Source organism: Mustela putorius, unplaced genomic scaffold (genome assembly GCF_011764305.1).
Source record: "Mustela putorius furo isolate JIRA1106 unplaced genomic scaffold, ASM1176430v1.1 tig00003846_pilon_pilon_pilon, whole genome shotgun sequence".
In the NCBI taxonomy this organism is placed as follows: Eukaryota; Metazoa; Chordata; class Mammalia; order Carnivora; family Mustelidae; genus Mustela; species Mustela putorius.
Window position 1 is genome coordinate 7282776 of NW_025421999.1, and position 144179 is coordinate 7426954.

A 144179-nucleotide genomic window follows, 5' to 3' on the forward strand; every position below is an offset into this window, starting at 1 on the left:
GAGAATAAATTTGGATTTACTCTATAAAAAATCTGAAAGCTCTCCATTAATAGCAAAATTTTCCCAATTGAAAATTTAATCACAGACTGTGAACTGAATTTTGTAAACATGACTCACTTATCTATAAAATAAGCATCATTACAGTGAAGAAAAAGCAAAACTCCAAACCTTAGGAGTTGTGAGGATGAAAGAGAATACATAAAGTATATACTGTTATCAGTAAGTATTTTTAAATGCAGTTATCTGAATGTATTCTTCTTAGTTGAGATTTGGGAGAGAAAATTTGGAATTAAGGAGATGCCACTTTTTCAGTTGTACATTTTTGCTTCTATGTTATTTGAGGGTTTTTTTAATAAAACTTCATGTGGTATTTACCATACAACTTATTTTGGATTGTGTGTACCTGGGCATTACTGTACCTTAAGTTTAATAGTAAGAAGAAATAGAATGAGTGGTAGATAACTTTGCCAAGGGCCATGAACTTTTAAAGAATGCCTTGTTCTGACCCACTGCACTGCCCTGGGAATAGTCAACTGTCTTATCCTTTGAGGAGTAAACAAGTCAGTAAAAAAGAGCCTCCTTAATGTAGAAGGCTTCTCTGATATGGTCTGGGCTTTTTCCTTGAGACCATTTATCTTAAGTTTGACTTTTAAGTTCAAAAGATTAAGAATAAACTGGGAGTATTTACATGACAACCTTTGTTCTCTCATCTACATATTTAAATGTAGATGATTTTTGACTTCTGCAATATCATCCACCAGGGTTCAACAAATACTCAAAGTCCTTACTAGTCTTACTCAGAGGGCTTAAGATAGGAACCACAGCTGAACCAGCAAGTCAATGTCAGGACTCCTTAACATTTTAGAAGATGAGCTTATAGCAGCAGTCTGTGTAACAGAGCATTCACACAGCTCCAAGAACAGGTCACAGCTCAGGGACCTCAGAAGGACATGCAGTTATTTCCTCTGGCAAATCCAAAGGTATGGTTTATTATCAAGTAGATTTCCCAGTCCAGATGAACATCAGTCAGGGTCATTTTTAATAGAACTAGTACTGCCTAGTAGTATTTTGACACATAACCATGCCATCTAGTTTTAAAAAAATAGGAGGCAGGTGATTAACTGAAGGCTGTGAGGTTAAAAGGTTTATTAACTCTTTGAGCTTTAACTGCCACTTAGAGCTCCTTTCCTAGGAAGACAGACAACTAATCTGATTGATGGAATCAGAAATTATGTTGTGCCTCTTACCCATTCACTGGGCTCAGTTTGGTGGTGGTGGTGCTGAGTGTCCCTGAAAGAAATAACAATATGAATCTGTCTCTGAGCCTCATTCTTTGCCTGTTTCTTCATTTCAGGCATAGTGAGCCTATCTAGCCCAGCACAGGACAAGGATGGGAAAAGAGGAGAGAAGGTGAGAGGCAACCCACATGCTTGGTTTTCTCTCACCGCCCCTTGAGTGTATGAATTAAGATATAATAAAATCCTGCCAGTACGCTTGCTTTTCTATGGAGTTTGAAAGGTGGAATGCTCTGAATTCTCCAAAAGAGCCTTCTTCAGAAAGCTGGTTTGGTCTCTGGGAGTTTGGTGTAGCCTCAACTGGTACACAGTAATTTCTTACCTGAAGTGAGGGCATGGGGGGGACCAGCACCCTGAAAACCTCCTGTCTTCAATTAAATCTGGTAAATGGTATTCTCACATTCTCACCTCCACTGAATGATGTTCATCAATAACTTCTGTCATATCATGCAAGATTCATTGAGCAGTTGTGCTTTCTATGGTAAAATTTAAGTAGCCGCTTTGAAGACTGGTCATCCTCTATCACATAATGTCATATACATTAGTATTTGTTTTTAATGCTTTATGCTTCAAGGTAGCCCAGTGTCAGATGAGGATTTGGGAAAGGAGTCTATTCAACATAGTGGATCACTGCCTTTATTTCGTCTTTACTATGAACTTTGAATAGAAGTGCAGAACACAATCTAGTATGTAGAAAAATAAAATTTTGGCAAAACAAAAACTGTTTAGGGAAATTAAATTGTATACTAGTATTTTCCATATGTACGTAGCAGTTAAATATGTTACAGATAACATTTGTAAGATGTCAGTTTGTGGTTATAAAAAAATTTTTAACTTCCTGAAATTTACACTGCATATTGAAATGATACAAATGGAAATTGCAATTTTTGTTAATAAGGAAGCCCAGTTTGCTAAAATAGCATTAATATCATTCGCATCAGATTTTAATTTGTTATACATCTTTGTAGTTCAGCAAATGCCCTTGATAATGAAAAATTAAAAAGTTATTAGGACAAAAATAATGATCTATGTAAAAAGGGGGGTGGGGACCAAAAGAGTCTTTAATATGCCTATATAATTCAGATCATAAAATTTTCATGAATTTAAGAGGAATGAGGATATATGAACACTAATAGAAAATAGTTTTCATTTGCGTGTTCAAATGCTTATACAACTCTTCAGTCCATCTGGTTTTATAAAACCAAAACTCTGAACACAAAAGCAAAAATGTTCACATTACCTTATTATATGTTCCTAAGTATCAAACTGCATCAATTTATTATGAGTTAAATTTAAAGAACATCACAGATTTAAAAACGAAAGTACTTAAGTACCTGATTCTTTTTAACTCCACAAATACCTAGCATCCCAAAGTTACATGTAAACAAACCTCTTTGCTGCTTAATGAATTCTTTCCAATTTCTAGAATAAACTAAATGGCATCAGATATAGTGTATGACTTACATGTACATTATGGTTTCATTCATTACTTTGACTGTATTAGTGATGTAGCAAAGAGGGAAAATTTTCAACTATTGTATTTATTTAAAATGAGCTGACAGGTTCAAATGCCTGTCCTTCAGAAAAGCCAGCAGCATTTTTTAACATACTCAAAGTAAGATTTGGCCTAAGCCCTTAATACCTTCCTGAACAGCCATGCAACTAAACACCCTCAAAAGGTGTTATATAAGGGAGAAGATCATGAAGCAATTTGTACTTTTTCTTCTGGATACTAGAAACAAGGTAAAGCAAATCCAGATTATTTTTTGAATGAACGGCTGTCATGTTTAATATACTTGGAGCTCTATAAAACTAGAGCCACTATCTTAAATGCTTATATAGATATATACTTATTTTTAATAAAGTCTCTTGCTTGCTTCAAAATTTAAGGATGATCTTTTTCCTGGTCAGTCACTTCAAGGGAACAATAAATAAAGTAGAAAAGGATGAACTGTTTTGCATATTTCTGTGGAAGAACGAAAAACATTTATACTTTGAGAGGTTCAGAAAATTCACTGTACAGAATGAACAGCTTATATATACACTATCTGTGCAATTTTTCTTGGCTGGGGTATTTAAATGCAAGAGCTCCTCCAAGACAAGAAGCCACATTCATTCTTGTCCAAATCCCTCTGTCTCTTCTATTGCAAAAAGAAGTTTTTCCTTTAGTTGTTCATAACTCTTATATGGTGGTAGATCCAAGCGATTAAAACTGAACAAAAACAAAAACAGATGTGTTTTCAATAAAACAAACTCGAGAAGGATTTCTAATACAATATTTCTTAAAGCACATTTAAAAAACTAAATGGATAGAGGAAGATACAAAAATTTTGCTGGAAGTATTCTAAAAATATACTACTATATTATTTAATATTAACATATACAGATTTCTTATGGCAAGCTACTAAAATGAAGACGCACTCAAAAATATTTTAACAATTCCCAGAGAACACTGGAATTACAAATTCACAAGTCCCCCTAACTTCTCTTGGGTTTTTAAGAGAGTCCATTTCTTTCATTCACTTACCAGTTATTAAGAATCTATTAGTTATTTTTCTGGGAGCTAGTGTAGTAATAGAGTACCAATAAATACCAACTTTGGTCTTTTCAGTCCTGCTAGACTCAAAGAATTCCCTGTGCTGAGCTCAACTGGATTTGGGTTGACAGGGTAGGGGTAGGGGGTCCAATTCCCACTCTTAAGTGTCTAGTGAAATAGCTCTAGTGTAGTTACAATCTTTCTCTATTTTCATTTTCTCATATAGAAAGTTTTAGGTTATCCAGGTTTCCTCCTACCACCCCATCAGCCCCAACTCCTCTGTAAGAGTCAGAACACCTGATGAGAGCCTTTTGAAACAAGGCAGCCAAATAAAATGGTGTTCTTCTCAGACTACTTTATTCTCTTTGTATGAGAAAATTAAATGGTAGCAATTAAGCAGACCATGTACTTTCTCCCCTCCCCCGCTTCATGCTTCCAGGTACAATGATGGCAGAGGTCAACAAAATATCTTTCAGTAGAGAGTCCTAGACTAAGAATCTGTCACTTTCTAGTTCTTAAATCTTTCACATAAAGCCTTGTCAAATTCTGTCATTCTTTCAATCACATAAAGCCTGGTCAAACTCATTCTTTCTACTGAATCTCTAGCCTTCTACCATGGCCAGAAATACTTTCTTCAAAAGACATGGCAGTTTAAAAAAACCTTTGCTGTGCTCTCTTTGGCAGCACATACACTTTTAAAACACCAGGTTAGCATGGTTCCTGCACCAGAATGACACACAAGTTCGTGCAGTGAACTTGTGTTTAAAAAAACAAACAAACAAACAAAAAAAACTTTGCTGCTTCTAATTCCTATGGATTGAAGGTATGGAGGAAGGAAGCCTGCCATGCTGTTTGGTACAGTCCCCTACCACTTATTTAATGTTCTCCAAGCATAACACATACTTCTTATGTGTTATGACTGTCTTATGACATGTTCTACAGCTCTTTCATAATGTGGATACCTTTTCTCACTAAGAATCAGTCCAAATGTTACAACTTCCTTCCAAGAATTATCCTTTCCATAAATTCTTTTTATTTCTATTTTGGCACTTACTTTACTCTGTATGATGACTGACTGGTTTCTTACAGTAGGTTCTAAAACCCGTTGAGGGGCCATCTTCCCTACTCTCCCAACATTGATCCATTTAGTAAATGTTGAACTGAACTACATAAGAAAGTAGATTACTTGAAAACATCCAAAACAGGGTTCTGTTTTAAGACATCAGCGACAGGATGGAGACAGACTAAAATCTATTCATCTTTTATTGAGTACTTACTATGAGGCTATCAGAATACTGTTTTAAGTTTCAGTTTAGCTTTTCGTTCCAGCTTTGAGTCAAATTTGCTATTTTTACTTTGTCTATAAAAAGGGAAGCCACTAATACCTTTCCAGTGGATTAATGGATTAAGGAAACAGTACCCTGTTGGTTTGCTGTATCACTATATAGTCTAATGGAACCACTACTCTGCAAGTCAACCACCTCAATAAGCAGCAAAGCATTGGAGGTGACAGCAGAACTCCATCTGAGAATTATCAAGACTACTTTTCACCATAGACTGTAGCACTGCTTACCTTAGTCACTACTAAAAACTCGAGTATCTCTGGATCATCAACAGCATTCCACCCATCTGAATGAAATTCCCACCTCTTCCCTGTCCTCCACTCAGATATTCCATCCTTCTAAACTTCTGCTTTATGATTTGCAGTTTTCTACAGTCTGAGTAACTCCTCTCTTGCCTTAACTAAAAATCCAGCTAGTCTGAAACATAACATTTCTGCAGCCACTCAACAAAACTTTTCTCCTCTGAGGCACACACAATCTAGCTATGCAACCTTCTTTCTGAACCTTTTGCTACCCTGTTAATTTCTTGGTCATATTCCTTTCATTCACTGAAAGCTTTGGCACATGGTTCATGTCTCCTTTCATTCTCTTGGATGGTATGCAATAGCCACGCATGGCCTTCCAGTTCTCATCTTCAGTGACCTGTTCCTCTATTTGTTACTAACTTCAAGATAACACCCTGAACCTTGTAAAGGAAATTTCTAATTAAAGGAAATGTCTAATTAAAAACTCTGTTCTGTCTTTACAGCTTCCTTCATTTAAAATGGCAACCTACTTGCCCGTTACTTTCTCACTGTCCTAGCCTGTCTTCAGACTCTTCTATCCTTACTTCCTACTTAATCCACAGGCCCGCCTTATAACCAGTACCTTGCAAATACTTTTAAATCTGTCTGTCCCTCTTTTGAACTTACTAATCAAAACTCCCAAAACCATATGAATTCAGCCTTCTAGTTTTTCATTCCTGGGACCTTAACAGCTGAAAGTTACTGGAGGGGAGAATCCTACAACTAGACAGATGGTGCCACTTTATAAAGTTCCAAGTAGGCAGTCCAATGTTGTGCAGCATTTTTAGTTGTATTTTGCTAATAAATCTGACAGCTCTCTCTTTCTCTTCAAAAGTTTTTCTTTCTTCATTCTTAGCCAGTGACCTCATCTTACACTTTGAGAAAAAAGAAACCAACAGTGGTATCAAACTTTTCTTCCTCTCCTATTACAACAACGTAAGTGTTCCTGTTTGATATTTATCAAAGTCCAATTCCTTAGCTTATACTAAGCATCCCAATTCTTTTCATCTTTCTTGAACAACTATCTCCTTTGGTTAAGGACCTCACCCCTGCCTCAACAGTTTCTCTTATTGGATTTACCAGTTTAATCTAGGCTGTTCTCAATTTTTCGTTGTTGTTGTCATGATCCCTTTTCACACTTTATGTGTGCATTTATTTTGTTGCATTGTATATGAAATTTTGTCCCACATAGATATGCAGTTAGAAAATAAAGATGTACTCCAGTAATTTTTTTCAGGTAATTGTGGCTATTATTCTTAGACACTGTATTAATTTGACAAGGTAACACATAATAGAGTTCTGAAATCCTATCAAAGAACTTTTTCTACCTACTTCCATAAAACCCAATGGTTATCTTATACTCTGAATACATCTTTTACCCATGCGTGATTTTTTAAATTCATGCACCAGTCATTTGGAAAGAAGAGTTCACCAAGTTATAAAGTATTTCCAAATGTTGACACAGTTAATTATGTAATTAAAAAAAAAAAAACATTGGTTAAATACCACCAATCTCATCAGAAAAGTTTTGAGAAGCTTTCAAGCTCATGGTGGTTGATATCTTTAAGTTTTCCCCCAATTTTTTTTTAAAAGATTTTATTTATTTTACAGACAGAGATCACAGGTAGGCAGAGAGGCAGGCAGAGAGAGAGGAGGAAGCAGGCTCCCCGCTGAGCAGAGAGCCCGATGTGGGACTCGATCCCAGGACCCTGAGATCATGACCTGAGCAGAAGGCAGAGGCTTTAACCCACTGAGCCACCCAGGCGCCCCTCCCCAAATTTTTTTTTAAAGATTTTATTTATTTATTTGATAGACAGAGATCACAAGCAGGCAGAGAGGCGGGCAGAGAGAGAGAGAGGAGGAAGCAGGCTCCCCGCTGAGCAGAGAGCCCGATGTGGGGCTCGATCCCAGGACTCTGGGATCACGACCTGAGCTGAAGGCAGAGGCTTTAACCCGCTGAGCCACCCAGGTGCCCCAAGTTTTCCCAAATTTTAATTTTTTACCCAAAACTTCAGCTTTCATTATTGCCAACAAATGCTGTCTTGTTTTCTTTAAAGTGATAAGCTTATTACTTCATTATTTTTCAAGAAAATGTCTGCCAAGTAAACAGTTTTGGCAAAAACAGCATTCCATTAAAAAAGCAAGCTGGGGGCACCTGGGTGGCTCAGTTGGTTAAGAACCTGCCTTCGGCTCAGGTCATGATACCAAGGCCCTGTGATCAAGACCCAAGTAGGGCTCCCTGTTCAGCGGAGCGCCTACTTCTCCCTCCCCCTGCTGCTCTGCCTACTTGTGCTATCTCTGTCACATAAATAAATAAAATCTTTAAAAACCACCAAAACAGCAAGCTGGTTCAGCTTTCAACTCAGCTGCTACGATCTTTCCCCTCCAGACAACCACAATTCTCAGGTGTAGAAGTGCTTTATGCAGGCTTCCCATTCTGTCTTACGTCTTACAGTATATTAAAAAGATACATACTCAAGCATCAAGATTTAATTTTTTTTTTTTTTACTGCTTCAGAAGAACAATCATGAAAGTACCTGGCTCCCCCTAACCCCTTGCTTTAAATCGCAGTTTGTGTGCAGTGTGTGCAATGTGCAGTGTTCAAGAACAGAGACAGCATTTTGGTGCCACTGTCTTGATTTTTGCGGAGGCACCAGCATTTTTACCCACTGTTGCTTTTGTACCTGTTAAGTTCAAGTGTTAAACAATAAAAAGGCAAGTAACTGCTTAGTATGAAAATAGTTCTGACCTCCTGAAAGAACCATGTATCTCCTAAAGCTATCATCATCTTTTGCCTGGATGATTCTAACCGTTCTGTCAACCTATCTCCCTGACTTCAGTCTTGAATCTAATTCCTCCCTCCTCTGTTGCCAGAGTGATTTTTCCTTAATCTCATTAGTTGCTATTTAAGCCTCTTCAAAGGCTTCTAATTGCCCCTGGAGTGAAATCTAAGTTCCTTATAATAGCCTATAAAGCTCTACATAATTTAACCGCTGCCTACGCTTCTGAATTTTTATCCCTACCTCCCCTCACTGACTGCCATTCACACCAGTCATCTTTCATTTCCTTGAAAAATGATTTCTTACTCCAAGGTCTTTGGAATGCACTTTTCCTGTTTATTCCTGCGGCAAGTTATTTATCAGACTCAAGCATTATCCTTTCTGAGAACTCTCCCTGACCACCCAATCTAGGAGGTTCCCTCTAGTTCTTTTTATTTCCTTTGAAGGACCTTCTTAGTATTCAAATAGCTGACTTGTCATCTGTGTTCCCTTCCCCCAGTGGAGTACAGACTTCATAAAAGGCACTTTATTCAGTCTTATTTTATACATAGTAGTTATTCTGAGTACTTGTTTCATCAATGGATACTTATCTTACTATAGTAACCAAGTAGAAATCATTCCGAAGTTAAAGAATCCCATATTAGTCTATTCTAAAAACTGAAATTCTAGCTACTTTAATGAGTAGTAACTTAAACAGGGTCTTACATATTTAAAAAAAAAAAAAAGTTTCTGTGGCCTTTGCCTTCCTATTTAGGATTCATGAACTTACCATGTGTGGCTTCTTGGTAACCAGGTGTCTTTGCCAACTTTTTCAATGCAAAATTTTTGAGGCCCATTACTTCCTAAACCAGGAAAATAAGACAAGTTTATCTGGTTCTTTAAAGTTTTTGGTTTTGACAACAAGTATATAACACAATATGTCACATAATCCTATGACTAATACAGAATACAATGTAAATCACTTCTGTCTAGAGAAGCTTCTTAATGCTGCAGAAATCCAGCAATAAGAAATCAGGGGAAAGAGAAGTAGCTCTAAAGAATTTTGCTCCCTTCACAATCACCCTAAGAAGCAAAGCAATGGCCAACCAGACTAGGTAAGCATCTTCCATTTTTGTCTTATAAATGTAGTTGATATTAACCATTAAGTAGTCTTTCTTCTGGTAGATACTCTATAGAAAGCAGAGATACATATCCTTAACTTCAAGTCTATTGTAAGTCTAAAGCCATTATTATCACAAAATTATCTACAGAGAAACTACAATAAAACTGCATTTACCCATGAGCTCAGCAAATCCTCCTAGAGGTAAACGGCAGGTTCCAGTGACAAACTGTAATAGTCGCATCCTTACTTCATTGTCTGTCTCCTTCACAAACTGTGTAACAAAATCAAACTTACTTTAATATAAATACTAAATTATTTCTAGTACTTAAAATAGTAGACCCTTAAATTAGTCTTAAATTTCTTCGAGAATTTATTAAGGTTAGGTATATGTTAAGTACACTATGAATCTTGAGTTAATCCTCACAAGTATAGCACTGGTTGTCCACTACTATTAGTTTTACATTCATCTTATGGAGAGGAAAATGGGAGGTTCAAAAGGTTATACCACTAAAAGGTAACAGATGTTGATCAGCTATCATATTATAGCTTACCACCTATTTGGGGCTCCTGTCCAGCTCTGTACCTATGCTTTTTGTGTGTTTAGCACTTCCAGTAATATTTGGAGATAGATCATTAGCATCCCTACTGTATAAATAAGCTAACAGAGGCCTCAAGAGATAAAACTTTGTCTTTCTCAAACTGCTAGTAAGTGGCAGAACATGTGAACTCCAGTCTCATCGAGCTCTAACCATTAATCCTGACCTGAGTCAAACTACCCTCCTCTCCAATTCGTTACCAAAAACGAACACTTCCCCAACTGCCATTCTCAATGGTCTGTGGCCTTTTCTCCCACCAAATGCTATTTCCTCAATTCTCTGGATTCTTTGTACTTGGAAACTTAAATGATGCATTTTGTTAAAATACTTGGTAAATTTACTATCTTTTCAAAGAGTGACATAAATGTGTAATGTAGTGGAATATAGATTTGAATTTGAGTATCTTGTAATACAAGGCAAGTGAATTTACGGGCCAGTCTGAGAGTAGAAATGTATCTTAAAAAATAAAAATTACAAAAAGTAAAAATATAATTTAAGGATAAGACAACAAGTGCTAATGATGATCAAAAACATTTCTGTATAGAACTGTGCTGAGGTACACACTGCATCCAGACTAAGAAAAAAAGCTTGTTACCACATCTGGCATAAACCAACCCTTCTCCTAAAACAAACCCAATCTAGAAAACGCAACTATTCACTTGGATTTACATGACCCTAAGCTCAAGCTCCTCAGGTTCACATACAGATGTCCAAAGGGAAAGTCAGGGAACATGAAGGAGTGAAGAAGCTAGTAAAGAGCCTAGAAAGGAAAATTGTAGACACCTGACACCTGCATGCATTCTGTATGTGATGCATTGCAGGTATTTTAGGCCTGAAAATGAATCTATTCCTAATTTTCATTTTTTATTCATTTATTATTTTTTTTTGCAAGCTCTATGCCCAGTGTGGGGCTTAAATTCATGACCCTGAGATCAAGAGTCACATGCTCTACCCACTGAGCCAGCCAGTCACTCCTTGTTTATTTAAAACAGGTAACAGATACACATAGTACACAGTACAGAATTCAAAGGTAGTAAAAGGTAAACAGCATCAAGAGCACCTTTCACGCCTCATGGCCAGTTTTTTCTCTACCTTTTCAGAGATAATGTATTCACCTGACTTTGAACAACACAGGGATTAGAGGAGCTGACCTCGGGTGCAGCTGCAATCTTCGGAAAACTCACATACAACTTTTGACTCCCCAAATTTTAATTAATGGCCTATTGTTGATGGGAAGCCTGGCTGTTAACATAAATAACACATTTAGGAAAACACACTTAAAATACTGTGCTGTAAAAAAAAAAAAAAAATCAACATATAAGTACACTGGCATAGTTCAAACCCTGAAGGGTCAACTATTCTAGCATATACTTTGAATATATAATGGCACATTATATACACACCTTTTCCCTTTAAATTGTATAGAAACATCTCATTCTCCAATATTTTTGTTAATTTGCATTAAAAAAAGTAAAAGAATGATTACAAGGTACAGAATTATAGAACAGGTATATTATAATTTATTTACTCAGTCCCCTCCCGGTGGACATTTAGATATTTGAAGTCTCTGTTACTATACCATTAATGGCACAAAAAGTACTCTATCTAGTATGTGACATTTTGCATATGTTGAAGTATATCTATAAGATAAATGTGCAGAAGTGTCTTACGAAAAGATTCCACTTCTGGAAAAGTCTTTCTCTAGTAATAAAATCCCAGGCTTAGTTTTCACTTGAAAATGAAAGTTTAGCATATATAAACCTGAGGTTCAGTCACTGAATTGCTCTAATGAGTCTTAATTATCAGATTTTTCTGAATATCATCCCTAGCCTAGAGATTTTAAAATTCTTTAACACACAAAATGCAAAATCTAATAAAGTGTACTTCAAGATTAGCATCAAAACATGGATGAGACCACCCTATTATAGTTTAAGCTAAAATACCAACAAAAGAGAAAGGGAGTAAGGGAGAGAAAGAAAAAAAGAAGTAATTCTTGGGCATTATCCTCTAGATTATTCTAATTCCCTAGCGTATTACTGCCTTCAAGTAACTGCATTGACTTTCTCATTAAAAAAACATACTACTGGGAGGCCTGGGTGACTCAGAAGGTTAAGCATCTCACTTTTGATCTCAGCTCAAGTCTTGATCTCAGGGCCAACAGTAAGTTTAAGCCCAACACTGGAGTCCACGTACTTCCTCATGTACTTCCACAATTAACTAGAATTTATAGAATACTTTGATACTATTAGAAAAAATATGCTATACCTACAAGTATTACCATTGAACTACTACTTAAAGAAGATTCTGTCATTCATTATCCCAACTGAGAAAAAAAAATAAGCGATGGAAATTCCTTTAACAAATGTTCACATATTCAACTTCTGATTTATAATTCAGAGACTAGAAACCCTGTCCAAAGGCAGTTTCAATTTAAAAATGAACTGTTTTGGGGGGCACCTGGGTGGCTCAGTGGGTTGGGCCACTGCCTTCGGCTCAGGTCATGATCTCAGAGTCCTGGGATCGAGTCCCGCATCGGGCTCTCTGCTCAGCGGGGAGCCTGCTTCCTCCCCTTGCTCTCTCTCTGCCTGCCTCTCTCTCTCTCTGCCTGCCTCTGTGCCTACTTGTGATCTCTGTCAAATAAATAAATCAAATCTTTTAAAAAAAAAAAAAGAACTGTTTTTTAAACCACTGTCTCATGAAAAAACATTTTCTTTGAATCCTTTGTTTCAAAAAGATAAAAGCAAATACCTGCCAAAACCAAATGATTTGCTTGCTGTTTCTTGTATAATGTCGATACACAGTATTTCTCTGCCAATCTGCCAAGTCAACCTCCTGCATGCCACACAACATAACCTGGAAAATCAAGTACACAGTTAGTGAAGAGAATAACTGTATGACTCTGACTTTCTAATGAATGCCTAGGCACATGCCTAATTATGTGCAACCAAGTGCCCCACAACTAATGATCACAGTAAGCAGGTCCAACAAAATTTAGGGCAATTTAGAGTAAGGATTCTTTGGTATACTTTATGAACTCAGACTGAAAGCATATAAAGTTATTGTTCTTCAAGAGAAACATTAGCTATGCTAAAAAAAATCTCTTACCAAAAAAACCAAAAAAAACAAATTAGGTGTCCAAATTATTGTTAAGTTATAAACTTAAATATCTGGTTCTTTTTTTCTTTTTAATCTATGCTATCTTCTCTATTTAAAGTTAAAAATTAATTTTTCCAGGCTTTGGGAATAAAATAGTCTTATGTAAAATTTTCAAATAAGCCCAGTGTATTACATATGGAATGAAAGCTATTTTCAGCATAATGAGACAGTCTGATACTTATTTCCTTTCTCAATAACTTTGAGCTACAATTTATATGCAATAACATATGCAGGTGTTTTAAGTAGAATTAGATGCATTTTGACAGATACATACACCTATTTAACCACCACCACAATCAAGATATAAGATGTAGAATGTACCCATTAGGTCCCTTTTTGCAGTCAAAAACATCGTCTTCATCTTTGGCTCTAATATATGTATATGTATGTACATACATATGAATATATGTGTTTTATTTCTTTTTTTTTAAGATATTATTTATTTCAATCTCAAGTAGGTGGAGAGGCAGGCAGAGAGAGAGAGAGCAAGGAGGAAGCAGGCTCCCCACTGAGCAGAGAACCCGATGCGGGGCTTGATCCCAGGACCCTGAGATCATGACCTGAGCTGAAGGCAGAGGTTTAACTCACTGAGCCACCCAGGTGCCCCTATGTGTTTTATTTCACTTGAGTAAATACCTAACAGTAGAACTTCTAGGGCATAAAAGGCTAATATATATGTTTAGCATTATGAAACTTCCAACATCCCCAAGTGGTATTTCACTTAGTTTTAAATGGCATTTCACCAATAACAAATGAGTATGTTTCATATGTTTACTTGCAATCATTGCTTCCTTTGTGAAATGAGTCTTTGACCAGTCCAGAAAATTTTTATCTTTTAACTGAGTTTTTCATATAATATATATATGAAATATATAGTAATATAATGAATATATATTATTTACAAAATGTTTACATACAATAAAATATTTAAATCTAAAATATAATTATATATGATACATATTATATATGAAATATATAAAAATAAGTTATATGAAATAACTAATTTGTAATGAAATCTAATACTTAATTCCTCTCAATATTTAATGTAATAATATATGTAATATAATGTGTGGCTAATTGTTTTGTGTTCTTCCCAAGAAACTTCTGCCCATACTAAGATTTTTCTCCTTTTTTTCAGCTTTCATATTTACATTTATGTTTTAAATTAATCTTTCTGGGGCGAGTGGGTGGCTCAGTCGTTAGGCATCTGCCTTTGACTCAGGTCACGATCCCGGGATCTTGGGATGGAACCCTGAACTGAGCTGCGTGCTCAGCGGGAAGCCTGCTTCTCCCTCTCCCACTTCCCCTGCTAGTGTTTCCTCTCTCTGTGTGTGTGTGTGTGTATGTGTGTGTCTCTCTCTCTCTCGGTCTGTCAAATAAATAAATAAATAGATAGATAGATAAATCTATCTTTAGAAAGAATTAGTCTTTCTTCCATGGGCTAAAACTGGGCGTCAAGGTGAATTTTCCAATATATGGACAGCTAATTGATCCAGAAGCATTTGTTTAAAAGATTTTCTCTTTCTCCACTAAAAAATATTAGCATTTGTGTTGAAAATCATACACCCACATATGATAAATATATATGTGGGTCTGTTTCTGGATTCTCTTAGCATTCCACTGTGTATTTGTGTATCCTTTCAAAAATACATTATCTCAAATACTGTGGCTTAATAACAATTTTTAAATTCAGATAGTGAAATCCCCCAAGTCTGTCCTTTTTCAAAATTAATTGTGGAATGCCTGAGTGGCTCAGTTGGTTAAGCGTCTCCCTTCCACTCAAGTCATGATCCCAGGGTTCTGGGACTGAGTGCTGCATTGAGAATCCATGCTCAGCAGGGAGCCTGCTTCTCTGTCTGCTGCTCCCGCTATCTGTGTGCGCCCTTTCTCTGACAAATTAAAAAAAAAAAAAATCAGCTTATCTAACACTTTCATATTTCCTTGTAATTTTAGAATCAGCCTGTCAATTATTACAAAAAATTCTTCCAGGATGCTGACTGGGATTGCACTGAACATACAGATCAATTTGGAGAGAAATGACATTTCATAATATTGAGTCTTATAGTACATAACATGATGTATTTCTTCATTATTAAAGTCATTTTTAATTTTTCTGAGCAAAGTTTTGTGTTTTTAGGTAGAGAGCTCTTGCATGCTCGTTTAAACTTGTTTATTTTTTGGATACTTTATTACATAAAACTTTAAGATTTCAATTTCCAAGTGTTGCTGGTACACAGAAGATAGACTTGATTTTTAAATTACTGGCCTACTATTCTGTACTCTTGCTAAACTCACTGTTATTTCTAGTAGGTGGTTTTGTTTGTTTTTGGGTTTTTTTTTTTTTTGGTAGGTTCGTTAGGATTTTCTAGGTTGACAATCATGTTATCATCCATGAATAAAAGCCACTTTTTTACTCCTTTCCAGTCTCTATGCTTTTTATTTCTACTATTGTCTCACTGCACTGGCCGGGCCATCTGGTACAATGGGGAATATAAAGGATGAGGTTAGGCTGCCCTCTTCCCAACCTCAATATGAAATAGTCACAGTGTCACCAATTAGAGTGATGTCAGGGTGTATCTTTTTTTGTTGATGCCCTTTAACAAACTGAGAAAGTTATCTTCTAGTAGTCCTAGTGTGATGAGAGATTTTACAAAGAATGATTGTTACATCTTCTCAGTTTAAACAGATTTTAACTTATAAAGAGCCAAAACTATGATATAACCATTATTTGGAATAATGATATGCATGCCCATTACTGTGATATTTTTCATGGTTAAGAAAGATGATGACTGGAATTTGTAAAAGAGCAACAGACTAGGAATAACAATCAACATAAGCAAAACAACAAAAACATCCATCCGTATTTTCTCACAGCTCTGTACTATGAGCTAACGCCAGATCAGTAACCTACAAGAGCTTTAGTTTCTTTATGTGTAAAAGTAAACTATCATATGGCCCAACTATTTTCCAGGGTTATGTGTGAGACAACTGTAAACTCTACCAAAGGCTATCTAAAAGTATGTGCCGGGACGCCTGGGTGGCTCAGTTGGTTGGACGACTGCCTTCGGCTCAGGTCATGATCCTGGAGTCCCGGGATCGAGTCCCGCATCGGGCTCCCAGCTCCATGGGGAGTCTGCTTCTCTCTCTGACCTTCTCCTCGTTCATGCTCTCTCTCACTGTCTCTCTCTCAAGTAAATAAATAAAATCTTAAAAAAAAAAAAAAAAAAGAAATTAAAAAATAAAAAAATAAATAAAAAATAAAAGTATGTGCCTATTTATATCCTTTTACGTCTACTGTCTTAGTTTCATCTGTGCTCTAATATTGGACTCTGGCCATGATGGTGTTGCTCTTTAACTAGGTGGGCCTCTAAAATAGGAGCTTTTAATGGGTGTATGGAATATTTTTAGGTGTATGCATTTTGAAGACAAAAATTATTTTCTTCAGATTCTTAATTCTGTGATTAAAAAAAGATGAATAGTACTCTAAAAAATATCTTCCATTTTATTCTTCTGATGTGTTTCTGCTAATCTTACAGTCAAGCTATTAAAAGAAAGAGACGTTCATTAACCAGATTTATAGAGTCTACATTATCATCCAGTCTCAGAGTCCTGATTTTCATGTACTTGCCGGTTTCCAGAAGGCTAGTTTCTATATAGTATTACTGTATATAATATGTAATGCTAATTTTTCATATGCCCATTTGAGTATATGAACAAACCAAGTTTCTTAACAGAGAACTGAAGATGGCTAAAGTTAAGATATTGCATCCAAAGGAGTCAGAGAATACCAAGGAATACCCTAACGGCCCTGCCTATGTTCTAATCTATATGGCAAAAGAAGACTTAAAGAATTCACCATAACTAATCATTAGAGAAATACGAATCAAAACCACAATGGGGTTATCACCTTACATCCATGAGGGTTGGCTACTGTAACAAAGCAAAGCAGAAAATAACAAGTGTGGGCAAAGATGTGCAAAAATTGGAATCCTTGCACACTTTTGGTAGGAATGCAATATATGGTATAGCCACCACGGGAAACGGGTAGTTCCTAGAATAAATACAGAATTACTTTATGATCCCCAAACAACTGAGAACAGTCTCTAAGAGATATGTAAAATATCCATGTTCATAGTAGTATTACTCACAATAACCAAAAGGTAGATGCAAACCAAATATTCAGTGACTGATGAGTAGATAAAGAAAATGTGGTATATACATATAATGGAATATTACTCAGCCCTAAAAAGGAAAGAAAGTCTTACACATGCTATAGTATGAATAAACTATGATGACATTAAGTGAAATGAGCCAGTCACAGTAAGATGAATACTGCACGAGATCACTTACAGATTCTCAACAGTAGTCAAACTCACAGTAAGTAGAATGGTGGGGCCAGGGAAGGAGAAAAGGGGAGTTGCTTAATGGATATAGAGTGGCAGTTTTGCAAAATGAAAATCCTTGAGATTGGCTGCACAATAATGTGAGTAATCTTAATATTACGGAATTGTACACTTAGAAATGTTCAAAATGGTAAATTCTGTTATGTGTATCTTACTCTCTCCCATCCCCCAGAAAAGAGTTTCTGATATACTTCTAAAAAGTCTAAACACAATTAAGACCACTAAGAACTTATGACCTAAGGAAACAATCTTTGGGGCAACTCATCAGAAAACCAGAATTTCAGTAAGTTCCTCAAGTTATTAATAAGATAACACTCTTCAGGCTCCCTAACAACAGGCACTGATTAGTGTTTTTGTACCTATGACATCATTATGATTCAGAGAACTTAAGACCATCACCCCATGCTAGGATTTCAATCCCCCCTGAACACTGGCATGAATAAGAGGATTCAAGACTATGCCACATCATTTAAAAATGTGTGGACATCCTCCTGTAGAAGCACAAGAACAGTTCATCCTCCTAGTAACATTTCCTAAATAGCATAATAAAAAAGCTTCACCTCTAATTCTTTCTCATCAAAGTACTGCAGCCACTGAAGAGGGACGACTTCATTGAAACCATCAAGGAAAGCTTTGGTCTGTTCCTGCACTCCTCGAGAAAAACGCCACTCTGTCATTAAACTGAAAATAAAAATGTTATTTAAAAATAATTTGTCATGTGAGGTGAAAGCTTAGAAACACAAAGTACTTCTTAAATTCCTTCTCTTTTTCCAAATATATATATATATATATATATATATATATGTATATTTTGTATATGTAAGTAGTTTTAAGAGTTAACACATGCTTCCCCATGAGGAAATCAGTTCCAGCACATCAGTAGCTAAAAAGGATGCTCTTCAAAATAGGAAGTTTTTTATTTGTCAGTGAAACAGCCACATTTGAGCACTTCTTTCCTGTACGTGTATAAACAAATAATCCCAAATATTGTGTGCTGACACAGTAAGGGAAAGGCTACAGTCATTCAACGGGTTCTCTTTCCATCACCAAGAAGACTTGAGAAGGTTTGAAGCTGGAGAACTGGTTCTCTACATGCTCGTTTTATTAGAGAAAACATGAAGATTTCCTAACAGAACAGAAAAAAGAAGATGAAAATAAAACATTCTGAGAAGACATAAAAAGCAGAGGTCGAGGAGGGAAATGTAATGAAGCAATAAGGAAGAGAATCTGTATGGCAATGCAGAACCCCCACAAGGGGCCTTTCACGGACAGTAAATGGGTCTGGAGGTCCCTGAGAGGAACAGCACAGGCTACTGATGAGGAAGAAGCCAGCCATACCAGCAGATAAAAGAAAGGCAACTTATCCACATTCCTCTGCTTCTTGGGTCACCTTCTCTATTAAGACAAACCTTTCATCCTTGCCGCCTCCACAACTGTTGTTCATCAAGTACTCGTCCTCTTTTGCCCATGCCCTCAACTCTACCATCCTACCCTCTTCCCATTTACCCACATGGGTGCTCAGACTATTATTTTCCAAAACCCTTCCTTCAACCCAGTATTTCTTTTTAATTATTCTCTTCCTCTCTTTACCACCACTCCAATTAAGAGAGTACTCTATATGTCACTGCCTCCACTTACAACCTCCTGTTCACCCAAATTTTAAACCACTGTAATGGTCTGGGACTTTCAACATCTTTCCCAGGGGGAAAAACAAAACAACTTTCTTCATAAATGTCACCAAAGAGTTCTAAATTGTCGAGATGCCCCCTTCAAAATTATTCCTACTGCATGTGAACTTCCTGCACACTGGGCATCAGCATTCCCAAGTCTCATGTAGTTCTTCCCTGGTCAGTATTACCATTCCTGATCTGATCTAACTTTGGCTACTCCTTTGTTTTCTTTAATGGTTTCACTATTCCAGAAATGTTTATCACTGAGATCTCTGCCTTCTTTTCTCACTATTTACTACTTGAAGATGCTATCCTCAATTACCTAAGTTTTAACTATCATAGAAAAGCCAATAATTCTTAAATTCCCAAATCCTGCTTTCCTCCTCACATATTAAAGTCCTCTCTCCTTGAATATCCTGCTAAAACATGCCAACTATTAACCAATCCAGAAACCCTAAATACATCATTTGCTGGTATTTTCCCCACTACATGTAATTGGTTATGGAATCTGAACTATTTTATTTCTATAATATCCTCAAAACTCCATTTCCTCACTTTCATCTCTACAGTGTCTTGTTTCAGGCCTACAATACTCAATTTCTAGGAGAATGAAAGAGCCTCTGTGTTCTGATCTCTGAGTACTTCCTTCCATTCATTCATTTATCCCTCCCAGTTTGTCCTCCACAAAGATACCAGAATAAGCCTTCCAGAAACTATTCTGATCATCCCATCTTGGTTGTGGTTAGTTTTTGGTCACTCTTATATTAGAGCACATTTAGGAAATGGAGATTTAGATAACCATCATTACACAGTACGTGAAGAAAATCCATATGGTGCAGGATCATGGAATTCAAGGGAACAGAGAGTTTCAAGATAGAGGCTGTGGCAGGTACTGTGAAAAGACTAAGTTAAAGAGGAAAAGTGAGCTGGAAGTGGAACTGAGCATCAGTGTGCTGGGCACAGGCTGGCTGCGGAATGGGCTTCGCTACTACCTGACAGAGCACCCTGGGTGCTTCATTTAGAAATAAAGAAACTGCACCAGTCTTTGCAAAGCCCTTTTTAGTCCTAAAGTTCCATAAATTTTGATCTGGACAAAGGTCAGAATGCTTAGAGCAAGCAGAAGTGAGAAAGTGTCTTATTTCAAGAACACTGATACTGTTGAGAAGAACTTAAATAAGGCAAAGAAGTTATTTTAGTACATTTGAATTTTTGAGTCCTGTCAGAGTAGAGAGCAAGTGACAAAAAAGGATAAATGGAAGGAGGAATGAATGTGCAACAGCTTCCCAGAGGAGTGAACATGGGGTCAAATTAAAGGCACAGATAGAGGAGTTAGTTCTGACATACTCCAGAAGCTCTAGAGATTAAGGTCAATCAGGTGTATCACCTTACCCGATATATTCATCTTTGTTCTCCTCAGTCACCAGGATATTGGAACCTCCTAACTTCAGGTCATGCGAAGTAACCTTTCCCAAAATTTCCATGTCAACAGAAAAGTACATTTCTAAGCCACATTCTTCAATGTTGTTATCTCTGGGTGATACAAATGTATATCAACTAATTAACATGGTATCTAAATTGGCTCCAAGAAAATGTCTTATTGAAAGATAAATCTTCAAACCTTATCCAGATAAGGGAGTTGTAAAATTCAGTATCAATAGATTCCAAATCCTTAATAGTCAGTTTTTTACTTAGCATACGTTTGTAGAATGGTAAAGAGAAACCAGTATCAATAAACTTCCCATGAAAAAGTGCCTGCCAAGAGAAATAAAAAGTTTTGCTTAAAAATTTATAAAACAGTATTTTTCTTATTCAGAGCACAATAACAGAAATCATGAGGCTTCACAAGCAAAATAAGCACTTAATAAAAGTAACCAGGATAAATCATGAAAACCAAAATATTATGCAAAATGCTAAGTATGACACACAAATTACAGTTACATGACTTCAAACACTTAACTCTATCATGTCCTACCAATAACTGTCAACGAGAATGGTCAAAGAACAGTACCAAAACCCCACTCTTCTAGTATGTTTTATAAATTAAATTGGCCTAAATGGAGGCAGAAATACAGATGGAGCCTCAGGGCTCCTGTGCATGCACCTGGCAAGACCGACCCCATCTGCCTTCCTCCTGCTCACAACAGCCAACACAAAAAGCACCAGACCCCCTCCTCACACCCCGACTTTCACCACCAACTGCCCATCCATCTCAATATCCAATTCCATTTCTCACACCTCCCTAACTCCCAAAACCATCTCTTATGCTTGCCTTCTAAAGCTCGTGATCCATCATTAACAAAATCCTCCCCCCACTCCTTCCCTGTAGATACTTTAGCATCTTGATTTAACAACATCTAGCCTTTTTCTGAAGACTTTGCTTCCATCCCAAGTCCTCCCACAGGGGTGCTGTTTCTTTCCCATCCCCCTCATGTCAACAGGCCTGGAAGTAGGGCAGGTGTTGCTCATTACTAATTCCTTCTCCCCAAATCTGCCCATCTTAAAGTTCATAGCTTCATATTTCCTTGAGTGGCTCATGGCCACTTCCCTGCACCCACTTTGCTGCCATCAACCCTAGATCTCGAAGTTTCTCCTTATTACGCCCTCAATGCTATGTTCTTCTACACCACCATCATAATTTTAGACATTTCAATATCTACAATGATGATTTGCTTAATACCCTTTTTAGTCCTTTCAGTAACCTTAGTGCTCTTAGCTAAACATTTTTTAACATCAGATACTGTTACTAGCAATAACAGCATTCTTTCACAAACACAATTTTAACCATCACCTAATTTCCTAGCTTACTGCCTTTTGTAGTGGTATTTGTAATTTCTGATCCCCCTTGGATCTAAACAATACATGCAACCTTATCACTATCTCTCAGCTTCTCAACAAAGTTATTCTCTCCTTATTCAGTTTTGATTCCATCATCAAATCACTAAAATTACTCCAGTGTACACCTTCAAACCCAGCCTCTCCTCAAAGAAATTCTGGCAAAATGCAAAGCCCAGGTAAACACAACCCTTAACCTACTGCATGCCTATGCCTGGGTATTGGAACATGCGAGAAATGCAAACACAACCATGCTGACTAGTTCCTGACCAACAACCTCCAGCAGGAACTTAGTGCTGCCTGATTAACTGTACTTCCCCACTGTACTTTCTCTCCCGGGGGACTATTATTCCTCAAATACTTTTCCCTACTCCTCACTCTGAGCTAATGATCTTGCTTTCTGTATCATTGAGGAAACAGAAGCCACCAGAAGAGAATTTTTGTGTTCCACCACATCTGCTCACTACTAGCATCTGAATCTATACACTCTATTACCTCATACTTCTATGTGTGCACAGATCTCTTCATCTCTCCTACTCACTGTCATTGCTCCCATATTCCCTATCCCTTTGACTTCATCAAATTCTTTCTTCTTACTTATCATTATCTGCATGTAAATGTTTTAGTCTCATGACATTCCCTGCTCAAAACCCTTTTGTGAATTTCCAGAAGTCTCACACAGTTATCTTTCAACCCCATCTCCCACCAAATTCTCTCTCATATACTCTGCTCCACACATGCCATTTTTCAATCAAAAATATAATTCTCAGTCATTAAGCGGCTGCCTTCAGCTCAGGTCATGATCCCAGAGTCCTGGGATCAAGTCCCACATCAGGCTCCCTGCTCAGCAGAGACCCTCCTTCTCCCTCTCCCTCTGCCTGCCACTCTGCCTACCTGTGCTGCCAAATAAATAAATAAAGTCTTTTAAAAAAACAAAAAGAAATATGTAATTCCACATTGGAACCTTTTTTTCCCCTGTTCCTTTATGTCTAGAATATTACTCTCCAAGATATATGCATCATTCAATCCCTTGCTTTCAGTTTCTGCTCATGTGTTACCCCCCCAAGAGTCCACCTCTAATCATGCCATATAGAAAAGCAGCATTCCTTCTCCCTCAGCACATACTTGTGTGTTATTCTGTTTCCCTCTGATAGAATTTAGATCCCTGAGAGCAGGGACTGTGTCTTTTTATCATGGTCTCATCTCTGTCATACAATGATACCATAGTCGATGCTTAATAAATATTTGCTAAGTGAATAGACAGAAAGTACAAATAAATACAACATTTCTGAAAAGACAAGAGTCCCACAAGAGTTTCTGCAAAGCTCTAAGAACTCCCAAAACATGGGGCGCCTGGGTGGCTCAGTGGGTTAAGCCTCTGCCTTTGGCTCAGGTCATGATCCTAGGGTCCTGGGATCGAACCCCACATCGGGCTTTCTGCTCAGCAGGGAGCCTGCTTCCCCTCCTCTCTCACTCTGTCTGCCTCTCTGCCTACTTGTGATCTCTCTCTCTCTCTGTCAAATAAATAAATAAATAAAATCTTTAAAAAAAAAAAAAAGAAAAGAACTCCCAAAACATCAGTCAAGTGCAATTTTTTTTTTTTAAAGATTTTATTTATTAATTTGACAGAGAGAAATCACAAGTAGACGGAGAGGCAGCCAGAGAGAGAGAGAGAGGGAAGCAGGCTCTCTGCTGAGCAGAGAGCCCGATGCGGGACTTGATCCCAGGACTCTGAGATCATGACCTGAGCCGAAGGCAGCGGCTTAACCCACTGAGCCACCCAGGTGCCCCAGTCAAGTGCAATTTTTAATACAACTCAGATTTTCTTTTTATTCAGAAGTAGTCACACCGTAATTAAACTTTAATTTATAAAATGAAAGGACTTTTAAAGACTAAGTGGCTGCATTGATAATCCTTATATTCATAATCTTGATTTCATACAGGTACACCAAAAATACAGTACTCTCTTTTCTAGGCAAACTTCCTTGGTAACAAAATATGTGAATACACATAACCAAGGATAACATGCATCATTAAGTCCTCTCCAAAATACTTCTGAAATAAGTAGAAGAAAATAAGAACTTACCATAGCAATAAAGCGACCAATAAAACAGAAGTATGAAAGATGGTCTGGGTTAATGGTTGATGCTGGATTTATTTGAAGACAATAGTTGTTCTTGCCAGCATACTCAAATAAGCAATACATGGGGTTCAAAACTTCATGTGAAAGCAAGAAAAACCATTCTCTAAAAGAAAATAGTATTATTTTTTAGCATTCATACATACATGAATTTAAAAAACAAATCTTAGATACACCCATACACATATCATCTCTCTGCTCAACAGCCTTTCATAACTCTGCTGACCAATTCCTTAGCCCTCCAGTTAAGTCCTTCTAAGATCTGGACCTCTGCTCAGTTACCTGCAGTTCCTATGATGCCCAACTACAAACTTGGTGCTACTCACAGGTAACAGGCTTATTTCTCTGCCACACTTTTGTTTGGGTTATGTCTCCTCAGTGTCAACTCAGCCTCGGTAGGTCCCACTTGCTTTCAGTCCAACTGAGACTCATCCCACTTTCATCATATTTGTTTGTATCAATCACTGAACGCTTTGTGGTACTGTGATAACAATCACAATATTATTCATTTTCCTGCACATGACCTGCCCATCAACTAGACTAAAAGCTCCTCAAAAGCAAAAGTCATGTGTTCATATACATTTTTGTATCCTTAACTCATAGGCATTCAGCTCTCACTTAGTTGAACCAAGTGACTTCACACTGTGACAAGGCTCAGGTTAAAACAGGCCCCCAGGGGATTGGTTTTAGTTAAGTATCTGCTGCTGATACTGACATACACAGTACTGCGGCTATGCAGCAGTTTTAGTTTTATTGCCAACAAATTACAAATGGAACTAAAATTAAAAACATGGCATCTTTAAATGTGATAAGCATTCTGTAACGTATCACCACCTACTTCCCCTTATTTAGCAAAGTCTAATAATGAAATCTAACTAGATAAAAGATTAATAATTCATATCACAAAATAAACCCAATCTGCAAGACTTTCAATAATAATTTCTTCTAAGCAGGGTTCCAAGCTCAAATGCTTATAGTGATCAGTACACATGGCTTCTTTCTCTGTATGGGCTTCACATTCTCTACTTAGCCACAATCCCCCCATTAAGGAAAAATTCTTTCTAGGCAGATAATCACCACCCTTAGATGACAGTGCAGTGGTGTGCAGAGTGAAAAAGTGTATCTATCCCACAGAACTGAATCAGCTATGCAGATTCAGCCAACTGATGCCATGTGAGAAGGTGGGAACGTGGGTCTAGGGTTTTTAAAGAGAAGCCAGAAATCTTGATTCTTAAGCATAATCTAGTGATTTTCTTTAATGCTGTCAAATAATGGGAAAAAATTTAAAATCACAATGGGTGCCATTATTAGGCAGGCTAAATCTGGCCTGGAAGCCCATTCACAAAAGTTTTTCTAAAGCTTTAAAAATACCATCTCAGAAATTGCCTGACTGGTAGAGACGAGAATCTTTTCCTAAACAAAATCAAGTAAGAAATGATAAACACCAATTCACAAAACTAAATCCAGTCCCAAAGTAGTAGTTGAACCAAGTGACTTCACACTGTGACAAGGCTCAGGTTAAAACAGGCCCCCAGGGGAAAGGACTGACAGATCTGTGATAATTGGTTCAGATGCAAAAACAAAAACAAAACAAAAAACTAGAAATAAACTTTCTAGTTGCTGCAGATCACTTTTAGCAAACAGCAGCCCAGAGAAAACTGAATATATTCAAAAGAAGAAAGCCTGTACTTGGTATCTGACCTATATACCCTGACATTGAAAGAAAATAAAGAAAAATTATAACAAGAAGTGGAAGAGTTCACTTTCAGCATATCCTTTACTGTACTCCCAAATAAACTAAAGAGATAGTAGAGGTTAAAAAAATTATGAGACAACAGATGAGGTAGCAGAGCCTAGAGAAGAAAATGAAGAAAACAGTAAAGCCACTAATGAAGAAAAATCACATTAGAAGCAACAAAATGTAGGGCAGTACTGCATACAGTGACATGAGGACAGGTTTGAGAAAATCAAAACAAAACTGAAAAGAAAGATAAAAATAATCAGAGAAAAGATGACAGACATGTAAGACTGACAAAGAAGATTCCACATACCCATGATTGATGTTCCTGAAGAAAAATGGAACAAATGGAACAGAAAAAATATTCAAAGACATAATAGAAGAAAATTTCCCTTAAGAAAGATCTTAATATGTTCCTAAGAAAAGATATAAAACAATCAACAATGAAATTAACAAACTTCAAGGAAAAGGACTGTGTGGGCATCCAAAGGGGGTAAAAAAAAGTTTCCTACAAGGGGCTGGCCTTCTACTTCACCTGCTGTAACATTCAATGCTAGAAGACAGGGAAGTAATGTCTACAAAGTGGTGGAGAAACTACTGCTGCATAAGAAATTTGTATCTAGTGAAGCTGTTTATATACAAAAGCAACTGAAAACACATTTTCAAACATGCAAAACTAAAGGAGTGTATCACCCTTGTGAACTCCTGAATAAATCAAAACATGAAAACATGAATCAAATTTAAGAATTCAGGAATAAGAAAATCATGTTACCGAGTAACTGAATATATGCATTAAAACCCTCAAAACATGAAACTAAACCCAAACAGCTGAGGTGACTCTAAGTACAGACAAACATACAAATGTTACAAAGTCAGACACTGTAAAAAACAAAACCGTATTTCATTTCTAAGGTAGATCTTTTTAATATCTGAACATTCCTGAAAATGAGATAAATCACAATAGATGTGATATGATAGGTAGTGTTTCTTTTCTGAAAAAGCTTAATAATGGACTAGAGAAGAAAATATGCTAATTAACCAACTCTGATAATTCCACAAATATGCTCCCATCTATCTCTTTTTGCCCGCTATACAGAAATTGTGAGTTTGTAATTCTGTACACCTCTGAAATACTAGTTTAAAAAGATCTGTTCCTGTGAAAAGGTTTAATACTTTTAAAAGGTTTAATGAGGGTGTTCTGCTAAAAAACAAATTGTTGTCAAATTATATTTGGGCAAAGCAAAAATTTTTATAGTTATTCATTAAAAAAATTAAAAATTAAAAGGATTTCCCACTCATATTGCTTCACATTTTCTACTGTTAACAATGAATGTATTTAATGAATGTGAAAAACTATTCTCAAAGACTCAGACTGGATTAAAACAGAAACATAAAACATTATTACATAGTAAAAATTCAGAAACAACCTTATGTATGCTGATCCATTAATTACGGTATCTACATAAAATGTAATATTACACAGAGAAATATTAGCACCATTAAATAAAGGAGTAGTATTACTAGCTCCATATAAGATATGAAAAGATGTCCATGAAATACAAAACAATAAAATGAAGTTGCTATATTGTGCATACTGTATCATCAATTCTGTTTTAAAAAACCAGCAAATATGTATTATACTACACATACATACAAATTTTTATAAATGCACAGAAAATGTATAGGATAACCACAACAGTTATAGTAATGCTTACCTCTAGAATTGCACTAATATTTTTTGTTTTTTAAAAATAACTTTGGATTGCTACTGAAAAAATGTATGTTTTCAAGAATACATCCATTGCATACAATGGAGACATACTTATTTCAAAGCAGATGTGTGTTTTTTTATTTTACCTTGCTAGACCACCATAATCAAGTCCTTCTTCTCCTCTAAATATTACATATAATCGCCTTCTCAAGTCATAGGGTTTTAATGCCATAATCTAATTAAAAACAAAAACATGGATACTTAAAACACTCATATACAGCATAAGCTTCTTCCAAAACAATTCAATTTAAATTTCATCTGCATTTCCAAAGTTACACAGTTCCTTATCTCATACAACAATGCCTTCAACTGGGGATCAGCTGATGTGTTCCATGAACTAGTAGATATATTATACCTTACTCTATTAAGCTTTCTGTGATTCACCTTCTAAAATCTCTTTCCCCTCTTCTACTATCAAATGGTAGTTCTACTTTGGGTTAGTGGCAAGAAAGAGTGACACAGAAAGCTTTTAAGTTTATAAAATATTCCTTCCCCTGTTGCTCCTCAAATTTTACCAAAATCTTGTAAAAAGTGATTTGCAAATTTTTCAACATTTGATGAAAAGCAAAAGAGCTTGTTTTGGGCCCTGCTTATACCACTATTCCATTTCTCAGTACTAAAGGAACTCAGCTAAAGCAAAGGATTTATACAATACGTAAACCCAATTTTCATAATCCTTAAAAGCTTACAGTAGGATTCTAGCAAACAGGCTTTACTTCTGGATAACAATCACTTCCACCACACATGTCAAAACCAAAGCCAAGACCGCCATGTCTGGGAGACAGCAGAGCTCACCAGCAGGACTTCGCCTCATAGGCAGTCACGCTTGTCAAACAGACCCTGCTTCTCCCCACACCAAAGAACAAAGCAAAATAAAATCTTTCATGAATCTGGATGATATACACTTACTACAAGAAAGCTCAAACAGCTTATAACAAGCTAGGAATTTATTAAAACTCAAACCAAAAAAGTTTTGATAACAGCTGTATTACGTATCTTGCCCAAATTCCAACAGCTAGTAAAGTTAGGATTTGAACATCTCTAATTTTTGAGTGCCGCTATTACATTTTGGCTTGTTTATGTAAAAATCGCTGTGTACCTGTATACACAGGGACTTTCAGTTCATCACTGTAATACTTAGTGTGTGTATGGGGGGGGGAGAATGAGAGACTTAGGAAAATTCTCCACAACATCAGAAAAAAAGAACTAATAATATTTTGATTTTTAATCTGTAAATATTCTGCAGATCATTCAGGAAAGGCAGAAACATTAGATTTAATTCATTCACCAAAAATGTTTACTGAAAACCTGCTATGTGCAAGGCACTATTCTAGATACTGAGCATAACAGCAATAAATGAAGTAGCTGGTGTTCCCATGGGAGCTCTAGTAAGGGAAACAAAATGGGTCACGTGGTGCTGTGTGTTACTGAAAAGAATACATAAAGGGCTAGAATGGGACTATGAGGGAGGTGAGCAGGGACTCCCATCTTAACTAGTGTGGCTCAAACGAGGTCTCTCTGGGATCCTAATCTTTAAACTGAAAATCTTTAAACTGAAACCTATAGGAGGACAATGAACATTAGGATTACTGAAGGGATACTGATTTAATTTTAATTTGGTAGTATTATCAAGACTTAAGTTTGAGTTAATGAAGTCGTAGAAAAGTAACTGTCAGAATGTGTCAACTTGTTCCAGAAGCCTTTTAAGCTTCATTTAAAATGGACTTAATGGTAGCCGTTATCTCAAAGGAATGTTGTGAGGATGAATTAAATGAAATGATACTCATAAGATGCCAGTGCCAAACACATGGCAATCAGTTGCTACATGATGGGGTTTATTATGACTATTATTATTAGGGACACTCAGTAAGTGGCAGTCATGGTTTAAAATTTCTAAACCCTAACTCCCTTTATATATATAGAATATAATTGTTTCTTCTGATAAAATCTTCCTTACCTGTTGGAAGGAATCTTCAAATAGTGTCTGCCTGGATACATTGATCTTTACATGACTGGGTAGTGCATTAGACTAAAAACAAAAATAATACCATGATATCATGTATGGTGCAGTAAAGGTAAGTATAAAGATAAGACTAAATGGTTATGAACATAAGATTTATTTACCACTGTAGTACCTGGCACAAATAACGGAAGTGGGCAAGTTTCCATCTAAAGCTGCGTTCATAAGCAATCTGTGGACCACCTTTAGTTCTAAAGGAAAAAAACAAACAAACATATATTAATCTGAAATAAAATTGGATATTTAATATTCAGTATGAAACTGGAGTATACCAGAGTCCTAGAAATGACCACAGGAAAGTTACTTGCTGGGACAGCAGATAACATTTGGTGGGCCAAGAGGCTTGTGCAGCTCGGACACACACAAAGAGCAAGATTGCATGCATGTATGGGTCTTTTGTAAAGAAGTCAGTTAAATGAAATATTAAGTTTATTACTGACTATTAAAAAAAAAAAACCAACTCTGATAATACTTAAAACTAAGGAGGACAGAAGCTCTAGGTAGAAAAGAACAAGAAAAGAAATTCTATCATAACTTATACCTAACCTCAAACTGAAAGAAACATTGCTGACATGTATGCAAAGCAAAAGTAATTTCTAAGAACAAGTGACATCCAGGTCACACAGCTCAACTGATCGCTGAGGGAAGAGGCAGAGTGGGTGGTATGGGGGGACAGGTTCAATTCACATTGAGAAGGCCTAGGTATTCTGCCTTTTGAGGGAGAACCTAAGATACAAGCACAAAGACCTTTCATGATCTTAGGGAACATTTTGGAATGGATGGAAAATGTTCTCTTATGTTGTTAGGTTCAAGTGAATTTATTGAACAAATATCTGTGAAATATATAGTATTACCTGACATTCTTCTAGCCAATGAGAGTGTTATTTGTTAATAAAATAGGTAACAAAACCTGTTTTTGTGGAGGTTATATACCAGTGAAGGGGACAGACAAGATACAAAATAAAGAAGTAAACTATACATGCAGTGTGTTAGAAGAGGATAATTTTTTTTTTTTTTAAGATTTTATTTATTTGACACAAAGAGGTAACAAGCAGGCAGAGAGGCAGGCATAGAGAGGGGAGGGAACCAGGCTCCTGGCTAAACAGAGAGCCTGACGCAGGGCTCAATCCCAGGACCCCGAGACCATGACCAGAGCCGAAGGCAGAAGCTCAACCCTCTAAGCCACCCAGGCACCCCAGAAGGGAGTAAATGTTTTATCACTCCTGCTCCTCAAAGAGGAGGAGGGGGAAGGGAGAGAGAAGGGAGAGAGAAACAGAAAGGCAGTGTAAAAAAGACATGGAGTGGTACAGTGAGAAGTTTAAATTTCTGAAATGGTGAACAGTGCTGAGTTCACGGGCAAATTAATATTTGAGCAAAAACAGGAAAGGTATTATGTCATGTACATATTTGGGGAAAGAGCAGAATAAAAGCTACGACCCAGAGGTAAAAGCCCAGGTGCTTGAAGTATAGCTAGGGGGCCCGTGAAGCTGAAGGAGAGTGAATGAGGGGAGAAAACAGAGATGAAATTGAAGCGGTAACAGGTCACATTCTATAAGGCTGTGGAGGCCACTGTGAGGACTCTCCTTTTCACTCCGAGATGGGAAATCACTGAGAAGTTTTTGTGTGAAGGAATGACTTTATACTCAATAGAGGGAGAAAAAAAAAAGTCAATCCTGTTGCTTTAAGAATTACACTGTAAGAGGTGTGGTAGAAAGCAGACAGACAGAGGCACCACTCCAGCTGACCATGTGGTGGCAGTGGATATGGTAAGACCTACGTGGATTCTGGACATACTCTCAAGCTGAGGTAGCTAGAAATGTATTGTGTCAAATGCTCCTAAATTAAATGAGACAGGAACACAACTAACCCCTGAATTAACAATTAACAATGGTGATGGAGATCACTGGTGTCCTTAACAAATTCAGGGTCAGTGGAACTTCCTTATAGTCTGTTTGAAAGAGAAATTAGAAACAGCAATGTAGAAATAATGCTTTCAGGTACTTTTTCTTTAAAGGCCAGTAATAATAAGAATTTTCAAAGAATTAATTTAGAAGGTAAAATGTTGTGTTTTTATTTGTTTTTTCATCTAGGAGAAATACCAGTTGATGAGATTTAATTCAGTAGAAGAAAAACTGATGATGGAGGATAGCAAGATGGTAACTGCTGGAGCAATTAAATGGGAAAGAAGGGGGAAATATCCAGAGTGCCAGCAAAGGGACTGGTCTTTGATAGGAACATTGACAGTTCATCTACAGGATCAAAAAGGAAAACAGATGCTGGGAGGTGGGCAGATGTGACAGTAGGAATAAGCAAAACAAACAAAAAACAAAAAACCCTTTTATGGTTGCTTCTATTTTCTTTGTGATGCAAAGATATCACACTTAAGAGTTTAAGGATGAAGGTGAGCTCTATTTTAACATATTTTTATCTGGAAAATTCAAATGTGTTAACATCTCATTCCTTTATGAACTGTAGTACCATAATATGCAGTTAAGAGCACAGACTCTGTGAACAGACTGCCTTGGTCTGAAACCAGCTCCATTCCCTTCTGTCTGGTTTTGCACAAGTTAGTTATGCTCCATAAGTCTCAGTTTCGGCACTGAAAAAGGGAAAATAATAGTATCTCTCTCAAGGGGTCGTTGGGAGATAAAATGAGTAGTTTATACAACACTCGTAGAGTACTATGCTGCACATAGCAATCACGAGAGAAATATTTGCTAGCGTTACTATTAACACATTACGTGCTACAAATTCCTTCTCTAGTAATGTAAAGCAAAAATGGGTATACCAGGCTATTACTTACATAGGTTTTCTTGATCCACAAAGTACAATCTGTTGCTAAACTTGAGGCTAAATTTTTAGTATATGTGCTGCAGAAGTGAGCATTTGAAGCTAAATTTTTATGTCCTCATTAAATAGCATTTAAGACTTCAGGTTTTCACTTACACAGATGATTTCCCATTGCGAGGATCTTTGAATGTTGTAGTTCTTGTATTATGATCAACAAAGTACCTAACACCTTCCCGAGTATACCTAATTTCCCAGCCTTCTGGCAGGGGTTCTTCATTCTGTAAGCTAAAAGATAACATTACAGTCAGAAGGTGAGTATCTTCTAGGTACTAAAAACATTAGAATCAAGATTTACTTGATTTTATCCATAGATCTATGTAAGATGACTTAGTGAAGGGCTTAGTACGCACATACCCTTGAGTTCTGGGATCTTCCCACTGGGTTGTTTTTGTGTTATGATTCACAAAGTAAACCCTGTCGGTTGAATCCACTCTTTTTTCTAAAAAATAGAGTGAGCAGAGCATTTAATCACTCTTTACTAAATATACCTTCAGACATTTTTATCAACAACATATCAGCTTACCCCAGCCTGGTGGCAAAGGCCCATATGGGTCATTTTCTGCAGCTAACATTGAAGCCTGATTGGAGAAATGGTTGGAGGGAAAAATAAAAACATTAATATAAAAGCAGAGATAAACTAAATACTTTGTAGAACAATATTTTATAGTAATTTTCTAAAAAATATAATAAAGGAATGTAAATAGAGTGATTTCAAGATACAAAGTACATTTAAAAATGTCATGAGTTAAGAGGGGCCCATCAGTTGATAAAATCATTAATTTTTCTAGGATGATTTAGAAATAATATACTGAGATTAATATTTTAATTCTTTAAACATTTTAATTTAATTAGATTTCAATCTAATAATTAATTTTTAATTTGTTTAGCCCTTCTATAATAACTTGTTGGGAGTGAAGTGAGAAGAGCATATAGAAAATTATGGTGTTTAAATGAAAAATATTACTTGTTTAAAATTACAACAATAATCACAGTTCCCTTTAAGACACACCTATTAATAAAATCAACATTAAAATCCAGTATCATCTTTGTAAACTTTTATCTTAGTATTAGTATCTTTTATATATTCATAAATAAACATTCATGCCTACATATATTGCCCAGAAATATATTCAGAAGAAAATATAAACATTGCACTATCAATTTAAAAGAACGACAAATGTAAAAATCATCACCTGAAAAATTACATCTTAATGACAGTTATACATAATATTTTATAACCTTTTAATAGATGCTAATTTTACCTAATATCCACTTCCCACACCTCCGTCCATGACACTCAAATCACTGTTTTGTTCGAGACAGCAATGTGTCCGTCTAATATTCCACTCCCAGCCTTTCTCACAGTTGAGTTGGCAGAATGACCAAGTCTAGTCAGCGAGTACTGGTTGAAGTCCCTGGTAAGGACACCCCTTTACAAGTAAAAAGGCAGGGCTTGCAAGATAAAAGCCATCTGCCCTTCTCACTCCCTTTTCCCCATCTTCTTTTGTACGGTGGGGAATGAAGCCCATGAAGCATGGTAATGATGCACAAAGAATTGGGTTAACAGGTGACATTACTGAGCTGATGTATGCATTAGCCGGGACTTTCATCCCAGACTTGTGCTATACTTAGATAATTACAACTCAACCCATTTAAGGATGTTCTCTGCAGAACACACTTCTACTACATCCCTATGACCCGATTCTGCCCTGTTTCTGCGAGGCTTTCATATATACAGCTAAGATGACCCAGAACAAAAGCACACAGTACCTAATTTCTTGTTTACTACATACAGCAACAGTGAAATCTTACTACAGATTTCTGTACAAATTACCAAAGAACCAGCTGGTGGCAGCAGGAAATGCTATGTAAGCTGGGTTGGCCCCCTCCCTCTCTGCTGGTTATAGATCACCAGGAGAATGGGTCAACCTGCAAATGAGAACTTATTATTTAACCAGTGAAGAAAATGGAGCTGAAAGAGCCAGCCTGAGGCAAGATAATGGAAAAGAGTTATTTAAGTTTTCTTTTTTGTGTCTTTCCTATTTCCTCCCTATCTGCTAGCCTCTATGTTTCAGGTTTTCAAGTTGCCTCAAAACACTCTCTAGAGTTGTCTGGTACTTAAAATTTATATTTTCCACTTCCTGTGATCAAACCTGTTTAATGAAGATTTCCCTTTACCCCACGTCTTCTTGTGGATGTTTGCTTTGGCAATAAATGGATGATCAATAGGTCAAATTTTCAAATAGCTTAGATATTTTGGACAACACTATCTCCAATCCCAGGAATATCTCTGGTAGGTCAAACACATTAAGCTGTTTCTGACAATGTGGAATGGGAATCAGAACAGCTGGAAAAGGGCAAGACTGGTCTTAAATAAAATCAGGAGCAAACAAAATGATTATAATTAAAGGCAAAGAACTGGGAATTAGTAAAGCCATATTGTTCGATTAAGAAATTTCACTTACAAACTACCACTTAAAAAAGACAAAAGCTGTAATATTGCTAGTAAACCAGAATTTTAAAAAAAACTTAGTATGTATGTATATCAGAATTATTTATTAAAGAGTAAATAAAAAAATACCTTGCAGTGCAGTCTATAACATTTAAAAATCACCAAAGTAGAAAAGAGCAAATGCCTGGAGGAAAGAGCTGTATGAACATCTTACAATCTGCTATTACCGAATAGAGGTATCTCTGGTTGAACTGTTGCATAGCTCCTTGCAATTGGTTCCGCTGAGACTGCCACTGCTCAAAGTTTCGAACAGACTCCATGGTAGGCCGCTGCCAGGTGGTTGTTCTGGTGTTATGATCCACATAATAAACTCTGCCACGATCATCAACTCTTCTTTCCCAACTGCCACAAACAAAACAAGCATTAATAAAAATTAAACAGAAACTGGTAAGTATTTAGTTAATACTTCACTCATATAATTTAAAAATCAGAGGCAGAACATATCTTTAAAATTTTGAATATGTAACCTGCTTTTTGGGGGCTAAATTGCCTTCCATTCTACCACTATATGATTTCTGAGAACTATCTAAAAAAGGGGCCAAAGACTGAAAAGTCCCAGTTATCAATCTGGCTACCCTTTCTCTTTTTCTGGTTAAGAAGCTACTGAGTGCTCACTGTACACCTAGCAATCTGCCCCTTAGCACCTGCCCAAGTTCAGGGCTGTAACTTGATTCTTACAGGTCTTTAACCTTCCAGCCGTTATCTGGTTGCTGAACACAAATGCAGATGCAATCATGTCATCCCACCTATCAGAGCTCTCCCACATGACATTAAAATGAAACCCTTCACCATTTCAGCCTCCTCTACCCTAAGATCTTTCAAGGGAGCTACATGAGAGTCAAATAACTACTTGCTGGTCCCAAGTATATCGTATGTTTCCCTTTATCATCTCTTTGTCTGAATATTCCCTCAAAACAAAATGCTCTTTCCTATTTCACCACCAACTGAAGTTCTCCCCCACCCTCCCAGTTTCAGAGAACTGTAAGTCAATTTGTGCCATTGATCTTGTTACATAGCTTATTCAAGGGACAAGGCAAGCCTAGAGAGTTCTCCTACTTGCCCCATCTCAGCTCCCTTGCAAACACTTCTTCTCTGTGCCATTAACTCATACAGTGATTTAAAAATCCTTTCAGCAATAAGTCGCACAAAAATAACATTTATGCTTTGAATTTTCTGGACTTTAAGTTACATCTGGAAGGACAGATATTCTGAGTGAGCAGCAAAGACAATAAGGAAGATACTGTAGGAACTGGCAAAGTGGGTTTTTTTTTCTATGTACATATATATGCATGTATTTAGAAGATTTTATTTATTTATTTATTTGAGAGCGGAGGGCGAGGGGCAGAGGGAAAAAGCAGGCTCCCTACTGAGCAGGGTGCCTGATGCAGGGCTCTATTCCAGGACCCCAGGATCATGACATGAGCCAAAGGCAGATGCTCAGCAGACTGAGCCACCAGGTGCCCCTCAGATAGTGTCTGAGAAGTATATAAATAATATAATTCGAATAGCTATCAGCACAATAGATATAAGGAGTTAAGAACACAAATAAAAAGGAAGGTCTGTTTGTGAATGATCATGAATGACAGCCTAACAAGCATGAATTTATTTAGCATGTAATAGAAATGTTTTTATTCATTTAACTAAAGCCATAATGTGATACAATTTTACTTAGAGTAATCTTTTAGATAACTTTGAAGCACTTTCGCATCTCTTGTATCATTAAACGTCATGTAACATACCTTAGATCGCTATCTCTGGAGAACCATACATACAAATTTTCCTAAATACACCTTTCATTCCTTAAAAACTAATGACAAGCACTAAAAGTGGATCAAAATGACAAGTACTCTCAGTAACTCTTGCCAGTGTTTGACAATCTCTTGATGAAGCCCCTTCAGACTAACTGTAGAAGAGATACAATATAACAAATCTTATTAACTGAAATTATTCACAGAAGTAAATGAAGGAAACAGAACATGCACAATGAAAGAATCATTAATAAGTAAGTTTAAGAAATCACATGTATGATAAAACACAACTGGAGATGTATAAAGCTGTCACATTACCCTGGAGGTAAAGGTTGTGGCCTCTCCCATGTAGTCGTTCGAGTATTATGATCCACGTAGTAAGTTCTACCATGAGGATCTTTTCTCTGTTCCCACCTTTAACAAAAATGCAAAACAAAAATATACGATAACTAAGACAATCTGAAAAATCATTCCTTATATATAATCAGGAAAATTACAAGTCTTACTTTAAAAGGATACATATACACACACACCTTATATATATATGTATATATATATATAAGGATACATATACACACACACCTTATATATATATGTATATATATGTATATATATATATACACACACACATATATATATATATGTATATATATACACACTCCACACACACATAAAAGTTTCTTTTCCCAATTATTAGTACCCTTTAAGTTCTTATTCCTTTTCTATTAACAGTATTGGAAACTCAATAAATATGGTCAAGAAAGGAAGATAAAGTATTACCTAAAATTTTAAAATGTTACTAATTTATATCATAGAAAATTTATCATCAGAAAAGACAAATGTAGGTAGGGGTGCCCGAGTAGCTCAGTAGTTTAAACGGCTGCCTTCGACACAGGTCATGATCTCAGGGTCCTGGGACTGAGCCTCGCATTGGGCTCCCTGCTCAGCAGGGAGTCTGCTTCTCCCTCTCCCTCTGCCATTCCTCCTGTTCATGCTCTGCCTCTCTAATTAATTAATTAATTAAAGACAAGTTTGATCAAAAGTAGAGGAATTTCCAGCCCAGTATCACACTCAAGGCACAAAATGTTAATGAGGTAATTATCCACTTTTGCTGGTAATTTAAAAAACATACATCTAAAATATTTTAGGAGAAACTGCATTAAAGAAGTATGGGGTGAGGGGCACCTGGGTGGCTCAGTGGGTTAAAGCCTCTGCCTTCAGCTCAGGTCATGATCTCAGGGTCCTGGGATCGAGCCCCGCATCAGGCTCTCTGCTCAGTGGGGAGCCTGCTTCCTCCTCTTCTCTCTCTCTCTGCCTGCCTCTCTGCCTATTTGTGATCTCTATCAAATGAATAAATAAAATCTTTAAAAAAAAAAAAAAAAAAAAAAGTATGGGGTGAAATTGCTCCACAATAATTCTTCTATATGCATTCAGTGTCTTTTTGTATACAACTATCTCCCTCTTGTTTTTGGTGAAACTCCTCAGTTTTTGGACAGCCCAATTTCATCTTTTTCTGTTCCATCTCAAAGACTCAATCTCTTATTTTCCCCACTCTTGTTTTCTCCTCTGTGATTCCCGTTTCCTAGAAGAAAAATGTTAAATATAAAATATAAATACCTGCTTATTTCTGATTGTAACATTCTTGTTTTCAATTGAAAGTAGAAGAAATGGAAGTATTTTTCTTTCTCTTAAACCCAGGGGCCCAATCTAATTTTTCTTTTTGGATTGGAGAGGTCTTTAATAATTAAACCCCCCTTTTTTATTTAAAGATATTTATTTTATAGAGAGAAACAGCAGAACAGGTGGAGGGGCACAGAGGGAGAGAGAATCTAAAGTAGACTCCCCACTGAGCATGGAGCCTGACACAGGGCTGGGTCTCATGACCTTAGCCAAACTCAAATCAGACACTCAACTAATTGAGCCACCCAAGTACCCCTAAATTATTTTCTTACACAACAATTATACATACTAAAGGTATTCCCTAAGCAAGGTGCACACATGTATGCATACTTTAACGTAAAAAAGGCATGTAAAAAAATTAATAGTTTGCTTAAGCTGCATCCAGTAAACATAAGTTACAAAATGCTTCAAAACTAACTCGGGATCATGTAAGTTATTAAATTTAGATTGCATTTAATCTCCCTCAACATAAGTTGCCTAATAGCTTCCTGTGTTGATTCTGAGAACTCCAATGCCATTCTGGTAAGTATGAGATCTGCTTCCAGTCCCTTTTTAAAATCTCTGGAAATTTAAAAAAACTTTTTCTTTGGCCCCAACGTACTAAAATTTTCACAACAAGGCATCTTAATACAGATTTATTTTCACTCATTATCCTGAATTTTGGTGGGCCCTTTTAATAAGAAAATTTATGCCCCTCATATTTGTTGGGGTTTTAAGGACTTCCTCCCATTTTCTCTCTTTCTGGAACTTTTCTTACCGGACCCTTTGAACTGGTACTCTAAATTTTCAATTTTATTTCTTTTATTTTAAAAATCTATCTTTTTGTTCTGTTTATTAGAAAATTTCTTTACCTTTATTACCCAAATCTTCCAATGAATTAGATTTCTAAGAGCTTTTGGTTCTTGAGGTATTCTGCTTTTACAACACCTCCTTCTTCTTCTTTTTCTTCTTCTTCCTTTTTTTTTTAAAGATTTTATTTATTTATTTGACACTCAGAGATCACAAGTAGACAGAGAGGCAGGCAGAGAGAGAGGAGGAAGCAGACTCCCCACTGAGCAGAGAGCACGATGCGGGGCTCGATCCCAGGACCCTGGGATCATGACCTGAGCCGAAGGCAGAGGCTTTAACCCACTGAGCCACGGAGGCGCCCCAACACCTCCTTCTTTAATATATGTTCTATCTACTCGTATGTCTCTGAAAATATGAAAACGGGCCTTTGTGTGGCTGGGCGCAGATTGTAGGACTGACTAAAGAAGTAGAGAACTGGGGCTCCTGGGTAGCTCAGTGGGTTGAGCCGCTGCCTTCAGCTCGGGTCATGATCTCAGGGTCCTGGGATCGAGCCCCACATCGGGTTCTCTGCTCGGCAGGGAGCCTGCTTCCTTCTCTCTCTCTCTGCCTGCCTCTCTGCCTACTTGTGATCTCTCTCTATGTGTCAACTAAATAAATAAATCTTTAAAAAAAAAAAAAGAAGAAGAAGTAGAGAACAAGGCTATTTCGTTGGAGGACAAATAGGTATCAGTATTTTTAGTCTTTTTAGGATGGGGGGGTTTCAATAGAAGATAATTTCAGTCTGGGTGAGAAGGTAAAATCCGGTGTCAATATTCTGGGATTTGAGTAGGTAAGAATGCTGGGGTTTGCAAACTCACTTATAACTTTATTCACTTACTAATCTCCTAAAGGTCACTTATGTCCCAATTTAGCACCCTCAAGTGTGCCTGGTGTTCCCAAAGGTAGAGAACTTCCAGAGAAACCACCTATAGGCAAGATACTAGTCCTGGCTGCAGGGAGGGGAATTAAGGATTTATTTCTCAAAGTGACTTTCAATCTTGCTCTTTGTAGTGTCATTTTTTTTTTCTTCCAAGATTTTATTTATTTATTTGAGAGAGAGACAGGGAGAGAGAACATGCGTGAGGAGAAGGGCAGAGAAAAAAGCAAACTCCCTGTGGAGCTGGGAGCCCGATGAGGGACTCGATCCCGGGACCCCGAGATCATGACCTGAGCCGAAGGCAGTTGTCCAACCAACTGAGCCACCCAGGCGTCCCCGTAGTGCCATCTTTACTACCACTTCCTACCATATCTGATCGTGCCAATGCAGAGACCAGGCCTGTCCCCCTCGCAGGCCAGAATTCAGTTCTCCTGGGTTTGCTAGGTCAGCTCCACTTAATCATTTTCCAGATGACCACAACCTCATGAGAACCTGCATAGAAGCATCCAACTAAGCCACCTCCAGATTCCTAATCCTCAGAAACTATTTAAGATGGTATGTTTTGTTGTTTTAAACTGCTAAATTTGGGGATAATTTGTTAAACAATAATACACACAAGGAAATACTATAAATACATTCAACTCTTGATCTCAGCTCTAGTCTTGAGTTCAGGCCCCATGTTGGGCCCTACACTTGGTGTGCAACTACTTAAAAACGAATCATTAAGAACACTGAAAAGAATTAAGGTAAACCTACATATTTAGAGCAACAATCTTCATGAAGGTTTAGGTCTAAGTCTATATTGCTCATCAGTGTAAAAATAGCACAGTGCCTGCAAAAGTGCTTAATAAATACTAAGTATGTGCTAAATGTGAGTTGTACTGACATGGACATACAACTAAATTTTACAAAGCACTACCAGGTATTTACCTACAGGCTACAAAAGCATCTGGGTGGTTCATTCGGTAAGCATTTGACTCTTGATCTTGGTTCAGGTCATGACCTCAGAGGGCCAAGATCAAGACCCACACTCGCTCTACGTTGGGCATGGAGACTGCTTAGGATTCTCTCTACCTCTGCCCCACCCAATACTCATACTTCCTCTAAAACAAAAACAGAATTGAGGGAATACATACATCCTGATGTTTATAGCAGCATTATCAACAATAGCCAAATTATGGAACAAGTCCAAATGTCCACTGACTGATGAGTGAATAAAGAGGAAGTAGTAAATATACACAATGGAATATTACTCAGCTATCAAAAAGAGTGAAATCTTGACATCTATAACAGCGTGGACGGAGTTAAGATGATATTAGGCTGGGTGAAATAAGTCAGTCACAGAAAGACAAATACCACATGATGTCACTCATATGTGGAATTTAAGAAACAACTGTCTCCAGACCACAGTGGGGGAAAGGAGAGGCAAACCAGAAAACACTCTTAATTACAGAGAACAAACTGAGGGTTACTGGAGGGGAGGTGGGGCAGAATAGGTTAAGTGGCTGATGGGTATTAAGGTGGGGACTGTTGTGATGAGTGCTGGGTGTTACATGTAAGTGATGAATTACTAAATTTTGTACCTGAAACTAATACTACACTGTATGTTAACTAACTGGAATTTAAATAAAAACTTGGAGAAAAATAAAAAGGCAAGTAAAAAACTCTGTGCAGAGTATTTTCTTAAAATTATACAAGTATATACATAACAGTTATATACTGTTATATACATAACAGTAATTTACATAGCTACTCACTACTACTGACATAGCTACTCACTAAGCTCTTCACCTATCTCTCCTCATAGAACCTGTCACTATATGACATTATGTAATAGGTTGCATATGCAAGGCCCCAGGCTGATCAGCCTGCTGTTACACATACTTCACAGCATCAGAGGCTTGGCCTCTCTTGGCCCTCTAAACACCCTCTGACACAGAAGAGCTCTTAAATACTTACTACTGGAATAATATATAGACACCATTCTCTGAGTGTTTTTTTTTATGACTTAAAATATTTAACTTGGTCCATGTCTTTGCTTGTGAGCAGGAATACATTATACTATTAGGGGTAAAAAATAAACATAACCAAGTGTTCCATTTATATAATGAGCTAGGAAGCTCTATTCTAGTTTTATCTCGGGCAAACTGCAAATATTTCCAATTTAACATTCAATAAATATTCAGTACTCACGTTGGAGCCCAAAGTTGGGCTCAATCTCACATCCCTGAGATCATGACCTGAGCTGAAATCAAGAGCCGGACACTTAACTGACTGAGCCACCCAGGCATCCCTAGCCAACTGTTTTTAATTTTTCCAAAATAGGGGTTCACTTCCAAATTTCAGTGTTTTTGCTCCTAACAGAATTTATCTTTCCCAAACTTTTTCTGTAAAGTGCCAGATAGGAAGTATTTTAGGCTATGCAGGTGAAAAGGCAAAATCAATAATATTATGTAGGTTCTTACATAGTAAGAGCAAAAACTCCTGTCATGCCCCACCTCATTTTTCCAACAGCTGGTCCAAGAAGAGATTAACTTGCTGAGCTGTCACTCCCAAAGTGAGATTCTACCTCTTGGGGCACAACAGTTGTCACAACGGAGTCCCTAATGTGTAGGTGGTAACCAAGGCCTTGGGCAGCAACGATGGAAGAAGGTACTGGTAGGGGAAGGGGTGGCGCAGAGCAAAGGATGATACTCTGGATTGGTCTGGGTGACTCACAGTGACAGCCTGCTAAAGCTATACCCATGGGTCCTAGAAAAGAGGTGGGCTGGAATTGACAAGAGATAAAAATATCCCAATAGTGGAAATTCATGAATACTTCCCAGTAGGTACAAGTTACTTGGCTGAATGAGACTTCACAATAAAATTCTTTAATTTTATGGATCTACATGCTCATTTATAACTGCCACACATCTCTTCAACCGTAATACTCACCTTTCTAGTATTTAGGTATAGTCTCTCTCTCACTAGAACATTATATATAAATTTTCAAAATCTACTACTGAACTAAGACCTTGCTTTGAAAAGAGTGAATGTGGAAGAATTTGGTGAAATGTATTATAATAAAAATTACCACATTTAGTTACTGAATGAATAACTATTGGTTTCAAACTTGGATAATGGAAGACCTGCTTTCTCATAAACTACAAAGACAGTTACCTCATTCTCTCCTCTACTGCTAACCACTGTGTCCACAGACTCCTCACATCAGAACCTGATTACCCTTTAAAGTCTCTCCAATTTAACAAATAAACAAACTTTAAAATCTCCCATTTTATAAAACAAAAACTAACCCTCAGTTCTCTATCTCCTCTTGCACGTTTCCACCAACCAAGCATTCCTTACTCTGTGTGTTCACTGGTGAGAAAGCTTTACATACTAGCTCTCTTTAAATGTTTTCTACACACTTCTAACCCCCGCATTCACCCCATCACAGAGCATTCTGAATACAGCTCTATTTCCCAGAAACTGCTTTATCAAAGGTCAACAATAAATCATCTCTTTGTTGTTAAATTCAATCTGTGCCTTTCAGTTCTTATCTTACTTGAAATTTTTAGTAGTTTTTGACCTTGTTAATCATTTCCTCAGAAGCATTTACAAGCCAAGCCAGGTTCTTTGCCCAGTTGCTCACTCACTCAAGATCATTTAATCAGGAACATATTTAACAAAATTTATTGAGTACCTGCTATGTGGCAGGCATGGTTTTAGGAACGAGAAGTAGAGAAATGGACAAAATAAAGCCCCTTCCATTCCAGTGGAGAGAAAATGGACAAGACACAACTATATGTCAGTGGTGATTAAAGTATCATAAAGAAAAATAATAAAAGTTATGCTGATTAGAATAACCCTACTCCAAAGTGTTCATGCTGATTTCACCTATATTAAGTTCTGTAACAGGGAAAACTGATCTTCCATCTATAGTGGAAAAAAAATCAGTGACTGTTGAAAAGGTACTTATAGAACTTTCTGGGATGATGGTAATATTCAGTATCTTGCTAAGGGTTTGGGTTAACCAATGTATGTGTTCGTCAGAACCTATGAAAATGATATAATTAAGACTCATGCATTTCCTTCTATGTAAACTCTACCTAAAAAAACTTTAAAAATACTGAACTCTAGGGATGCCTGGATGGCTCAGTTGGTAAAGAGGCTGCCTTTGGCTCAGGTCATGATCCCATGGTCCTGGGATTGAGTCCCACATTGGGCTCCTTGCTCAGCAGGGAGCCTACTTCTCCCTCTGCCACTCTGTCTGCCATCTGTCTGCCTGTGTGCTTGCTCTCTTCTCTCTCTCTCTCTCTCTGACAAATAAATAAATAAAATCTTTAAAAATACTGAACTCTAGAGTTAATGATATACAAGCTGAAGTACTGAGGGGCAAAATGTACTGCTGTCTGCACATCACTGAACTGCATCCAGGGGTACAGGCCTGTGATTCATCAATCTTACACAATTCACAGCACTCATCATAGCACATACCCTCCCCAATGTCCATCACTCAGCCACCCCATCCTCTCCACCTCCCTCCCCTCCAGCAACCCTCATCTATCTCCTGAGATTAAGACTCTCTTGCGGTTTTGTCTTCTTTCACTTTTCCCTCCCTTCCCCTATGATCCTCTGTCTTGTTTCTCAAATTCCTCCTATCAGTGAGGTCATATGAAAACTGTTTTTCTCTGACCGACATATTTCGCTTAGGATAACAGCCTCCTGTTCCATCCACACTGTTGCAGGTGGCCAAGATTTCATGGATTTTTGATGGCTGCATAATATCCCACCGTAAAAAAATACATCTTCTTTATTATTCATCTGCTGATGGACATCTAGGCTCTTAAAAGTTAGATGGACAGAGATGCAGACGCAGGATATCAAGCAAACAGTAAAAGGTCAATTACAGAATCTACTGGTAGACATAGGGGTGTTCACTGTTAAATTCTTTAAATTTTTCTACAGGTTTACAAATTTTCCTAGCGAAAAGCTGGGGAAAAATTAGGCAGGGTAAGGGGATGGGTGCAGAGGGGCCTGATTTAACCAGGGGGAACCAGAAAAGGCCCCTGGAGTAAGGTAACATTTGAGCAAAGACCTGAATAAGTCATGCAGGTATCAGAGGAGTAACCTTCCACACAGAAGTCTGAGCAAATGCAAAGGTCTTTGGGTGAGATAATGCTTTGCCTAAAACTCAAGTGTCATCTCCAGACTGAAATACTCTTCTTTCAGAACACTCGTGATTCCACTGGTAATTAGCTATACAGCTGAGTAAGTTAAAAGAAAGGAAACACAGGGAACTAGGAAAGATTTCTGAGGAAAGAGAGATGATGATGTAAATCTGAAAACTGCTAACTTGGACAATTACACAAAGACCTGCCTAAGCCAGAAGAATCAACTTTGGTTCCACGCCTCTAGTCTACTACCTCCTCACAACTAATCACCTTACAAAACCAGCATCCACCTAGCTATTTTAAGTTTTCACCTGGATCAAAAGTTTCTACACTTTTCTTTTTTTAAAAGCAACTTTTTTTTTTTTTAAAGATTTTATTTATTTATTTGAGAGGGAAAGAGCACGTGAGCAAGGGTGAGGAGCAGAGGGAGAAGGACAAGCAGACTCTACACTTAGCATGGAGTCTGATGCAAACCCAGGACCCTGAGATCATGGCCTGAGCTGAAACCAAGAGTCAGATTCTTAATCAACTGAGCCACCCAGGCACCCTGGCTTCTAAACTTTTTTGATGACAGTTCACAGAATAAGAAATATGTATTACATAAATATCTCTGTGTATACTAGACTGCTATTTATTTGTTATTTATACACACAAAACCACACCAGAAAAATAAACTTTCTGGAAACAATGTTTACTCATATTACAACTAACACTTCAGTATTTCCTATTCTGGTCTACACTGACTTGCTTCAATTATGTGTTCAAATGCTGGCCATAATCTGCTAATGGGGTACAGCCTACAACTTGAAAATCACTTATCTAGGTTACCACAAAAGTCTAACACAAACATCACATATGGTGGCCTACAGGCCATGTTGAAGCATTTATTTGGACTCCAGAGAATTAAGTTTCTGAGCTTATTATCATTTTAAATCGTAATGCCTGCTTCTCTCATTTATAAACCAGCCTGGCTGCTATCCTAACTTGTCTCCTTGACTCCTAAAAATCTGTACCACTGCTAGAAGGAAATGGCCTAACTAAAACGCAAAAAGGACAATGCCATGACCCTGCTTAAAATGCATTATAATGTTCATTCATGGTTTTCAGGAAAATACTCCCACACTCTTAGAAAAGTATATGAAATTCTTCATAGGACTGCTTACTCTTTAGTACTGCATATGTCAACTTCCTCGAATGCTGAACTCAAGCTGTAACAAAATACTATTTCCTGAATTCTACTTACACATTTTTATGGATGCCTGAGATCTGAACAGGAGTTGGCTCTACTGAGAATGAAGCCTTTTACCACCAGCACTTACATTATTACTTTGCTAACTCCTAACCCTCTTTTAGACATCCACTTAACATCACCTCTTTCAGAAAGTATTCTTTGGTCTCAATAGTGTAGGCTACTCCCTTCAAAGATCTCTCTGTGTATGTTCCCACCCACAGCCTGCTCAACTTAGGTCTAGCCCAGCTTCAACTGTACAGTATAGCTGCTGCTTACTTATCTTTACCCTCCTATCAGACCATGAGGTTCTTAACAGCTTCTTAAATGTACCTGTCACAGTGGCAGAAACATGGAACTAGGATAAATGATTAAAATGCCAAAGACTGAAAACAAAAACAAGGAGAGATTTTTGAGAGAGGTTTGAAATGCTGGCAGGAAAAGGGGGGATTTCCAGAAGCAGTTGAAAATGAACTCTGAAAAAGGTCTGGCTCAGACATACAGATGTGACAGTTACATTGATGGGAAAGCATGACCGCCAACAGAGGAAGACAAACATGCAGACAGAACAACAAAGGCTAAAAGACCACTACTAGGCAGTAGGCAAAATAAGATGCGGCAGCAAAGAACACTGAGAAAAACAGTTCAGAAAATAAGACAGGGCCATGAACACAATGACTATGATGAGAAACGGAGGACAGTAAGATTAAGACTTCTAGCAGTACAGTTTCCACAGCTCCAAGATGAACCATGCTGACTGCTGAGAGCTGTGAGGGAAAGCACTGCATCCATACGTCTATCATGGCACTGTCCACCTGTACTGCATCTACGGTTGTAAGTCTGAGCCACGAGAAATAAACTTTTTGAAGTCAGAGACAAGGAATGATTAAGTCATATTAGTATCATCAAAGCCAAGTAAAGAGTAAAAAAAACTTGTTCAGTAAATCTAGGAGAGATTACCAAATGGAATACACACATAGAATAATTCTTTAAAGGAAATTTGGGGAAGCTAGATATTTTCAATGGGAAAATTTAAAGGGAACTAAGAATTATTAAGCAGCAATGAAAACCTGAGTTTGTAACAGAGGTAATCAGCAGAGTTAGGTGACTTTTCCCAGCACTCAGTGCTAACTGAAAAAAAGGATGGCTATATTGGGCCCTGGGGAGCAGACCATAAGGGAAGCTAGAGAACTGAGGTAATTATGTAGTATTATGGTCATTCTTCCCTGGAAGTAAAAATAAACCAAGAATCAAATCAAGTGTTGTCTTGCCCATTAACATTAGGTTTTATCTTTCCCCTTCATACTGCACATACTTCATTAGTAATTGTTCTCAGTTTTAAAAAGTACTTAGTTTGTGGCAAGTAAATTATATCAATTAAATTCCAACTTTGATTTCAAATTACTAAACAGTGGAAAAATTTTATATACATGTTCAACAGTCATATTATTAAAAAGCTGCTATTCAAATGTAAGTCAAACTTCTAAAACATGTATTTAACATACCCTGATGGCAACGTTTCTGTGTTGGTACTTCCAGACTGCTGCCGTACAGGTTCCCCACACCCATCTGGCTGTCTTAATTTGGCTGCCTCAAAAGCAGAATTATTTCCAGAATTAGAGGCAGCAAGGTCTAAAGTACTTCTCGTTTCAGATCCAAATGCTGCACTGTTAGAAAGAATACATTCATTGTTTTCTGAGGAAGTCAGTATTTCTTGAACTGGAGGATCTTCAACAGTAGTATTAGTGCAATTTGAAGACAAGGCATTTTCTTCAGATACTATTGCAGTACCCGTGGTGGAAGCATTATCGGTTGGTGCAGATGAGGATGATTCTCCATTAACTGAAAAGGGAAAAATCAGTAAGATAAACTATCAAAGAATGACAAAGGAAACAACTCACCACTTGTACTTATTTGGTACCTAATTTACTCTGAGTAATGTATCAGGTACTGATGAAAATAAAATAAGATTGTATTTTTTCTTGCTCACATTTTAAATTTTTTTTTTAAGATTTTATTTATTTATTTGTCAGGGATAGAGGGAGAGGGAGCGAGCGAGCACAGGCAGAGGCAGAGGGAGAAGCAGGCTCCCTGTCGAGCAAGGAGCCCGATGTGGGACTCGATCCCAGGACACTGGGATCATGACCTGAGCCAAAGGCAGCGCTTAACCAACTGAGCCACCCAGGCGTCCCCTTGCTCACATTTTAGAGATGAACATATAAATAATAAAAATTTAAGAATAAAGTTGACCCTGGAACAACACAGGTTTGAACTATGTGGGTCCACGTACATGCAGATTTTTTCCAATTAATATAGTACAACTCTTCATGATTTTAACGTTTTCTCTACCTTACTGTACTGTTAGAATACAGTATATAAGATATATACAAAATAAGTGTCAATTGACTGTTTATATTACCGGTGAGGCTTGACAGTCAACAACAGACTCTTAGTAGTTAAATCTGTTGGGGGGACTCCAAAGTTACACAAAGACTTTCAGTTGGCAGGGGTTAAGGGGTGGGGTGACTGGGTGATGTTGGTGCTCCAAATCCCTTGTTGCTCAAGGGTCAACTGTGTGTATACATACACTAATAGCTTTAACTTAAGGAAAAGAGAAACCAACATGAGGATAACATGTTCTTCCTGCAAATCATCAATTTTCGAAGTCTGCATGGTTTATATAAAAACTTTAAATGATCCCTTTCAATCTCCCTTTTCATATGCAAATGGAGTGAATATCAAACAGGTAGCTGATATCAAAAATGCCAATGGGGGAAACACACAGCAGCATTAATTTAGTACTACAGGGGACTGCCAGAAAGATCCAGGAATTCATTCTACACTTTCTGAAGAAATGACTCAGTACTGGGATCCACTAATACAATTTTCTTAATATTCTTTTTAAATGTGATTGATGAATTTCAATTATGTATCACTACTAAAGTGAGCCAAATTAAAACTATAAAGAGAATAGATTATTGGCCAAAATGAAAGAAAATTCCACATAAAATTCTAATTGAAATGGGGGAGGAAGACCTAATTAAGAGTACTGGACTCATCAGGTAGATTTTTAAAGAAAGAAAAAGATTTAAACACTGGAAAGGAAATGTATATTAAAGGAATCAAACTATAATTACAAGATAAACAAGAGAATGAATTAAGTTCTGTCCAAATATGGGGGAGAGAATGGCTTCGGAAGAAAAAAAAAAAACAACAAATAAAATACTTACAGTTAATCTGTATCAAACACTGTTAGATAACACAGAGAAATGAAAAGAGAATGTGCAGAGAGAGACTAAGTTCTGGTATCCTGTATATGATGCTCACTTAAGAGAATTATTTCATTTAATACTCTTCAACAGTACAGAAATCTCCAAAACTGGAAAAGCTTAGCAGTAGTCTCTTCAAAGCAAAATAACACTAAATGGAAAAGAGGAATAACTGAGAAAAGATAATCCAGCCCAAGAAGAGAGTCATAAACCTTTATGCATACTAAAACACAACACACAATACACAAACTGTTAGCAACAAAGGAAGAAAATGAAATATTAAATAGCACCATTCAGTTGTTCATGGCAGAAACTTCTCTCCTACAATAATAATTCAACAGTAAGTGCTCTCAGCTCTTCTATTTGGACCACCACCTCCTGGTCCATCATTTTCTGCTTTTAATACCGGCAACAGCCTCTTAATTTTAGTCTGCCTGCTTTTTCTCTTGCCCAACAACTCATTCTCCAAATGACAGCCCAAAGAAATCATTTCCAAAACATGTAACTGATCTTTTCACTCCCCTACTTAAACACACCAGTGAATTCCTACTACTACCAGAATTCCGAACTCTTTAACCACAGCCTATACAGACTACATTACTCTGCTCCACAGCTATCCTTGATTTCTCACAATGGCCTTCCTTCTGTTCCTTGAACAGAACGAACCCCTTCCCATTCTGAAGATGTGCACTTGCAGTTCCCATGGTCTCTGAAATATCTCATGACTGGCTTCTCCTCATCATTTAGAGTTAATGCTCAACTACATCTTCAGAAAGCACTTGAGGCAGTGCTTGAGTACCTTATTTAATGCTGTTCCTAACCTGTTTAGTTTCTCTTGTTCTGAAATCATTTTATGTATTTGTTTTTATTTCTTTTCATTAAACTCAGAGGGTGAAAACTTTATCAGACTTGTTTACTCCTGTATCCCCCAACTGTTACAAAAGGCCTGGCATATGAAAACAATAAATATTTGTTGAGTCAATAAATTAATGACAATTCATAAAGGAAGAAATGAACTGAACATATCTCCCTCAAAACTATGCAGATTAAAGAGTGTTAGTAGAAATGTTAAGTTCATGAAGATTTAATAACACGATATATCTGACTTAAATTATAGTTAAAAAGTTTCTTACATACATATTCTATCCAAACACTAAAAATTTTTAGAAAAACTGACATGTCGAAGACCAAAAGAAAATCCCTAATTACACAATAAGGAGGACACATCCTAACTACCAATACACTAGAAACAAGTAGGATGCCTGGGTGGCTCAGTGGGTCAGGCGTCTGCTCAGCGGGAAGCCTATTTCTCCCTCTGCCTGACATTCTCCCTGCTTATGCACGTTCTCTCTCTGATAAATTAAAACAAACTAGAAATAAACAATATAAATACAACATATTAAAACGTTTACCTAAACTCTGACATAAGTTGCTAAACACTTTTTAAGGGTTATCTTATTTGGTCTTCAAAGAACAATGCTGAGACAGATACCAGCTTTATTCCCATTTTACTAGTTGAGAAAACTGATACTTTTACGTCCATAAAAATTATAGTTCTCCCCCAATCTAGAATCAATTTCCTTAAACAATAAACTACTGAGTTAAAGAGGAAATAATAATGAAGTTATAAACTTTAGGGAAATTAAGGGCAATGAAAACACTTGTATCAAATGCTAGTGGACAAAGCCAAAGAAATATCCAAAGATACAAGAAAGAATGGCAATAAATGAGCTTAACAGTCAATTCCAAAGCCAGGCAGGAAAAGTGGTACAAGGAATTAAAAGAACAGTAAAACATATCAGAATTTCCAAATTTACCTGCTAAGAATCAGTTGAGACCTTGCTGAAACTATAGATCTCAGTTTCCATTCTAGACTTACAGGATTTCTGGGGGAAGCCTCTAAGGAAGGGTCTGAGAATCTGTTATTTTATTTTATTTTTTTTGAAGATTTTACTTATGTATTTGACAGAGAGAGATCACAAGTAGGCAGAGAGAGAGAGAGGGGGAAACAGGCTCCCCACTAAGCAGAGAGCCTGATGCCGGGCTCCATCCCAGGACCCTGAGCTCTCGACCCAAGCTGAAGGCAGAGGCTTTTACCCACTGAGCCACGCAGGTGACCCTGAGAATCTCTATTTTTAACAAATGCTTCAGATGATTCTTACCAGTAAATTTGGAGAAACCATTAAGTATACCTGAGTTTTATAAAGAAAACCACAGTATGAATAACATTAGGAATGCCACAAACCACTTTATATCACTAAGTCTCAAATACATAAACTACAGGGCACCTGGCTGGCTCAGTTGGTAGAGCATGCGCCTCTTGACGCCTGAGCCCCACTTTGAGTGCAAACATTGCTTTAAAAAGAAAAAAAAAAAATCTTAAAAAAAAAAAAACCTAAGCTTTGAAATACATTAACTGAATCAAAAGAAAGAAAAATTGAAAAGACTCCTCATAGGGCACCTGGCGGCTCAGTTGGTGGGGCAAGTTGACTCAATCTCAGAGTTTGAGCTTGAGCCACAGAGTGGGTGCAGTGATTACTTAAAAATAAAATCCTTAAAAAGAAAAGAAAAAAGAAAAAGACTCATCACAATAGAAATGAAAAAGTGATGTAAGATCTAATATCATTCCACCGAAGAGCACAAGACTCAGAATTTTGAACAGATCACTCCCATGTTACTTAAAATAGTGCATTGGGGGGCACCTGGGTGGCTCAGTGAGTTAAAGCCTCTGCCTTTGGCTCAGGTCATGATCACAGAGTCCTTGGATCAAGCCCCACATGGGGCTCTCTGCTCAGCAGGGACTCTGCTTCCCCCTCTCTCTCTGCCTACCTCTCTGCCTACTTGCGACCTCTCTCCTGTCAAATAAATAAAATCTTTTTAAAATAAATAAATAAATAAATAAGATAGTACATTAGGGAAGAAAAAGAAAAATTCAGTTTCTTAATTTATTATGGGGGAGTAATACAGCTCTAAGGCTGAGGAATAAGAGGAATCAAGAGAATTAGTAATTTTGGTTATCCATCAGAAACCCACAGTAAGCATCATATATTATGACATTAGGAGAATTTAAGACATTAGGAAAATTTCCATTAAGGTCAGAAACAAACCAAAATCAGAAACAAGGAGGATCATAATCACCACTCCAATACTGCTGGGAAAAATATTGGAAATAAAATGATGAAACTCATTCACAGAGGTTAAGTTTATTTAGAACACTACAAAAATCAACTGAAAAACTCTTAGTACCATTTGGCCGAAATATTTTAACACAATAACCCTATGCAAGTTCAACATTAAAATTACACTCAAGACCTATCTAAACAAACCAGAAAACATTACTAAGAGACATTTTAAAACACAGAATGGATGGAGAGAGACATAATCTTCTTTGGATGGGAAGATTCAGCACTGTTAAAAAAAAAATACTAATAACAATTAACTCCTTAAAATGCAAATACTGGTAAGGAAGGAGAGCAAGAGGAATTCTCAATCATTGCTAGTGGGAAAACAAAAAGGTAGAGCCACTTTGGAAGACAGTTTTGCAGTTTCTTACAAAAATAACCATACTCTTATTATATAATCCAGCAGACACAGTCCTCAGTGCAGTTAAAGTAAAAAATTTATGTCCACACAATAACCTGCACATCAATATTTGTATCAGCTCTCTATATAATTGCCCAAACCTAGAAGCAACCAAGAGGATAAGCAAATAAGAGTATATCCACAAAACAGAGGATTATTCAGCAGTCCCAGAAATGAGGTATCAAGCAATGAAAAGATATCAAGGAGGCTGAAGTGCGTATTGCTAAGCGAACGAAGAATCCTAACTATGTGACATTCTGAAAAAAGCTGAACTATAGAGACATTAAAAAGATGAGTGGTTCCTAGGAGTGTAGGGAATTAAACAGGTGGCACTCAGGGGATTTGGGGAATGGTAAAACGCTTCTGTATGATACTGTACTGTTGGGTACATGACAGCCATTTCTTTGCTTTGCTTTATTTATTTTTAAAGTAGGCTCCACGCCCCAGGGTGGAGCCCAACACAGGGCATGAACTCACTACCCTGATATCAAGACTTGATGTGAAATCAAGAGTTGAGCATTTAACCCACTGATCTACCCAAGGGCCCCAACAACATGCATTTCTTAAATGTCACAAAACCCACATAACACAAAGTGTGAGCCTTGATGTAAACTATGGGCTATAGTTCATAATAATGTATTTATACTGGTTCATTAATTATAACATATATACCACAGTAATGCAAAATGTTAATAGGGACAATTCTGAGTGGGCATATCTTTTTTTTTTTTTAATTTATTTGACAGATAGAGATCACAAGTAGGGAGAGGCAGGCAGAGAGAGAGGGGGAAGCTGGCTCCCTGCCGAGCAGAGAGCCCGATGTGGGGCTCGATCCCAGGACCCTGAGATCACGACCTGAGCAGAAGGCAGAGGCTTTAACCCACTGAGCCACCCAGGCACCCCGAGTGGGCATATCTTTGATTGGAGAAATTACTTTTGATATGTATCTGTGGTTCTCAACTGCAGACAAATTTGTCCGCCACTCCAAAGACATTTTAGCCATGTCACAGCTAGGGGAAGGAGAGGATATTACTAGTGTCTAGAGGGTACAGATCAGGAATGTGTAATACATTAAGACAGCCACCCACAACACAGAATTATCTGGCCCAAGATGTCTTAAGCCCAATAGGGCTTAAGTTGAGCAACTGTGATGTGTATATAAACAGCCAGCAAGCAGAGCCCTGCAAAATAAACATCTGTCTACGCTAGCTGCGAAATAAATACCTGTCAACAAATGATGAAAGGATGAGTGAAAGGACAAACTACCAGAAAGGCAAAAAGGAAAGGGAAGGCAGAGAGAGAAACAGAGGGAGGGAAGTCAAGATCATAGACTCTTTGCTCGTGAAAGAATGTGGAAAATTTTATGTAAGCTAGTATTTAAAAATGTGTGACAGGTAGAATAGAAGTTCATGCAAAGCATTTCCTTCTCTACAGATATAAGACCATACCAACTGACTTGGGTGGTTTTGTTTATTTTTTTTTTAAGTTTTTGTACATTTTTTAAAAAAGATTTTATTTATTTGTTTATTTAGTGAGACAGAGAGAGAGTGAGTACTGGGGGGCGGGGGCAGAGGGAGAGGGACACCCAAGCAGACCACAGGCTAAGTGCAGACAAGGGCTTGATTCTAGGACCTTTGAGACCACCACCAGAGGAGAAGTCAAGAGTCGAATGTTCAACCAACTGACTGAGTCACCCAGGTGCCACCCACTAACTTGGTTTCTTAATGAATGCATCCCAATCCTTACTTTCAGCTGTTATGACATTTTGTTTACAAGACTTATCACCCTACTTTCCTGTTTAATCCTTGAGAAGCTTCCCTTGTCTTTTATGATAGGCCCCTCTCAAAGCACCATGCATCTGTCCTTACTACAACTGTTCGAGTGAAGCAGAAAAAGGCAGAAATGCTGGAATCCTTGAGTTCATTTTTAGTCCCTTTTAAAGGTGTGACAAAGAACTGCTTCTATATATGAACCTTAAGCTTCTTTAAAGTCAATTCATGCAAATGTTCGAGGGGGCCTTTAGTGGTGGTGTGGTTCTTTATCGTGACTGCAGTGGCAGCTCCATGAAGCCAGACATGATAAACTGCACAAAACTAAAGGCACACACAATGCAAATATAACTGGTGAAATGCAGATTTTGTCAATGCCAATTTCCTGATTTTAATAGTGTATTATAGTTATATACTGTATGTTAACATTGGGGGAGGCTGGTGAAAGAAACATGGGACCTGCCTGTACATTTTTGGGAAACTTTCTATAATTATCCCAAAAGCTATAAACAAAAGTTTAACAAACATGAAATCAGTTAGTTCTGCCTAAAACTTACCATACTGAGCACACTGATCTATTTTATTAATAAGAGAATAATTATGTATTAGAATAAGTCATTTTGTACTAGAAGTTTTGGGACAGTGGGAAGTTGCGAAGAAAACTATTTTTATTAAGTACCTACCACCATTCAAAGACTATGGTAGATATTTTAGAATATCTCATTTGGCATTCGAAAAAAATCCTACCAGGTAGTTAAGTATTACCTTCTTTTTATAAATGGAAGAGCTAAATTTTGATATGAAATTTGTCCAAGATCACACAGTTAACACATTAAATGATAGACCTGGGATTTGAACAAAGTCCTATTAGAGAATCTAATCTCTTCAATCATGACTGTTTCCTTTCCTAGCTTAAAATAACTAATATTTACAGCAATAAAACTTACAAATGGACCCTGTTAATCAAAACCCAAATGCACAGGAGGGAGGAAAAAAAATCCCCCCCAAAAGTCCTCTTGTATAATACCATCTCCGGTAAAATGAAATTATTTGTCTTAAAATTCCTTAGCACAGGCCCACAATCCCTTATCTGAAAACCCTGGGGCTGAGTATATTCCAGAATCTGTAAGTCTTCAGAATTTAGAAAATTAATATGGCACATTTGTTCTATATTACATTACTATGTGAGCAGATTTTGGGAACTATACATTGTCATCACACTGTAATATTTCTGTGGCAAAATAGAGAGATACACCACGCATGATAAACTATGAATACCTTTAAAACATTTCTAGTCATTTTGCCATCAAAGGAGTTTACCAAAACATTCTTTTGGTTTTAAAGATTTTAGGACTTCGAACTGTAACTAAGGGATTAAAACATGTAACATGTTATACACAGAACATGCACACTCCTACTCCATACCCACACTCCAACATGAAAACTGATTTTAAAGTTCTTGATTAAAAGAGGAATACAATTTTTGCACTTATGTCTTAAAGACTACTACCCCATTCCTTGAGAAGTACCTGAATTCATCCTCCTAAGAGATGACTGATCACACAAAACACACTGGCAGAATGGTTGCTACCAACAGAGAAGGTTCCGGAAGTCTTTGTAAACTGGCCAATAGAATGACAGATGGGATTGTTTTGTCAGATGCCACCAACAATTATCAGAGGAGGTGAAAACACAATCACGAAGTTGGATAAGGGAATATAAGTTGAAGCCTATCACAGTATGAAAGATGAAAAGTACAACTTTGCGACACTATAAAAATCACACACATCAAAGTGGAGCAGAGGGCAGAGAGCTTAGAGAGCTCTTCTACTCCCTACTGTTACCTCTCTATTCCTCAATTCCTCCTGGGAGAAAGGGAAAGACTTTAGTATCTATTTCAATTATTATGGTGAGCATTAAATCAGTAAATAGACATATAGTGTTTAGAACATATATAGCACAAATATTAGAGATCATGATTGTCCAGGGTTTCCATGCATTTAATGTGAATGTTGTGGCAATTACTTACAATGGAGCCTTCAACTCTAGTTCCTTTGTGTTTTAACTTCACCTTGAAATTTCAGGCAAGGATAAATAAGAGAAGAATGGGCCTACAATTACCTGACAAGCCATGGAATGAAAATACACACACACACACACACACACACACACACACATGAATGATCCTTATTTATACCTCTGGGGAAATATAAATATCCCCAGCTTCTAATATTATAGCAATGGGTGGGGGGGGGGCCTCGGTAAGTATTCCCTCCTTTTGCATTAGCATCTGAATATACCCAAACACTAAACTATGCAACTAACCAGTGGTCAATAGATATTTTCACCAATCTACTCAAATAGCTAAATATTTTAGGAAGAAAAGCTAACTTACCAAATTCCACAGAGTTTAAATGGAGGATGATGACAAGAATGAAACACAGTGGTCATACAAGCCTTTCTGAAATGAGCATTCATCATTCTTATATATTTCATGAATCAGGAGTGAACTTAGTAAGTAACTGGCCCTTTATCTAATTACTTCCAGAAATATCTGTGGTATAAGCCCAAGAATCTAATTATAAGTGCATGCTTAGTGAAATGTACTACTACTTCTAAACTGAATATGTATTTGGAATACCCTCCTAAATAATCTGGAAAAATTGAAATTATTCAAAAATATTTCAGGTACTGTGATCTTTAAATTCCTAGCATAGACTTAAAGATTAAGAAAGAATATGCAGTAGGAAGTGTAGGCACAGGTTCATAAAGTTTAATTTAGTTTTCATTTAAGAAACACATCATATGAGCGTCTGCGTGGCTCAGCCCCTGGATGTCTGCCTTTGGCTCGGGTCATGGTCCCAGAGTCCTGGGATTGAGCCCCATATCAGGCTCCCTGATCAGTGGGAAGCCTGCTTCTCTCTCTCCCACTCCCCCTGCTTGTGTTCTCTCTCTCACTGTCTCTCTCTGTCAAATAAATAAAATCTTAAAAAAAAAACAAACCCAAAAACAGAAACAATGAGTCATAAATCACCATGCTTACCAGTGTCATTGGCAGGCTCAGATGTGAGTGGTTTTGGAGCTGGTGTGGCTTTGGGTCTGGCAGCAACCTGAGACGGAGATGAAGGTGTGCTGTCTCCATTAACTACATATGAACAGCATGAGTTTTGAACTAGACTGCTTGTGGGTGCATGATTATCTGTCCCATTAGTACCTTCAACAGCCAACCTTTAAAAAAAAAATAAAAAAGATGCTTTCTTTAACAAGTAGAATTAAATAACTTTCCATCAGAATTGTCATTAAGATTTACCAAATTCTTAATATTCAAACAAAGTGAAAGGTAACAAGAGTAATGAACAAATGATATAGCATGCTTTTATTACATTAAAGTTTACATTACTTTCAGTTCCAAGTGTATCCACACTGGCAGGTAACTGTACACTCAGATACACAAATACACTAAATCAAAATGAATTCAGTCCCTCACAGTAATGACCAAGTCATACATTTTAAATATTTAAGTCTAAGATTAATCTTTTTTTTAGAATGCTCTAAAAGTATTTTCAAAAAGCTTATGGAACTTTAAAAAATCAATTCCAACCTACTGTAATTTTATAGAATCCTGGAAAATAAACTGAAAGGTCTTCAAATATTGATTAAAAATTACAATGTACTGGCACTAAAATAATGAGCACATGAGAATCAGAAAAGCTAAATATTATATTGCAGAGTTAGAAGAATCTATAGTATATATGAACTGCAAATAAGTAAATAAATCTCCAATTACAAAATCAAACATTTTAAATCTTATTGGCAGTGGACAGAGAGTTGGGCGATATCACGTAAGTTAACCATTTCTCCAAATACACAGGCTACCCTATATGCACCCCTCCACAAAGCAGCCTTAATGTTTTTTTAAAAGACATAAATCAGGAACACCTGGGTGGCTCAGTAGGTTGAATGTCTGCCTTCAGCTCAGGTCATGGTTCTGAGGTCCTAGGATCAAGCCGCCCCGCACTGGGCTCCCTGCTCTGTGGGGAGCCTGCTTTTACCTTTTTCTCTGCCTGCACTTGTGCTCTATCAAATAAATAAAATCTTTAAATAAATAAATAAATCAGATCAGATCAGATCATGTCCGTAAGCCCTGCCCATCTTCCTCAAATCTATTTCTCTCCAAAGTTCCCTCTTGCTCACCTTGCAACAGATATACTATGTATCAATTTTAATGACTATGAAAACATGCTGTAAAGTTTTCAAATGTTTATGAAAAATTATTATACATAGGCAGTAATATTATAATGATTACAGGATTATAAAAAAAGGTTAAATATTATATTCTAGAGCTGGAAGAATTTGTAGAGCATAAATTAACTAAAAATAAACCCAAGGTCTTTGTACTTGCTATGCCCTCTACCTAGAATAATGCTCTTCTGTCAGAACTCTGCATGGATAGTACATTTTTGGCTTTTTAATTGTAATTCAAATGACATTTCTTTAGAGATGATTCCCCCGACATTTCTTTTTAAAATAGGCTCCCTTCCATTCCTGTCACCTTGTCCTATTTCAAGGACTTCACAGTTCTTATCACTATTTCCAATTAGTTAATTTATTTCTTCACTAGTTTACTATCTACTTTCTCCCACCAGAATGCAATTTCACAGGAATAGGGCCAGTACAAACATGTGAAAAGTATCTGATGAAAAATTAACAAATGAATAAATGCCACTCTCCCTTCCTTTGTCACTTATATATCTGGAAAGGGAGGTCTTCAGGAAGTTCGGACAGGTGAAGTCTGAAGGAAGCTCCCAAGTGATTCCTATGATTTACACAGCCCTCCCCCGCCACTCAGCAAGAATCAGTGATCCAGGAGTCTAAAAGAACGCATGTGAAGTTCTCCTGGTGCTGTAGATCTAATCTTTCCTTCAAAATGCCTTACCATATGCAGTAAACAACATTAGGTTTCAGACCGGTGACGATTCAAGCTCCTTTACCCATCTAAAATTGTATTTCAAAAATTATAAAAACAGATGTGATTATAGATACATAAAAACAAAAAAAATATTTTAATCTACCTAATTTTTCCACCCTTTTACTTCTTAATTTTCTCATATGCTAAGTAAATATATTTATTTAAGCCAAGTATATTTTCAGAAGATACATTCATCTATTCAAGTACTCTTAAGAAATTTAGGAATAATGATGTTACTAATTCTGTGTATTAATAGAAGCAACACTTTGTCATAAACAGTATTTTTTTTTTTGAAGATTTTATTTATTTTAGAGAGAGAGAGAGAACACAAGCCAGGGGAGAAGGAGAAGCAGGCTCCCCACTGAGGAGGGAGCCCAATGTGCGGCTAGATCCCAGGATCCTGGGATCATGACCTGAGTCAAAGGCAGATGCTTAACTGACTGAGCCACCCAGGTGCCCTATTTATTTATTTTTTTTAAAGATTTTATTTATTTGTCAGAAAGAGAGAGCACAAGCAGAGTGAACAGCAGGCTGAGGGAAAAGCAGGCTCCCTGTTGAGCAAGGAGCCTGATGAGGGACTTGATCCCAGGACCCTTGGGCTCATGTCCTGAGCTGAAGGGAGACACTTAACCAACTGAGCCACCCAGGCATCTCCAGAAAGTTTTTTATTTACTGTCATCAAATGTGAATACAAGGGAGTTTCTGAGATGGCAGGGTGAGTTCTGAGGAAAGACTATAATCTGTGGAGCATGTATCTTATAGTGATCTGCAGGAAGCTGCCAACTGAGACAGCAAAAAGATATCCATTTTCCACATCAAAAAGATATCCATTTTCCACATCAAAAAGATATCCATTTTCCACATTATCTGAGTCTATCTATTTACTGATAAAAATATGCCTAAATACAGATTTTAAGAAGCCATTACCAATAAAAAAAGAATGAAGGACTGATACATACTATAACATGGATGAACCTTATGCTAATTAAGAACAGCCAGTAAGAGAAGGCAAAATATTGTATGAGTCTATTCTTAAGAAATGGCCAGAATAGTCAAAGCCACTTGGGACAGAAAATAGATTAGTGGTGCCAGGAGATGGGAGGAGAGAGGAACGAGGAGAGACAGCACATGAGTACAGTCTCCTTTTGAGGGTGATGAGAATTTCTGAAATTAGATAGTGGTGATGTACCAAAATCTACTGAAGTATATATTTTAAAAGGGTAAACCTTTTGGTGTATGTATTATTATCTCAATGAAGTTCTTATTTCTTTAAAAACTACTTAAAACAAAAAAAAAAACTACTTTAGAAACTACAGTCATTTCTTTAAAAATTTTACAAGAATTCAAACAAAAAGTTTAGATAGAATTTTTAAATTCTATGGCAAACTTTAAACTAAAGTTAAAATGTAAAGCTTTATAATATGGAAAATGTTACATTACCTTGCCACAAATACTAAAATAAAATATTCTACCTGGAGGTTGGTCTTGTTGAAGGGTCTCCATTTTCATGTAAGGCATCACCATTTTGCTGTATTTCTACTGAACAACAAGAAAGCAAGCAAGCAGGTTTTTATATACGTCTTGCTGGGGTTTTTTCCTCTTCAAATTTTAAGAACACATAAAATTATCTTACTGGTTGGAGATGAGCTGCAATTTGTTAGATTTTCTTGCTCAATCACCAGTCCATCGAGCACAACTGTTAATTCACCAGTTTGCACTATGCCATTCTTGTTTTCCAAAGAAAGTTTTAATTGTTCTTTCACGCTTTCCACTAGGGAAAAAAAAAATCTTAAGTTAAAAGCTTTTGCCACATACAAAATGATATGTTAGAAATCAAAACTACACATCAAGAATTAGTCTAGTTCAGTACTTGATGGCTACATGTGGGAAGAATTATTCCACTTTTAACTGTAGACCCTTCTATATGGTATCAGGCTCACTTCCCTTTCACACCAAGTTGAAAAACTCCTTGTCCCTCACCCATGCTCTCAATGTCATCTTTAATTGCTCCTCTGCACTGTATAAAGCACAGAGAACATATAAATATATGCAGATAATGTACACAACAATTATCTAAACTTACTCTTCAGTCCATAAGACTTGTGGTTAAGGCAAAATTTCTGCATGGAAGTCGGGCAGTCTGGTTACTGATTCTAGCCCTGAAGCTTTGAGTGAGTAGTCAAACTATAAAAAAGCCTCAGTTCCAGTCATTATAAAATGGAGATAATAAAGGCATCAAACTAAAAAGGACTGTCGAAAGGCCTAAGTGCAAAACCACACAAAGTTCTTCGTACCACACCTGATACATGTTAAGCACCCAATAAATTATAAAATACTATGACAATAGTTTATTATTTTTTTTCATAGAAGACCAAATATTTCCTTCCTGTTTTAGGATTCCTAGCTCTTACTTAAACTCAAGGTCATTTTCCTCTGACTTCTATTCCACAGAAATGTAAGTTTTTACTGATCCCTTTACAATTACTTCAGTCTGATATGTATTTTTTTTTTTTTCAGTCTGATATTTACTGGCTCTGTCTGCAGCTTCTTGAACCATGGAACATAGTTCTTCTTAGATTATGCCCTTAACTTTGTTCTTTCCTATATTGAACAAATTTGAGTCTCCCCACAATGATCAAAATATCCAGCATAAACATACTAATTATCCAAATACAGAAAAGAAAAAAAAAATCTGGAGCCACTATAATCACTGGACAGAAATTCTTTGCAAAAAATTTAAGAACCATATAATAAAAGAAGACCTTTTAGATTACCTACCTCAAACTTTATACATCATAAACCTCATTTCTACTGCACATCACAAAAATATTAATAAAGGCGATTAGAGACTAGACAAAATACAAAAGTGTGGGGAAAAAAAAACTACAAAAGCATGAATTTCATCTTTACCTAGACTCTAATAATCTATATCTGAAGAAAACTACACTGACCACCATTCTATTTCATTTTTGTCATCACTTTTATTTAAAGTATCTGGAATATAGAGATTTAGTTCTTGTTCCTAAAATATTTAGCTTGAGTAGATTCTTAAAGAATACTCTTTCCAAAATCCCTTTAGCATACATCTTGGTGGTAAATTCTCTCTTATCTTAATCTGAATCTCATCTTTAAAAGATTTGTTGAGCACACTATTTTATACTGATGATAATCTCTCACTTTTTGAGGATATTTTTACCACTATCATCTTCTTTTACTGCTAATTCTGTAATTCTAATTTATAAATCCATCCAAATCACCTCTTTCTCTAAAGCTGTTTTTTGTCTTTAGGGTCATGCATTTCACTTGCTGAAATCATGACTTTATCATTTTGCTTTGGATATAATGGACTGAAGAATTTATTTTTCACTGGTATTCAAATATAGTCATTAACTCGTAAAATACCTCCTCTACTCCATCCTCTATTGCAGGGCTTAGCAAACTGGCTGCAGGCCAAATCTGACCACCTACCTATGTTTTTGAATAGTTTTATTTGAACACAGTCACGTTCATGCATTTACATATCTTCTACGCCTGCTTTCCCACTACAATGGAAGAGCTGAGTATGTACAAAGAGACTGTATTACCTGCAAGGCTTAAATATTTACTATCTTAGCCATTTAAAGAAAGTATTTGCCAACCCCTGCTTACAATGGCTTCTTCTTAAAATTTATAATCTTTGGTGGTGGGTTCATTCTCTGATATTAGACTAAGAGTAGTATTTGGGCTTTAGTACTGTCAGGGTCTGTTTCTAATTCTGTCAGTGGTTTGAGGGCACCCCCGAGGGTCTAGACTACAGGAGTCCAAGCTCAGCTCCCTTATCTGATTAGCCAAAAGCTCAGTATCCTGAAAACTGCTATCAGCATTTCCAGTCTATAAGATTTTCCTTGCCTTTATTTATTATTATTATTATTATTATTTTATTTTATTTATTTTTGGGGGGGGAAGAAGAGGGCCTTGAAGAACGCTTTGTCTCTGTAAAAATCGTTAATGCCACAAAAATTTGTTCTATCCGGGACATATTTGCTCTGCTCCGCAGGAGGCTGTTTACAAAACCAAGACTTTCACAATTCTAACGACTGGATATATTCACAATTCTGGAATACTGGGATATAACATTTCTGAGTCCTAAAATTCAGAGGAGTATCACATAAATAATTCCCATCTACACATGCATGTATGTATGTTGGCAGGGGGAATAAGAGTATTATTCTAACATATAAACAAACCAATTCAGACATACTCATCTATTCAATATATAAATGCCCAATGTGTACCAGATACTATAATGAAAAAGCAGGATAAACACTGACCAGCCTAAAGTAAACCTCCGTACCATTACTCCACTTAATTCTTTTAATAGATTTATCACCAGAATTTTGGGGGAGGAGGTGGAGAGGACCTGACCTTCCCAACTAAACTGAAGTCTCTGAAAGAGCAGAAATTGTGTCTATCTAATTTAGTGATGTATCCTCAGTACCTGACAGAGGTAGGTGCTTAATAAATGGTTTGTTTGTTTGTTTTTTTAAGATTTATTTATTTGACAGAAGGAGATCACAAGTAGGCAGACAAGCAGGCAGAGAGAGAGGAGGAAGCAGGCTCCCTGCTGAGCAGAGAGGCCCAGGCAGGGCTGGATCCCAAGACTCTGGGATCATGACCTGAGCCAAAGGCAGAGGCTTTAACCCACTGAGCCACGCAGGCGCCCAAAGTTCTAAAAAATTATTAAGAAAGGACTGTCCTCAGGAAACTTACAATTTTACAACTTTTAATCTATAATCTGATTTTTCCTCTTCGACATTCTTTCTTAGTTTTAGTAGGGCAAAGAACAATCTAAGCCTCTGAGAAGCTAGGTATACAATTAGATGATTTATTCTTCTATCACCAATTTGTAAAACAAACAAACAAACAAACAAACTTACACATTCTTTCCCCAAGGAAAATAAAGTATCTCCAAAAATTTGTTTTTTAAGGTGTTTCACATATTTAGATTTAACTCAGTCATATTCTGAAGCCATTTTAAAAAACTACTACTATCTATTACTAAGTAAAAAATTACCCTTAAGTTTAGTCACTAAAAGTAACAACAATCATTTATTACGGTTCAGTTTCTGAAAGCTAGAATTTTGAGAGGGGATAGAAAATCTGCTTAAATGATGGCTCATACACATAGCTAACAAGCTGAGTGCTGAGAGCTGAGAAGAGGACTCAGCTCCTCTCCATTTAGGTGTTTCTATAGAGCTTCTTGGATCTTCACAATGGTAATTTCTAGGTATATAATCCAAGAGACCAAGGCAAATACTGGAATGTCTTTTATGACCAAGCATAGGAGGTCCTTTACCATTACTTGTTTTTTTTTTTTTTTTTAGATTTTATTTATTAATTTGACAGACGGAATCTCAAGTAGGCAGAGAGGCAGGCAGAGAGAGAGGGGAGGAAGCAGGCTCCCCACCGAGCAGAGAGCCGGATGTGGGGCTCGATCCCAGGACCCTGGGATCATGACCCAAGCCAAAGGCAGCGGCTTAACCCACTGAGCCACCCAGGAGCCCTGGTCCTATACCAGGCAACGAGACAGCTATGCATAGCTGGAAGCTTCAAACTGCTCACTCCCTCTGACCTAGTCATTTCAAAAAAAGAACTCGCAACTTAGCAAACTAAACAAATTAGTATTACCTAAGTAAGACGAAAGCAAATTTTTAAATAAAATTAAATTTGACTTATGCTCTGTCCTCTGTCATAAATGACACATTTCTCTGCTTCGTCTCCCTACCATTCAATGTAAAGGGATAATTTTCAAATTATCTGATTACTGTAAATCACTTGGGACATAATTCAATTAAAAGTGAACTTAATGGATTTCAAAATGCTTTCCTCAACAAAGCTAAGTTCTTGGTTCTACTAAGACCATAAACAAACAAACAAAAACCTAACACAGTGTAGTCCCCAGGATTTGAGTGGCAGCTATCTGACTTCTCCCTCAGGTGTTTAAAGTGGCTCCATCAGACTCAAAATTGAAATACAAGACCAAGTTCTATACACACTCTGATATGGATATTAGTTATGCTGCTCTTACATTTTTCACCCACGAATGGTGACAAAGATTCTCTCCTTAAGCAAACTCCAATCAGACTCCTCGGAGTCATCTTCTTGAGTGGGCCTCAACCTTGGCCTATTAAAAACTGCAAATGCTCAGCACAAATGATCTCATCCATCACTTCTCCCCACATTAAAAAACCTGAACACACACTAACAGAGCTGTAACAACGCAAGGATGATTATAGCCCCACTTATATTGCCTACCTGAGAAAATTCAGGGCTGTTAAAAAAAAATTTCATGTTTGTTCCAGTCTACACCTGTGAGAGGACTCGGACACCCTGACCTTAGAGCATTTACTAAAAAGGGCTTACAATGGTGAATTCTTCCACTCTCCCTTTGTGATCTACAGCTTACCCATTGAACAACGCAGGGTTCAGGGGCACTGACTCCTGGTGCAGTTGAAAATCCCCCTTTAACTTTTGACTCCCCCCAAATTTAATTATTAACAGCCTACAGATAACCAGATGCCTTACTGATAACAGAAACAGTCAGTGAACATATATTTAAAATGCTATATATGTATTATATACTGTATTCTTATAATAAATTAAGCCAGAGAAAAGAAAAATATAACCAAGAAAACCATAAAGAAGAGAAAATGTATTTATGGTACTGTAATGTAAAAAATCCAAAAATATAAGGGAACCTGTACCATCCAAACCTGTGTTGTTCAAGGGGCAACTGTAATGTTATCCTCTGTAACTTGGGAGTGTCTTTGTCCATGATGTGAAAGCCACTCCTCGGGACTGTAATCATCAGGAAGGCTAGGGCTTAGGACTCACTGTCTATGTGGGAGAAGAGAATTCCAACCAGCAGAAAAAAAACTGGCCTATCACATTTATACCAATAAACCCTTCATCATTTTTTACTTCTCTGACTCTACTTAGCTTCCACCCTTACCCTGCCACTTCCTCATTGTCCCTTTGAAATGCCCAGTTACCATTACTGCTATACAAATACAAATTTAGTTCAGTTCAAGCTGGACCGTCTTCCTTATTGCAACAGTGTATTACTGATTAAAATCTGTCCTTATCATTTTAACTAGTATCATGCTTTACCTTTAATAATGGAGGGATTCTTCTTTCACAGTTTAAGAAATAGTGGGATTAAGAGAAAGAAATGTATCTCAGATATCAGTATCCACGGCTGATGACATACCACATACCTCTGCATAGCCAATTAGATAACTTCTATAATTTAGAATGGCATCCACATGATCTAAAAACATAACTAAAGGTTGGAGTGCAAATGAGGGCTTAAACCTACATAACTTCTCAGACAATGTATCAGAGGACTGCATAAGCAAAAACTCTGGTCATTATCCAACCAGGTTATGACAAGAAAAAAAAAATGAAGGTTCAGGCTTGCCTGGATTTAAATGTGAAGAAATGAAAGAACTTCCCTAGTAAGTTTCTACTGGGTATTTTTGGGGAAAATATAAGATGATTTTAGGTTGGTTTAGTTGTGGGTTTTAAGACTTTAACAACTTAAAACAACCATGAAGGCCAAAGAAGTATCTTCAAAACTGGGAGATATATCTATTCAAATCAATTAAGCCTCTACTCTCACCTCAAATTTATCAGGAGAAGGGATAGAAAAACATGAATTTGTGAGAAGAAAATGTCAGGGCCTTAAGTACAGAAGAAATTAGGCCATAAATTTGAAGAGGGACAATGTCTAAGTGCCAAACCAAGAGGCTAAAACAAAGGCACCCAAGAATTTTGTCAATTATGAATGCATTTTTAAATTCTACAAGGCTACCTTGAACTACACTAACTTTCTTTTATTCTAATTAAAATTAAAAGCTAAGGTTCAGAAAACCAGTGTTCTAGTCAAAACTTCTGTTCTTGAGCAAGCCACTTACATTAAAAGTTACTTAATAAATGAGTCACTTGGATTAATGCCCAAAGGGTTCTTTTACCTTTAAAGCACTATGATTCACAAGCTTTAAATTTACTTACCTTCTGTTATAGGCTGAGCTATGTTCTGCTACCCTGCCCCCCAATTCATATTTTTAAGTCCTAACCCCTGGTACCTCAGGAGGTGACTCAATTTGGAAATAGCATCTTTGAAAAGGTAATTAAAATGAGGTGCCTCTTCCAATAATGACTGGTGTCCTTTTACAAGGAAGAAATTCTGATATAGACACATGCACGGAGGGAAGAAAATGTGAAGATATAAGAAGATGGCCATCTATAAACCAAAAGAGAGAAGTCCTCTGAAGATACCAACACTGCTGACATCTTTTTTTTTTTTTTTTAAGATTTTATTTATTTATTTGACAGAGATCACAAGTAGGCAGAGAGAGAGAAGGAAGCAGGCTCCCTGCTGAGCAGAGAGCCCGATGCGGGACTCGATCCCAGGACCCTGAGATCATGACCTGAGCCGAAGGCAGCGGCTTAACCCACTGAGCCACCCAGGCGCCCATTGCTGACATCTTGATTTCAACCTTCTAATGGCCAGAATTGTGAGAAGGTACACTTGCTATTTAAGACACGCAGTCTTTGGTGTTTGGGTATGACAGCTCAGGCAAACTAATATACCTTTCAATAATTAAAAAAAAAAAAAAAAAAAAAAAGATGGACTGCCAGGGGTGTATAGGATGCTACTACTAGCATTTCTGAAACCATCAACTTCAAACATGTATGAATGTTTACAAAATTTTATTTTTCCTCTGAGCATATTCTGCTCAATTAAATTCTAAGAAATAACTTCAAGTTAATACAATTTACAAAAGTTTCCTTTTAAAGAATACTGACATTCTGACCTTCCTACAATATTACTTTGGCAGATAAATATCATAATCTTTGTAAGAAAGATAATTTTGCAAAGAATACCACTGAATGATAAGGGAAATGCACATAATATTAAGAGAGCTAAACACAACATGATACTGAATGAAGTCCCAACTGTTATACTCATGTACACACAAACAAAATTCATCAAACTGTTAGCAATTATCATCTCTGGGTTGTGAGTTATAAGACATAATTATGTGTACTAAAAAAGAGGTGCCATGCATAGCTAAACACAAGACCACTCCTTCAAGTTAAGGAGAGACAGCTATATTGATTTACTCATAGAAATTAATGAACAGAGAAGGTCTAGCAAAACATTCTAAACACAGAAGGTCGAGCAAAATGAGAAGACAGGAATATGCTCTAAAAAAGAAAGAAACAAAGCCTCACAAAAAATCTAAATGAAATGGAAACAACCAATCTACCTGATAAAGAGTTCAAAATAATGATCATAAAGATGTTCACTGGACTTGAGAGGAAAGTGGATGAACTTACTGAAAATTTCAACAAGACATAGGAAATATAAAGAAGGACCAATCTGGGATGAAGAATACAAAAAAACCCCAAAACACAAAATATATACTAGAGAGAATAAACAATTACATAATGCAGAAGAATGAATCAGTGATATGGAAGGACGGGTAATACCACCCATGCTAAACAAAAAAAAGAAAAAAAAAAGAATTTTTTACAAATGAGGATAAGTTATGGGATCTCTTAGATAAGGTAAACAAACATTTACATTAGAGAAGTCCCAGGAGAAGAGGAAGAAAGAGACTGAAAACTTCATTTGAGAAATAATGGCTGAGAACTTCTCTAACCTGGGGACACAAATAAGACACTGAGGTTCAGGGAGCACAGAGTTCCAAAGAAGATGACCCAAAAGGGTCCACACACCACAACATAATAAAACATATCAAAGATCAAAGATAAAGAAAAATAAAACATATCAAAGATCAAAGATAAAAATTTAAAAGCAGAAGAGAGAAGCAAAGTAGTCATGTATAGAAGCCACAAGGCTATCAGTTGATTTTTTTTTTTTCAGAAGAAACTTTGCAGACCATTAATTAATAAATAAATAATATTTTACTCTTTTTTTAATTCAAAGTGCTGAAAGGGAAAAAATCTACAAGTAAGAATATTGTACCTGGCAAGGTTATTAATCAGAATAGAAGAGTTTCCCAGACAAACAAAAGTTAAAAGAATTTATCACCACTAAACTGGCCTAATAAGAAATTTCACAAAGACTTCTTTAAATCAAAAAGATAAGACTATAATTACAAGTAAGAAAATTATGAACAAAAGGTGTAAAATATGGTAATATATACATGAAACCTGGAAGGGAGCATTAAAAAAAAAAAGTTCTTTTAGAATGTGTTTCAACGGGGCGCCTGGGTGGCTCAGTGGGTTGAAGCCTCTGCCTTCCACTCAGGTCATGATCCCAGGGTCCTGGGATTGAGCCCCGCATCTGGCTCTCTGCTCAACGGGGAGCCTGCTTCCTCCTCTCTCTCTTTGCCTGCCTCTCTCTGCCTACTTGTGATCTCTGTCAAATAAATAAATAAAATCTTAAAAAAAAAAAAAAAAGGATGTGTTTCAACATAAGTGACCATCAATTTAATATACAGGCTGCTATGTACTTTGGATTTAATTGTGAACCTCACAGTAACCACAAACCCAAAAACTAATAGCTACACAAAAAACCGAGAGGAAGAAAGCCAAGCATAACCTAAAGAAATACATGAAAATAGAGACTAAACAAAACAAAACAAGCAAACAACAACTTCAACAAAAGGAATAGATCAAAAATCTAAATGCTGGTTCTTGGGGCACCTGGGTGGCTCAGTGGGTTAAGCCTCTGCCTTTGGCTCAGGTCCTGATCTCAAGTTCCTGAAATGGAGCCCCACAATGGGCTCTCTGCTCAGTGGGGAGCCTGCTTCCCCCTCTCTCTCTGCCTGCCTCTCTGCCTGCTTGTGATCTCTCTCTCTCTCTCTGTCAAATAAATAAATAAATAAAATCTTCAAAAAAACAAAAGCAAAAACTAAATGCTGCTTCTTTGGAAAGATAAAACTGCCAGACTCACCAGGGGAAAAAAAGAGTAAAATCACAAATGAAAGAGAAGTAACAACCAACTCCAGAAAAATACAAAGGATTAAGAGAGACTACTAAAAAAATTATATGCCAACAAATTAGACAACTTAGAAGAAATGGATAAATTCCTAGAAACACCATCTTCCAAAACTCAATGAGGAAGAAACAGAAAATCAGAACAGAACAATTTCTAGTAACAAAATTGAACTGGTAATCAAAAAACTCCCAATAAACAAAATCAAGAACCATAGGGATTCATAGGTGAACTCTATCAAACATTTAAAGAAGAGGTAATACCTATTCTCCTCAAACTACTCAAAAAAAAAAAAAAACAAAAAAAAAAAACAGAAGAGGGGGGAAAACTTCCAATTTCATTCCATAGGCTAGAATTACCCTAATACCAAAACCAAAGACACTATGAAAAAAGAAAGGTCAACATCCCTGATGAAGACAGATGCAAAAATCCTCGACAAAATACTAGGAAACGGCATTCAATAAAACATTAAAAGGATCATTCACCACTATCAAGTGGGATTTACTCCAGGGTGGTAGGGATGGTTCAATATTCACAGATTTGTCAATATGATATACCACATTAACAAAATGAAACATAAAAACCATATGATTACCTCAATATATGTAGAAAATGCATATGACAAAATTCAATATACATTAATAAAAACTAAACCAAGTGTGTTTAGAGGGAACATACCTCACTATAATAAAGGCCATATATGAAAAACCCACTTAACATCATACCCAAGGTGAAAAACCGAGAGCTTTTCCTCTAAGATCGGAACAAGACAAGGATGTCCACTCTTGCCACAACATAATATTTAAAATCCTTGCTACAGCAATCGGACAAGGGGAAAAAAAAAGGTAAGAAAGTAAAAAAGTAATGATAAGAAAGAAGCTAAATTGTCACCATTTGCAGATGATAGGATACTACACACAGAAAACCCTAAAGACTCCACCAAAAAACTATCACAACTAGTAAATGAATGCAGTAAAGCTTCAGGACACAAAACTATTATACAGAAATCTGTTGCATTTCTATACACTAAAAATGAAGTAGCAGAAAGAGATATTAGGAAAATAATTCCATTTACAATTGCACCAAAATAATAAAGTATCTAGGAATAAACTTAACCAAGGAGGTAAAAAGACTGATATTGTGAAAACTATAAAACACTGATGAAAGAACTGAAGATGACACAAATGGAGAGACATACCATGCTCATGGATTGGAAGAATACTGTTAAGATATCCATACTACCCAATGCAATCTATAGATTTAATGCAGTCCTTACCAACAGTATTTTCACAGAACTAAAACAAACATTCCTAAAATCTGTATGGAACCATAAAAGACCTCAAACACCCAAAGCAATCTTGAAAAAGAAGAACAAAGCAGACGTACCATAATCACAGACTTCAAGATATATTACAAAGCTATAATCGAAACAGTATGGTTCTGGCACAAAAACAGACACATTGATCAATGAAACAGAACAGAAAGCCCAGAAATAAACCCATTCTTATATGGTCAATTAATTAGTCTATGATCAATGAGGCAAGATATACTAGGGAAAAGATAGTCTTTTCAAAAAATGGTGCTGGAAAAACTGGACAACTACATCCATAAGAATGAAACTGAACCACTTTCTAATACCACACACAAAAATAAATTCAAAATGAATTAAAGTCCTAAATGTGAGGCCTGAGAACTCCCAGAAAGAACTCCCAGAAGAAAACATAAGCAGTTACTGCTTTGACACTGGCCATAGCAACACTTTTCTAGAAAAGGAAAACAAACAAACTACTGGGACTACCACCAAAATAAAAAGCTTTTGCACAGCAAACAATCAACAAAACAGTCTACCAAATGGGAGGAGATATTGGAAATGATATATCCAATGAGGGACTGATATCCAATATACATAAACTTATAAAAAAAAAAAACAAGTAATCTGATTAAAATGGTCAAAGGACCTAAGTAGACATTTTTCCAAAGAAAATGTACAGAAAGCTAACAGACACATGTAAAGATGCTCAATATCACTAATCATCAGGGAAATACAAAGCAAAACCATAATGAAATATCACCTCAGCCTTGTCAAATGGCTTTAAAAACAAGAAGTAACAAGTGTTATAAGGATGTGGAGAAAAAGGAACCTTTATGCACTGTTGTGGGAATGTAAACTGATGCAGCTGCTGTGGAAAACAGTACAGAGACTCACCAAAAAATTAAAAACAGAATTACCATATGATCCAATAACTCTACTATAGGGCAATTACACAAAGAAAACAAAAACACTAATTTATTTTATTTTTTTTACAAAAACACTAATTTTTTTTTTTTGTAAGATTTTATTTATTTATTTGACAGAGATCACAAGTAGGCAGAGAAACAGGCAGAGGAGGAAGCACGCTCCCGGATGAACAGAAAGCCCGATGTGGGGCTCGATCCCAGGACCCCGGAATCATGACCTGAGATGAAGGCAGAGGCCTTAACCCACTGAGCCACCCAGGCACCCCCAAAAACACTAATTTAAAAAGATACATATACCCTTATGTTTACTGAAGTATTATTTGAAACAGCCATGATACAGAAACCATCTGTGTCCATCAACAGACAAATGGATAAAGAAAATGTGGTAATAAACAACAGAATAGTACTCAGCCATAAAAAAGAATGAGATCTTGCCATATGTAACATGGATAGACCTACAGGTTAGTATGCTAAATGAAACAAGACAAAGAAAGACAAACACCATATGATTTCACTTATAGTGGAAATCTAAAAAAAACAAACAAAAAAGGAGAAACAGACCCATAAATATGGAGAACAAACTGATAGTTGCCAGAGGGGAAGGGATGGGGATGGGCAAAACTGAGTGAAGGGTAGCGGGAGGCACAGGCTCCAAGCTATGAAATGAGTAAGGCACAGATAAAAAGGTACAGCACAGGGAATACACTCAGTGGTACTGAAACAGCATTGCATAGTGACAGATGGTAGCTGCAATAGTGGTGAATATAGCATAATTTACAGACTTGCTAACATTACTATATATACATCTAAAACTAACATAATATTGTGTGTCAACTATACTTGTTTAAAAAGGGGGGGGGGGCCTCATGTAAATGCTTAATCCAGGGCAGAAACAGCATATAAACTGGCTAAACCAAACATTTAATTCTGAAATAACAGAAGTTAACTGAGGTATTGTGTATTTACACCAATAATGCTATAAAGCCAAGAAAAAAAATACACAGCAACCATAAGACCAGGAAAGGTATTACATGCCTTTAAGACATTTCTATAACCAAGATGAACTACATGAACAGAAGCCATGGCACAGCAGAGAATTAAACTTTCACTGCTTCAAAAGAATTTTTTTTTTTTTAAAATCTGTGTATATAAAAATTAGTATGGCTTTTACATTTTTTGACTCATAACTCTTTATGTCCAAAAACTACATCAAAAACAACAAAAATTTTTTTTAAATCCCCTTATTATTTAAAACATTAGCATTTTTACCTGTAACTCAGCATACCTTTAGGAATGAGAAAATTTCTAAGAAAATAAGATGAACAGAGGCATTGGTTTGAGTGAAACTGCCTAAATGTCAAAAAATATGAGATTAGTTGAATCATAAACTGGAACTCTGGCTTTTAATCTTTGGATCACACAATATTTTTAAAAAATCGTTAAAAACAATAAACTCTCACCCCAGAATTATAAAAGTATGTAGACCTCCCAATTTTTGCATACAATGATAGATTTACAAATAAGTGAAGCTTAAACCATTTTACCCAGGCTAGAAAAATGTCATTATCTGGAATCATATTCATATTAAATTATTAGATGAAAAAAAGCAGGGGATAAATGAGTAGATACAAAGAAAAATATGTTTATATCTATGAACAGAAAAGAGACAGGAGACTAAGTTATTAGGAATGCTTAATCTTGGATAGTGGAATAACAATTTATTTGCCTCTGTAATTTTGTATATTCTCTGTATTTTCTATAATCAACTAGTTATTAGTAAGAAAATTTAAGAGTTAGAATTTATTTTGTACAAATTATCAAACAAGTTAAGAGTACTCAGATTATGATCATTTTTTAAGTTTTAAACTACATAATTAGTAAATAATAAATCATTCTTATCACTGGCAACAGGGTACTCATGGATGACTAAGACCATTTTGTAAAATCTGTTAGAGAAAGGCCAGAGGTATGTACTTCCTATTTCAAACAGAGCCACAAACTCTATTAAGAGCAATAACAGGCAATAACTAAAGTTCTCTTTTATAAATACAAAACTATTTTTGCTTTTGGACTTCAGAATACTTTGAAAAGTACCTAAAATAAATTTTTAAAGAAACAAAGATTAGAACTTACATTTTCTATTGTGTATTAACAGAGCTTGTTTCAGATCTATTGTTGCTCTTCCTAATAAAGCATCGGCTTTTAAAGTATAATGACTCCAAACTCGAAATTCCAATGTAGACTGTGGGGTCACATGTCTGTAAGGGTAAAATTATAACAAAAATACAGGAATATTACATTTATTTCAGTAATTTTTAAAAAGCCATGAATTCAGTTTTGAGAAAAAATATTGTATGAAACAGCAAACTATCTGAATTATAAATAAAACCAATTATTTCCCTTCAAGTGCATTAGGACTTCAATAACTAGGTAAGAATTCCTATAATCACAAAACCAAAACACCGTGAATAGGTAAGAGTCTTGTTGAGATTTCACAGTAACACTAGTTCTATCTGAACATACTCCTAAATATTTAAGAGAACTGATGATGTTATTTTTAATAATTTTACTATATAAAATTTATAACATTATCTTTTAGGAAGGACAAAAATTAACAGTGATTTTGTCTTTTTTTACAAGACAGTAACAGAAAATATGGCTGTATGGAATAATTCAGTTAATAAACCAAAAAGCAAGAATTACAATGCTTCCTCTCTAAAGAAAACAAAACTAACCAAAAATCTTTTCATACTTAAAATTGTCTATTCACACTGGAAAATAACACTACTTACTTCCAGATTATCCTACAACTACAACAGAAGACCAACCAAAAGCATTCTAAGGGAGCATACGCTGCCCCCCGCCTTTTGGAAATCCTACATTCTCTATACAAGGTACTTACACGGTTAGCTGTTCATCCCATTTTGGATTAGAAGAACTACTGGATTTTGCTGTTTTCTTAATTTCTCCATCTACAATTACTTCTGTATAAACTGCTGTTCCAAACCAGTTCTTTTTTCTTTTTAGTTTGGCACTAGAAACTAACAGAAACATGATAACCACTAGTGAATATAGGTGCACCAAAAGTAGTACTTTGTAGGAATCAATCAATAAAAATGAACTGTGGGGGAGCCTGGGTGGCTGAGTCAACTGACTGTCTTTGGCTCAGGTCACGATCCTGGAGCCCTGGGATTGAGGCCCATCTCGGGATCCCTGCTCAGGGGGGGAGTTTGCTTCTCCCTCTCTTGTGCTCTCTCTCTCAAATATAAAAAATCTTAAAAAAAAAAAAAAAAAAAAAAAAAAGAAAAGAAAAAAAAAAGAACTGTGTTTCTTAAGCAACTTAAACTCTTTTCATTGGAGAATGAAGAAACAATACAAAAGGCTATTGATAATGCCTGAGAACCACTTGAATTTTTAACAGTTTTACTGAAATGTAATTCATATACCATGTAATTCACCCATTTAACTTGTACAATTCAATGGTTTTAATATACTCACAGTTATGCAACCATCACCACAAGCAACTTTAAAAACATATTCATCATCCTAAAAAGAAACCCCAGTCACCACATTTCTACCTAGTCCCCCCATCAGCCCTAGGCAACCAACAGGTACTCTCTCTCTCTCTCTCTAGATTTGCCTAAATAGGGACGTTTCACAGAAATGGATTCACACAACACATGGTCTTCTGTTACTGGCTTCTGTCACTCAGTATGATTTCAAGGTTCAACCATGTTGTAGCATGTATCAGTACTTTAATCCTTTTACTAACAAATAATATTCCCACTGTATGGGTATACTTTTTATTTACTGATTCATCAGTTGAGAGAGATCTGGGTTGTTTCTACTTTTTGTCTATTGTGTGTAATACTGCTCAACATTTGTGCACAATTTTTTATGTGGACATGTATTTTCATTTCTTTTGGCATACATTTGGGAGTGGAACTGCTGGGTATAATAACTCTGTGGAATAATGCCAGACTGATTTCCAAAATAGCGGTACCATTTGACATGCCCACCAGCAGGGTATAAGAATGCCAAATTCTCTACATCCTTGCCAACAATCTGAATTTAATACTTAACTGCATCAAACCTCGAAAGAAGTATTTTCAGATTCAACATACCTATAAACCTCTCTGTCAGGTAGTGTTTCATACTTGCCTACTGAAAATTAGATAAACTTCAGCAATTTCAAAAAAATGCTTTACCAGGCTGGGGCGCCTGGGTGGCTCAGTGGGTTAAGCCGCTGCCTTCGGCTCAGGTCATGATCTCAGGGTCCTGGGATCGAGTCCCACATTGGGCTCTCTGCTCAGCGGGGAGCCTGCTTCCTCCTCTCTCTCTGCTTGCCTCTCTGCCTACTTGTGATCTCTCTCTGTCAAATAAATAAATAAAATCTTTAAAAAAAAAAAATGCTTTACCAGGAAAGTTCGTTTCCAAAAAGGGGGAAGTACTTGCTTTTTCAAATAAAAACATTAATTTCAAAATGTCATTTGAGAAATTAATCACAACCATTCATGAAGTGAATTTTATATCAGATTTGCCTGATTTGGAGGAAGACCTGTTTAATTTAGGCTAAACAATTACTTTTAAATATTATTTTTGCAACTACTAATTAAAATGAGTACAAATTTTCAGGGCAAAGTACTGACTACCAAGCAGCAGTAACAACTTACCAAGATCACCTCTACAGTCTATTACTTATGAATACTGCGAGTCTGAGAAAGGGGAATACCCTTCCCCTTCCATGCCATGCCTGTATCACATGCTGAAGTAGGAACATAAGCTAATGTAGGCGTCTAGTCTATGATGAAAGAACAGTAACACAGTCACATGAAGAAATCACTGAAATATGAAGTGATAAATGCTGCAGCAGAAGAAGAGTATTTGAAATACAGTAGCGTCTTCAATTAATTTTTCTTCTTTTCAGAAGAGAAAAAGAGGGTGGGAGAGCGGGACACACAGGGAGAGAGAAAATATCCTAAGCAGGCTCCAGACCCAGCATGGAGCATGACGCAAGGCTTAATCCATTTCACAACCCTGAGATCATGACCTGAGCCCAAATCAAGAACTGGATGCTTAACTGACTGAGCTACCCAAGTGCCCTAGAGTCTTCAATTAATATCCCAAGAATAGAAAGAGAGACTCAAAAGAAAATACTGTATTTAAGAACTAGCAACTATTATTCTATTTATTATTAATTACTACATGTATTAACTCTTCTGAGTTAATTGCAGATACATTCAAAATATATCCACTGTATACCTTTTATTGGCGAAGTCTTCAATAATACTAGGCATCGGCAAGGTAAGGAAAGTGATTATTAAAATTTTTAATTTCACACAAAAATGTATAATATGATGGCAAAAAAATGTACATATAAGTAACTAAAATGCTACAATTTTAAGTAAAGATAAACCTTATTAATTCAAATAAGAATCCTAGTTAGTGAAGTAAATAGGATAAACTTCATTTTCTCATTTATTAAGTTGCCTTTGTGTTATACACAAAATGTCATTATATAAATACCAAAAATCTATCAGAGAGTTCTGTATATGTGTATGAAAAGAGAGAATTTAAGAATCCCACTCACAGTATCACCTGCCCTCAAAAAAAAAAAAAACCTAGTAATAATCTTAATAAATGTATAGGATCTACATGAAGATAACTATAAAACTTCACTGATGGACATAAAAAACTTAAAGGGAAAGACATGATATATTCCTGGATTTGAAGTTTTACACTGAAATATTTCAATTATCTCTAATTTAACAAATTATTTTTAAGTGACCTAAATGAAAACATTAACATGGTTTTGAGGGAGGTTTTTGGGGGCACAACAGAGGAAAAGGGAAGGAGACTCTCAAATTCAAATGAAAGGTAAAGAAAATTCAAGAATAGTGAAGATATATTTTAAATTACCAAGTAATGAGAGATCTTTCCCAATATACTTTTTAAGTAGTATACAACAGAAAAAAATAAAGTACTATAAAATGGAAGTTATTAAAACAGTCTGACTATGATGTAAGGACAGAAATGAAGAGAATAAGATATTTGTGTATGACAATGGTGGTATTTCACATCAATGGGAAAAAACAGATTATTCCATAAATGTTGAAGCATTTGAAAAGAGTAAAGTTAAATTCATAATTCACTATATTCATACAAAAATATGATACATATGAGCACAATTAAATTTAAAAAATGATAGTAAGGTACTAGGAGACATAATACCTAAACAAATCATGAATGTAAATGTAAGAGTCCATTAATTTTTCAATCTCAAGTCTGTTTTAACATGCCTTGCATTTCCTGCAGAAAGCCTGAAATCCCAACTACTAAGGTTGATACTCGTCTGGGTGCTATTATGTTTATGTGCATGCTTCATTCCAGTATTAATACCATATTATGGTAGGTAGCTTTCTCTTCTATTTTCTTCTGTTACACTTTTCCTGCTCTGCATGATCAATGTTCATGATCTTATTATTGCCAAATCAGTTATGGGTTAAAAATAGGAATAAAAATAAATCAGCTAATAGAGTAACTCAGTTTACAGACCATAACCTGCCAGACTGCAATAGCAGAAGGGCCTTAGTCATGGTACTGATTATTCTAAAAGTAAAAGAAATATCAATACAAAAAAAGGAAGGAAGGAAGAAAGATAAATCAACACAGAGGTCACTGTTCTCTAATAAAAGGAGCCACAACTTAGGAGTCCAAAAATCTTGGTTGCTTTCCTATTACTAACAGAAGGAACTTACTCTGATTCTTGGTCTTAACTGGAAAAACAGTAAATATTTATTCCAAAAGGTACTGTTAAATCAGTAAGACTAGATTTTAAGGTGCTTTGTATTTAAAAAAAAAAAAAAATCAGTTCAACAAAATGAAAGAAAAGTAAAGACAAGAAGAGAAGGGAGAAAAGCCTAAAATCTTGTACCATCTAGCATATGTCCCAGTTCAGTTTCCCAAGAGCAACACTGTATTTCAAAGGAGAACAGTAAACGACACTCAAAAAGATAAATACCATACACTGGCACTACTTGCACTTCTCTGGTCCACACCTATTTACCAACTGGTTCTCTAGACTTCTGGTGATTCCATGAGCTACCTGGTAGCTGCTCAGTAAGTTTCAATTCAGTCAGATCAGGTTTTTGTTACTTCAACTAAGAACTCACAGAAAGGTCAAAACCAGGAAGAAAGTTACACATCAGGTAAGGTGGCCACAGGTAGGTCCTGCACACATAACACTGAAAACCAAAAATGTGGCTCTAAGCCTCTTATATCGAACAAAAGAAGAAATATCAGGAATTATGTAAGCAGTTAAGTGGAATACATAACAGAATCATGCAGGGAATTACTTCAAAATATACATCCCAACAGTTGACTGAAAATGAAATACAATAACCCTTAAACCTGGCTCAACCTCACTCATAATGAGAGAAGAGATAGTTACAATGACACTACCTTAAATACCACTTTTTACCTGTCAACAAACCAAAGCTTGATAACATACTCTGATGAGGCTATGGGGAAATAGGCACTCTCTTAGATAGCTGGGAACAGAAAACGGTACAGATCTTATAGAGAGGAATATGGCAATAACTGGCAATATTACATGTGTTTACTCCTTGACTCAGCAATCTCATTCTTGGATTCTATCCTAATGAAACATGAGCAAAAACAAGAAATGGCATTTGCATAAAGCTATTTATTGTAGTACTATTTGTAACAGCAAAAGAGTAGAACCATGATGTCCATCAACAGAAGACTGGTTGAATTAGCTTTGGTACATCTATTTAACAGAGTATTTATTGTGCAGCAACAAAAAGGTATATAGCCTACTATCGAGCAAACCTCAGGAGATTACTACTGTTACATGGAATAGTCAGGTGCAGAAAAGTACCTTAAGTGCCAGGCTGTGAGGAGATGTATGAATATATATATTGTACACATCTCCTTATATTTTCAAAAAGCAATGGGAAAATAAACCGAAACTAATAAAAATGTTTATGTAGGTTTTTAGGTAATGGGGAGAGGTGGAAGGGATGGCATGGAGTAACCAGGCCTCTTCAAATGTACCTTGATTTAACAGTTTTAACTCCAGAGCTATATAAATGTTTTCTTTACATGCAACAGACAAAACTAAATAAAAATAAATGAAAGCAATAAACCTAACCGATTATGCAGTTGGTGGTAAAACCAAGTGGAAAATTACATTAGAAGTTACTTTCTTTTTTTTTTTTTTTTTTTTTTTTTTTTTTTTAAAGATTTTATTTATTCATTTGAGAGAGAGACAGTGAGAGAGAGAGCATGAGCGAGAAGAAGGTCAGAGGAAGAAGCAGACTCCCCATGGAGCTGGGAGCCCGATGCGGGACTCGATCCCGGAACTCCAGGATCACGACCTGAGCCGAAGGCAGTCGTCGAACCAACTGAGCCACCCAGGCGTCCCACATTAGAAGTTACTTTCAAATGTGCGATTCTGACTATACATCCTGGAAAGGCGGGGGGGGGGGGGACCCTCACAAAGAACTCTTAAGCTGCAGTGAGTGGGCCTGCTGTTTTCAGTAATTTTAACATTGCCAATGTGTGTGTGTGTGTTTCAGGATAACACAGATACAATTATGTTATTGTCATTTGGAATTAAGATTTCTGGGCTAAGAGAAAAACAACAAATACAAAGTCAAATAAGATAAAAATATCTCTTTTCTCCTTTTAATGGAACATAGTATTTAGAGACTACAGCTGATTTTGAACTATCAGCATGAACTCAGGATTTGTTTTTTCCTTCTAAGACAATAAACATTTCCTAGCTCTGGTCACTGAAAATTCCTAGAGACCTCACAGCAGTAAGTACCACAGGAATTACAGTCTTCCCACTCTGGCTTCAATCCCACCCCTCCCGAGACAAATATAATTTCTAGTATTTTTAAGCACAGAGCTGCATAAACAACCCTCCTTTTTTTTATTTTTTTTTTTTTACATCCACATGGTTGTATACAATGCACACTACTCTATACCTTTGACTTAACAATACTATCTTAGAACTTGGCTCCTTTGGGCACATATATTTATTTCGTTGTCTAACTAGGATTCCATTGCCAGTCTCTCGCTATTACAAACTTTCTCCCTTTCTTCCCCCACCCCTCCAGTATATACTCTACCTCCAGGTTATTTCTTTTTTTTTAATCTTACAGGTATTTATATTGTTTATATATAATGAATGAATTATCTGATGTCTCCTAACCAAGACTCTCCCATCTTCTGCAAATGTTCCTTCTCCCTCTAATATTTTCTGCATTGAGATGAATTTTGACTCCTCCAGGAGTTAAAACTGTTATGTCCTGTGAGTTCTTCTCTTCCCCTGTTTTCCTGTGTCTGCAGGCCATCCAGATCCCAAGCAGACTAAAGACACCTTCCTCTCAGTTCTCACTGCATCAAGTTAATAGTCACTCTGCATGGCAATTCTCCACATAAAACAAACTGTCTCAACACTATACAGTAAATTCCTGGAGAACTAGAGCCTTGTGTTTTCATACATGTAATGCCACTTAAGTATTTTCCAATGATTGGATGCGTGAATAGATGCAAAAAGCCTTCAGCATCCTTCTCTATCCTAATAACCATTTAAGGACCAGTTCAAAGATGCTTATTCTAATACCCAAATTCTCCCACCACCAAAGAGGATGTATCTTCTCTTCATCCAGCACAGGTACAATAAATATTTACTGAATAAATGAAAAACAAAATTTTGAGAAGTTTCTATCTTTAAGGCCTGTTGCAACAAATACATCACAGTATGAATCTAAAAGAAAAGATAACTGCGGAGTAAGTTTACTCAATTAGGTCTCAAAAAAGTTTTATCAGGGAATCACTATTTTAAGTTATTATGAACATAACTTACCAGTTACCTGTAATTGTAACCTTCCACTGTGGTTATTACTAGTATCAGACCGTGGTGAAGCAGTGGCCATGTCCCAATATTCAGCTTATACCTATTAAAAAGTTAATTTATTCATGTGTTAGATAAGAGTATAACTTTCAATATGATTAAAACTGTTTGAGTCAATTAAGAAAACAAACCTAATATAATATTTTCAACTCATCAAATGATATATTCACAGCTGTCCTCCATTTAAAATTATAACTTCGTGCTAAAGCATTACAGAAGAATATGGCCAATGAAAAATATCTGGGTCAATTTGAACAAAATACATAATGATGCTAAGAATCCCGCATTACGTGTCCGTTTATTTATTTATTTATTTTTATTAGGTTCAGTTAGCAACTGCATAGTACATCATTAGTTTTTGATGTAGCATTAAAGAGTTCATTGGTTGCATATTAACAGCCAGTGCTCATCACAACACATGCCCTCCTTAATACTCAGCACCCAGCTACCCCACCCCCAACCCCTCTCTTCTTGACTTACAAATATACAATTTTTACATATTATATACTGTATTTATTTATTTAGTTGCTAGATTACTTATCTGAACCACCTAAGTAAATTGCCCCTCCATCTTTTAATACTTCAGTGTATACTACCTTATAAAAATATGCTCTTTAACAACAGAACAATGATCAAATTCAGGAATTTAACTAGTACGGTAGTACTATTCTCTATTATATAACCCACATTCTGTAATTTCATCAACTGTTCCAAATGTTTTATCATACTTTTTCACCACAGTATTTAGTTCAGATTTATATACTGCATTAGTTGTCATGTCCCCAGTAAATTTTACACGTTTCTTTTTATCAATAATTTTTTTCATGTTCTGCTCCCTTCCTCAACTTCAATTTTTACTTTTTAAATAAAATACAAAGTAGCTGAGCGACTTTGTCTTTCTTCCTCATGACAAATTTTAAAGCTAAAACTTCTAACCCCCCTTAACCCACTAAAGGATGAAGTGGAACATTCTGCCCAAGACTGAGAAATACTAATGAATATAACATCTGTCTTGTTTTTCCCTGTTTGTAGTATCTTCTATGCTCCATTTAGATCCTTCCCCCAAATTCAGGAATCTAATACTTTAAAATCATTACATTCTCTTATTTGTAGTTGCATATATTATGTGACTGTATAAATGCATTTGTGTGTATAAAAAGATGAAGTAGCATAATATTTGATCAAGTAATTCTAGTTAATACAAATTCACAGATTGTGAAATGTGATTCAGACCAATGCTGTCATTCTGCAGATGAGAAAACCAGCTCAAAGATTACATCACTTGCAGATACCTCAGATATCATGTGCATATGAGAAAAGCAATGGGAACAGAAGCTTTAGGTGATCAATGGACAATGAAGAAAATCAATGGAAACTGAAGGTTTTCAATTTCAAGCAGCTGGTATACTAAATATTTTGAAAGGTCCTCCTGCTTCAGTGTAAAAGATCCTGAATAAATTAAAACCAGTGTAATTTATTTCTGAACACTGCTATGTTCTCAAGAAGTATAAGAAAAGTATCAAGCGTATACCCACCCCATGTAATAGCAGCAAAAATGCTTTTTTTAACTGAGTTGAAAAAGAAGAGGACAGTGAGTAGTGGTAAGTGAAAAAAAATTTTTTTTTAACTAGAGTATTGCCCTGGATGTGCAAGCTGATAGTAGTACTGGGATCGAGAGAGAAAGCATTGGGCCTGCTCCAAGGTAAGGGAGCTGAGACTCCCACAAGAAGCAAAAGCCTGGGACGCCTGGGTGGCTCAGTTGGTTGGATGACTGCCTTCGGCTCAGGTCATGATCCCGGAGTCCCGGGATCGAGTCCCGCATCAGGCTCCCAGCTCCATGGGGAGTCTGCTTCTCCCTCTGACCTTCTCCTCGCTCATGCTCTCTCTCACTGTCTCTCTCTCTCAAATAAATAAATAAAATCTTTAAAAAAAAAAAAAAAGAAGCAAAAGCCTAAATCAGCTGTAACCTGTAACACAAAGGAAGCATATAAATGACGCTTGCAGGAAAGCACCCCAATTTCAGCCACTAGGGTTATCCGAAAAAAAGAGCAACCAATTATGAGCCTACAGTTAAAAAAAAAAAAAATCAAACTTAAAAGAAAACAAGCCACCACAACTGAGCAGAAACAAGAAATAATAATTTCTGTACCCTACATGGATTTTTATATATTATAATTATTAAGTATAAACTTTTAAAAAATTTAGTTTTAGCAACAAAAGATAAAACATGGTCAAGCAAATAGAAAAATGGCATTGCATATTTGAAGAAGAGTCAGAATTTAACTCTTCTTTTTTAAAGATTTTATTTATCTATTTGAGAGAGAGAGCATGTTCAGGGGGAAGAGGTAGAGGGAGAAGCAGACTCCTTCCATACCCCATGTCCCTCCCAATCAGGAAGCCCAGCACCCTGGAATCATGACCTGAGCTGAAGGCAGACATTTAAAAGACTGAGCCACCCAGGCACCCCTGTTTTAACTCTTTATTTTTGAAATAGTTTCAGATTTACAGGGAAGTTGTGACGATAACAGAATTCTCACATATCGCAGCTTCCCCCACTATTAACATCTCACATTAGTATGCCACATTTGTCATAATTAATGAGCCAATGTCAATATGATTATTAATTAAATTCCAGGGTTTTTTTTCCAGATTAAATAGAACTTGAGAGAATCAGCAGATCTGAATATAAATCTGAAAAAGTCATTTATTAAATAGTACTGAAATAAAGAGATGGAAAAAGCAAAGGAAGGCTAAAAGACATGAAGCTAATTGGACGTATATTTCTACTTATATCCCTGGAAATGAAAAAAGAAGAGGTCACACTAGGAGAGAAAATGACTTAATTCCCTACAAACAATGAAAGACATTTATCCACAATTCAAAGAAATACAGCATATATATGTTATGTGTATATATACATTCATATATGCATCCACATATACATATACACATATACATATATATGTATATATATGTATAAATAAATAAAAGGTGGGATAAACAAAGATATTCACAGGTGGCCACAGAGCAGGGAAAATGTGGGACACCAAAAAAGAACCAGGATAAAAAGCAGTCAGAGAAAAGACACTGCACACCAAACAAGCGACTCGTGTGATAGCAGAATTCTCAACAGCAACAATGAAGGCGCAGAAGGTAGAGAACAAGCTTATCTACAAAGAACTGAGTCAAAAATTATTCAACCACCAAAATTCTCTTTGGGGAATATGAAAGGCATTAAAACATTGCCAGAAAAACCAATACAGAGTTTATCAACAATAGACCTTTAAGAAAGCCTAAAGAACATGTTTCATAAAAGAACAAAATTACCACAGAAGGATTCTCTAACAGGCAAAAAGGGAAAGATGAGTGAAGAAACTGGTAAGCATACAAGTATATCTAAATAAATTTTGTCTGAATAAAGTAGCAACTTCTTATTACAGTATTTAAAGAAAGCTAGTATAAACCATTAATATATGGAACAATGAATAGAAGCATATAAAAGAAGGGGCAGGGTAGGGGAGAAAAGGATAGGAGTTAACTGTGTAAATCCTTGCATTGTTCAGCAGAAGGATTACAATCTGCTTTAATTTTAGACCGTAATGCATTCCCAGCAGAATTCCAAGGGTAATCATAAAATTATAGAAATAGACTATAATTTCCAAGCTAGTAGTGTAGAAGAAAAATTTAAAAAACTAACAACTCAATCCATCCAAAAAGTCTAGACAAGAAAAAAAAGCATAAATAACCAAAACTATCAGAAAGCACAAAGTAAGAGAGTCCAAACATCGAAATAATCACAACAAATACACAGATACATTCAAAAGAGAAGAGATACCTATCAAGTAAAGATACAGATCAGATGATAGCAAAATATGGAAAACCGACAAATATAACAGAAAGCTGGGATCAGTGGTAATAGCAGACAAACGGCATTATTAAGGAGAACAAAGAAAATGATACAACATGCAAATAAGTAGACCTAAAACTGTAAATTTGCATGCTTAAAAAAAAAATGCTTCCTCACATAGTGGCCTCAGCAAGAAAGATGGGGAAGGCTATCTCCCTAACAGTCTTCCTGGCTGAGGATGGCAGCACTGGTGGGGGAAGCATATCTGTCCTCAAACTAGTAAGCCAGAGTGATCTGGAAGATGTTTCAACCACGTGGCACAGTAATGATGACAATATGTATAAGGCACCTCCAACTGACCACTGCTCCATAGGCTGCCTGGCAAGCTAGTATCAAGCAGAGCTATCTTGCCAAACTGCTGCTTCTCTAGGGAACACAACTTGTGATGACACGACTGAAGTCCACATTAAGGAATTCTTAAGAGAATTAAATATCAGTAGAGTGCATTTACCATATGAACCCAGCAAATCAGAGAGGTTGAAAGGTTTGACTGCGTCGAGTTTGAAAACCTGCCTTCCTTGCTTGGTACCCTGAGCCTCAATAAAGAGTCTCTGGTTAACAAAATTCCAATGGACATTCTTGACCAAGCTCAAGATAAAGACAAAGATACTGGGGCACCTGGGTGGCTCAGTGGGTTAAGCCGCTGCCTTCAGCTCAGTTCATGATCCCAGAGTCCTGGGATGGAGTCCCGCATCTGCTGAGCAGAGAGCCCGCTTCCCCCTTGCTCTCTCTGTGCTGCTCTGCCTACTTGTGATCTCTCTCTGTGTCAAAGAAATGAATAAAATCTTAAAAAAAAAAAAAAAAAAAAGACAAGGATGCTCATTTTCTTGACGGAGCAAGGAATTGGGATTCTCACAAAATACCCAAACAGACAGCCTGGGTGACTATCTACCTAGAAGAGGTGATGATAGCTTTGAAGGCAAACATCATGATTATTATGGAGGCCAGGACTGCTATGATTACTAACATGATTACTAACAGAGACTATGATTGAGGGTATGACTCCAGGAAAAACAGCAGCAGAAGTATATGTGGTAGTAGGTACAACACGAATGATGACTACAGAGGAAGTGGGACCACCAGGAAGACCAATATGATAGACATGATGTTCAGCTGAGGAGCTCCAAAGATGATTATTCTGGGGATGATTAAAGATGTGATGACAGAGATCATCCTAAGAACCAAACTGAATCTAACGCTTCAGAGTACTCCTAAGGAAGAAGACTCCTTGGCTACTACCTCCCAGTCTAGTCAAGCAGCTTCTATGTTTGGAGCAGCAAGGCCTATTAACCCAGCTATAAGAGAACAATAAGTTGAAAAGCAGCTCCAGGAAGAACAGGAGAAATCGGAGCATCAGCTAGATGAACTAGAATGACAGCCTTAGAAGAGACACTTGAACTGGCAAAGTGAAAAAACTCGGGAATAAGAATGGTCAAGGGCAGGAAGTTTCTCATCTCAAACTGGGACCTCAGCTACATCAGCAGTCAGAACAGGAGGCACAAAGGAGAGAAAGTGAGAAATCCGGAAAATGAAATACTCGTACAGCAGAAGACTGCCACTCTCCAACTTCTCATCTTCCCAAACCCACCCAGCTGCTAAAGGTAATGCTGCCCCTTCCATCAAAAGTGGATGCTTGGGTGAAGTGAAGTGTTAATTCTTAAGCTTGATTTCAGAGCTCAAACAGAACAGCAATCTCCTATAAAGGACTAGAGGAAAGTAGCTCCAGCTCAACCATCTCAGGAAGATCAACCTGGAAAGGTAAAAATAAACTAGATGGGGTGAGTGTCCAAAAAGGTAGAAGCGGGAAGTCCATCAGGGCCCCAGATATGAAGGGAACAAAGACAAATGGAAGGAGTCTGAAAGGAAACATGGCAAAAGGGATCAAAATTCCAAATCTGGGGGCACCCGGGTAGCTCAATCAGTTGTGTTTTTTGTTTTTTTTTAAAGATTTTATTTATTTATTTGACAGACAGAGATTACAAGTAGACAGAGAAGCAGGCAAAGAGAGGAAGGGAAGCAGGCCCCTGCTGAGCAGAGAGCCCGATGTGGGACTCGATCCCAGGACCCTGAGATCATGACCTGAGCTGAAGGCAGCGGCTTAACCCACTGAGCCACCCAGGCGCCCCAGTTAAGTGTCTTGATCTCATCGTTGTTAAGTTTGAGCCCTGTGTTGGGCTCCACATAGGCTTGGAGCCCACGCAAAAAAAAAAAAAAAAAAAAGAGAGAGAGAGAGAGAGAAAGGAAGAAAGGAAAAAAAAGGTCCAAATCTGCACCTGAGCCAACTGAGGAACCCAGCCTCTAAGTTCGGTACTCTAAGTATGTCACTCTCCAAGCTGATGGATTAGGTTAAAATGAGGGGGAAGTTTATAAAGAATAGACCTCCACATCCTGCACTTTTTTCCTACTCTCTAGCTACTCTGAAACATTCCTGAGCAAATCAAGTATCTACCCAAACAAGACAAAATATCCAGACAAATTCAACATTTCGGTGAGGGGAGAAAAGCCTCAAAGGATTTTTGTAGCTACAGAAAGAAATTTACAAACTGGCATTGTTGTGGATGATTTCAATACACTCTAATTTTTCATAGGTTAAATAAACCAAAACATTTTAAAAAAAATGAACAAGCAGGACTTAACAAACATATACAGAACCTTATACCCAGCTATTAGAAAATAAACATTCTTTTCAAGCATAGATGAACATACAGAAAGTGAATACATACTGGGACATAATGAAAATCTCACTGAATTCAAAGAATATGTATAATGTTGTTCTGAGGCGTGTGACCAAATACAAAACAGAACAAAAAACACAGTAATAGGGGGTACCTGGGTGGCTCAGTTGGTTTAAGGCTTGCCTTTGGCTCAGGTCATAATCCCAGGGTCCTGGGATCCAACCCTGCATTGGGCTCCCTGCCCAGCAGGGAGTCTACTTTTCTGCCTCCCTCTGCCCCCCACTTGCATGCACATGCGTACACACTCACACACTCTCTCTCAAACAAATAAAATCTTTTAAAAAAGCAATAATGGAAGATAATTTTAAAAACACAAATAGAAAATAAAACTTCTAAATATTTCATGGGTCACAAGAAGCCATGCTGCAAAAAATTTTTTAAATATTAAGAGCTAAAGGTATCACAAAAAAATTTGTAGGATACAACAAAAGTTAACTTAGAGGCAAATCTATGGCCTTAAAGATTTACACTAGGAATAGAAAGGCTGAAAATTAGTAAGTTAATGGCCAGTTTGTTTAAGCTAGAAAGAAATCAACAGCGTAAACCCCAGAAAAGTACAGAATAATAAAGAAATGAAACTAATGAAGTAGAAGAAAGGTAACACAGGATTAACAAAAGGGAGCCTGGGTGGCTCAGTCAGCTGCTCATTGGACTCCTGATTACAGCTTGGTTGGTGATCTTGGAGTAATGGTATTGAGCTCTGCTTTGGGCTCCGTGCTCAGCAGAGTCTGCTTAGGTTTCTCTCTCTCCCTCTCCCACCCCCCCTGCTCACACACATGCTCTGAAATAAATAAAATCTAAAAGAGAAAAAGGAAAAAAGAAAAAAAATGAAAAAAATTAACGAAGTTTGAATTTTTAGGAAACACTAAAACAAATAAATGCCTGACAAGACTGATGAAATGTAAATAAAACAAAACAAAACAGGGACCCCAAAAGAGACCCAAGGTACGTATGGATATCCTCATGTAACAGATGTAACAATACAGATCTGAGGAATAAAAGGGACAACTAAACAGTACTAAAATTATCTACATGGAAAAACTAAATTGGATCCTCACATCATACACAAAATCAATTCAAGATGGATTAGTGATGTACATATGAAAGACAAACTTCAAAATTTTTAGAAGAAATTTGACCAGAAAACTCAAAAAAAATTTTGTGCCCTGCCAGGAAAGGATTTTTTAAACAAGTATACCAACCAAAAAAGAAGTGTGAGTATTTTGACTACATGGAAACCAAGAACTTCTGTTTATCATAAAACATAATAAAGCAAATGAAAAAGATAGCTACAAACGGGAAGATATTTATAAAACACAAAGCTGACTAAAGACTTGTATTTAAACTATATGAGAAAGTCTACAAAAGCAGGACATAAGGCCTCTGCCTTCAGCTCAGATCATGATCTCCGGGATCTGGGATGAAGCCCCGCATCAGACTCTCTGCTCAGCGGCGAGCCTGCTTCCTCCTCTTTCTCTGCCTACTTGTGATCTCTGTCTGTCGAATAAATAAATAAAATCTTAGGGGCTCCTGGGTGGCTCAGTGGGTTAAGCCGCTGCCTTTGGCTCAGGTCATGATCTCAGGGTCCTGGGATCAAGTCCCGCATCGGGCTCTCTGCTCAGCAGGGAGCCTGCTTCCTTCTCTCTCTCTCTCTCTGCCTGCCTCTCAGTGTACTTGTGATTTCTCTCTGTCAAATAAATAAATAAAATCTTTCAAAAAATAAATAAATAAATAAATAAAATCTTAAAAAAAAAAGGCAGGATAAAAACACAAGTAGTCAAATGGGCAAAAAAACTTGAACAGAAATTTTATAGATCAAGGAAACTTCTAAGGACAATTAGTATAAGAAAAGATGGAGAATCACATAGTTAATCAGTGAAATACAAGTTAAAACCACATGAGATGTTATTTTTAAACTCACCAGAAAAATAAACAAACTCACTCAGATGATAAAAACTAGAAATGTTGACAGTACCAAAAAATGGCCCAAAAAAGGGCAAAGAAGGTATTCTTACAGACTGCTATTAGTTATTTAAATTGGTAAAATCCTCCTAGCAGGTGTTAAAATTGGTACAGTTGCTGGAAAACAACTAGAAAATCTCTAGGTCATTCAATGAGCAATTCTAGGTACAGAATACAGAAATTTTGTAATTGTGTGCCAAATATAAGCATACTTAAAAATAACAACAGCAAAAAATACTCAAATGTCCAGTGGTTGTAAAATGGTTAAATGAATTAGGCTGACTTACACAATGGAACACCATACAGCAGTGAGAATGAACTATAGCTGTAGGCAACATCAATGGGTCTTAGAAACATGATAGTGAATGAAACAAAATACAAATACAAATACAAATGGAGTTCTGAGTATTAACATCTTCCCCTCACTCAGTCCCACCTCTAAGATTTAACATTCTACACTGAGGTCATCAAGAAATGTTTCCAACTCTTAAACACAAAGAAGAAAGAAATGAATTATTTTGGCAGTCATCATGACCTCATCTTTTCCCATGCATTTCCTTTGAAAATACCACAATTCCATGATTGAGTAAGAAATTCAGATACATGGAAACATTGTGGATCCTGAATCTCAAATGCTTATACAATTAACAAACAACTGAATGAAACCCACTAAAGAAATGCTGAGGTCCAAAGGGCAATAGAATGACATGCTGTCACTCTTCCAAGGAGTACACTGTGAATCTCATCGAAACATTTCTGCACAAACTAAGAAAACTAGTGTATGGAAATACTTCTGCTGTATTTCTACATTGTGCATAAAGCACTTTATTTTGTATGTGGCACAGCAATAACCATACAGTCCAAAAATAAGTCACCACCACTATTTTGTTGTAAATTAGGATGGGCACACTGAAAATTTTTCTATGTATTCTTTTATGATACCACCTGAATGTTTCGTTTGGAACGTATAAAGATTTGTAGGTCCTCCTCTATAATAAAATACCATTTGTATGAAGTTTACAAAAGCTATAAAGAATTATTAAACTCAGAACAAAAAAAAAACCTTTGTGGTATTATAATTTTAAAAAGAGGATATAAAAAATCCAGAACAGCAGTTACTTCAGGGGTTGGGGAAAAATAGGAACATGCGGTTACAGAGGTGCTCACAGGTAGCTCTTCAACTGTATTGGTACACCCAGTTAGTTCTTAAGTAGTTAGTTCCCAAATGTTTCTTTTTATTATTAACTTCCGTATGTTACACATAATCCGACATGTTCAAATTACAGAATTTTTTAAAATTTCAAGAATACATGGAAGGCAAGGATGTAGATAAAGTGCAGATCATTGGGACGCCTGGGTGGCTCAGTTGGTTAAGCAGCTGCCTTCGGCTCAGGTCATGATCCCAGCATCCTGGGATCGAGTCCTGCATCGGGCTCCTTGCTCGGCAGGGAGCCTGCTTCTCCCTCTGCCTCTGCCTGCCATTCTGTCCGCCTGTGCTCGCTCTCTCCCCCTCTCTCTCTGACAAATAAATAAATAGAATCTTTAAAAAAAAATTTTTTTAAAAAGTGCAGATCATTAATTCATCAAGTGTGATGGTAGGGGAATACGTCTACAGCCTGTGTAGGAAAAGAAGGAAAGGACATAGCTTTCACACAGATGATGTGATTAGTCATCCAAGAAAAAGACAATTCTTCCTCTGAATGAAGGACGAGGGATCTAAGGAAAGGCAAAGATATTAATTCACTTGGAGATAGATTAAAGAAAATTGAGGAACTTTATTACCGAATTAGAAAGGTTAACTGCTGGAGAATAAAGAAGATAAATAAGCACAGGGTTTGTTATTTTGAGTACATGCTTCTGATCATCAGTAACTGCAACTTTAAACTGCAAAATACAACAGAGACTGTTCAAAATTGGTACCTTTTTGTCCTAAAAGGGAAGGAACAAAGCAAATAAAATAATCAAATTCAACATACAATTAGTTCCCATACTCCACTTAATAAGATGAAGTTGTGTGACACTTAAAATACAATGTACTGCTATATATATTCATTAATCTGGCATTACAATAACGCAGTATGAGTAGGGAGGCACTGTTCCCTCACTTTACAGATGAGGAAATGGTGCCTAAATATAGACTACTTTAAGTCTATAGTCATATTTTTTATGACAATATAGGTCTAGAGAATTAACTATCAATATATGGAGTCTGAGTGCTAAATAAGCTAAATCTTAGTTAAAATCTTAGTTAAAAAAGAAGTTGTTCATCACTTACTATGTACCAGGAACTGTGCTAGACACTGGGGATATAAAGATGAGTAAGACACGATTCCTTCTTTCAAGGAGCTCATAGTCTAGTGAGGAGACAAACCTGTAAACAAATAAATAGCTTTCAGTGTTAACAGTTACTGAAACAAATGTGAAATGTTAAGTAGTACATCTGGGGCACATAAGAAAAAGTGGATAATCCAAATTACAGGAATCAGAAAAGGGTTCACAGAAGATAACCAATTTTTGAATGAACTGTGTCTTCAAGTATAATTCTTTAAGAGAAAACTACAGAAGCCATGGAGCATTCAGGGAGCTATTGGAATACCTGAAAAAAGGATATTAAAGGATATTATCAAGGGATAAGGCTAACACAGCAATCTAAATTGTAGAGGATCCTATGGGAATAGTTTATACAGCATTCAAAATATAACAAGCATAGTAGTTTGAAGTTTATCATAGAAATATCTGATAGGGGGGCGCCTGGGTGGCTCAGTGGGTTAAGCCGCTGCCTTCGGCTCAGTTCATGATCTCAGAGTCCTGGAATCGAGTCCCGCATCCGGCTCTCTGCTCAGCGGAGAGCCTGCTTCCCTCTCTCTCTCTCTGCCTGCCTCTCCATCTACTTGTGATTTCTCTCTGTCAAATAAATAAATAAAATCTTTAAAAAAAAAAAAAAAGAAATATCTGATAGGTAACAATGGGTTTCAACAACGAGAATCACATTTCAGAAAAGTAACTTTGGCAGCAGCAGGGTTACATTTAAAATACTGAGTTTCCTGAGTTTCTCTAACCAGAGCAGGTAGCATGAGGGAAAAAACTCACTAAATATGAAAGATCTTTGACTAGATGGTTTTGGGACAGCTGAGAGTTAGAAAGGATTCTGAGCAACTAAAATTTACCACTTCACTATCTGGGTTAAGGTGCCATAACCAGGACAGGGAGAAGAGGAGCAAATTGTGCGAGACAATACAGTACGAAGTTTAGAAGCCAACTTCTCAGTCTTACTATTTTGATTTCATCTCCTATTCTACCCCTTAACAACTGTGTGACCAACTATGGCAAAAGGAAAAGCCAAAGTCTGAGTTTTAACGAACTTTTGAGCAAAGTGGTTATTCATCCAAATGAATTTAGAACATAAACTATGCCCAGAGGATATGGCCAGTTATATGTAAGCTGATTCTGTCCAGCTCAAGCCTTTAAAAATGCCACAGAATTGTCTAAGAGTTATTATTCAACCGCAAAGAACAGGGAGTCCTGAATACAGATGCTTAACTATGTTTCAGTCCTCCAAGGTTATAGGCCTATAGATGTACCTTATATATAAGATGTACCTTAATTGCCTACTTACTTCAAGTCAGGCTTTTTTTCTTTTTTTAAAGATTTCATTTACTTATTTGTTAGAGAGAGAGACCACGCACATACAAGCAGGAGGAATAGCAGGCGGAGATAGAGGGAAAGTAGGCTCCCTGCTGAGCAAGGATTCAGATGCAGGACTCAGTCCCAAGACCCAGGAACATGACCTGAGCCGAAGGCAGGCACTTAACCAACTGAGCCACCCAGGTGTCCCAAGATGGCTTTCTTTCTTTCTTTTTTTTTTTTTTAAATTTTATTTGACAGAGATCACAAGTAGACAGAGAGGCAGGCAGAGAGAAGTGGGGGGTGAAGGGGGAGAGGTAAGCAGGCTCCCTGCTGAGCAGAGAGCCCAATGCAGGGCTCAATCCCAGGACCCTGAGATCATGACCCGAGCCAAAGGCAGAGGCTTAACCCACTGAGCCAGCCACCCAGGTGCCCCAACCAACCCACTGAGCCACCTAGGCGCCTCTGGCTTTCTTAAGTAAAGAACACTTTTACTTTCAGAAGCAATAGTAAGAAAAAAGACCAACAAATCTGATCCATTTTGCATGCTATGCATGGGATCAAGAGTTGGAAAAGCCAGAAAACTACTGTCACATATCTACCTGCCTGAATCAATTTCACACTTAATGGACTGCCTAGTTTGTAAAGCGGGCATGATAAGGACATAAAAATGGTGGAAGACAAAAATCCCAACTTCAGTACTTAGTCTAGTTTTGAAGACAATATTAATACATAGTAAAATTTTAGAAACAAGACAGAATGGTACAGAATCAGGTGCTAGAGATGTTCCATCTAATGAATGTGGAACTTGGAGGATTAGAAAGCCTGCAGTTAAGCAAAGCTATTGTATCAATGGCACAAAATTTAAAACTCAATGAAAGTGGCCAATATACAAATGAAAAAAGCAGCTTTCCTGCCCTAAAATACCCAAGATTTAGCAACTCTAAAGCAGAAAACAAGTATTTCCTGAAAGTACAGACTACAAAGTAGGGGACTTAATTTTAATAATATAGGAATGTTGCTTCTTTTTTTAAAGAGTTTATTTATTTATTTGACAGAGAGAGAGATCACAAGTAGGCAGAGAGGCAGGCAGAGAGAGAGAGAGGAGGAAGCAGGCTCCCTGCTGTGCAGAGAGTCTGATGCAGGACTCCATCCCAGGATCCTGAGATCCTGATCTGAGCCGAAGGCAGCGGCCTAACCCACTGAGCCACCCAGGCGCCCAGGAATGTTGCTTCTATATAGAGATCATTTATAAAAAGATATTGTTGATCATTTCAATTCATTTATAAAAGGGGACAGTAAATGAGAAGGTGACTGACTTATTCAGATTTGCCAGGACCATCCACATTTTAGTTCTGTTCCCACACAAACCTCTCACTTCAGGGCACACCATGGTATTTGGTAACCTTAGTAAACAGTATAATGGCTCTAACTGTGTAAGCAGCTTTTTTGATGTATCTCAAAGAGATTTTTCTGTGGAATCGTGTTATAATAATAAGGCATCATCCTGTTAGATTTTGTATTTTTGGATGACCTAAATATTCAGAAAGGAAAAATCAATTTTACAGGGACAACAACTCATGAGCAGTCTTCAATATCACACCACTGGGCCTATATGTTAGGGGAAGGGAAAAAGAAGGAGCAAGGCTTTTAGCCCTCCAAATAATCACCACTGTGGTCTCCTAAAGATCCAAAAGCATTTCCAACTTCCTGAATAGCTTCTTAATACTCAGGCCCATAGTTCTTCTCCACACCACACACCATCATCCTTACTCTTGTCTCGGCATGTATTCCAACAACTCTAGGGCCTTGTATTCCACTAACCAATCTCATTCCATAGGCCAGCAGCTGGCTCAAAAGCTCTACCACCGCACACTCCCTTTACAATCTGTCCACTTAACTCAGGGTCTCCAGTCTCTCCAGCTCTTCTTTGTTCTACCAGCACCTAGTGGCAGTATCATCGCTACCCTATGTTTTCACAGCTCTTTGCAGTTTCAAAAAACAAGCCAGCTGTTTCTTAAAAAGTTTACTCATCCACACCGACCTAAGTTATCACTGATTAATCCTCTTAAACGCAAAACAGAGGAACATCACCCTCCTGATAATTTTCAAATGCCACTATGTTGGGGGGGAAGAAAAATAAAACACTTTTAAACTTTGTCATTCCAGTGACTTACAAAGCAACTGCAGTATCTATCAGACAAAGGACAAATAAAGATGGGCATCCACAGGTACTTTGTAAATTCTGACTATGGTCTGGGTATCTATCTTACTCTAAAAACGCTTACTAATCACAGGCTCTAATAAACTCACCTTTCCTCCATCCTTCTGCACTTTCAGTCAATTTTAAAGTTCCTTTTAGTGAACTATATTATGGCACTTCCTCACAGAAGGAACACAGTAAGTTTTTTTTTTTTAAATAATGAAAAAAATGTATTTATCATCAAAATGCCAAACTTCCTAAATCACTCTCTCCAGCTCTTATTATATATCTCCACTCAATTTCAGATTTTCAACCAGATGAGGTAAATACATTAATTTTCCCCCAACTTTTTGGTTCTGTTTTCACTCATTCTCCAATTTTTACCTTACTTTTCAGCAACATAAATCTAGACTTCTTGGGATACCTGGGTGGCTCAGTAGGTTAAGCAGCTGCCTTTGGATCAGGTCATGATCCCAGGATCCTGGGATTGAGTCCCCTATCAGGCTACTTGCTCTGTGAGGAGCCTACTTCTCCCTCTCCCTCTATCTGCCATTCCCCCTGCTTATGCTCACGCTCTCTCTCTGACAAATAAAATCTTTAAAAACAAATAAACAACAACAACAACAACAAAAAACAAAAACAAATCTAGATCTCTTTTCCTGACTTTCTTCTTCCAGATATTTCACATCTTCCCTTTCATAAATTTACCCTATTTTAAAATCTCAATTTCTTGTGTACAGTGAGTTACAGTCAACTGTATCTTTTAAGTGTTACTCCTTGCAGTTACACAGAAAACTTGCTTTACCATAAACTGATCTAAAAGTTTACCTCTCATTAATGTTATCTGACACTTCAAGCTAACAAGCAAAAATAAATACAAATCTTACACTGAAATACCATATACCACCATTTTAATTTCCTGATAAGCACTAAATCTTGATCCATCTGCAGATTCCCTGTCTATTGTCAATTTTAACCATTTCCAAACTATGTGAACTCTCTGCTCTCAAAATTACTCTATGACTAATATAAACACTGGTTATACAGTTAATACAAACTTCTTTCCCCTCCTCAAATCAACATTCACACTGCTACTGTATATCCTTACTGAGAGAGTCAAAAGCCTTGCTAAATCCAACCTATGCCTCCTCAAATTACCATGGCACAAACCCTAATGAACTGCTGCCCATTAAATTCCTGCAATTACTTCCTCAATGTTCTTCACACAAAAATTACTCTATTAAAATCATGTCCAGTAGCTAGTCAAACTACTTAATTCTTTTTCTCACTCTAGTTAGTTCTAATCAAGTTACTTCTTGATTCTGGTTACTTCAAATTCCATCTATTTCCCTGCCTTCAAAACACCCTTGCATTGCACCCAGCAAGACTCCAGTCACAGCACAAACATGATCACAGTAACTTAACCTGCTTTTCTTATCAAGATGCTTGCCTTCAATTGATGAGAAATAGTTACAAAATAGTTACTTATCCACAGCAAAATTAACCACCCATCCTTCCAAGCAAAAGGAGTTTCATATAAACTTCCAGCCAGCAAAACTTCTAGGGTCTGTTGGCCTATACAGAATGCAAATTCCCTCCCAAAAAGGTAATAAATAATTAATAATAGGATCTGGGCAGCAGACTAGAGGTTCAACTAACAATAATGATGACACACCGAAATAAAGGCCAGTCCAGAGGATCAAATAGCAAAGATACTTATATTCTGAACTGAGAGAAGTGCCAGTTTCGCTCTTTTCCAAGTCTGAGGTTAACAATTAAAAAAAAATTACACTTATTTCAAGGGCGCCTGGGTGTCTTAGTCGTTGTTGAGCATCTGCTTTTGGCTTGGGTCACGATCCCAGAGTCCTGGGATTGAGCCCCACATCGGGCTCCCTGCTCAGCAGGGGAGGCTGCTTCTCCCTCTCCCTCTGCCTCTTGCGTGTTCTCCCTCTCTCTCCCCTTTACTTTCTCAAATAAGTAAGTTAAAATCTTCCAAAAAAAAAAAGTACACTTATTGCAAACTTAATTGACTCTGAACATCTAGCAACATTTGAAGTTATAAGAAACAAAATCAAGTCCTGTGAACAACTGAACTGTCACTTATAGAAGCCTTTCAGTCTATTTGGTAGTCCAGTTATTTCTAATGAGGTGGGGAAAGTAACAAACTATTGAAAATAAGAAGCTATCATTTACCAAAGTCTAGTTTGAATTTGGATTTTAATTTCTATTCCCACGTTTACTAAGTGGCAGATAGTGATTAAGAGTGTACATTCTGCAGCCAGACTGCCTAAACGCGAATTCGGGCTCCACTTGACTACTACATTCAACTTTTGGCAAGCTTCTTTACCTCACAAGTGCCTCAGTTTTTAAATCTATAAAATGAATTCAAACCTACCATCTTATGAGTTAATAAGTTAATACTGACAAAGTGCTAAGAAAAGTACTTAGCACACAATAAACAAACTACATATTGGGGATTTCTTTTAACAATTTTTCTGAATTAAGTCATTCAGCATATATATACAGACATGTTTTCAGGTAATGTGTTAAACAACAGGAATACAGAAATCATCTGAGATACACTCATTGCTCTCAGTGAGTTTATAATTTAGCAGTGGAAATAGACAAGGAAATCAGCAGCATTAAGCTCACTGACAGGGTTGTACAGAGGACTACAGAAGTACAGAAGAGGAGCATCTAAATCAGATTTGTTGGGAAGAGGTGAAGAAATGTCAGGAAAGGCTTCTGAGAGATGGTAACAGTAAGACAGGAAAAAAGAGAAAACTGTCCACTGTACAATATGGATTTTAGTAGGCATTTTTTAGGGCAATTTTAACAGAGTGGTAGGACCAAAAGCCAATGGCTTAAGAAACCTCTATTTAGATGTTTAACTGTAAAAGAAAAAAAAAGATACAGAATTAAAGTGAGGTATTCATAGGTTTGTTTTTGATGGAAGATGGAAGAGACTTGAACATATTTTCAGACAGGAAGAAGCTGAAGTCACAGAACAAATGACAAGAGCTCTAAGAAGGCAGGGCTGTTGAGATTTAACAGAGGTATACACATAAATAGCCTGCACTGCGGCTAGACAGAGAAAAGAAACAGGTGAGAATGAAAATTATCTCCACAAGTGTCTGAGAAGAAAGTTAAGGAGGTTTTACCTACCAGCTTCCTCACTGAGGGAGGCAATCTTTGAGACACTAGGAATACAATACATTACCTGTTATAATAGCATATGGCTAGATAAGACAAAACAGCAGAGACTTGGGTCCAGGGGAGTATCAGTAACAATCCCAGACATGCGAATTTTTTTCCATTTCATTTTTAATAGTTCGTATTTAGAACTAGTCCTGCGTCAGAATCCTTGCTCAGCAAGGAGCTTCCTACTCCCTCTGCCTGACGCTCCCCCTGCTTGTGCTTGTGCTTGTGTACAGTCTCTCTGACAAATAAATAAATAAAATCGAAGCAATGACACTAATTATTGGAGCCATTTAGAGCACAGGTTCCAGAAGAGAACAGGGCATACTCTAGCTACTATCGAACTACTCCTTGTTATTTAAATGCATCATGTATATATATGCTTTCTGCCACCTTCATCCATTAAAATTCAGCTACAGAAAATAAGGTAATTGGTATTCTCCAGAAAAACTCTTTACCCCAAACTCATTAATGACACATATTTCTAATCTACTACCAGTTTTCCCCAACCTGGTTGCATGAAGAATCATCTGGGGAACTCTGCTGGTAGTTTGAGGTGATGCTCACAAAACATTTGGGTACTCTCAACCCTGATCTACATAATTTCTAATCATGATTCAGCTCAAGTGTAATCTCTCCAATTTTTGACTAGTTAGCTGCTACATGTTTCACAGCACTGTAACCATGTTTATTTCTTTATCTCCTTTATTACACAATAAATTTCTTTATTACAACTCACCTTTATAATTCCAGCCCCAGCCTGGTACTCAACCCTTACTAAACACTCAATAAATGTATGTTCAATGAAGAATCACAATTATAAAAAATTAACCCTATAGAATTGGTTAGGGTGGTTAGACTTAAAAAAAAAACAAAAACCAAAAAACCCACATAGCACAAAACTAAAACTTTAACATTCTATAAAGAAAAATCCTGTGGGCGCCTGGGTGGCTCAGTGGGTTAAGCCGCTGCCTTCTGCTCATGTCATGATCTCAGGGTCCTGGGATGGAGTCCCGCATTGGGCTCTCTGTTCAGCAGGGAGCCTGCTTCCCTTCCTCTCTCTCTGCCTGCCTCTCTGCCTACTTGTGATCTTTCTCTGTCAAATAAATAAATAAAAATCTTAAAAAAAAAAAAAAGAAAAAGAAAAAGAAAAATCCTGTAAGACCTTATAAACCACCTATACCCTATCCCATCTTTGCCCTTCTAATTCTGGGCTTGTCTAAGTCCATGTCCACCTTACCAATGTGATTTCATTGCCACAACCCACAATAGCAGCACAATATAAAAATATCCAATACAAAAATAAAGCATAAATGTCACCTAAAATACCCATTTGATTTATTAAATACTTAAACATCCAAATGTATAAAAACAAGAGAAAGCTCAACTTTCAGGTTTAAACTTGAAAACTTCTAGCCCTAACATGCAAAATAATTCAGAAGTCATATGCTAATGCCCAAATTATATACCAGTTAGACCCTAAAAGTCTACGGAGATGTTTGCTTAGAACACAGTACAAATTTTCTCACAGAAATTTTATAAATGGTGGTAAAATAACAAGACCAAGCCACAAAAGCCTACCAGACCCATAATAGATGAACCACTTGTACTGTACAAGGAAACCTATTGTTCCACAGAGATGTTTCTGAGGTTCCACAAACACTTATTTGTGTGTATATGCACTATCACTGCAAAAATTCCAAAATAAATTTCTGACACTGAAAAAGTACTGAGAGCATTTTGCGTAGTGCCTGGCACACAGTAAAAACTCAAAAAATTACAGCTATTTTTATCCAGAATCCTTGTTTTCTACCTTTTGTGTTCCTCAAAACAGCTTTATTTTTCTTACTGCATCTGCATTCTAGATCGTAAATTCCAAGAGTGCAGGACAAATCTTCACCATTGTATCTACCCTCCCTACCAAAAAGCCTGCAACACAAAAGTGTTTAATACTTGCTTGCTAATGAAGGTTAATTAGTATCAACCAAACCTCAAAAACAACTGAATAACCTCAGGGTTAAAATGAAATAGCCTTGTTTAGTTTTTAGGTACACTTTTAAGTGAACTACTGAACTTCTCGATTTATTTTTTCACCTTTAATATTATTATCAAAGTGAAAAAAAAGTGTAAACATTCATGTTGAAAATATTCCTCTAGGGGCACCTGGGTGGCTCAGTGGGTTAAAGCCTCTGCTTTAACCTCTGCTTTTTCCATCCTGGGATGGAGCCCTGCATCAGGCTCTCTGTCAACAGGGAGCTTGCTTGCTTCCCTTCCTCTCTCTCTGCCTGCCTCTCTGCCTACTTTGTGATCTCTGTCAAATAAATAAATAAAATCTTAAAAAAAAAAAAGAAAGAAAGAAAGAAAATATTCCTAGTAATCCAGCTTAGAAAAGTACTGCTCAAGGCAACCGTCTCACTAAATGGCACAGTGAGACAGGCCACCTAAATTTCTCTGGGGTTTGGTAATCCTATTAAATGATAGAGCACAAAACATATTGAGATTTTTCCAGCTTACAAATGCTTATCTAAAAACACTGCATATTTCATGAAAACATAAGAGTAAAGTCATCCATAATCTTTGCACCAAACCAACCCACAAGTGTTTCCATTTTTAAAATAGTATTATTTTCCTCCAAAAACCTTTTTTTTTTTTTTTACAAAGTTACAATCCAAGTATACAAATCATTTGTTTTCTACTCCCCACCCCATTTATAGTAAGAACTGCCTATTACAAACTTGATTGAACCCTTGGCCAACTTCAGAGAAAGCTTATGATCGTTAAAAGTGTTGCTACTTTTCTAGAAGGCCACAAGATGGGGATGTTGTTCCATAAAATGCACCTTTAAAAAATATATAATTAAATGCATTATACCAACTTCCCCAAAAATGAAATGAACAGTTTTCCTCTACTGGAAGTAAGAAATATAAAAAATCTTTGTACTTTGTTTACTACAAAACAATAGTGTGGACAAAAACATTCATGAAGTTTAGCAGGAATTATTCTAATTAAGCTGAAGAGTTATGGTCCTTAAAAATAAAACAAAAACAGAGGACTCTGGCACGATTTCTGTAACTTTTATCACATCAATCCTTCCGTCTCTCCTTGCTCTATCCTCTTCCTCCTCAGGTCATAATAAAAAAATGAAACACATTTTGCTTATGCATTTACTAAATTTATTTTTCATAATTATTCTTAGTTTCAGGAGATGATTCTTATTTTTGTTTTAAAAGAATTGACATTAATATTTATTTACATCAACAAAGGAAAATTACACCAGAATGTTATCAGTAATGAGAATGAGACAGTTTTTCTAAAATGTGTTATTATTTCTCAGTTTCTCATAATATGCAATATTATGTTTACAACAGCAAAATACCAAAACTTTTCCAACACAACATTTCTGTATTTGGTAATTTTTTCCCCCATGTCTTAGTGGATATCAGCAGAAAACATCTCCCACTCCTGTGCTGCTTTATTCAATTAACAAAATAAAATTAAAGTAACACCGAGCCATCTTAAAACTAAAGTTCCACGCTCACAGAATCAACGTTCAGTAATAAAAAGAGCTGTGTAAACACTCACTAAGCAGAAGTCTAAGATGAGAGTATAATTACCTGGGGCCATCTGCACTACATGAGTGTCTCAGTGAGGCAGAAATATAGCCAGTCTTAAACCTGGAATCTGAATCAGGTCTTTGAGTCCAAAACTAGTAAGAATACCATAACCATCTATCTGACTCCTATTATTTATCAAAATAATATATTCATAATTTATCAAAATATTTATCAAAATTTTTACCAAAAAAACCATCTCTAATATTTTCAATTATCCTAGAGTCAATTATCCCTACTGACAAATGAAGAAAATTAGGTTTTAAGAATTTAAGTAAATTGCTGAGGGCCATAAAACCAGTGAAAGGATTTTGAACCCAGATCTCCTGGGCCCAAAGCCAATGATCTTTTTACTATTTTTTAACTACAAAAACAGAATATAAAAAACAAAATGCTAAGCTAAACCTATGCCTTGAACTGAGCATTTTACTGTATCAATCTGACAGTACTATTCTCTTATGTTAATCACTTAAACAACTTCATAATAGGATGATTTGTGGGGTTTTTAAGTTAGTCATTAAAAATGCTTTTCCTAAAAATTGACAAAGAACAAGTAGTCTAAAAAAGATAATGTATAAAACATAAACACTCTAACAATTAAAGAGGTAAGCTGTTGGGATCATGATTCATAAATTCTGGGAAAAACATCCAAGGTACATAACATTCTTACTTTTGCAAGGATCAAACTTAATGTAATTATATTATGTACAATCTCAGATTTCAAAATGACACAAACATTTCCATAAATAATTGGTTGGTTGTTTCAAAGCATGGTATTTTAATAGCATTAATACTTGCTTTCCAGACTTGTTTCCTTTGAATCCAGTAATTTTTTAACATTTGGTATTCTTCAAATACACAGTATTTGCTACATCTCATGGAAGTTTAGAGACGAAGCTGAGAGGCAATTAAAAAAGACTTACTCAGAGACCCAAAGCTTCTCAATGTCAGGCCAAACCCAGGCCAGCTGATGAGGCTCGTGTTCTGCACTGCATTGCTCACTAGGATATTATGACGCAAAGTTCATGCCAAAATATTTCCTGATTGTTTTTTAATACATGAAAGATTCTAATTTACTAACACTTAACTAGCCATGGAAATTTGCAAATTCTTCAATTCCAAATTCCTAGTGTGAGAAGAGCATCTTGGAGTAATGTAATACAGAGAATATCTTTTAGGGGCAGACAGACATAGGTCCAAACTTCAACTCTACGATTTGTTTATAATTAACCTGAGTCTCAGTTTTCTTTTCTGTAAAATGAGGATACAGAAATGAATTTTGAGAAGGGGAAAGGAAGTGTTACTATTAACTCTAGGAAACTAGAACTGTTTCTAAAATCTGGAATATAGAGGTGTGCAATGGGTATTCATTTCCTAACACCATCCCATCACCACCATCATTCTAGTCACACTCTCAATACTCTGAAGCAGAAGAACTCCAGTATTTTTCTACCTTCCTTCCACAATTGTAGAGGAGAGCAGATTAAGACAGACAGTTGTTAAGAAAGGCTGGTTTCAGTCACATGGCCATGCTGCAAAATGCTATGTAGCAACCCCTCCTCATACCTGCAGTAAGGATCAGATCAAAATATCACTTGAGAATATAGTACTGCTAAATGTTTTGTTATAAATACACACAACTTCCGGTTTTTAAAGCTACAAGTAACTGATACACAATGTTAGTTTACTACTCACAAATATTCTTCCTAAGAAGTTAAGCAGACTGCTAAATACAAACTTTCACAACATATCCCCACTCTTAAGAGAAAAATATCAGAATCCAAAATACCCAGAACTGTCCAAAATAAGAAAATCAACTGAACAACTAAAACTTTACTCCTAGAATAATGTAATTTTTCTCAGGTTTAAAATATGGTAAAAATACAGGACCAGTCATCTATCCACAAATCCAAAACCCAGAAAGCTATAAAAACATAAAATTACTTCATAACTCATTTGAAGGCATAAAGTAAACTGACCTGGACCACTTAACAGCAAAATCTGACTGATGTGTAGCTTTTTATTGCCTTATTTATCTACACTTTAACATCTGCCAAAGACAATACAGAGTGCTGCCAGAGAGTTCACTGGGGTTTACCCAACATAATATATGGAGTGCTTTACCTTTCTAAATTAAAAAAATAAATTCTGAAACCCATTTCATTGTATTGTGAACACATCCCAGTGAATATTCATTTAATTCTAAGTGCTAGGTTTAAGTCACACAATAAATCTATCAATTAGGTATTAGTACTACTACTTTACATATGAATACCTAGTTTACATATTATTAAACAAGGGCTTAATCCAAGGTTAATCTGACCAAGATCATTTAGCCAACAAAGAATGTTGAAAACTCGGGACCCCTAGGTGGCTCAGTGGGTTACTCCTCTACCTTCGGCTCAGGTCATGATCTCAGGGTTCTGGGATCGAGTCCTGCATGGGGTTCTCAGCGGGGAGCCTGCTTCCCATCTCTTTCTGCCTGTCTACTTGTGATCTCTGACAAATAAATAAATAAAATCTTAAAAAAAAAAAAAAAGAAGAATGTGAGAACTCAAATTTAAGTATGTCTCACTTTAAGGCCTAAAGCAATTAAAAAGCCAACATTTTAGAGGAAAATTAAATCACAAAGAAAGTTTAAGTTACAATAACCAAAACTTTTAACTTAGAACAATGAAATTCCTGAGTATAATGTGCACTTTCCATCCTGGGTATTTAAATCTAAACACTGACACCTTATTTAACAGCTCACAGGACAAAGAGAGATTAGTTTATTGTTGTTTCTCCTCCCCAAAGCACTAGCCACAAAGTCAGTGAAAACAAACCCAAAAGCAATATGCTCTTCAAATGCCAACTAATCCTTTCCAGTCAAATTTAGAAAGAATCATGGATCTGGTGTGTTTGGTGTGTTTGGTTTGTTTGTTTGGTTTTTTACCATTTTTATCACAATATACTAAACACAATACAAATATAATTGATACAAACATAGGTAAAGTTTTTCCAGGATAGCTCAAACATAGGATCTGCTGTTTCACTCTCAGATATGGTCACGGGACTGAGAAAGGCTTAAGTGACATAGACCCAGGCTGTCACCATCACTGCTCTAAGCAAGTTAGAGAAAACAAGCATCAACTTTTTTTTCCTGGTTAATCAATTTAAAATTTAAGATTTAAAATTTAAATTTTTTCTCACAATGTTTTTCATAAGTCAATGCCCTTAAACTAAGCAATGGCTTTCTCCCCACAAGAGACAGATTATGGCCCCCAGCAAACCTACTTTCTACCCAAAAGACCAAATTCTAAAGTAGATACACTTTAATCAGAATCTGTTTTGAGTAGATTATTTAGCTAAGTGAAAAAGCAATCAGATTATTTGATAATCACAGTATCTAATTTAACTGTTTCAGCAGACTTTTTTTTAGAAGAGTATCTTTACTCAAAAGAGTATTTTCTTTTGAAGAAGCATGGGGAAATTTTCTTGAACAAGGAAGCCTGATGGATGCCTCTTGCAGGATTACTTCTGCCTACTTCTTATATAATCACTCTGTATCAGGTTTCTATAGTTTGTTTGGATCAAGTCCTTGGCAATTATCTTAAGCCTCTTTAAACATTTGAAAGGTTCAGATGTTAAGCTCCCTTTGTTTACACTATACATGTGTGTTTACAGAACACTGTAGCTCAAAAAATGGACTGGGAGAACACTAGAACCCCAAATTACTGATTCGGTTTCCAAGAGCAGTTCTCAAACTAGTATGTATAAAATCATCTGAGGTATTTGTTAAAAATGAAGACTCCTGAGCTACACTATCAAGGACTATACCAGTTCTCAAACATTCAGGCATCTTGCTTTTTAACAAATATCCCAGATGACTGTGATGCAGAGACTGCACACTGAAAAACTGTTCTATACTGTAATTCATACAGTGATGGTGTTAACAAATTCTAGATCCCAAACTGCACAGCCAAACCATTACTAGCTGACAGACTACCAGCCACGTTGAGTCAGTATCCTTCTCAGATTGATTCCTAACGTTTTAGCACCCATTTTTTAGGTTAAGAGGTGAAATTAGAGATGCAGCTCTGACAATGCCAAAGTTAAGTTACAACTATCTCTGACTGAAATGAGTGGCTCACAGAAAAAGTGGATTACTTGTTTGAATTTTAACTTATTAATAATAATGAAAAGCTGTAAGAATGATCTAAGAGCTGCTTACATCCCAAGGACCTGCCTTCCTGCTTTACAAACATTATTTCAATTAATCCTTACAAAAATTCAGAAAGAAAAATATTCTCTACATTTTACAGAAGAAACTGAAGTAATACTGTGTTTAAGCAGCATGGACAAGCTCTGCCTGACTTTAAAGCTACAGCACTTAACACATGCCAGGATGCCTTTAGTTCTACAACTTTTAGAGTACAGTGATCTAGTTTATTACTTCTATGGTAAAGTATGTCCGGGGCCAGAGAATCCTACTTCAAGTCAGGAATCAACAGTTTGTTTCTACCCATTTTATTTAATCATAATTATGGGTTTACTAGACAGCTATCAAAAGAACTTAGTTAAATTAAAAGAAAAAGTTATTACACCTACAATTCTGTTAATGCTAGTACATTTTTAAACTACTCTGTAACTACCATATAACTTGGGGCAGGGAAGAGTCATAAAGAAACACCTTAAGGTAATTCTATCTGTCCCCTTCCTTGTGCCCCAGCCTTTCCTATTTATATAAATCGTGTTCCTCAGTACATCCAATTACCAAACTCCTCCCCACAACAGCACACATATTATTTCCAGAAATTTGCAAAGATATTTGTACTAGAATGCAGGGGTTCATTGCTAAGTTATATATGAAATGCTTCAAATCTACCTAAATTCTTTAAATGAAATATATTAATCTATTATTCCACTCAGAAGCTATAATGTAATAATAATGTAACATTCATTTTCTTCATTCCAGTTAGCCATAACATTACACAGTACATAACTTCGGCTGGGGGGGGGCACTACTGAGACTAAGATAAACTGATCAAGTGATTAGGATAAAGTGAGAGAAACCCAGCTAAGCAATCAATGAATCTACCTATTCCTGGTAAGGATGAGCATTATGTTATGCCTCACATTTCCCTAAGGACAGAGAAGTTACATCCCATTTTCCACAAGAGTCTTCTTTCCACTATGACTCCTCTCCAAGGAAAAGTGGCTCATACCTCTAAGACACTGCAAACAGAAAATAGTATTTGTGAGGCACTAGGTTGCTCAAGGGTTGTCAAGGCCAGAGTGACTGGCCAAGGAGCTCTGCTATCCTAAGTGTCACATAATCATAAGGACAAGGGGGATGGGCCTCTGCCCACCCACAGCCCACTCTGCACAGACTGCTGACTGCAGTATTTGTCTCATTCAATCTGTGAGACTTGGATAAATCACTACTACAGAGCAGCCCGAAGTGTGGGCCCTGCAATTTTTTTAGACCCCAATGCCCTCAAGCAGGTCAAGTCAATCCTGCCCCATTATGGTAGCATATAAGGTTAAACCCAGAGGTCCAAAATTTTCTTTTCTACCCAACGAGACAGTGCCAGCTACTTCCAACTATGTAATAAGCCAAATATGCTATTATTTGAATTCAGACTCCACTTTCCCTCTGACAAGCCTAGGCTCAAAATACCAAAAGTACTAGGCAGCTTAAAATCTCAGCTTCATGAAGTTTTCTAGGTGCCCCATTTTTGGTGTAATACAGGTGTTTGGGTTAATCTTCAGATTCTCATACTTCTCTAGTCCTTTTCTCTTGAATATGGAATGGACCTGTGAACTGCTTTCACCAACAGAATGTGGCAAAAATGATGCTGTGCCCAAAAAAGGCCTGGTTGCTTTTTTTTTTTGCCCTGTTGAGTCCTAAGCCACTATGCAAGGCCAGCAACACTGCTGGAAAGGCCACTTAGGAGGCAGGACCCTGAAACTCTAAGAAATATGGAGTAAGAGAAAAAAAGAGAGAAGACCAGCTCCCAGCTGAACTATAGCTGAAAGCAGCCTTTAGAGTGACCACCAGCAAAACCCAAACTGCTCCAATCAGTCCAGCCTAGGAGAGCAGAACTATAAGCAAATAAGACAGCTGTTTTAAGTCACTTACTTTTAGGTTGTTACACAGCAATAAATGACCAAAACAATGTTTACCTGGTTCCTTTTGCTTTTGCATAATTTATTCAAAACTCATAGAAAAGGAGAGATTTAAGTAATTACAACTCCAAACATTCATACAAACTCAGAAGATAAAAGTCTTACGCCTTTTTAAATGTTAGTGACCATACCAAACTCTTGAGTTTCAAAAGGACAGGCTTCATGTTTGTCCTCTCAGCACTGGACCCCAGCACCCAGCACAATACCTGGCATGTAATAGGCACAGCAGGCGGTGTTACGAACGAACAATAGGTTTAAGGAATGTCAAGACAAATGTTAGTCCTCCTTATAACTTAGGAGTTATCTGGCATATGGTTTTACACAATATGTTCCAAAATTGTTTAATCATGTGTATACTAAGAGTTTTGTAATGGCAAATCATTTTTTTAATGATAAAGCTCTTTACGTAATAGTAAAAATCATGAAATACCATGATACAAACTTTTGGAAATCACATCCTGATGAAATGTTCCAAAAATACCAATTTCCATTGAGTAGGCTTTTATAAGCAGATTTTCAGAAGGAAATTAAAACTTACATTTCACCCATGTACTTTTTCAGATAAGAAATCAACTTCTGCTCTTTTCTTGATGGGAGGATAACTAATTTGTGATAAATGCTTAAAATTTCAAAATTATCCACCAACAGCCACTGTAATGAGGTTACCATTTTAACACACTCCTCATATATCACCTTCAGTTAAATTCCCATTGTAGATGAAGTGTTAGCAAAAAAATAAATAAATAAATAAAAATTTACTACTTCTCAGCTATCATGAGAATCAGATGAGAAAGTCTATATAGCCATTATGGAAAAATGTCAAATGCCATACAAATATAAGATATGATATTCTTCGTAATGTCAGCAATGAATAGAAAAATCATTTGTGTATGTGCTTTTGCTAGACATTTTTCTACCATTAAGTATTACCAACTAGTTCCTTCAACACTACTATACAGGCCAATTTATTGGTTTTTCCACTACTTGTTATTACATCACATTTTTATAGAAAGAGTAAAAAGACCCCAGTCTTTCTAATAATTATGGAATCAAAGTTTTTAGAGCTATAAAAGATACTAAGTAATAACTTGCTCAAGTTCCCTACTAGGAAGATAATCTTATAGGTGGAGAAAAGTCAATTATTTACTAATCAAATTATGCTTTAACCCCTTAATCCAATGAAGAAAAGCAGTGACTAGGACCCTGTACTTCATTTCTTTTATGAAGTTTCCATTTTTATTTGATAAGGCTTCATAAATGAAGTCAAAGGATGGCTCTTAAGTAAGGCATACATAAAAACAAAAAATACAATAAAGATAAAAATGTTTAAGATTTCTTATTTCACCTTTCCCCTTTCCCCCAAACCCAAACTAAGATACAAAGGAAATATAAATAAATACAAAGGAAATAAATATAGTTATTGCTATATGCACTCCATACACCCAATTCATGTCTCCTCTCAGCTCTCCTGCATATGGAAAACAAGAAGGGTATAGAAAGTCCATTGAAAAATCAAAGGCCCAGGAATCACAAAATGTGAAAACTGAAAGGAACCTCCGGGATAATTCAGTCTTACTGATGAGGTCACTTAAAGTCAATAACTATATATAACAGATGTTAAATCATATACCTTCTTATAAAAAAAAAAAACAATCATTGTCAATTAGCTCTTAATTCCACTTTACCCACTTGCTAACTGAAATACTTAGGGCAAATCATTTAACTTCTTGGTCTAGTTTGTTATATAATAGCAAATAATGTACCATTGTCAAAATTCTTTGTAAACTGTATACCACAGCACAAATGTAAAGAGATACTGTATCTAAGTGTATATAAGGTATGTCTCTACAGTAGGGGACATCAGCAAATGGAAGAATTTGAAGATTCTATTTTTTTAAAAAGCCTCCAGTAATTCTGAGACCTGCTCTTAGCCCAACCCACTGACTCACGGGTTCATGAACGAGCTTCAAGAGGGTTCACGGACTTTCCTAAAATTACATCCAGAAAGCATAGGTGCATATGGAAATTTTCCAGGCCAGATTTTTTTTTAGTTTCACCAAAAATTAGTAAACACCAAAAGGCTAAAAACTACTACTGTAAAGTAACACTGATGTGCCAAAGATAAAGCTTCCACTGATATTGCTCAAAATGGTACCATTCTTTTTTTACACCCAAGGGTTTTTTGTTTTTTTGTTTTTAAAGACTTTATTTGACAGGCAGAGATCACAAGTAGACCAGGTGGAGCGAGAAGAAGGGAAGCAGGCTCCCCACTGAGCAGAGAGCATGATGTGGGGCTCGGATCACAGGACCCTGGGATCATTACCTTAGCTGAAGGCAGAGGCTTTAACCCACTGAGCCACTCAGGCGCCCCAAAATGGTACCATTCTTTTCCCAACCTGGATCAGAATCTCAGTTATTTTTACTTTCTTCATTTTCTCTCTCATCATCAAATTCTCTCCATTCAATTTCCTTCCTTCTTTCTATTCCTAGTATTATAGCCACAGTTCCAACCCTCATTACTTTTGACCACAGCAATCAAGAAGTCTTTCTGAGGGCACCTGGGTGACTCAGTGGGTTAAAGCCTCTGCCTTCAGCTCAGGTCATGATCCCGGGGTCCTAGGATAGAGCCCCGCATCGGGCTCTCTGCTAGGTGGGGAGCCTGCTTCCTCCTCTCTCTCTGCCTGCCTCTCTGCCTACTTGTGATCTCTGTCTGTCAAATAAATAAAAATCTTTAAAAAAAAATCTTTCTGCCTCCAGATTTCTACTTCAATTCACATCACACATTGCTGCCAAATTAATCCTCTGAAAACAAAAGTTTAATAAGTCACAACTCAAAAATCATCTGTAAAACCCCCAACACCTACTAAATCCAAGATCATTAGCCTGGCATTAAAAGCAATCATAAACTCGTTCAAACTTCTACTTCAAGTTTTATCATCCTTTGTTAGTACAAATACTTTTTGTTTCATCCGAGTATAATACCCAATGTATAAACTGTACGCTCTAATCTCTTAGTCCCTTATCTTTGCTTGCATTACCGTTCTCAGCTTATAGAAAGTCACGGTCATCCTTCAAAACAAAGGTTTCGTAAGCCAGCAGCTCTCTGAATCCCTTCTTACCTCCCCTTGCCAAGTAAGATGGGAGCTCTACCCCTTCTGAATTTGAATTCTATATGAAACTTAACTATGTACTAAAAGATAAATAAGCCATTTGTGTATAGTCCTACCTAACTATTCTGGGAAGGCAGAAACTGCTATAATCCTTAATATTCCCCCAAACACCTCACACAGTCATGCAGTAGATGCTTAATAATTGTGAAAGGAAGTAAAAGATATTTCAGCCTTCGTGGGGTAAACAGCAAAGATTACGATCGCTCTGAAGGCAGAGAATTTCTTTGCGACAACCTCCATCATCCCAGGCTTCCAAAAAAACATAACCCTTACTTACTGCTTTTTAATTCCTGGTATTGGATGTTTTATAAACAGTTTTGCATTTTAAGGGAAGAACTATTTGAAAACCTTAATAAGCTACATACCAAATAACTAGTCTACATACTTTACACTTCTCAATTTGAGTAGCTCCAAACACTTGGCTACTAAGTTTTCAGCTTAAAAAAAAAATACTACTTATGAAAAGCGATGAATTTGCAGTCACAGCTAATTATCTGCTTTATGGTCAAAAACAAATCACATGAATAAAAGAATGCCTTTATTTTTTCAAAAGGAGCATTTTGCTTGTATAGTACACAGAGCCGTACTTAGCGAGACAGGTAAAGTGGATTTACACATATGGATGAATTCTTGCACAAACCCGCATGCAGTGTACACCAGCCACTTCAGGTAAATACCAAAGGGGGCAAAAAGCTAACTTTGGACATTATTCTTTCCCACTATTAACAGTACCTTTTTAAAGCAGAAACTCAAATCTCTTTGCACATAAGCCTACACAAAAAGCTAAAAACTTACCAAGCAGAAAAAGAAAGCCACATCGAGCCCCTGGAAAATATTTTAACCTGGAAGAGCAAGGATGTCAAAATAATAGATACTCGTCTTTGGTAAGGAAGGTTTCATGTAATTACAGGAGCATAGGACGCTCAACTCCAAACGATGGAGTAAAGAAAGGACTGATCATTTAAAGGCTGTAAAAACAATGGGCAAACTACAAAATCAAAACATTTTTTTTTTAAAGATGAAAGAAGGTCCAAATCACAGATGAGATAAAGACTAGTAAAAACTGCAAGGTCACTGGAACCTACCAGGTCACAAAGGTGGAGGTGGGGGTTGTGGCGGGGGTGGGGGGTGGTGACTGCAGAGTCAGTGAAGCAGGAGTGACAAAAACACGTCAGAAAAATACGTTCTAAGGCTGGGAGTCTTTGGTTTGGGACGGCGAAATTGCGGTGAAAGTCAGGGCACGGGCAGTTAAGTCCATACAGTGCTGTTTTTTGGAGAGGCGTTAGGGAAAGGAAGAGAAGGTAGACGGAACGCTAAGACCAGGCTAAGGAAGCTTGAGAACCGCGGCTGCAGAGTCACGGAAACACTTCGCTCCAGTATCATTAGCTCGGGCCTGTGTCAGGGCCAACTCGGGGCAAGACCCGTGACCCCACCCCAGAAAACTCCCGGCCCCTGGGCTGGAGAAGGTAGCCAGGGCGGCGCAGACCGTCCCCGACCCTCAGAGGGTCCCGCCCCGGGGCGGACCGTGCCGGGCTTACCCGCACCGCCGCTAAGGCTCTGGGCCGGCGCCCCCACCCCACCGCGCCCCCCGCTCGCCGCCGCGGCGTCCTTACCCGGCGCAAAGCTGTCGGCTCCCGGCGGTCGGGCGGCCACAGCAGCGGCGCCTCCTCCAGCGGCGGGCGCCCTCACCCTTCCGCGCCCAAGATCGCCATCTCGCAGCAGGCGCGGCGGCGGCGGCGGCAGCAGCCACCCAGGCGTCGGCCCCGGCAGCCCAGGCCGCCTGCAGCCACTTGGAACCCGCTGGCCGCGCTCGGCGACACCCGACCCTCCCCCCACCCCCACCCCGGCCACGCGCCACCCCCAGCAGACCCCACACCTCCCTCCTCAGCAGCGCGCCGCGTGCTCCCGTCGACGGCACCGCGCCGCGAGCGCGCGCCTTCCCGCCGGCCCCGCACCGCGCGCTGTGCCGCGGCCGCCTAAAACCAACTCCGGACGCGGAATCCGGCTTCCCGCGAGCATGCGCAGCGAGGGCGCCCCGATGATGCTTTTGGAAAACTCCGCTCCTCCGGGTCTTCGGAGCGGTCGAGGAGAGGTGGAGGGCCAGCCAATGGGAGAGGGGGGCGGGGCCAAAACCTGTGGAAGGGGCGGGGCCGCGGCTGAGATTTGGGAAGAGGCATTTCTAAGGCGGAGGTGGGTGCTGTTGACTTAACTTTCTGGTTCAGACAGAACCGGTGGATGACTTGACCGCAAGTAAAGTCCTCGGGCACTGGCGTTCTTTTCTTGAATGCTTTACAGCAAAATTAGGCTGTGAATAAATAGTCCTTAACCTGAGTATTTGACTTAGTACCCACTGCAAGATTAAATAGTGCATTTAACAGATGGCCATGCCGGAAGACTTCCATTTTATTTCTATTAGTAATCAAAACGTTCACTCCCTCTACCCCTATATGAATACAATGCTAAAACTAATACTAAACAAGTACATGTGTCAGTGCAACAAGTCATATGGCAATACCATTAAAAAGGGTCTATTATCCTCATTTATACAAACGAGTCAACTAGTCTCTAGAAGTATTTTTGGTTCTGTCTGTTGCTTTTAGAAGAAAGGCCACACTGCAGGTAGAAATCAGTGGTGACCACATTACTCACCAGATAACCTGGGCTTCTACTTCAGAAATGATAAACGCCATCAAGCACAGCTTCCTACAATTTTAGCCCAACTGCCTCACCCAAGCCCCACAAATTACCTAGTTTTAATTCTCTCTCGAAGACTGGGTGTCCCTGCTCCTCTCCAAGGCGAACCTCTTTACTGTCCACTACCTCCCTCAGCACGATCATGTTTTAATTCTTTTCTGTCTTAAAATTTTCCTTGACTTTAAAACCTTTCTATTTCTTTTTCCATCCTAATTAAGCTCTTGAAAGAATTGCATACCAAGAACAGCATCAACACCCCATGAATAATTGTAAGATTCAATAAATAACTTTTTTTTAAAGATTTTATTTATTTATTTGAGAGGAAGAGTGACCGTGAGGGAGAGAAAAAGCATGAGCAGCAGCTGGGGGTGGTGGTGCTGGGGGCATGGAGCGGGTGGAGATGCAGGGATGGAGGGTGGAGAGGGTGGAAGTGGGGACGGGGAGTGGAAGGAAGCATAGGCAGAAGTACACCGCCCACCCAGCAGGGAGCTGGATGCTGGGCTCCGTCCCTGGACTCTAGAATCATGACCTGAACCAAAGGCAGACGCTTAACCTGAGCCACCCAGGTGTCCCGGAATAAAAAACTCTTGAGTGAATGTAAGTTCTCTTACTCTCTGTTCCATCAGTTTTTGCACTCAATTCAGACCAGGGTTCAATGCATACCATGTCCACTATGATTATTCTAAAATGCACATCTGAGTATGTCGCTTCACTGCTTAAAATCTTTCACTGGTTCTTCCGAACTTTCAAGAGAAGGATTAACATGATCTTCAAGGCCACTAGACTCTTGCATGCTCAGTCCCTCCATCTTTCAGAACTGTTTTCAGAGTTCTCTGATTGTGTTCACTGATCTCTGTTTTAATGAATATTGTTTCCTCTAACCCTCTCCTCACTGTTTTGTTTGCCCCCTCCCTTTAAAAATGAATTCAAGAATCTCAAATAGAACACACACATACTCCGCAGAGATCTGCACGCTATCTCCAAAATGCCTACAGGCCTCCTTCCACTTCTGGCTCACTTTCAGGTCCTCTGAGTCCTCAGTTTCCCCGCAGTTCTGTTCCATTCAGAAGCTCCTAATAGTCACCTAGGCCCCTAAACTGACAGTCATTGTTGAGCCCGCTTTTCATTCTTAAATATTTCTTTGGTTTCAAATGAATACTGTTATAAATAACTATCTTTTTATTAAATCATTGTATCCTTACATGTTACCTTGAGTTTAAATCCTTTAAAGTAATTAGAGGTGTGAACAATTTTAGCCCTGTCGAAACATATTGGCAAGCTGCCTTCCAGAAGGAACACAGGCTTCGGTATCACATTGCCTGGTATCAAAATGCAGCCCTGCCCCTCAGGAAGGCCACATTCAGACTTTCACGGGTCCCAGATTCCTTTACCTTTGTGGGCCTCTTCCTCCATAAAATAATATTAAAAATTATATTTATAACTACACTGATATAAAAACAAATACATTAATATTATACATGAAAACATTTTCTTCAGCCATTCCCTTCTGATTTTAAAAGAAATATAAAAATTTTCATGGACCCTAAAAGTAAGGTAAGCCTGAGGTACTGAACTTACTAACTATTAGATAAGTCAGTTCTGCTGACCTATAAACTATGAGATTTGGCCAAATTCCTTAATCTGACAGTGCCTCAACCAGAAAATTGGTATAATGCTACCACATGATGTTGAAACAGAAAGCAAATGAATTGCTACAAATAAAATATCTAGAATTACGTGACACATAATAAATAACTGTTGTTATATTGTCATTATCAATTTTCCTACAGCACTGTTTGAGAGTATGATTGTCCTTTACTGTGCCCAGGAAATCATGGTATATTTTGATACGTACAAATATGGCATTCTACTGTTAGTCCATTGTTCATTTCCTTATTGGAGTAGTCAAAAAAGGCAACTTATATATAATATATTGATCCCAGATGAAATGATTGGCCTTTTCCTTTTTTGTTGTCTTCTGTTATTTAATGCTTCACAAGTCCTTTCTCATTCTGAGATCATATCATTATCTGTCTTTATTTTTTTCTATTTATTTGGTGATTTCACCTTTTTCATTAAACAATTTAATCCTTTCAGATTCATTTGGAATGATGATCTATTTTTTATTTTCTCTAAGTAGCCTGTGATCTTCCTTAGCTTGTTTGTTAAAGAATCCTTCTCCACATATTCTAAAATATGTCTACATATTTATTCCTATTCCCTCCTTTAAAAAGTAGAGACTAATTCCCTCCCAAGTGAATGTAAGTTGTACTTAGTGACTTGCTTCAAATGTGTACAATATAGCAGAAGTGACAGACTGTCACTTCCAAGAGAAGGCCTTTAAAAGGTATTGTGGCTCCTCCCTACTCTCTCTCCGATCACTTGTTCTGGGGAAGGCAGTTACCATATCATGAGGACATGTCAGATAACTTTATCAGATGCCCACATGGCAAGGAACAGAATATCCTGCCAAATAACAGCAAGGATCTGAGCCTCCTGCCAATCTCCATGTGATTGAGTGATCTTGGAAGCAGTTTCTCCAGCCCCAGTCAGGCATTTAGATGATGCAGACATTTTGATTTCAACCCCATTAGAAAAGTTGAACCAGATCCTCCACCTAAGTCACTCGCAAATATCTTCCCCATCATAACTAACTGTCAGATAATAAATGTTTATTGTTTTGATCCACCAAATTTGGGGGATAATTTGTTACACAGCAATAGATAACAAATACACTAACCCAGTGGTTTTCAACTGGGGACAATTTTGCATGCCAGGGGACATTTGGTAATATTATATTTTTGATTGTCACAACTGATGGGGAGGTAGGGGCAGAGATTTCCATTGCCATCTTGTGGGTAGAAACCAGAGAGTGCTGCATTTCTTTCAGTGCATAAGACAGTACACACACACACACACCCCACACACCCCTGCAGCAATGAAGAATTATCAGACTCAAATGGCAATATAGTGCCAAAGGTGAGAAACCTCACAGTAACTTGTTTTCCCTGCACCTTAAAATTTCCCTTTCTCACATGTACTTATGAAAGAGGTGGGTTTGCTTCATATCCTTTGTTCATTTGGGTGCTGCTTTACCTTATTTTATCCCCAGTCCTAGGCTTTCTGCTTTCTGCCACTGGATAATAATTTTACTTTTTCAAGAATTTGGTATAAATGAAATAATTTACTATGTACTTTTCTGTGTCTTGCTTCTTTAGTTAGGCATATTTTAGAGATTTATTCATATTGTTGTGTGTAGCAATATTCCTTCTTTACTGTTTACTACTATTCTATTGTATGGATTTGCCAAATTTTTTAAATGTTTGTTCTATTCATGGACATTTTGTTTGTTTCTTATTTTTGGTTATTATGACTAAAGATTCCATGACCATGTGGTTAAAATTCTTTGTGTTGACATATGTTTTCTTTTTCTTGGGTAAATAATGCCTAGGAGTAGAATTGCTGGGTCATGGGAAGTACATATTTAGCCTTATAAGAAATTGTCAACCTGCTTTCCAAAGTGGTTGTATCGTTTTACATTCTTACCAGCAATGTATGTTCTAGTTGTTCCATTTCCTCTCTAACACTTAGTAATGTTAGTCCTTTCTGATCTTAGCCATCAGTGGATGTGTATTGGTCATTGTGTCATTGTGTTTTCTCTTGTATTTCCCTGATAACTAATGATGTTGAGCATCTTTTCATTTACTTATGGGTCATTTGTATATTTTCTCTTGTGAAGTTTCTGTTCAAATCATTTCCCCATTTCAAATTGTTTTTGTCTATTCTACGTGTAATTCTATATACCAGTCCTTCATGAGGTACGTATGTGTAAAATCTTTTCTCCCAGATTGTGTCTTACTATGGTGGCCTAACTACATATACAAACACATGCCTCTCCAAGATGAACTTCATTGATCCTGGCCTCCTGGTATCAATACTCTTGTAGAGCCCCCTCCCCTCCTTGAAATGATGATATGTAACTTCTGAGGCTAGGTCATAAAAGAGATTGCAGCATCAATCTTGCCCTCCTGGAGTGCTTGATCTAGAGAAAGCCAGTATTTTGAAAGAGAGGAACTAAGGCCTGTTGATAAACAGGTAAGAGCAACTTGCCTTCTCGTGTCACAACTGTGACACTCTAAGCCAGAATCGGCCAGCCACACAAGTCACAGACTCTTGATCCACAAACACTGTGAGAGATAATAGTTTATTTCTGTTTTCAGCCACTATTTTTTGAAGAATTTTTTACACAGAAACAGATAAATTTGCATTTTCATTTGTTAGCAATGTCTTTTAAAGAATAGAAGTTTTTAATTTATAAGTTGTTTGTTTTGTGGCTTATGTTTTCTATGACATATTTAAGAAATTTCACCCACTCCAGGATAATGAAGATTTTTAATCTTTCTTCTTGAATTTTATACTTTGAGCTTTTATCTTTGAGTCTATAATGCATTTAAGATCAATTTTTGCATATGGTGTGAGGTAAGAGTCAATATTAATTCTTTTCCAAATAGATACACAGTTTCAACACCATTTATTGAAAAGATAATTCTTTCCTCATTGAACCACTTTGCCAATTTTAGTAAAAATTCATTGTCTATTTCAGGACTCTATTCCATTTCATTTAACTATATGTCTGTCTTTATGCAATTATCACACTATATTGATTAACTGTAATTTTTAGAATGTCTTGAAAGTCAGGAAGTATAAATAGTCCAAGTTTGTTCTTTTTTCTCACAATAATTTTGACTCTTCCAGGTTCTTTGCATTTCCGTATGACTGTTAGTTAACTCATTAATTTTTTTTTAAACACACCTTGAGGGGTTTTCTTGGGATTGTGAATATGTAGATCAATTTAGGAAGAATTGACCTCTTAACAATATTTAGTCTTCCAATCCCCAGACATAGATCTCAGTTTATTTAGATGGCCTCTAAATTCTCTTAGCAATATTTTGTATTTTTTATAGTATTGGTATTGCATACACTTATCCTTAAGTATTTCACGCTTTTGATGCTATTATAACTGTTATATTTTTAAGATTTTATTTATTTATTTGTCAGAGAGAGTGAGCACTGGCAGTCAGAGTGGCAGACAGAGGCAGAGGGAAAAGCAGGCTCCCCGCCGAGCAAGGAGCCAGATGTGGGACTTGATCCCAGGACGTTGGGATCATGACCAGAGCTGAAGCCCAAGGCTTTAGCCCATTGAACCACCCAGGCACCCCCATTCTGTACGCTTTTATTTCTTTTTCTTGCACTGACTAGCACATCCAGCAGGGTGCTGAACAGAAATGGTGAGAAAGGACATCCTTGCCTTTGCCCTGACTTTAAGAAAACCATTCAGTGTTTACCAGTAAGTATTATGTTATCCTTATTTATTTATTTATTTATTTTTTTATTTATGCCCTTACCAGGTTGAGGAAATTCCCTTCTTTGCCTGTTTGCTGAGAGTTCTTATGATGAATAAGTGTTAAGTTTTATCATATGCTTCAGGAGGGAGCATCTGTTGAGATGAACTATTGATGGATTCATCTTGGTATGAACCCATCTTGATATGATGGGTTAAGTTGATTGATTTTTCAAGTGTTAAAACAACCTTACATTCTTGAAATAAACTACCTTGACCATCGTGTATTAGACATTTTATTTGTGGCTAGGTCTTATTTGCTAAACTTTAAAAGATTTGAAGCAATCTAAGTTCATTAAACATATTGGTGTAGTTTTTTTTGTTATGTCTTTGTCTAGGTTTATTATCAGGGTAAAGCTGGCCTAATAAAATAAGCTTGGGAATGTAGACTCCTTATCTAATTTTGAAAGAAATTGTGTAAAATTTTTATTATTTATTTCTTAAGTGTTTGAGAGATTTTACCAGTGAAGCTATCTGGGGCAGGAGTTTTCTTTCTATGAGAGTTTTAATTATGAATTTAATTTGTTTGTAGATAAAATACAATTCAAATTTTCATATCTTCTTGTACTGGTCTTGGTGTTTTGTGTCTTTCAAGATATTTTTCTATTTCATTTAAGTTGTCAGCTTGTTGACCTAAATTTTTTCATAATATTACTGTATTATTCTTTCATATTTATAGGAATATAGCAGTGTCTTATCTTTTATTCCTAATATTAGTATTTTGTGTCTTCTTTTTTACTTTATCAGTTTAGATAAAGATCTTTCAGTTTGACTGATCTCTTTAAAACAAAGCTTTGGTTTCATTAATTTGTCCATTTTCTGTTTCATTTGTTTTAGCTTTCACCTTTTTTATTGCCATATTTAGACTTATTTGGGGTTTATTTGCTCTTTCTTTTAAAGTGTATATTTGTCCTGGGAACTGACCTTTTTTTTTTTTTTTTTAAGATTTTATTTATTTACTTGACAGACAGAGATCACAAGCAGGTAGAGAGAGAGGAGGAAGGTGTGTCCCTGCTGAACAGAGAGCCTGATGCGGGGCTCGATCCCAGCACCCTGGGATCCTGACTTGAGCTGAAGGCAGAGGCTTTAACCCACTGAGCCACCCAGGTGCCCCTCCCCCACCTTTTTAAAAGTTTTTATTTATTTTTTTAGTAATCTCTACCCCTAACATGAGGTTCAAAATCAGGACCCTGAGATCAAGTGTGGCATGCTCTTCTGACTAAGCCAACCAGGCACCATGGGACCTTAATTCTTTTCGGGCATTAGCATGTAGAGCATAAATTTCCTTCTGTACACTGTTTTAGCTTAATCCCCCCAATTTTGATATATTTTATTTTTGTTTGTCCTAAATATTTTCTTATATTTTATGTGATTCCTTTTTTGACCCATGAAGTATTAGGACGTATGTTGCATAATTTTCAAATATTTGGGAACTTACCAGATATCTTTTTGTCATTGTTTTCTAATTTAATTCTATTATGGTCAGAGAACGTGCTCTATTATTTCTATCTTTTTAAATCATTGATACTTGTTTTATCCCTCAGCTTCTCAGTGAATTTTTCATTTGCACATGAATAATATATTTTCTGCTATTGTGGGGGAGAATGAAAGTTGTTCTATACATGGTTATTTGGTCAAGTTGAATGATAATATTTTTCAAGCTTCCTATAGCTTTCGTGAATTTTATCTACTTGCTACTATCATTTATTAAGAGGAATATTGAAATCTCTCACTGTAATTGTGGAAACACCATTTTTGCCTTTGTGTTCTATTAGTTATTCATGTATTTTAAAGGTCTGTTATTAGATGTATATATATTTAGGATTATTTTTTCTTCCTTATCATTACAAAATTTTCTTCATAATCTGTTAGTATTATTTGTTTTGAATTAATAATAATATTGATTTATCCACTTCAGTTTTCTTAATGATTAGTGTTTGAGTAATACCTTTTTCCATATTTTACCTTTAACGTATCCTTATCTTTATATTTCAAAGTAGTTTTGTTGTAGACAGCATTGGTTGAAACTTAACTTTTTTATCCAGTCAGGACAATCTCTGCCTTTTAATTGAAGTGTTCAGACCATTTAAATGTAATGATTATTGATATAATTAGCTTTACATTTGTCTTTTAAAACTTATTTTATTTTTATACCATCTCTTCTTGTTTCTTTTCTTTTTTTTTTCCGCGTTGCAATGGATTAGATGAATTTTTCCAAAAGATTTATTTATTCATTTTATTTTTTATTTTTTAAAGATTTTATTTATTTATTTGACAGACAGAGATCACAAGCAGGCAGAGAGGCAGACAGAGAGAGAGAGGAGGAAGCAGGCTCCCTGCTGAGCAGAGAGACCGACGCGGGTCCCGATCCCAGGACCCCGGGATCATGACCTGAGCCGAAGGCAGAGGCTTCAACCCACTGAGCCTCCCAGGCGCCCCTATTTATTCATTTTAAAGAGAGAGACAAGAGTGGGAGGGGCACAAGGGGAGGGAGAGAGAATCCCAAGCAGACTCTGTAACAAGCACAGAGTCTGCTTGGGATTCCATGTGGAGCTTGATTCCATGACCTTGAGACCACGATCCCAGCTGAAATCGAAAGTCCGAAGCTTAACCGACTGCCCCACCCAGGTGCCCCTAGATGAGTATTTTCTAATATTCCATTGTATCTCCACTACTGACTTATTACCTATAGCTCTTAGTAGTTTTTTATTGTTTGTTTTAGGACTTATAGAATGCATCTTTAACTTACACAGTCTAACTCCGAATACTATTATACCACTTCATATTTAATGTAAGAACTTTATGGCAGTGTACTTCAACTTTTCCCTTCTTTTTCTTAGTGCTGTTGTTGTTTTAAGTTGAAGTACTACACGTTGTATCCTCTATAGTACATTACTAGCATTTTTACTTTAGAAGAATCACTTTTTTAAATAAAAAAGTTTTATATTTTTGCACATATATATTTTTCCAATGATATTCATTTCTAAAAGTTTTTTTTCAAGTAAGGTTTTTTTTTTTAAAGATTTTATTTATTTATTAGAGAGATGGAGAGAGAGAGCACAGCAGAACAGCAAGCAGAGGAAGAGAGAGAAGCAGGCTCCCCACTGAGCGGGGAGGTCGATGTGGGGTTCGATTCTAGGACCTCGGGATCATGACCTGAGCCGAAGGCAGCCGCTTAACTGACAGAGCCACCCAGGCACCCCTGAACAATATTCATTTCTTTAAGTGGGTCTGTATTACAAGTTGATTCAATTTCCTTTAGCCTAAAGGTATTCCTTTTATATTTCTGGTAGTAAAGTTCTACTGATAATAATTATCTCAGATTTTATTTGTAAAAAAAAGTTTTATTTCACTTTCATTTTTTTAAGGAATTTTTTTGCTAGGTAAAGAATTCTACTTTGATTATTTTTTTTCCTTCAGTTTTTTAAAGATGTACTTTGTCTTCTGGCCTGCAGTTTCTGATGAAAGTTCTGAAATAATTTAACATTTTTGTTTCTCTTGTTGTTGGTTTTCTGCTCCTTTTATGTTGTTATTGTTTCCTTAAAAAAATTTTTTTTATCAGTGGTTTTGAACAATCCGATTAGTACATACCTTTATGTGATTAATCCTCCATGAGATTCACTGGGCTTCTTGGATTTATGGGGTTTTATGTTTTATCATATTTAGAAAAGTTTTGGCTGTTATTTTTTCAAATGCTGTTTCTACTTCCTGTTGATCTCCCTTCTGGGACTCCAATTGCATATATTGTAATTAAATATGTATTACATCATTACTGTTTAGTTTCCCCCCGACCCCGATAGGTCACTGAGGCTCTGCTTTTGTTGTTGATATTTTAATTTGTTCGTTTTTAGAGACTTCTTTTTTCTTTTTGCACTTCAGTTTGGGTGGTTTCCATTGCTCTGTCTTGAGTTTAACTTTTCTTTTGTGGTACCTAATCAACTGTTAAGACCATCTAGTATAGTTCCTATTTCAGATACTATATTTTTCAACCCTAGGAAGTACATTTGGTATTTTAAAAAATATTTTCCCTGTCTTCATTATATTTATTTTTCCTTTAAATTCTTGTACATGTTTATAATAATTCTTTTATCATTCTTGTCTGCTAATTCCATCATTTATATTATTTCATAATTTTTTTTCTATGACAGATTATTCTTCTGCTGTGAGAAACATATTTGTGCTTCTTTGCATGTCTAGTAATAGCTGCCTGCTGAACCTTGTCAGTGTGTGCTTTGTTGAGTGCTGCTTTGTGTGTTCTTTAAGAATGCTAGATTTCAAAATTTGTCATACTAGATAAGTTATTTCATAATCAGCTAGGTTCTTTTGAGTCTTGTTTTTAAGCTTTTTTTGGTGAGCTGATGTAGAGTAGACTGTACTCTGGGTATTCAAAAAGGCTCATAGAATCTGGCTGGCCAGACTCAAACACCTCTAAGCTGTTTGTGAACTTTGAGAATTATTCACTTTACAGCTCTCTGGTCCATTTTTTTGTCTGGCCTTGGAGAGTTTCACCTTATGCATGTGTTAATTATATTCAATAACAGTCTCAAGTCACCATGCAGGATTTAATATCTTTTCTTCATGTTGTTTTCTCCTCTCTAGCTCTCTACCCCACCAAGTCTAGTAATCTTCCCAAACTATATTATCTTTCTCTTCAACTCAGGGGGTTAATTTTACCTTAATATCCAGTCTTTCCCTACTGCTACTCCTGAAGCAGTGCAATTCCCAAGCATAAATCTTCCAGTCTAAAGCAGTGCTCTGGGGCCCCAGAAGTTCCATTCATGTTAGTCTTGGTCCTCCAAGTCTAGTAGAATTGTCTCAGAAGGTGAGGTAAGCTTGGTACTCAGTCTACTGTGGCCATGAAAACTCCAATACCTTCTGTTGTGGTGGCTATTTCACCAGTGTCATTTACACAATCTTAATTCGTTTTATAATCCAGGACATGGATATGGATATGATCAATCTCACACAAACATACATTTCCATACATGCATGCATATACAGCCAAACACAAGTATGCACACATGTGGACAAAATGTATTATCAGAGGCTATAAATATATATTTAAAACATTAATTTAGTAATAGTGACTAACAGTTTTTGAGAATTTATTATGAGCCAGGAACTGTAAAAGAAAAACAACAACAACAACAACAACAACAGACCAGTTTATATGCATTATTTCGTTTTCCTCTTATGAACTACAAACATTAGAGAATTTGGGTAATTTGTACAAAGTCTTTCATCCAGTAACAGATGAAGTCAAACTTGAGTACAGGCATCCTAACTTTAGAGGAGGGGCTGGTAAACTATGGTGGGCAAACTGATACCCATTTTTGTAAGTAAAGTTCTGTACCAAGACAGGCATATGCTCATTCTCTTTTGTATTCTCTGTGGCTACTTTTGAGCTACAATAGAGTTGAGTAGTTGCAACATAGACTGTATAGTATACAAAGCCTAAAATATTTATTAACTAACCCAGGGCAGGATAAGTTTACTGACCTTGTTCTAAAACACAAATTAGGGATGCCTGGGTGGCTCAGTTGGTTAAGTATCTGCCCTTGGCTCTGGTCATGATCCCAGGGTCATGCGATCAAGTCCTGCATCAGGCTCCTTGCAAGGAGCCTTCTTCTCCCTCTGCCTACCACTCTCCCTAACTGTGCTCTCTCTTTTTGACAAATAAATATATAAAACCTTTTAAAAATACACAAATTAATTATTCCATCATTTCAAGGTCATTTCCCCTGCTACTTTGAGGTAGTTTTTCATGTCATTTTGCTGACCATGTAAATTCTCTTCATTCATTTTTCTCTGAGTTCCAAATACATTTTTCAGCATACCAAAAATAGTGCATCACGAAGATGTATGCCCCTCACTTAAAAAATGGCTATCTCCATCCTCTAGAATGAAAAGTTTCTAAGAGCTGATGTTTTGTCTACTGTGTTCACTACAGTATCCTCAGTGCCTAAGACAGAGCCTAGCATAGAGTAGGTCCTAGGCAGAATAACTCTTAATGATGATCCCTTGACTATACAAATTATTATCTGATTAAACTCTAAGATAGGATTTTATCCCTCCCTAGATAAACCTATAATAAAAGGTGGTTTTTTATACTTCCTTTTCCCACTGATTCATAACGCCAACTTTAAAAATTATTATTATCAAAGGCTGAATTGCCACATGTACTAGTTAACCCAGTTGTCAGTTAAGGTTGGCCTACCCTTTGATATTTAAATAAAATTGGCTCCAACCCCTTAGTCAACATTCTATGAGAAATCCAATCTCCCTCTTACAAATTCTCCGAATCTCCAAAAGAATTTATTTACATGGTCTCTTCTGGCTTTGTGAATCAGCTTCTAATTAACTTCTGCTTTTACATACATCTCATCCCACATGGCTGGCCTCTTCTCTGCTTCCCACCAGACATGAATCTCAAGATTTTTTTTTTGGATTCCTTCTCACTACTCCCACCCCCTTAAAAAAGAAAATCTCACTCTTGAGAGTTATCCTCTGTGTGCAGCATTCTTCATTGACAGTTAGAGGGAAACAAAGGGGATCTTCATGCAGCAATACAAACAATTTAAAATCGATCTTAAGAATCACAAAATTCTACTACTGACACTAATATTACACTATACATTAACTAACTGGAATTTAAATAAAAACTTGAAAAAGCAAAGTTAAATAAATAACATTGATCTTAAAAACTCCCTGTTGTCTTAAAGCCTTCGGCCAATCTACAGCCAGAAATTTCTCATTGGCCACCTCTCTCGACAAGCATGTGAGAGTTTTCCTCTATTTACTCTCTTTTCATACAAGGTTTTCATTTTTGATTTTTGGGGCAGAGTAATGTGTCTTTCTTTTTGTTCCATTATCTTCTTCCAGCCTAGGCCCCAAGGCTCTTACCTTTTACCCTTGTGCAATATATTAAGATATCTTTCTCAACAAAAGGATATCTTTCCCAAGAGAAATTCTAGTGTGAAATGTTAAAATTAGTTTTTTTCCATTTCATTAAACAATAATCTATTTCTGGGCCATCTACTCTCTTCCTTTTATCTGTCTTTCTATTTTTGCAATCATTAATATCACACTTTTAATTACTATAGCTATGGTATATAGTTTACTACCTATATGCAGGGTTAATATACCAAATGCTTAACAACAGGTAAAGCACAAAAATGCACCATATGAACTAAGCAATCACAACAGAGCGCTGACAGAGATCACAAAGCATAATCATAAGGGTACGTACAGGCTACCTTTAAGGGAAATGTTCGTCATTACTCTTCATTTTCAAAATTTCTAGTTTTTTTCTCACATACTGGTTATTATCAGTTATATGTGTCATTTTGTCTAATTAAAAAAAAAACAAAACTCATCAGGTTTGCAGTTGGGATTGCAATAACAACAAAAACATTCTCCTGATCTCTGAGAAGGCCAGGGAGGCTGAAGGCTGAATCAATGACCAATGACTGATGATTTAGTCAATCCTGTCTATACAGTGAAGTTTCCATAAAAACCCAAAGAACAAAATTGGAGAGCTTCGGGGTTGGTGAACACATGAAGAGTTGAGGAGAGTGGTCCATTGGAAGAGGGCGTGGAGACTCCACACCCCTTTCCATATACCTTGCCCTATGTGTCTCCTCCATCTGGCAACTCCTGAGTTATATTCTTTTGAAATAAACCGGTAAAGTGTTTTTCAAAGTTTTGTGAGCCATTCCAGCATATTAATCAAACCCAAAGAGGGAATCTGGGAACTTCCTATCTCTAGCCAATAGGTTAGAAAAACAGGTGACATCCTGTACTTGGGACCAGCAGCTGTAGAGGAGCAGGGGTCAGTCTTATAGGGCTCGCCTCATAAACTATGGGCTCTGATGCTATCTCCAGGTAAATAATCTCAGAACTGAGTTAAATTGTCAGATACTCTGTCAGTGTCCTCTGAGAACTGGAGATTTGCTTGGTGCTGAAAATAAAACACACACCAGGATTGTATTAATAGGTTACCTTATTGTGATATATCTTTGCATTCCTGGATTCTTCTTTTCTTGTTTGTTGTGTTTTTATATTAAACAATCTGTTGAAATCCCTTGACACATAGGCTACCCTCTTCTGAGAGGCCGCAGAGTGCATGGAATAATTACGGCCTCAACTGAGGGCCTTTTTTTTTTCCCCCAATAACACTAACATTGGTCAATAGCTGAGCAGAACAATGATGGGTTCTGGAGCCAAAGATACTCATTTAAAAATTAGCCTGTAGCTTAGGAGATGGCCTGGAATAAAGACTTTGCCAACACCCTCCTGAAGAGTGATGGCAGAATTAGACACTGTTGAGAGAGATATAGGTAACCGGATGACATGGAAACAGAGAGTCTTCACAGAAAGACATAGTAATCAAAAGTCAAGAGGTAAAAGTAAAAACAGATAGAGGGAAGTGACAGTGAGACAGAAACAGTCATCGCAGAAGCAGAGGTAAGTTTAGCTCTACGGGAGAGAACCTAGAATAGAAAGCACTTTCTTTCTTGGTGCTGAGGGACAACAGGGTAAACCAGACAGCCGCTGGATCACTGTAGTTATAAGAGACACTGAGCACCAGTGGATCTTGAAAGGCATTTCAGTTTTTCAGGAAGCCTGACCATATGACTGTTGAGAGATTGTTTTGCATAGGTCTTCCATATCCACAGAAGTTACCTACGTAAGGCTTTTTTTCTGCCAGAAAAACCTAACTCATGCATTGTTTTCTTAAAGTATTGCAAAGTATAATTTTCTAGTTTAAGCAATTTTTTTTCCAGTATTCATTTGGAAGCTTTGGCTCTAATATTTCATGTGTGTATGTGCTTACGTGCATGTACACACTCTCTTGGTAGGTTAAATAAGTATTTTCTGTTACATCGATTTCCTTCTTTAGTGGACCCCTTGTATTACCTGTCTTAACAGGTTTACTTTGCTGGATTTCACAAAATCAGTTGTAGTTTATAATTGCTATTATTGCATAGTTTTCCTTTACCCTTATATTTGATAAAAGTATATCAGATGGAGAATTTATTTTAAAAAACCTATAGCTTTGTGAAACTGAATGCCAAATTCCAAATAAAATTCAAAACTTTAAAACACTGTAGTTGGGGTGTTTGGGTGGCTCAGTCAGGCAAGTGGCTGCCTTCGGCTTGGGTCATGGTCCTTGGGTCCTGGGATTGAGCCCCACGTCAGAGTCCCTGCTCATCGGGGAGCCTGCTTCTCCTTCTGTACCCCCGGCCTTGTGTGCATGCTCTTGCTTTCTGTATCTCAAATAAAGAAAGAAAATCTTTTAAAAAAATAAATAAATAAAAACTGTAGTATATTTCTTAGAAAACTCTACTTTCTGAAGTATTCAGAATTCTTTATATGGAAATGTCATGCAATTTTTCAATGTAATATCATGGTAGGTTCAAGAATCCAGGTGCCCATAGATTGGTTGTCTTAATGACCCCACTTAATGACTTCTTTGAATCCACAATGTTTTTCCTATAACTTTAAAGTTCCACTTCACCGTGACTCTATGTTTGGGCATGTGACTTGTTTTGGTCAATAGGATGTTAGCCAACATGACACAAACAGAGGCTTTGTAGAAAGGTGCATGTGCTTTTCTGTTGCCTTTTTGCATGATTGGCCCTAGTCACTCTTCCCCTCTGCCATGCTATGAGTACATGTCCAGCTGCTCTGCAGAAAGGATATGGCAGACATGAGGAATAGGGCTAAGTTATTTCAGACATCTGAGCTTGGGCCATCCTGGTTCATCCAATTGCCAGCCAATCCTCAGATACATCAGGAAATCCAGATGAGATCAGAAGAAATTTCCAGCTAAACCTATTCAATATCAACAACCTGTATTTTTTATTTAGTGAACTAAATAAATGTTTATTATTTTAAGACACTGAGTTTTGGTGGTTGGTTATGAAACATTATTGTGACAACAGATAATACAAAGATACCAATGTAATAATTAACCAGTGAAAGGACCTCACTATGTATACCTCACTATGTATCTGATGTACCAAGTCAAAGATAATATTCACAGATGGTATTTTCATACACCCATAATTCTTTTTGTATTGTGTTTCTGGAAAAATTCATTTATTACCCCAGGAGTGGTAATGGTACAGAGAATGTTCCCCTGTAGCACTTTAGCAGCATTTTAGACGTGAGACTTGCCAAAAAAGAAGTGTGACTTTGTTTATTATGCAGTCTTTTAGTACTTGAAGTGTTAAGAAGATAAATAGATTTCATGCGATCAGGATGGTAAAGATACGTTACTTTCTCTACCTCAAATTCTCATGTGAATTTAAGTTGTCGGTGAAAAGAAATGAGAATGTAATCAGGTTTGTGAATGCTTGTAGCTATGATTTTTCCTGATGATGAGCAGATTGTAGAATGCCTTTTAAAGAAAGCTTGGAAATACACGTGGTCAGGTGAAGTCCTACTCTTATATTAGACAGATAGCTCTTTCAAAATAAGAGTAAGAGTTTCAGCTCCAGTTAACAAACGTTTATTGATCATCTATTCTGTACCAGGCATTATAAATACAAAATCAGTGAAAATTAGCCTCTGCTCTAGAGGCACTTCGAGTTCAGAAAAGAGACAAATAAATCACAATAGACAAATAAATGCTATTGTAAGTACAATGATGGTCACACACACAAAGGTGGTTGAGGGGGTATCAAAGGGTGAGTGGGGGCTGTGCTTGTCCAAAAATGTTAGAGGATAAGTATATTTAGAGAAGTAAAAAAAAAAAAAGCCTTAAGTGGGAAAGTCTTTCAGCAAGGAGCAAAGCATGAACAATGATCCAGAGTGCAGAAAAGTCTCAGTTATGCAGGAAACCACAGAACATAATGTGGGAACTGGAAGTTACACAAATGTGACCAAAATACATATGTATGCCAAAATACAATCAAATACTTGTTAGGTATTTGCTTGTGTTATTAAATATGCAATTATTTTTGGTAGTAGAGATTTTTGTTTCATTTTACATATTGGAAAAATAATCTTTATGCCTTTTAATACCTTCTACATATCTGTAAACTCCATGTGGACAGAGAACAAGTTTATTTTACTCCTCTGCATCCCAGCAACAGTACAGTGCCTGAAATTTCATAGGAATTCAGGACGTATTTGTTGAGCTGTGGCCATTGTCAAAATCCAACAGAAACTTATCTTTTAAATTATTCTTTTTAATTTACTCATAGAGTACTTTTCTTGAACAATTTGTCTCAAGTTGTCTTCAATAAAAGTTTTATCTTCTGTTTTATAATTCTCCCTATTTTTGGATTTTTAAAATATATGCTGTCAGTATTGGTTTTCTCCCCATACATTCAACTATGTATTCATCCAAGATAGACTTACTGACTACCTGGTTATGAGCCAGCATTGTGCTACACCCCTGGGTGGAGTAATAACAAGTAGTAACAAGTCTACTTGTGGTCTGAGCCTCAGTGGGACTTACTTTCCAGTGAGGAAAACAGACCAATATTGAATAAATAATTTATAAGCACATTGGATGTTACATATAAAATTGAAGAGTTTTATGAGAGTGTGTAACAGCTTCTTTTTGCCTCTATTCAATATGGATTATTATATAATGATTATATAGTGTGTTTATCATATTTTTAGTTTGTGTTCTCCACTTTCTGTATTGCTATGCCACAGTTGTAATTAATGTGTGGTACATAGAAAATGCACTGTAAACATTATTTGATGGAATGAATGAGTGAAAAGAATAAATGAATTTTATTAGAGCCATGATCCATAGTTTACTGGTTTAATTTCTGTGTAAAATGAGGTTATTAGTCAAATCTATTTTGTTATCTGATTTTAGTCAACAAATGTTCATTGGAGGTTTATTTAAGTTATGCGGCAGATGTGGGGAATTCAAAGAAGAACAGTAAGTCTCCTGCCTTTGCAGAAATTGTAATTCGGGCAAACAAGATAATAGCATATGAGAAGCTAAACATTTAGCACAAGAAAACATACATATCATGTATCTTCTAGACAAAGGCTTGTGCTGGGTAATGTGAAGAATAAAAGAAAAGAGTATACCATGACTCCCTGTTACTTATAATTTAGGTAAGGAGACAAGACAAATATATTTACAATGAAAATAATACCAAACAGTAAATGATACATTCTGGTGCTCAAGAGGTAAGATTCTCAGGGCTTTAGCAGATGGAAATCATCCAAAGTGTTAGCACGTTTTTTCACTCAACCAAACATTAGAACAGTAAATCCAAAGTGAGGTATATGTATTTTAGGAGAGCACTAGGCTATCCATTGTACTTTGGGAAAAAATATTAAAACTTCTAGTTATTTAAAAATAATTTAAAAGAAACGAGTCCTTCCTAACACTTAATTAAAAAGATTGACAACGGGCCATCATGGTCTGTAGCTTGTGAATGTCTGGTGTTAGGATTCAACCTCGTATCACATGGGAGCAAAGTAGTGGGAATTGCATTCCCCAGAACAATGGGGCACCTCCTCCCATTTCTTCATCATGAGGTTATCTGCGTTGTTATAAGTTCTACCTAAACTAACATTCATGAAATGGACAAATGACTTAAAAAATCCTTCAAAGGAACAGCAGATAAAATTAATAATATAAGCACAATTGGACTAAAAAGAAAATCTTAGCAGTGACACTTTTCTTTGTGAACATGCTTTTTGGCAATTACAGTATTAAGCAAGATTTATTCAGATATAATAAAAAGTCACCTCCCCTCGTGTTCAAAGTTATGATGAAACTATTTGAAGTGTGGATTTTTTTTTGTTATTGCTAATGAAGATCCATGATAGCTCATGATAGCTCATGATTAGCAAGACATTAAAAAACTAAGCATCCAAAACATAAGGACAAACTTTTGCAATTTTTCCAGAAGTTTTCAAAGTCAAGAATTACTCAATCTGGCATTTAGTGAAACTTTACTAAACTCAATAACAAATAAGTTTACTTATTTAAAAAGACCACTTGGGCTTTCCACACCACACAGGGAGGGCTCCCTGTGGCATTGTCTTAAATTAAAGGGAATCTTTCACAATATCTGGAGCCCCTGATGTCCTGTAAATGAAGAAGGAGAATGTCCTCAAATTCCTTGCATCAGGAACCCACTCAGCTGGCACCAACCTTGATTTCCAAATGGAACAGTGCATCTGCAAGAGGAAATGTGATGGCATCTCTATCATAAATCTGAAGAGAAGCTGGGAGAAGCTCCTGCTGGCAGCTTGTACCACCGTTGCCCTTGAAAACCTGGCTCTTGTCAATTTCATATCATCCAGGGATACTGGCCAGTGAGCTGAAATGCCCTGCTGCTTCCAGAGCCACTATTCCTGCTGGCCGCTTAGTTCCTGTAGACTTCACTAGGCAGAGCCAGGCAGCCTCTGGGAGCTGAGACTTCAGATGGTTACTGATCCCAGGGCTGCCCACCAGCCTCTCACAGAGGCATCTTACATTAACCTGCCTACAGTCGCTCTGTGTAACACAGACCCTCCTCAGCATTGTGTGGACATGGCCGCTCCTTGCAACAACAAAGGGGCTCACTCAGTGGGTCTGATGTGGTGCATACTAGGCTGGGAAGTTCTATGCACGTGTGGCACCATTTCCCACGAACACTCTTTGGAAATTACACCTGATCTCTAGTTCTACAGAGATCTTGAAGAGATGGAAAAGGAAGAGCAGGCTACTGCTGGCGAGATTGTGACCGAGGAGGAATTTCAAGGTGAATGGACTGCTCCAGCTCACGAATTCACCGGTACTCCACCTGAAGTCCAAGACTGGTGTGAGGGCGTGCAGGCACCCTCTGTGCTGATTCAGCAGTTCCCTACTGAAAACTGAAGTGCTCAGCCGTTTTCTGAAGGCTTCTCCCACTGCTCAGGCCTCTGAAAGGGTAGGAACGAGCACTAAGTGGTCCTAAGCTGCTCTTCTGCAAAGGCAAACAATGTGGAAATAAGGCTGATGAAAAATAAATATTTTCTTAAAGAAAAAAAAAAAAAAGACCATTTGGAAAACTGATTTCCCTTCCAAAGTGAATAAGACTGGAATAATTCACGAAGCAATAAGCCACACTAACATCCATTTTCCTTTGTCACCAGTGTTGGAAGATACATAGAAAACACTGCCAAAGCTGAAGACTTTGAGAAACAGGTAAGACAAATTATATAGCATTAGAATTTATGTCATGATAGAGCTGGGTGAATATATTGGCATTTCTAGTCTGTCTCAGATTCTATTGGCTAGATTGTATTTCAAAAAAAAAATTCATGATTGATCATAGTTTTGTGCCTCTAAAAGAAGAATTTACTGTACGCCTAAAGCTCATATTGTATGCTAACTAACTGGAATTGAAAGAAAAAACTTTAAAGAAAAAGAAGAATTTACTGGAAAAGGTAAATTCTCAGCAGTAAGAAAAGGCTTACTGAATTTCTTTTAAAAATGTTTTATGGGAAACACATATTGTGATGGAGCTGATGCTTTGTCTGCAGTTGAAAATTCAAAAATATTTTAAGTAATGTTTTTATATGTGAATTCTCTTAACTGCATCATTGATAAACAAACTTTTCTTTCATCAGAGAAACTGAAGCCAGAAGCGCATCAACATTAGTTCTTAATTTCAAAAAAACATGAGCCTTTAAAATATTGTCAAATATTTACATGACTTAATGAAATAGGAAATAACAATAATATTTGCAACCATAGAGAATTTACTGGTTATTTTATTGAAAAATACTTAAAACTGCTGTTGAATTTAAAGACAAATTTACAAAAAGGTTTTTAAAACTTGCTGACCCTTTCCCTGATAACAAAATATTTATCAATAAAGTGCTACTTAACAAATATTTAAAAACAAGCATGCCTATTCTTTAAGTATTATTAAAGTAAAGAAAACTTTTTTTTTTTCAGTAAATGAGAAAGTAAACAATTTGGGGGGAAATGGTCTTATGGAAAAGGTATTTGAAAAACAAGTGTTTGAAAATATTTTTATTAATATGTGATATTGTGGCTAAAAAATGATGCAAGTATGTCACTTCTAAGGATATATTGACATACAATATAATATTAATTTCAGGTGTATAACAGTGATTAGACATTTGTATACATTACAAAATGATCACCACAGGAAGTCCAGTTACCATGCATCGTACAAATACAATATTATTAACTATATTCCCCATGCTGTACATTATATTCCTGTAACTTATTTATTTTACAACTGGAAGTTGTAAATTCTCTCCTTGAGCACCCCTCCTCCTGGTAACTATCAGTCTGTTCTCTGTAACTATAAGTTTGGGTTTTGTTTTGTATTGTTTGTTTCATTTTTTAGATTCCACATGTAAGTGAAATCATGTGGTATTTGTCTTTATATGTCTAACTTATTTTGCTTAGCATAGTACCCTCTAGGTCCATCCATGTTGTCACAAATACAATCTTTGAAATAGAATTTTCTACCCTATCTAAACATTATCCAAATGAAGTTTTGAATCTTTTTACCTTTTTTTTTTTTTTTTTTTTAAACACAATGCCTACATCAAGATGACCTCAAGGAGAACTGAACTTCCTGTTTGAATTTCAACAAAAAGTTTTATGTAATTAGTGCCTGGGCATAAAAAAATGAACATTGTACTTAAATAACTAAAGATTAAGTTATACTTTGTCCATTTGAAGTATTTTTTTCATCTATGGTAGCCATTAAAATTAAGCATTACATCAATTGAATCTAGAATCCAAACCCTCAAAATATTCTATCATTAAATATTATAACAAGGTTAAAAGAAGATGATCTTACAAAGTAAGAGCAAAAAAACTTCATGTTATTGATAAACATAATAAAATATCACTTTAGTTTAAAAATATTTGCTTTATTATCATCTAATCTTTCTCTTTTTTTCCCTTCTGGTTGTGAGTGTACATAAAATATCAGTTTAAAATACATGCATTCAAATTTGTAAATAATGTGTACACAAATTTACTGTCTGTCATTTAGTAGAGGTATGGGTTCAAATATTTTCTACTGTTCAAGATATGTGATAAAAGAATTGTAAATCATTGGATTGGTAAAAGGGATGTAAAGGCCTTCTAGATGTACTCTGATGGAGTAACATGATATAATTGGGGAAAAAAACAGAAGCAATATAAAAAATTCTAATATTATAAAATGGAAAAAGGTGGGAGTAATTTAGTGTAGAGATTAAGTTTTACACTTTTCAAAACCCTCTTGTAACACAACTATGTTCATTTCAGTTCAACATTTGTTGGGCACCTAGTGTGCTCTGCTTGGCCCTGGCAATGAAAAGATGAATTAGATGGGGTGTTCTGTCCAGAGATGCCCTCTGTCTAATGGGGAAAACAGAGGTGTGTGACCATATGAAGTAGTGGAATCATGTGAATTAACAAGGAATTTCCATAAAGTGTTGTAAGCAGTATACAAGGGGGTTCTATGAATAATATAAGATGATATCTAGTGAAGTCTGATGGGATAGGGCTAGAGAAGGCTTCCTGGTAGAGGTGGTGCCTAAACTAAACTTTTTTGAGAGTACATTAGAGAATAGTATAATTGATTCAAAATGAGGAATTTGAATAGATTAGAAAGTATTCATGATGTTGTTTCATTTTGTTTAATGAGGCAGAAAAATCTGCAAGGCAATTTATTAAGATTTCTGTCTTTATAAGCCATTTTAAGTTTTCATTGCTGGAGGTATAAACTTCGATTATCTGGAACATTCTTCCGACTACATTTGTGCCAAATCAATAATATACTTTCTTTTACTCTTCCTCATTCAGTCAACAATTCTTGAATACTGTGGTATTTCAGGCACCTGTTTCAGGCATCAAGCGAGGTGTCCAGGAATATGCAGTCAAATAAGGCAGTGCTTCTGTCTTTAAGGTACTTAAAGTAGATTGCAGTTGTTCTTGCTAACAACTTCTGTTAGATCAAGATTTACAAGATGTCTGTCTTCAGCGTGTCTACAATTCAGTTTGCCTTTGGGAAGTGGAAATATTTAGAATATTTAGAATTACATTCTCACTAACAACAGACATTTAAAGCATTCATGTAAGTTGGAAACACGAGATTCTTTATGAATAGTCATTGGCCTGGAAAGTATGACCTCATTGGTAGTTGTGGGTGATGACTGTACTTTATAGCATCACTAAACTTGTTGGCTAATCATTGCCTACCTCACCCTGCCTTCCATCTAAGAAAAACTCTCCCCTGACCACACCCATGGTTGCCATGTTTGTAGCACGGGTCTTAACATCCTTATCTCTAGGGTGTCACCACAGCTGACTGGACAGATAACTTGGTGAAAAACAGCCCAAAGCACATTTGGGCCAAAGATGTTATGCTTTGAATGCTTAGAGGTAGAGTCTTGAATGCAATATCCAAACTCAGGGCCTGCTAGTTGGCAGAGAAAAACTACCCATTAGTACCCAAAAATGTCAACCATCTGAGAGGTATACCTATGGGCACAGGTAGAAGTAGTGCAGGTAGCATGGGAATAATTTCCGATGATTTATTAGGCCAGGGCAGTGATCATTACACCGAAGAATCTGAGATACCCTGAAATGCCTATGTAGCTTCTGACTCCAAGGATACTTGCCTAGTGTGCTGAGAAAAACCTTCCCAATAGACCAGGTGAAAGGAAGTTTATCTGAATGCTGTGTGGGACTCTCACATAATCCAACTGTAGATAGTATGATCAGGCCTCATAACTGCTGGAAAAAACAACTTCAGAGAAGCCACCTTTTAAAAATTTTTTCTCTCAGGCAGCACCATTTCTCTTCTCTGTGTCTTTCTATCCGTACCAACATTTCTTTCTCCTTTAGGCAGCCAGGTTTATTTCAAAAGGCTCTTAGTTTCTGTTCCTGAGTAACTTCAGTTTAACATGAGCCTCTGTCCTACCCTGGAGCCATTTTGGCACAGATGTGCTAGCCCTCCTTTAGTTACCACTACTGTTTTCTAAGTCAGACTTTTCTGTCACTTCGTTTGAATTCTTGTGCCCTGAGGTATGCCTCTGAGACGGTCGATATTTTCTCTGCCAATCAGCAATCTTGGTTTGGATATCTTACTCAGGACCCTCCGCTACCAGGTATTCAAAGCATAACATCGCAACCTCAGTTGGCAAAATATCCTAGGTAGTATAGATTTCAAAAGCCTTGCTGGAGCATTTGTGAGAATAGGCAGGTTGGCAAAAGTCCTGGATGCTGGCACAGGGAAAGCAAAGACCAGCTTCTGCTGGGATGTCATCATTGTGCAGCATGTCAGTAGCAAGTTTCATCCAAGTTACAACTAGACCGAGTTAGGTCCAGGATAGGATTAGGCAAGCTTGCCATGTTGCTGAAAGAAAGCAGGATAGTCTAGGTAGGGCAGTAGAGAAAGGAGGTGAGGCTCAAGGTTAAGTGGAATTTGATATCAACAACACGAAGGCAGTCAAGAAAACTAAGCCGGCGGTAAATCAGGGCATGGTTGGAGGGAGCAGTTATTTTAGTCAGGAGCATCTGCTGAAAGAGGCCTATAATTTCAGAGCAGCTCAGAGCTATTGGACAGCAGTTGCTTCTGGATCATGAAGAGCCTTTTGTAGCCAGTGTAGGTCTAGGAGCCTTCAGGGCTGTTGTCCCATAGGGATGAATACACTGTCTTCTGCACAGACTTGGGTTTTGAGTGGTCCGTGATCCCCATAGGGGCTCTGATGGGTCACACCCCAATGAAGCCAGTCTGGCACCTTGAAGAGGATTTTATTCTACTGATTGTCAAGGTCACTCCCTGTTACATCACCTTAGTTTAGTTTCTTGACAGCGCTTATCACCCGTCAGAAAATCCTGTTTCTGTGCTTGTTGTCCTGTCTCCCCCTAGGAAAATATAAATTCCTTTAGAGCAGAGACATTAATCTGTACCCCCCCCACAACCTCCCCGCCACCCATTGCTGTGTTCTTAGCACCTTGAACAATATTTGGCTCTTGGTATGTTCTCAGTAAATATTTATTGAGTAAATAAACAAAAGTCCATGAACTTGGTGACATGGTCATGAGCTAAGGGCCTGGACAACAGTCCAAGCCCTGGTGATCCTGTCAGTTCTTGATTAAACTGTCTACGTTTTAAACATACTTGTTAAACTTAACTGAGTGCCAACAACTGTCACCGACCTCCCACCGCATCCACACCCAAATTCTGTCCTCAACTCTGATTTTGCAAATGTTCTGAGAAGAAAAAATGTGACTGTGCCGTTCTGGTAAGAAATCACATCTACTTGTTTCTGTTGAACAAGCCCTTGGCCACAAACATTTTCTGTTTTTCAGCCTCCTTCTGAGGTGACTCTCCAGTACCTACTTCCCCCTTCCCCATTTTCTCTCTTTCTTCTCGATAAAACAAAGTCCTCAGTTCTAATAGGCCATAAACAATCTCTGTATTGCGGAACTGTGAGTGAGCATATTTTCAGGAAACAGCTGAAATTTCTCCATGTACTTTGCTTTTTTGAAAAACAGCCGCATGGCTCAACATGTGTCCAGCCCATATTTACTAATTAGCAAACAGCCTCCCACTGAGTCAGCCTCCTTCCTCTCTCCGTTTCCTTTTCCTTTCTTAGAAGATTGTTTGCATGCATACAACTTGGCCCAGCACTTTTTGACATGTAGTGTAACAATGTTCATGAGCATGAACACTGTCCTCTTGAAATACACATTTCTTTCGATGGTGTAATCAAAGTGAAAATAGCATTCTGTGAACAAAAGTTAGTTTTGCTGATACCAAGAGATCATCTACTTTATATCATGATCATGATGTGATCTCTTTCTTTGAAAGCAGGATGCTAGAATAAATTCTATTAAGTTGCATAATGAAATAATGAGCTTTAAAACTCAGAAATGAAATTTTCATTAGTGATTAAGTCAATTGACAGTTATTTATTGAACGTCTACTATATAAAATGGTCTGAGATGTGTACTCAGCATACAAAGAAAGATGACTGTGTCTGGGAGTTGAAAAATCTATGTGGTAAAATAAGATGCTACGTTACCTCATTGGCATCTCAAACTTAATGTGTCCAGAACTGAGCCACTCGTATCTTTTTTAGAACCTTTTTTAGTGTTCCTTATTTCAATAAGTGGCTCATAATCTAGTAGAAGAAATAGATAAAAATCAATATTTATGAAACAGTATTAATGCTTTCATGGAGTTAAGCATAAGATATATATGTTTAAGAAGGCACTAAATGCAGTGAAACGTGAAAGTCAGTGTTCTTCGTCAGGGAAGGATATCCTGTGATAATTTAAAAATAGATTAAAGCAGGGGCGCCTGGGTGGTTCAGTGCTTTAAGCCTCTGCCTTCAGCTCAGGTCATGATCCTAGGATCCTGGGATTGAGCCCCACATCGGGCTCTCTGCGCAGTGGCTTCCCCTGCCCCCCAGCCTGCATCTCTGCCTACTTGTGATCTCTGCCTGTCAAATAAATAAATACAATCTTTAAAAAAATAAAACTAGATTAAAGCGTGCATCACTGGTGATTCTTTTTAAGATTTTTATTTATTTCTTTGAGAGAGAGAGAGAGAGAGAGAAAGCACACAAGCAGGGGGAGCTGCAGAGAGAGGGAGAAGGGGGCTCCTGATGTGGGACTTGATTCCGGGACCCCGAGATCATGACCTGAGACGAAGGCAGAAGCTCAACCAACTGAGCACCCAGGCGCCCCAGTGATTCTTTTTAAATATATTTTTTTCTTCTCTGCAATTCTGTGTCTGTCTCATGGGCTAACAGAATTATCCCCTCAATAACATGGGTCACTTTTTTGTGTGTCTTTGCCTGAGAATTTAGTGCCTTTCTGACTGATGTATTTTCCTTACAAAAACTGAATTAAACTGCCACCAAAAAGGGCCAGTTGCTTATATTATTCACAAAGTTTAAAGTTCCCTCTTCTCCAAAAAATAGATAAGTAATAAAATATTAAAAATTAAAATAAAAAATGCTGCAGTAAAATTAACAAATTAATTAACAAATAATGAAGTTCCCTCGTATTTAGCTATGACTGTATCATAATGACTATGGTGGCAACCATTTTGATTATCATATCCACTTATTTGCTTTGATAAATTATCTGTATTTTGCAAATCTCCTTTGGACTGCATAATTAGTGACAGGACTGTTAAAACCAAAGACCCAGTTTTTTGTTGTAATAGATTTTATGATTTGTCTTCTGTTTGAAAAGACAACTTTAGTTCTATGATACTGAAAGAATATATTCAGAACCTCAATATAAAGAATTATTTGCAATTCAACTAATTGTAAAACATATTGTGATAATGTAGTCTAGGTCTAATTTTCCAGTGCACTGGTGTATAGCATATATAGGCCTTATTCAATATAAGGTCTCTGTAATTCAGTGCAAAATATTTTCTCATGAGAGGGGAGGTGGTTCCTGGAGCAGTTAGGCAAAGATCATTATGAGTCTCTTGACAAGAAGATTAGTTTTTATTTTTGTGGATTTATTCATGCATACAGGTGAGATTGAGGAAAAAAAAACTAATCAATTGCTAATGAAATAGTGTTCTCTAGTAGGCAATAGTCAGTTTCAGATTAAACAATAATTAGTAGAATAGAGGACTGCCTGTGAAAATTAAGATCTTCTCTCTGGTAGACATAAACCCATCTCCTATCATTTTCAGAATTTTGTCTTCATTCTTTTTTTTTTTTTTTTTTTTTTAAAGATTTTATTTATTTGTCACAGAGAGAGAGAGGGGGAGAGAGGGAGCACAGGCAGACAGTATGGCAGGCAGAGGCAGAGGGAGAAGCAGGCTCCCTGCTGAGCAAGGAGCCCGATGTGGGACTCGATCCCAGGACGCTGGGATCATGACCTGAGCCGAAGGCAGCTGCTTAACCAACTGAGCCACCCAGGCGTCCCTGTCTTCATTCTTTTGAGACTGGAAAACTTTTTGGTATTCAAAGTCCTGGTAGATAGGAATATTTGAAAGGAAACGAAGAGCATCCCATGGGTTCCTAATTATAAAAAGATAAGTGTACAAAAATCTAGAGGCCTGAAAAAGATAGTTGGGAAAAGTTGTTTTATTAGGTGATAACTTGAAGTAATTTAATGGTTAATATTTGTTATATGTATATTATATACCAGACATTCACAAGAGTAACTTTACATGGACTATCATGTTTACTCTTTATATAAATCCAA

General features: G+C 36.9%; 1 protein-coding gene, 1 long non-coding RNA gene and 1 pseudogene across 5 annotated transcripts; 2 read left to right on the top strand and 1 right to left on the bottom strand.

Annotated features, from left to right (window-relative positions):
• Positions 1-1915: 1915 nt before the first annotated feature.
• WWP1 (WW domain containing E3 ubiquitin protein ligase 1) lies at positions 1916-115959 on the bottom strand. Of its 4 annotated transcripts, none has more exons than XM_045063147.1 (25): positions 115521-115959; positions 94206-94301; positions 83279-83369; positions 76283-76421; positions 75514-75638; positions 61765-61902; positions 61604-61667; positions 58206-58390; positions 48048-48384; positions 37095-37190; positions 35196-35370; positions 33040-33094; positions 32871-32955; positions 32613-32741; positions 29782-29857; positions 29604-29675; positions 27733-27821; positions 24084-24243; positions 20784-20917; positions 20555-20695; positions 18056-18176; positions 12685-12789; positions 9515-9611; positions 9008-9080; positions 1916-3507 (listed from the first exon to the last, which is right to left on the bottom strand). In XM_045063147.1, exons 3-25 carry the CDS (start codon positions 83346-83348, stop codon positions 3408-3410), a joined length of 2766 nt encoding a protein of 921 aa, XP_044919082.1. In that variant the 5' UTR covers positions 83349-83369; positions 94206-94301; positions 115521-115959; the 3' UTR covers positions 1916-3407. The 4 variants fall into 4 exon arrangements, with proteins under 4 accessions (XP_044919082.1, XP_044919080.1, XP_044919081.1 ...); XM_045063145.1 differs by having other exon boundaries at positions 61604-61670; positions 115521-115958; XM_045063146.1 differs by lacking the exon at positions 94206-94301 and having other exon boundaries at positions 61604-61670; positions 115521-115958.
• LOC123387183 lies at positions 3507-16242 on the top strand. Its single transcript, XR_006601501.1, has 3 exons — positions 3507-6394; positions 9211-9332; positions 16064-16242. It is a non-coding gene; the product is annotated as an uncharacterized LOC123387183 (long non-coding RNA).
• LOC123387176 lies at positions 87339-88545 on the top strand (annotated as a pseudogene).
• Positions 115960-144179: the final 28220 nt, after the last annotated feature.

Excerpts from the sequence above, each read along its gene's own strand:
- WWP1 (XM_045063146.1), bottom strand. The coding sequence starts at position 83,348 with ATGGCCACTGCTTCACCACGGTCTGATACTAGTAATAACCACAGTGGA. Across the intron at positions 35,371-37,094 it reads CCACAACCTTTACCTCCAGG|TTGGGAAAGAAGAGTTGATG; the intron begins GTAATGTGACAG and ends TGTTTGTGGCAG. Across the intron at positions 20,696-20,783 it reads AACTCCCTTATCTGGATAAG|AGATAACAACATTGAAGAAT; the intron begins GTTTGAAGATTT and ends TGTATCACCCAG.